Source organism: Elephas maximus, chromosome 17 (genome assembly GCF_024166365.1).
Source record: "Elephas maximus indicus isolate mEleMax1 chromosome 17, mEleMax1 primary haplotype, whole genome shotgun sequence".
In the NCBI taxonomy this organism is placed as follows: Eukaryota; Metazoa; Chordata; class Mammalia; order Proboscidea; family Elephantidae; genus Elephas; species Elephas maximus.
In genome coordinates, this window is record NC_064835.1 from 82,498,321 (window position 1) to 82,642,499 (window position 144,179).

The 144,179-nt window shown below is 38.9% G+C and overlaps 1 non-coding gene across 1 annotated transcript; it reads left to right on the forward strand.

The window, feature by feature from the left end:
* The first annotated feature begins 15,411 nt into the window (after positions 1-15,411).
* LOC126061252 (U6 spliceosomal RNA) lies at positions 15,412-15,518 on the forward strand. Its single transcript, XR_007513731.1, has one exon. It is a non-coding gene; the product is annotated as a U6 spliceosomal RNA (small nuclear RNA).
* The last annotated feature ends 128,661 nt before the right edge of the window (positions 15,519-144,179 follow it).

The window sequence follows — 144,179 nt, forward strand, 5'->3', positions numbered from 1 at the left end:
CAACATCAGAACTTATGGCTTAAAAAATAATAATTTGCATGGACAATTTTACAACTGCCTTTTGAGGGTCATTTGCTATTGTTGCATGTCATGGGATTTTTCCTTTTTTTTTAATCTCCCTCTCAAAGATTAGTGTGAACTTCTAACCAACGAGATTCATAATGGGTGATTCTTAAACATTTTAGATTTTTGTTAAGGATTTTCCAGGCATCGTGGGCCATTTTTAGCCTGAGAGTGAGTGCTTGGTAAACCTACATCTCCACCTAGTGGTGCCAGGGAAGAGTTAATTACTCTCTACCACAAGGAGGCTGAGATTTCGTCATACTTTGCAGCCAGCCAGCATGAAAGCCCCTGGTCGCTATGTCTTTGAAGCACAATATTTAAAGATAACATTTTAATCTCAGAATATTTTTACTTCCTTCCTAGCCACCATATTTTCCTTCTCTTCAACCCTAAAAGCTGACATTATTAGATTGCAAATAGCTGAAAAATATTCCTCCCACTCTATTTTTCATTCTTACACTGTGCTCAAAGACTTTGACCAAAAACTCATTTGGGTAGCAAAGGATCATCTTTCAACATCCCCTCCCCCTTTTTTTTTTCCTTCTTATTCTTTGCCAGCTCCCTACTTGGCAGTCTTCTCCATAGCTAGAGAGGCCAAACATACGTTTCTATACAGATGTCTCAAGGCTTATTCTCAATCTGCTAGACAAATTACTCTTGATGCTCTTTCATCTTTCAGGTTAAAGATGGGGCTGCCTCTGCCCTGCCCACCCCTGATCACCGCAGATAAAGAAGCCATAGCAAGACTTGTTCTCACATAGCAGAGCACTGCTTTCCCACTAAGGCCCGATGCTGATGTCTAAAACATAACTGCTTGCCTGCACTAATATCTCTCAGGTTGATATTATTTGAATAATCAATACACAATTAAGACTGTTTTGCTTCTTTAATACCAACAGGACATCTGAATTTGGTCACAGTTAAAAGAAAACTGTTTTTGCTTTTAATTTGATTTGCAAGATTACAGAGCCCCCGCTCCTCGGAGATTTTATTTTGGCCAGTTATACAGATTCTCCTATAGTTGCTCCTTCTTGCCGCTGGTTTCATCAACACTGTAGTGAAATGGAAGAAACAGGGCCTTTTGGAGGGTATATGTCTAGAAAAATCAAAGCTAACCAAGAGAGTCTCTGCTTGCTAATCCCTGTAATTAAGCACTACTTGTAGGAGGGTGTATTAAAACTGATTGAGGCTGTTGTCACTGTATTGGACCCCAAAATGTTTAATAATCCTACCCTGCAATGTTGAATTTTTTAGTACCTATTAATTAGCATCCATTAACTTATAGAGAAGGCAGAAAAAAATAAATGTATTAATTGTCAGCTTGCTACTGCCTTAACCTATCTTTTCCTTAAGCCTCGTGTTCCAACATAGTCTTAAAATGCAGGAAAGTACCATACGCATGTAGGGAAAGAGTTGGAAAGAAAGTTGGGGTAAGGGAATTTTTTTTTTTTTTTTTTTTTAGTATTTTTAACTATCTCCACATCTAGAGCAAAAAAAAAAATCTATTTTTTGGACTTTTTTTTTATCGTACTTTAGATGAAGGCTCACAGAGCAAACTAGCTTCTCACTAAAGAATTAATACACATATTACTTTGGTTGCCAACCCCACAACATGTCAACATTCTCCCCTTCTCGACCTTAGGTTCCCCGTCATCAGCTTTCCTGTCCCTCCTGCCTTCTAGTCCTTGCCCCTGGGCTGGTGTGCCCCTTTAGTCTGATTTTATTTTATAGGCCTGTCCAATCTTCGGATGAAGGGTGATCCTCAGGAGTGGCTTCATTTCTGAGCTTACAAGGTGCCTGGGGGCCATATTTTGGGGGTTGCTCCAGTCTCTGTCAGACTGGTAAGTCTGTTCTTTTTTTTTTTTTTGATTAGAATTTTGTTCTACATTTTTCTCCAGCTCTGTCTGGAACCCTTTATCGTGATCCCTGTTAGAGCAGTTGGTGGTAGTTGCCGGGCACCATCTAGCTGTGCTGGACTCAGTCTGGTGGAGGTTGTGGTAGTTGCGTTCCATTAGTACTTTGGACTAATCTTTCCCTTGTGTCTTTGGTTTTCTTCATTCTCCCTTGCTCCAGACAGGGTGACTCCAGTGGAGTGCCTTAGGTGGCCGCTCAAAGCTTTGAAGACCCCAGAGGCTACTTACCAAAGTAGAATGTAGACTATTTTCTTTATAAACTATGTTATGCCAAATGACTTAGATGTTCCCCAAGACCATGGTCCCCACAGCCCCCAGTAATTCAGTCACTCAGGGAGTTTGGGTGTATCTATGTAGTGGTAACTTCAGTAAAAGGTAAGACATTACACAATAGTGGGGAACAAAGGCAAAGTCATGGAAGCTCCATAGAACAAAATTCTTTAGCTTGGCCACTGAAATTCATCAGTTATCGTCATCTTGGTTATTATTATCAAAGATCAATTATTTTTTTCTTTGTAGCCCTCCAAATGTTTCCCAAAATGCTGCATTAAGTGGTAGGTGGGGGAAATTTCTCTTAGTTTGGCTGTCTATATGGTCTCCATATTTTGTTCTTTAAGTAAGAAAAGGTCACGGTTTGCATCTTTTTGCCAGATTTGTCTGCAATTAAATTGAAAAATTCAACACAACCTCAGTCCTTGGAATCCTTCAGATTTTCCTGGAAATATAAAAAGTGGCTAGTGTCCAGTCTGAAACATTCAAACTAAGGAATTTCCACAAAAGGTCCAGTTCAGAAGAAAGAAGCAAAGAACTAAACAGATTCACACAAACCAGTCTCATAAAGGGAAGCTAGTTTTAGGTATAACCAAAAAACCAAACCCATCGCCTGAGTCGATTCCAACTCACAGCACGAGAAAAAGTCTTTTGAGTTTGTAATTGCTGTACCTGGAGCCCTGGTGGCACAGTGATTAAGAACTCAGCTGCTAACCAAAAGGTCAGCAGTTTGAACCCGCCAGCCACTCCTGGGAAACTCTATGGGACAGTTCTACTCTGTCCTATAGAGTCGTTATGAGTCAGAGTTAACTCAACGACAGCGGGTTTTTGGGTAACTGATTATAGGCTTCTTTGAATTCCTTCAATGGAGCACTGTAGCAAAGATTCTTTGCATAAAATTGAATTACTTCTGGGCCCTCCTACAAATGTGAAGGCCTCCATAAGATTAGCCAGATACGAGGGACAAAAGTGGGTTCCCAATAGTGTCTATAATGTCACATACACACATGCATACATACACACGTTACCCCTTTCATGCCATCAATCTAATATTCAATGGCTCCCTGAATTAACTGAAACGTGAACTCTGTGTCTTAAAATTGTTAAGTACTTAAGTAAGAGTTGTAAATGATGCACTATCAGTAATTTATAAACTTGGACATACGGAGTTGCATCAGAAATCTCCTCACCACCCTAAGACTAAGGGAAGAGATGAAAAGTCCCCTGCAATCAAATGAGCCCATTTCCACACACTGCTATTAACAGGGAGAAAACAACCAAACCCATTGCTCATAGCGACCCTACAGGACAGAGCAGAACTGCCCCATAGGGTTTCCAAGGAATTGCTGATGGACTGGAACTGCTGATCTTCTGGTTAGAAGCCGAGCTCTTAACCACTGCACCACCAGGGCTCCTGGAGAAGACTAGAGGGTTGCCAATAATATTTTAGGCTCCAGAGTTAATTATTTCCATGGTAAAAATCTTTCTGCTTTAGCTGATTATTTTGTCCCCCTTGGGGAATGGTCACATTGGCTTCTCTGGTGTCACTGTTAAACATGGATGCTGTGGTGTCTACTGGGCATTTGCTCACAGTGGTGTGTATGCTGTTGATGGTCAGTATCCCTGCAGTGCCGTAGTGATGTCCTATGCTGGGCTCCCAGGATAAATGTCTTTCGGTATCCACTGACAACGTCAAGCACAAGGTGGTGATGAGGCTGTATCCGAAGGATCTTCTGAACTTTGCCACGCATTGGGTGAAAGGCGCTTCCCTGATGGGCTTACGGTTTCTATCATCAGGACAAACCCATTTCCCTTTGCATTTCAGGAACATAAGTTCTCTACTCAGTGCCGCTCCAAGTCAGGTGTGCACCTCCTCTCCAGAACTCCCACATAGCAAGGGCTCTCATACAGAGTTGGTTTTCAGCAAGCCAGAAAAAAGGCTCTACTTCACCATTTCCGGCATCTTCTGGTAGTACAAATGGTTAATGTGCTTTGTGGCTAACTGAAAGCTTGGAGGTTCACTCCACTCAGAGGCAAGTTGGAAGAAGGGTCTGGCCATCTACTTCTAAAGAACCAATCACTGAAAACTCTTTGGAGTACAGTTCTACCTCTGACACACACGAGGTTGCTAGGAGTCAGTACCGTTTCCTTTGGGCAAGACTTGAGCCCCTGTCACTTGCATAACAAAGACAAGACCTTCCAGTGATCCCTTCCATATAGAAAGAAAAACGTCTCCCAGTTGACTGGCATGATTTTCAAATTTCCATACCTTGCCCCTTATGTGCCAACTATTGTAAATATCCCTGAAAGCTACCAGTTATTAATATATCCATTGCCATCGAGTCAATTACAACTCACAGAGACCCTATATGAGAGGGCAAAACTAACTTATAGGGTTTCCGAAACTGTAATCTTAACGTAAGCAGACTGCCACTTCTTTCTCCCACAGAGCGCCTGGTGGGTTTAAACTGCCAACCTTTTGGTTAGCAGTTGAGCACTTTTACCACTGTGCCACTGGGGCTCCTTGTTATTTAATAAAGATTATATTATTCCATGTTAGAGTTCACAGACTCTCTACTCTCAGGCTTTTGAATAATAGCTTGTTAAAATGTATTCTGTAACAACAGTAAGATCCCAACAGCAAGGCCGTACCTGTCATATCACCAGAAATTCGGCCTTCGGTAAAAGGTGAGTGGCTTACCTACCCAAGAGTGGAAAGCTCTGGTCCAGAGAGAACTGCTGCAGCGGTCCCTGAGGGTGGAGTAAAAATCCTGACACGACTCCACACTGGGAGTAAGTCCTGCGTTTTCAACATGGGAATAGACAGGAGAACCCCAACATACACACGGGGGCTGGTCTTCCTTATAAGTTGCTCCAACTGTGTTTGTTTTTACTTTATTCTTTTGTGTGTGTGAGAACATTTGTGATCCCAATGTAGGAATGTCAAAAGCTAACTAAAAGAATTAGCTCAATAACTGACTGACATTTTCTAAAAGACAAGCACAATTCCACCGCATGCCACAATTTTCCCAAGTGGCAGCAGAAAACCAGACAGGAAGCTCCACAGAAAATACCAGAAGAAAAAAAGAGAGAAATTGTGGAAATAAAAAGGAAGAGACGGACTTTATTTCCCCTTCCAAGGCATTCCACAGAGCCAAAAAATATTTATTGTCAAAAGTGTACAGAAACGATCCACTTCATAAAATCTGGGATTTGTTCTAGAATCCTACATTGATTGAGTGTGTCAGAGGTGGGGAGAAGCTTAGTTTTTTTTCTTTTTTTATATAGTTAAATGTTTTTCCATTGAGATGGACTCCAAAAGGAATGAATTTTCTATCTACTACACATGAAGCCACTAGAGCTCAGTGGAGTGGTTTACCAAAATTAAATAAGATGGTCAATTCCATTTCTTCATTCCCCTAATAGTTCTCCATCCCCTTACAGAATTTAAAACTATAATATATTTGGAATTACTGGATAGGAAGACAGGGAGAGAAGTCCAAAATTTGTGATCCCTAACACACTGTATTAGCAAACACTTGGCTTATCAAGCCACTTTCTCCTTCTCTCACAGAAATGTTATCATACCTTTCTCAGAGGAGCCAAGACTACTCCATAAGTAGTTCTCTCATGATCATTTTTTGAAATCCTAGTGCTAAAATGATGATGGATATTATTTGGACTTGGGAAATATTGTACCAGCCCCAAATTGAATCACAGAGACTTGAAATGGTATATGCATGCAGCTAAATTCTGTCGTTCTCTGCTTTGGACTATCACAGAGATAAGACCAAACTACAGTGTTAGGAATTCAAGGCAGCAGTAGTAGCTCTCAACTAACCTCACGGGAATCATGTAGTGCCTTGTAATTAGTATCAACACATATCCTATTCATTTGCCTGTCTCCTACTGTACATTTTGACAGCAAGAATCCTGCTTATCCCAGTATCTCCAACAGTTACTGCAGTGTGGCTTGGGGTAAATGCCCAGTAAGTATACGTTGGATTAACTTCCCATGAGTTGGGGGCCGACTGGGCAGCTGCTAACAACAACAACAACAAGCCTGTTAATATAAAAGAAAAAGGAAGCTAAGAGGAGCCCTGGTGGCATAGAGGTTAACCGTTCAGCTGCTAACCAAAAGATCAGTGGTTCAAACCCACCAGCAGCTCCTCGAGAGAAAGACGTCAGTCTGCTTCCAGGAAGATTTACAGCCTTGGAAACCCTATGGGGCAGTTCCACTCTGTCCTATAAGGTCTCTATGCTTTGGCATTGACTCGACAGCAATGGGTTTTTTTGGAAAGAAAATAAGACCCAAACAACAGTGATTCTTATTAACTCCTGAAATGTGCTATCTTGATATTTTATTATGTCATCCCTTGTGTGTTTGTGTGTGTGGTCTCTTCTCTTCTCTTTTCCTCCCTTTTCTACCTATCTATCACCTACCTATCTATCTATCATCTATCTATCTATCTATCTATCTGTCTGTCTGTCTGTCTGTCTGTCTATCTATCTATCTACCTATCTCTCTATCTATCCATCTCTCTATCTCTCTATTTATCTATCTATCTTTCCTTTCTCATGCCATTTCTTCCTCATGTTAGTCATTTTCCTCCTCTTTCTCAACTTCTGGTTCAGTTTGTTAAGTAGCCCGTATAAAGGTACTCTATGTTTACCTTTTTTTTTTTTAATGCAAGAGGAACATGGCCATGTATGTGCAGTGATGTGAATGTCAGCCTAACATTTCTCTGTCTAAACCTCTAAATATGAGCAGGCAGACTCCCCTCCAACACAGAGGGAAAGCACTTATCACAGCTGACTAAAGAGAACTGCTCCTTCCAGGGTGCCTTGTTGGAAAGCAGCATGTGCCTTTATCACTATTACAATTACGTACATATGCCTACTGTGTGCCAAGCACTGTTCTAGGTGCAGGCAACTACAGTGAATAAGACAAAGTCATAAAAACACACTATGTCTTAGGTGCCGTGCCTCAGTTACCCCTCATACTGACTCTGCAGGGTTAGCCTAGTAGTCTCACTTTTATAGATAAGGAACCTGAGGGTCAGCAAGTTCAATTCTCTCAGTCGAATTTCCTGAGGTAACCTGAGAAAGAGCTGAGAGTCAAACTAAGACTATTTGACTACAAGACCCACACTTTCCCCATTACATCTTTTGAAGAAAAATTAGCATCTCAGGAAAATTTCTAAAAGTAATTTTCTAAACATCCAAGTATTGATTTTCTCCTACATCTACTCACATTCCAATGATACAGTATGAATCTGACATCCTGACTTTATCTTGGTGGCACAACATTTTTCTCTCATATTAAAAAGCTTGTTGTCGTTAGTCACGCAGTCAACCCTGAGTCATGGTGACCCCATGCACCAGACCATTGTGATTCCTAGGGCTTTCATTGACCGATTTTTGAAAGCAGACAGACACGCATTGTTTTCCTAGCCCTCTCGGTCTGGAAGCTCCACTGAAACCTGCTCAGAATCATAGCAACATGCAAGCCTTTCTTGATAAATGGCAAAGGCTGCTCATGAGGTGCACTGGCCAGGAATCAAACTCAGGTCTTCTGCATGGAAAATGATAATTCTATAACTGAATACCAGTGCCTCACCATTAACGAGCTACAACTGGAAAAACCATGTGTGGCTGACTGTGAAATATTCCTAAGCATTGTGCACCTTTATGTCTAGTTAGCATCCGTGGTGGCTAGCCAAGAATACTCTGACCCAGTCTGCATTTCTGGTCTTCACTTGTTCCTCCATTGAACTGTGTCTTCTCTCAGGTCAGCCAAGTCCTGCTCTCATCCTGCTCTTCCAGTAACTCCTTCTTCATAAATTGCCTTCCATCATAAAGCCACAATACTTTCCTTCTCTAATTATGGCTTAGGAACACAACATTGAGCCCTGCTGCATGTTGAGACTGTAGTTCATTAGCATGGGGAGAATGTGGAAATACGTCCTCACTTCTCATCAGCAATCGGAATGTGAATTCTCTTGCTGTTTAGTTTTCCACAATCTTTACGAAATGAAATGCAATATCAGTTTCTAAGGCTTTCCCAAGCAACTGTCTTCTAATGGGAAAACTTTAACAAAAAGTATGTATTACATGCCAAAGAGCTAACCTCAGCTTCATAAATATTTATGTTTTAGGCAGAGTTGAAACATCATTTGTAAGATGGATGTGCTTCTTTGGAGTTCCAACAAGTTGAGCCCATCCCTACTGCTAACGGGCACAAAGCCCTCGTGTCATGTGCTGGGGATAAGGAGGAGGGAGCAAAGCAAAATTAACACGTGTTTAAAAGAAAGAACATCTCAGAAAAACCTCTCCAATATCAGACTCTTTCTTCTAAAGTCAGAACAAGATGAAAACAGAAGAATAAAAATTGGGGAATATGCTTTGGAAGGATATCAAGCTGTGATTTTGAAGTGGGATATAATTTAGAGAGGTCTGTTAGTACATAGCGCAGTGAGTGGTTCCCGAAGTGTGGTCCTCATACCAGCAGCATCAGCGTCTTCTGAAACCTGTCCAACACTCAAATTCTCAGGCTGTACTCCAGACTTGCTGAATCAGAAGTGCTGGTGGAGGTTGTGGGTGGGTCTCGCATTCTGAGTTTTAACAAGCCCTCCAGGTGATTCTGATATATGGTAGATATTGAGAAATAACAGGGTAGTGGTTTATGGACCTGGTAGAAGAAAAAAGAAGTCCTGGTGGCACAGTGGTTAACAGCTATGGCTGCTAACCAAAAGGTAGGCAGTTCATATCTACCAGTCACTTCTTGGAAACCCTATGGGGCAGTTCTACTCTGTCCTATAGGGTCACTATGAGCTGGAATCAACTTGACAGCAATGGGTTTGCTTGTTTCTTTCTTTTGGTATAGGGTTAGAAAGATTGAGATAATCCATATAAATTGTTTATTATTCTTTTCATTACAAATTTTAATTTTTTTAAATGTTTTGATGGCATGTATTTTCTGTATTGGAATGCATGCTTACTAATTGGGTATGTGTACTTTTTTGGCTGGTAATATGGATTTTGAGAAATATGATCTGGTAATACAATCCACCAATGAGGCTAGTGACACTTTGGGACCCCTGATCTGTGGTGACAGTATACTAACAGGAACTAGACATGTAATTTATTGTGGTTGCCTTTCCATTAGGTTATATGGGGAACCTCTGGTTTTCCAAACATGACACAGAAGAACCAAAACAAACCCATCAAGGCTCCCCAACTATAACACAGTAAAGCCATTAGTATGCTTGCAAGCCTTATCTCACAGAAATAAAGGGGGAAAAAAAAGCACCACAGTTTATAAACTAACACACTCAGGAAGCATTACCTGATAGAATGCTCGACCTACACAATAATAAGGCTCCAACTGCAGTCTTCTGAGCTTCACACTTCAAAAGGGATTCACTTTGATGCTAAATGCATTAGAACTGGAGTAATGTACTACCCCCGAGGTCAGGTCCAGAGGCATAAACAGTGGCTGGTAGACTGTTATACCAATAGTAACGAAACAGTTATAGTACCTGGCACAAAATAAGCACACAATACATGTTATCTATCATTATTATTACAACTAAATTAATATAAACTAATATAAAATTAATATAGCTTCATTGAATAACCTAGATGCAAATATACTGTAAATACATGAAGGAAAAGAAAATGCAACATTTTCAATCAATTCATGAAAACCAATGCAACATGATTAAACTTGATGATTAAAAATGACTCTATGTTAAAATAAATTTCTTCTCTCCTACCAATAAAGATGATCTTTTCTGAAGATAGGCACAACGTAGTGGATCTCTTGAGCATCACTGCAAATAACCTTGGCAAGACTTTTGCTTTGGCTGCTGTTGCAGAGACCAACTCTGAGTAGAAATCTACAGCTTTGCCCAGCATAGTCATTAGCGCCCTGCCATTGTTCCAAGATGGCACTGCCACCTCTTGCTTCCTGTTCCAGAACATCTCTGGCTCCATGGCTGTGGAAGGACTATAGGAATCTGCTCATCTTTTACTATTGTACAACTGGAAGTTCAGGGGACTTTGTGACCACGAGGCCATCCTTGACTAAAGGAAGGCAATAGCTGATGGTTTCATCCTCCAGATGGACAATCCCAAAGCGCATTTCAAAAGACCCTCAGAAAATCAATTGCCAACCCAATAAGACATCCTTTGAGTTCGTTTTCTTTCCTTCCCTGCTATAATCCTCATGGCTGCTGTCCTTTGCTCCTGCTCACTGGGCTCATTTCCATAATAAGATACCTGCATCCGAAGCTTCACCTCAGCCCCTCTTGGAGACAGCCAACATCAGCCAAAAGGAACAATGACATAAATGATAATTTTTTAAAGGTTACTCAGTAACTTCAGATGTACAAAGATCCTGAAGCTGAAACTTATGCATGAGCTTCACATAGTTCCATAATTGAAATTTTATCCAAATTTTGTATATGTGCATTTTTTTATACAGCATCTGTAACAGAGGATATTCAAAGGGATCTAAAACAAAGTTAAATTTACCATTTTATACATGTGTTGTTTTGCTAGTTACTGTCAAGTCAAGTCTGACTCATGGTGACCCCATGTGTACAGAGTAAAACTTCTCTATAGGGATTTCAAGATCGTGACTTTTTGAGAGCATGTTGCCAGGCCTGTCTTCCATCCAAGGTATCTCTGGGTGGATTTGAACTGCCATCTTTTCGGCTAGTAATGGAGCACTTAATCTTTTGCAATACCCAGCCACAGGGCAAATTTAATTATAGTGCATTTTGAAAGGCTTTAAATTATTTTGGTGTTTCAAATTTTAAAATATTAAAGATTGTCATATTTTACACAAATACCGTGCACCTTTTAAGTTTGTTTGCCAACTACTCCCTCCCCCTGGAGGTATTTTCATAAGCATTTCTATGCCAATTTTTTACTTGTCACTGTAAAAAAAAAAAAATATTAGCATGGTGTACTTATGAAAATATCTTGAAGGAGAGAAGGGAGCACTCAGCAAATAAACATAGAAGGCACCTGTTATTTGCATAAAATACAGTGTTTGAAATGGATGGAGCATGAACTAGTTCTTGTTTGTTTTTGTGTTTTGTTCATTTGTTTGTTTTTTTTAAGGAGTATTTGACTCACTCATTTTATAACCTATACATCCAAATTCCAAGCTCTTGTTTTGGCCAACGAGACTCTATATTACAGCTCTGGCCTCTGCCCCTTCTCCAATTTCATCTTCTTCAACTTTTATTGATGTTTGTATTAGTTTCCTCTTGCTTCTGTGATAAAGTACCACAACCTTTGTGGCTTAAGACAACATAAATTTATTTTCTTACAGTTCTGGAGGTCGGAAGCCCAAAATCCATCTCATCAGTCTAATACGAGACCAAGGTGTTAACAGGGCTCCTTCTTACTGGAGAATCTGAGTGGAGAATTTGTGTCCTTGCTTTTTTTAGGTTCTAGAGGCCACCCACATGTCTTGGCTCATGGCCTCATCCTTACTTCACTCTGATTTCTTGCTTTCGTTGTCATATCTCCTACTACTGATTCCGAGGCTCCTGTCAACTCCTTATAAAGACCCTCATGATTCTCTTTTGCCCACCAAGATAACCTTCCCATCTCAAGATCCTTAACTTAAGGGCATCTTCAAAGTCTCTTTCACCAGATAAGGTAATGTATTAACAAGTTTCAGGGATTAGTACTTGGACACCTTTGTGGAGATTTGAATATGACGTTCTCTCTCCCTGATATGTGATTTGCATGGCTAACATCCTCGATTAATTCAGGTGTCTACCGAAATGCCGCCTCTCAGAGAACCCCTCCATGACAACAGCTAGGCAGGGTAATATCTCCCATCCCTCATTATACCCTTATTCTGATTTTGTTTTCTCCAAAGCACTGTTATTTAGTGGCAATATGTTATATATCAGTCTGTTAGTTTCTAAGGAGCGAATGGTCTAGTAGAAAAGTAGAAAAAACACAATACACTGTGACAAAAGGGAACAATTAAATTGCTAGAAACGTGGACTGAGGAAGCAGACACACACTGGAAAGTTTTCACACATTTTCTTTGGGAAAAAAGCTCTCTTTGATTAGAATGGAGAAGAAAAGGGAAGACTTAGAATCCTGAGTCATTGTGCATCTGAACATGACTGAAGTGTTACGGCAGGCCAGGCCTGGCTGGCTCGTGCCAGCTTCCCTGTGCTTCCTGCAACCACTGTGGTATTGAGGGCTCTGGCAATCTATTAAGTGACCAGTCTTGTACCGTATTTGTTCTCCTGCTCGTATGAGCCCTCCACTGACAAGGCTGCACAAAGGAGAAGTCCCCTTCTCCACATTTGGCCCCATAACATCCCTCTTCAGTGTGCCCTGGTGCATTACTTAGCCCTACAGAGTTGAACTTAAATATGTGGGCATTAGTTTCAGTTAAGGAACGATCGAAAGTAGACAGACTCCTTTCCAAGGTGATCTGTTTATAGGACAGTCAGCAGAGACTAAAGAGAGTCTTTCCGGGATCTATAAGTGGGATCATTTGAGTTAACCCAAACAGAGCCACTGACAACTTCATTTATAAGCCTTGAACGGCAGCTTTGTGTCTGCAAGTGTAGACCCTAATAATAGTTCTCCTGGCTACATGCCACTGAAGAGAGAGAAACACATCATATTAGTGGGCACGATGGAGAAAAGGGCAAAATACATAGAAATATGCACTACACAGAAAAAATAAAATCCCATGGTGGTAAGTTAAATAACACAAATAAAGCCCACTGCAGAAACGCACGTCTTTGGAATATGACTTCCTGAATTTGAGCACTGACTCCCTTCCTAACAGTTCCCTCCTTCATGCGGGATTCAGTTTCCTCGTATATAAAATGGGGATCATGATTTAAGCAGCTTGAGGATTAAATGAGATCATTGCATTAAGTATAAGAATAGTTGGCATAGAGTATGTATTCAATAAAATTAACTCTTTCTATCATTTATTATTGGAGCCCTGGTGGCGCAGTGGTTAAGTGTTCGGCTGCTAACCAAAAGGTTGACAGTTGGAGTCCACTAGCTGCTTCTTGGAAGCCCTATGTGGCAGTTCTACTCTGTCCCATAGGGTCGCTATAAGCCGGAATTGACTTGAAGGCAACAGATCTGTTTTTTTGGGTTATCATTTATCATTAATCACAAATAAATGCTAAGCTTGGTTCTGGTATTTACTCTTTGACATGGTGATAGGCATATAAATTCTTATTTTTCCTGGTATTTTGCTATTTTAATTTCTCAGATGGAGATGAATTGCAATGCAGACTGACTCTCTCCTTGAGGGGGTGGGTAGAGAGGCGAGGGTAGACTGAGGAGGCAAAACCCCCAAATGTAGGCTCTTTTTATCTTATCTCCCTCGGGGGTGTGTAATGTCATCTTTAAGTGAGGATAGAGGCAATCGTAGTGGTGATTAGTCCTGCCCTGTAGGATCAAAGGGGGACAGTGATAGAATTCTTGCCTTCCATGTGGGAGACCTGGGTTGGATTCCCAGCCAATGTACCTCAAGCACAGCCACCTCCTGCTTGGCAGTGGAGGCTTGTCTATTGCTGTGATGTTGAAGAAATTTCAGTGGAACTTCCAGACTAAGATAAACTATGAAGAAAGGACTGGGATTCTACTTCTGAAAACCAGTGAATGAAAACCCGACGGATCACAATGCTCTGATCCCATTGTACGTGAGGTGGACTTGAGTCAGGAGAGACTCAGTGGCAGCTGACAAGTAGGACTCACCACCACTCCAGAAAGTCCAGTTTCCTCAAATATTCTTTCTGATAGAGAAATGTAATGGTTGCTTGAGAAATTACGTTTGGTAACTTCTAAAGCACAAGACTCTCTTTTCAACTGGATTCACCTGAATTGTCATGCCAGGTGCTTATATTTTGGACTGTATTCTGAAAGGTAAGTTTTTTGACTGGAGGAAATACATTTAGAGCTAGATATAATCTTTGTGATGGCTACAATATTGTACCTACCCAAAGACGCTTCTCTTTTGAGCTTAAAGAGAAAGCATTAGTCTGTGAGAAAAGAGAAATCGGTGTTGAATTTAATTAACAAGATGGCGGTTCAGTCCATAACAGACACCCATACATTCCCCTTTATTGTTTCTTGATTAAAAGTGGGGGAAATGGCAATCCCTCATCTCTAAAAACACAAAACTGTATCAGATCAAGGTACCCAGCAGATTTAAAACAAGTACGTAATGAAATAAAACTACGGCTCTTCAGGTGGATCAAACTCATCACCTTCAAACTTTGCCCTCATAAAACATAGCCAAATACGGTGGATACAAAGTCACACATAGGCCAACCTATCACTGAAACTGAACTACATCTCTCTATTTTAGGTCAATTCATTTTTGCAAGGAGACACTCCTGGTCTCTTCAAGTATTTTCTTGTTTTTTCCGGACAGCCAACATATATCCAGTATCTGGGGATAACATAGAATCTCCACTACATATTTAGAGCATAAAAACCTCATTGTCTTAATCTGTGCCTCAGCCAAACTTTACTTATCTTCCTGTCTTACTGTGGAAGGTGGTGACCTCTATTTTTTTTTTTTTTTTAATTACATGGTAAATTGTTATTTTGCCTCAATAATCAGTTCAGCTTTATATTGTAGCAGCTGTTACGTGAGATGGGCACTCACGGATGTTTCTTTTTGTGCCTACAACAAATGGCTTTCCAAATAATTTTAATTACTTTAAAATTAGTGGAATAGCTTAAATAAACACTTTTTCTAAAGTTTCCCTGATGAATTCTATGATGAACCACTGTTTTACTCTCAGAGATAAAATATGGCTGTGGTGGAGTCTTTCTTACTATCCCTTCCCGGCACACTGCAGAGGTGCAGGTGAGCTCTATATTGGGCTCTGTCCACGTAACAGACAGAGCAAAGGTAGAATTCTCCTGTAGGGGACTGCAATATAAATAAATGCACACGAGGGACACATGAGATAATTCGCACCAATAAAACACAACGCGAGCAATACTGAGAGGTGAAAGTGTGTAGCTGCTGAACTGCTTTGGAGAACAGATGGTTTTTAAGGAGATTTGTGAAGAAAGAAGGGGAGCAAGTTCCTGTACATTAATAGGAGACTGGGGATTCTGAGGAGAAGAGAAATACTTGGTGTTTGCTCCGTCAGCACACATACTGAAATCGGAATGATACAGAGAAGATGAGTATGGCTCCTGCGCAAGGATGACAAGCAAATTTGTGAAGCGGTCCTTATTTTTTGGAGCCCTAGTCGTGCAGTGGTTAAGAACTGGGCTGCTAATCAAAAGGTGGGCAGTTCAAATCCACCAGCTGCTCCTTGGAAACTCTATAGGGAAGTTCTACTCTGTCCTTGTAGGGTTGCTATGAGTCAGAATTGACTCTACGGCAACAGTTGTTTTTTTGTTTTGTTTTGTTTTGTTTTTGTCTTTGTCTTATGGGCAGGAAACTGTTTTCCCCTCCAGAGGGTGGGTAATTCCCCCCTTGGTTCCCTGTCATTCATATTTCAGAATTAGAGAGAGAACACTTGGCAAATAACCATATTTCTCCTAAATACAAGAGGAAGACAACAGTCATTTTGAGGGGAGGTAGAATGTGGTGGCAATTTGTGCATTTGAAGTAGACAAATCTGGATTCAAATTTTGGGTCTGCCATTTACCATCTGGGAGTCCGTGGGCAACTAACAACTTTTTAAACTTGAGTTTGCAGGTTCTGAAAATTATTATTATAGGTCCTTAAACCCACAGAGCCAGATGTAGTTTGGAACACAGAATAATTCAGAATTTACATATGTAATATGATATACACACTACATATTACATACCACTCTGGCTAGGTCTGGGGTAATAAAACACAGACATAATATCAGAGCAACAGATGCAAAGCAAGTGTAATAAATAAAGATGATAGTAGTCTCATGTCAGCTTGGTCCAGGGTTTTCTGCCAAATGAATTTGTGTCAAGTTTTCTTGGATAGTGTGGATTCATACCACATTTTTCTGTGATGAAGGTGAAAGCCCAGCACATGTGTGTGGGATAAAGAGTAGTATATCTTAGGCACCAGACTCACAGCAAACACTCGATAAATCACAGCCCTTGATGTTACTATTTTGTCTGCTCCTTAAGCAAGTCAAGTAGATTTTACCCCATTGTCCTCCTTTTATCTACAGTATCAGCACTTTAGTCCAAGTTACTAACTTCTCTCTCATGGACACCCTTCAGTGGTCACCTAACCAGCTCCCCATCTAAGACATTGTGTCCCCATACACTCTTCTCTCTACTGGAACTTGTGCCATCTCAAAATGCAAATCAAATCACGCCGTAAACCTGTTGCCATCAAGTAGATTCCAACTCATAGCGACCCTATAGGATGGAGTAGAGCTGCCCCATAGGGTTCCAAGGAGCTGCTGGTGGACTTATACTGCCAACATTTTGGTTAGCAGCCAAGTTCTTAACACTGCACCACCAGGGCTCCAGATGAACCTATACTCTTCCTGAAATCATATAATAATGCCCTGTTTTTCCTAGACAAGCAACCCAGACTGTTAACCAGGCCTACGGCCCAGGTCCCTCTCTGGCCACTCCTCCTCCCCAAGCATGTTGCTTTCAATTTCTAAATCCCCTCTCCTGTCTCGGGTCTTTGCACCTGCCGTTCCCTCTGCCTGGAATGCCCTTCCCCTTCCTACTCATCCAGTTCATGCCCACTCACCCTCAAAGGTTATTCTGAGCTGCCCAGACCTGGTCCTTGTGTCACTTGCCTGCCCAGACCTGATCCTCATGTCACTTGCCTGTCCAGACCTGGTCCTTGTGTCACTTGCCTGCCCAGACCTGGTCCTTGTGTCACTTGCCTGCCCAGACCTGATCCTCATGTCACTTGCCTGTCCAGACCTGGTCCTTGTGTCACTTGCCTGCCCAGACCTGGTCCTTGTGTCACTTGCCTGTCCAGACCTGGTCCTTGTGTCACTTGTCTGCCCAGACCTGGTCCTCGTGTCACTTGCCTGCCCAGACCTGATCCTCATGTCACTTGCCTGTCCAGACCTGGTCCTTGTGTCACTTGTCTGCCCAGACCTGGTCCTCGTGTCACTTGCCTGCACAGACTTGGACCTTGTGTTACTTGCACTACTAAACCAAAACATGTTGCCACCAATTCAATTCCGACACATAGTGACCCCATGGGACAGAATAAAACTGCCCCGTAGGGTTTCCGAGGAGTGGCTGGTAGATTCAAACTGCTGACCTTTGTTTAGCAGCTCAGTTCTCAACCACTGTGCCACTTGCACTACTAGCAAACTGCATTTTCCTTCTTAGAATCTAAGTAATGTGATTGCATACATTTCTGTTATTATCATCACACAATTCCCCAATGGATTATGGGTTCCAAAAAGATAAAAGCTGGACCCATTTTGCTCACTCTCAGATCTCAGTGCCCAGAGCATTGTTTAGCATATAGGATCAGCACCTTATGTGTGTGTGTTAAACAGATGAAACACAGAGTGAATGCATAAGTACCACCGAGCACAGTTTAGCCACTCTACACACACTCTTTTAATCCTCTTAATGAAAGTTGTTTGTTTGTTTCTTTCTTTTTTAATACCTTTTAAGTCTAACTTCAACCCTCTCAGTTAGATGTTATCGTCACTATTTCGTACATGCAATAGCCAAGGCTGAGAAAAGTCAAGTAACTTGCAAAATGTCACAGGGCCAGTAAGTGTGAATTCAGGACTGGAGCAAAGTCTGTCTGGGTCCCAAGCCTGAGATCCTTCTACTCTACCACACTGCCAAGGAGATGGACCCAAGGGCTGGTAGATTCAAAATGTCGACCTCTTAATTATCAAATTTTCTGTGGGAAAAATATATTTTATCTCCTTGAAGAAAAAGTAAGTGATAGCATGCTATTACCTCTTTTGGTGTGTACACAGAATCATTAAAACACATTCTACAATGTATTTTGGGAGAGTACACACTAAGGCTCTCACACCTTAGTATAACTGACTGTTTCAGGTGGTTATCATTTGTCTAACGACATAAACACAACAGGAGACAGGGAAATAGGGAACTGTCTCAGAAAGAAGTGGTGGAAGAAGCAAGGCAAACTTCATCTGTTTCTAAGGGTAGCTTTGGGTTGGACAGATAAATCTTGAGATGCTGAATTTAGCACATATGTTCTAGAAAGAAATTAAAGAATAATAATAATGGTGAATATGTCACAGGCTTTTCTTGTTGTAAGTTGCTGTCAAGTTGTCTCTGCCTTACATGCAACAAAATGAAACATTGCCTGGTTTTGCTCAGCCTTCATAATTGTTGGCTTGCCCAAGTCCATTGTTGCGTCCACTTGGTATTTTGAGTGTCTTCCAAACTTGGGGGCTCATCTTCTAGCACAAAATGGACAATGCTCTGTCATGATCCATAAGGTTTTCACTGGCTAATTTTCGGAAGTAGATCACCAGGTCTTTTTTCCTGGTCTGTCTTAGTCTGGAAGTTTAGTCTGGAAACCTGTCCATCACGGGTGAACCTGCTGGTATTGGAAATACTGGTGGTATAGCTTCCAGCATCACAGCAACGTGCACATGCAAGCCACCACAGTATGACATACTGACAGGTAAGTGGTGGTGACAAGCTTTACCTCTGAGCAATTTGTGGTTTTGGTCCTTGCCCCCAAACTAGCAAGTTTCCTCATATTTCAGGGCCACAGTCTCCCCCATCCTAAAATGAAGCTAGCAAGGCTATCATCAGAGTTAAATGAGCACATACCTCATATAACAGGCACTAATTAAAGTCATAGAATATTCCTTCAGAGAATTTTCCATAAGTTCATGTATTAGGGAATTGAGGAACTTTCCTAATGAAACAGATTCTAACCATTCGATGACCTTATGTTCTCTTCAAGACACTGTGAGAAAGATGGTGGTCACAAAGGTCAGCTGACAATGATCTTTCCCATCAGGCCTTTGAGGAACTACTCCTTTCCCCACCCATTCCCATTCTCATGGTTGAATTAAAACTGCTATGTTATCATATATTGACCTCACTCCCCGGCTGCAGCTGATCGATCCAGCAGTTGGCAATTGAGTTAAACTGGACCAATGAAAACCTTCCCTTCAATACATAGACATGGAACCAGGGAGAGCATAATTGAAGTCTTTCCCCCAGGGGCTGAAATAATGAAATGTAAAACTGAGGAGCTAAAGAGGGCCATGACCCAGCCACCTGGGGGTGCCTTTGTAGTGAGGATGCCAGGCAGAGAGAGGCTGTGATGTGTCAAGTGCCTGTCACTTGCAGCTACAAGGGACCAAAAGACCCTGGCAAACTGTGGTCCCTGGAGAATCATTTGTGGTCAAATGATAAATGAATTAATGACTATCGATAAGACTTTAGGATAAAAACAGTTGTACCCAGAAGCACAATTCATGTAAGCCAGCCACTGAATGCTTGTACCAATCAGCAAATGAAGCTTCTCAGAGATTAAAACACTCATTTTCAGAAGCATCAGGAAATATTGTTAAGATAATACCCCGAGGTGAGAAATGAATAACAGATGATAAATAAAATTTTGTTAAATTCTTGTCTAAAATTAAATTTTTTGATTTTATAGGTGAACCAAAAGAGCTCTTATTCTTTAACTATTTCCTTTACCTCTTCTAATTATTGACAATCTTAAAAAAAAAAATGAGAAGGAAAGAAAGATCTACACGTACTAAGCCATAGGTAAAGCTAGGCACATGGAGACCAATAACGTCATTCATAACACATATGAGGAAAATAGTAAGTACAATGAGCCTGGTAGCATGTTCCTTAATGCTATTTAAAATAGGTTCTGCTTATATGGGTAAATACAATTAAATAATTCTAGGTTATGTACCTGGGATTAAAAGCAAAGCACATATATGGTGAAGTTTAATTATACTAATATATACTCCCAAGTACAAGGGATTATACTTGTTAAAGTGAAACACCCGGGGAGTTTGTATGGTGGTAAAAGATTGTATATCTATATCTTTTGTTGCTGAAATCCATTGTACTCTTCATCTATACTAATAATAACAAAAATATTAAGTGGCACTTACACAGCACTTTTCAAATTCAACATGGTGGTGCTTCATATTTATGTGGGCATTTACCATTAACAGATCATGTCTCCATACATTACCTCATTTGGAACTCACAAGATGACCCCATGGGAGGTAGGCTGGACAGAGAAGCTCACGTCTGCTTTACAGACAGGGAAACCACCATTCAGAAAGACTACTTGTCTCTGGTCAAGCTACTAGTGCGTAACACAGTCAGGCTTCATACTTGGGTCTTCTGACAGGCTCCACGATCTCTTTGAGAAACAAGTAACCCAAGTTGTATGTTATTCCATGGGGGACATATGTGCTGTTTGCAGATAGGATGAACAATCCCTAGGTACTTGAAGAAACCCTAAACATTTGACATCCCATTTATAAGCATTCAAAATCAAGTATTAGTGACAGTTATAGGTATTATTTTGGTCATATTTCCCATTTATATACCAAAAACCAAACCAAACCAGTTCCACTGAGTCGATTCCAACTCATAGTGACCCTATAGGACAGAGAAGAACTGCCCCATAGCACTTCCAGGAAGTAGCTGGTAGATTTGAACCACCAACATTTTAGTTAGTAGCCGATCTCTTAACTACTGCACCACCACGGCTCCAGCCCATTTACATAGCAGTTTGCCATTTGCGCAGTACTTTCATATATACATGATGTCATTTGAACCTCACAACTTCTTCACCAAGCAGGTACGACAGGCATTATATTTCAATTTAACCCAAGAAAATCCATAACCAGAGAGATGAAGTGATCATGTAAGTTTTCTAAGCTAGGAACAGCAGAGGAAAAAATAGTGACTGGGGCCTTCTCATATAAATCCAACACCCTACACACACACACACACAAAGTTGAGTTGTTTCTGATTCACGGCGACCCCCTGTGTTTCAGAGTAGAACTTTACTCCCTAGGGTTTCCAATGGCTGATTTTTTGGAAGTACATCACCACGCCTTTCTTCTGAAGATCCTTTGGGTGGACTCAAACCTCCGACCTTTTAGTTGGCAACCAAACGCATTAAACATTTCCACCATCTAGAGACTCCTTGTACACAATTAAAAAAAAAAAAAGTTGCCATTGAGTTGATTTTGACACACAGCAACCCTATAGGACAGAGTAGAACTGGCCCACAGGGTTTCCAAGGAGCAGCTGGTGGATTCGAACTGCTGACCTTTTGGCTAGCAGGCGAGGTGTTAACCACTGCACCACCAGGGCTCCATATCACATCATTCTAAAAAAAAGGCCGTTAGCAAAACAAATGTCATTTCACCACTAAAAAACATTTATCAGATACATCCATGGAATACATCCATGGGCTAAGACACAAAATATTAGCTAATATGAAGGATACAGAAGCCATTGCTTTGACTATTCAATGAAATAAAATATATAATAACTTGAGCACAGGGCCACATATATAATAAGAAGTCCATAAATAGTAGTCTTAAAAACTAAGAGTCTTTCATTATTTATGTTATACTTAAACAAGTAAGCACAGAGAATCTAAAAAAGAAAAACTGAACCCTTATTGGGGTCCAGTTTCCCCAAAGCCTCATTCTTCAGCCTCGGTTCCCTTGGTCACGGGAAAGACTCTCCATTCTCATTAGGGGCTTTGTACCAGCAAATTCAGCTTCGACTACATCCCTGTTCTTGCCCCCTCGTTCTGTCTCAACAACCAGTTCCCATTAATAGAGTCCCACAGATACTTCCTTCAGAGCATTTATTTCATGGGTCGCCATGATTTCTTCACTTATGTTTCCCTCACAAACAAACAAGAAAGCGCACACGTTCCGTTCACGGTGCCATTAGAATTTTCCCAAAGGACTGGAAATCGCATTCTTTTGTGTAAAAACGTTATCTTCTTGCCTAAAATCAACATCTTGATTCCATATGATACCTTACAATATTACCCCACAAGCTAAGTCTCAAGACAGTCTAGCTTAGAGTTAAACAGCTCAGGCTCTGGAGGGAGACAGATAAACCTGAGTCTGAATCCTGGCCAGTGCGATTTAGAGCAAGCGCTATCCAGTAGCTGCTCGGGAGGTTCTGACTGATGGTGATTCCATGGGTGTCAGAGTACAACCGTTTTTCATTCTCGGTGGCTGGTTTTTCAGAAGTAGATCACTAGGCCTTTCTTCCGAGGCACCTCTGGGTAGCCTCAAACCTGCCATCTGTCAGTTAGCAGCTGAGCATGTTAACTGTTTGCACGTTAACCCAGGGTCTCCAAAGCAAGCACTCAAAAAATTAAAAATAAATAAATAAATAAAGCCTCATTGCCGTCTAGTCGATTCCGATTCATAGCAACACTTCATGACAGAGTAGAACTGCCCCATAGGGTTTCCAAGGACCGCCTGGTGGCTTTGAACTGCTGACCTTTTGGTTAACAGATGTAGCTCTTAACCACTGTACCACCAGTGTTTCCAAGCAAGTACTACTCCTCTCTAAACACCAATTTTGACATCCACAGGAGGATAATAGTAGAATTTATATCACGGTTATAGGACTCCAACCAAAACTAAAACGAAACCTGTTGCTGTCAATTCAATTCTGACTTATAGCAATCCTATAAAATCCAAACCAAACCCAGTGCCGTCGAGTCGAACAGAGTAGAACTGCCCCACAGAGTTTCCAAGGACAGAGGAAAAACTGCCTCAGAGGGTTTCCAAGGAGTGGCTAGTGGATTCCAATTGCGGAGGTTTTCATTAACAGCCGTAGCTCTTAACCACTGTCACCAGAGCTCGGTCATAGGATTACAAACAAGTTAAGGCTTCTCACTCTGCCTGGGGCCTTGCCCTCTCATCTCCAGCAATCAATGTCTGAAACCTCATTTCAGCGTTCCCTCCTCCACTTCAAGCTCCTGTTTAAGACACAGTCACCCTTGACTTTGCTTGTTGCCTTGTCTTCTTTTTTCACTGAGTATCGTTCATCTGTGTTAATCCCGAAGATTTTAGCCAATGGTCAATTTTCAATAAAGGCTTTCAGAATTAATTTCCACCAGGGCATGTGCTTTCGTTATTATCTTTATCTCAAGACAAAGCCAATAGATTGAACGGTTTGAAAAGACATAAAACTCTTCTCTGAATTTGGAGAGGTAGCAATGGCCATTCACGGACGTGTCTTGTAGCATGTGCACTTATGAAGATAATAAAACAATTATCCTCCTTTAGAGAGGAGCAGACTTTTAAATCACACGGGTTTCTGAAAAGGTTAAAATCAAGCCAATTGATGCGACAGGAGTCTGCTCACGGGAGGCTTCTGAGCGGAGTTCAGTAGGCATTCCTGGTCTTTGTTGTAGCCCAGTCTCTGACTGTGGGTCTTCCCAAAAGTGTCCTACAAGAAGAGAAGCAAACAGGACTGAAGACAGCTCCAGGCACGGTGTTAACTAACATCAGGCAGCGCTTTGAATGCATCTGACTTTTAGGAAATCCACTCTGACCTTCAGCTTCCTCTTCCTCAGAAACAGGGTCAACAATTTCCCCAGCACCTGTGCGCAGCAGATGGGGGAATTATTTATACTTCGTTGCACTCTGCTTTCTATTTCTTAGGGTTTGTGGGTGCAGGAGATGGAAAGACTGAGGGGAGAAGAAGGGGAAAGATGGTAGAGAGGAAAACCAGCCTGGGTGTCCCAGGTTATTGATTAATGTGGCAAAGGAAACATTTTAATTTTAAGGCATTATGTCATCTCTATTGCGCACAAACTGCTCTTCCTTGAGAAAGGAATTCCGATACCATGCTTTTCCTTTTAAAGTGTTTCAGGGAAGGGGTTTCAAAGGCAGACACATGCTTCAAAGCTGGAGAGATTATGGGGCCATCTGTATCTCACTAGCTGTCTCTCCAAGGCCCAAAGTCCACCTCCCAGCCATGATGTTGCTGGCGCATCCATGGCTGTCCCTACCATTGGCAGAGTCATAGTGGGAGCAAGGAGCCAAAGGAAACCACCCAGTAATGAGTCCTGAAAGCACTGAGTCCCTCTAATAAAGAGGTGCAGTCATAAAGGGAGGTTTAACCTGTGTAAAAGACGCCCTATTGTTTTGACCTTCCTGACAATTGGGTGTAAAACTTTGAGTAAACACCTTCCTGACACCTATTAGGAGGACTCGATGGGAGGTGCAGCCATTAATCAGAACAGCTGCGGGAGGCAAGGGCTGCTGATGGAGCCCTGGAAAGATGGTTTGGTCCCCTGCAGTTCTTTCTCTTTTTCTTCAAATTAAAACCCAAGGAAATCCAGAAAGAAAGAAACTCCATTTGGTTCCTGCTTGCCTCCCAGGAGAAGGGGCAGTTTCAACCTGCCTGTCTGAAGAGATGCCAGGCATGGCATGGAGCATGGTGGGGTTTGTCTGTTGTTATTGCTCTTTGTGTTTTAACTTCCCAGATAAAGATGAAGTCACGGAGGCCATAGATGGAAAGGCCCCTTCCAAGGGAATCTCACAAGCAGCTAACATTGAGTTCCTGGTGACTGGGTCAGGGCTTTTCCCCATGACACCAGCATGCTCCCCACAATATGGCCAGGAGGGATGTAGGTGAGAAATATTTCTTGGCCTGGAACCCTGGGAGGAAGCACAGAAGAATGGGTCTAGGAGAGTGGCCCTGCCCTCACTACCTATAACCCATTGCCGTGGAGTTGATCCTGACTGATACCAACCCTATAGAACAGAGTAGAACTACCCTATAGGGCTTACAAGGAGTGGCTGGTAGATATGAACTGCCAACCTTTTCGTTAGCAGCTGAGCTCTTAACCACTATGCCACCAGGGCTGAGGTAGGAATTGTGTCCTGCAAGGGTAAGAGTTGCACTGTAGGCAAGGTAGCCATTCTGTATCTGGCCCTAATTTGGGTCCACAGAGACTAGAGGCTGAACGTGCTTGTTCTGGACTGAGTCTGCCTGTGTGTCTGCCTGTCTTGGCTCTGCAACTTACTGGCTGAATGACCCAGTGGAATTTGTTTCACCTCCGTGTGCCTCCATTTCTCCATCTATTTAATGGGCTTAAAAAGAATTGTTGTTGTTAGTTGCTATCCAGTTAGCTTTAACTCATGGCAATCTCATGTATCATAGAACCAAAGTGGCACCCAATCCTGCATCATTTTCATGATCATTGCTATGAAACTATGGTTTGGGCCACTGTGTTAATCCTTCTCACCAAGGGCCTGCCTCACCTTGGCCTACCCTCCACGTAACCAACCATGATGTCCTTTTCTAAGGATTGATTTTTCCTGATGATGTGTCCAAAGTAAGAGAATCGAAGTTTCACCACCCTGGATTCTAAGGAACATTCTGGTTGTATTTCTTCCAGGACTGGTTTGTTTTTTCTTCTGGTAGTCCATGATATATTCAATATTCTTTGCCAATACTATAGTTTCCATGGATCAATTCTTCCGTCTTCCTTTTTCATTATTAATGTCCACATGCATCTGAGGTGATTGAGAAGACCATGCTTAGGTCAGATGCGCCTTAGTCATCAAAGTGACATCTTGGCAATTAGCATTTTTCTGAGGGTGAATACTTCACACTGTTATGACAGAATCTGTAATTCATACTCTGGATTTATTCTGTATCCTAAGACAACAAGGTAGGAGAGAATTTGTTCTTGTCCATTTCTGAAGCAGAGAGAATTAAGCTGTGCCTTGAAGGGCTGGTGTACTCTGGCTAATGACAACAGACAACTGATGGGGGGATAAAATTAGTCCTTCCACTTCACAGCAAAGGGAAAGAGAGGAATGTTTAATTTTATAAGTGAGAAATGAATACTACAGTACCAAGGATTTAGTGAGCGGGCAGCATACAGAGCAAAAGAAGGGTGAAAGCTTAAACCTGAAGGATTAGGAAGCACTCACCATTCAAAGACATTCTCTAGACAACCCTAGGAAAATCTAGTGCTACTTTGAAATGTCTCTTATCTTCTCAGGGCTTTACTTTTAAACCCCTAATTTCAAGTTTCAAAACTGACCTCGAATGCAGCATTGAGTTGCAGCAGAAACCACACGAGAAAAATTAGTTAAGTCAAACTTGAAGCTAATTTATTATTGGAGGTTGCTTCAAATTGGGATGTTCTCAACTCCCACTAACCGTGGCACCATTAGTTCAGTAAAGAGCAGCGGTGAAACTAGTCCTTGTTTGTAAGATGTGGCCCGTGGATTGTTGCTGCCATTTGGTCTGAGTGATCATTTCCAACATGACTTCCTACTCACTGAAAGTTACTTCCCATAACCAAGTCCTCTTTTCCCTGGGGGTTAAGAGAAGAAGGGAGTCATTAAGTTAAACGTATTTTAGCATTCTTTCACTTCAAACTGCATACCAATTTTGTTCAAGCATAAGATAATGCTAATATAGATTATCTATAATTATTAAATAGATGCTATTTTATTGAGAACAAATGCAAATTCTGAGAAAATCAGATACATAAACATTGTTTGACAAACATGGATGAGAATTTAGTCTATTTAACAGCTAGATTATAGATATACGTACCTGTGCATGATGTGTGTGTGTGTGTGTGTGTGTGTGTGTGTGTGTGTGTGCACGCGTATTCTCCTCGGCCTTCTGCTTACAGGCAATTTCTTTTGCCTTAAAGAAGATATTAATTAATTTCATTCTTTCATTGTTGCTACTGTCTTGGCATTTGTACCTTTCTCCCCTTAAAATGAGTATCGTTAACAAAAGTCATTAACAGTATTTCCAAATGTGTATATAAATCTAAAAATACCCATTCTAAGAAGCAAGGTTCACTAGGCTGATCTCTCAAAAGCCATTCTCAAACCTCTTCTCTTTTCTAGGCTCCTACCACAGAGGCTACAAACAATTGCTCATACAACAGCTAGAATGGGCTGAGTGATCCAGCTCTGGCCAATGAGGTAACAGAGAATGTCAGCAGGGGAATTGTGGGAAATATTTTCCCTCCTTGATAAAAGGGTGAAGGAACAACGGGAAAGTTCTCGCTCACTCGCTCAGCACGCCCTCCCACTTTCTCCTTTGGGCCATGGCTATGACTTCCGTAGTTGTGGCCTCCATTTTCTCACAATGAGAAAAGAAGCCTCCAGAAAAAGAGTCATCACCACCCTGATGAAGAAGCCCCAGGAGACACACCATGCCTTCGTGATGGTCATCTACCCAGACAAAGCTGGCTCTTCTAATCTAGAACTTCTTGCTAAGTAGATAACAACTATCATTTTTTTTAAGCCACAATTAGTGATGTTTTCTAAAACTCCGAGCCAAATGCAATCTAATTGATAAACTGGCCTTCTTTTGTGCTTGAGTTTAAAATTCAGTGCTTGAAAAAAAAACTATAATGTTATCTATCTGTCAACCACAAATCTTTATTTACTTGTTCATATGAAAATGTTTATCCCTAGGTCAACTTATGAAACACTTGTTTCCATTCAATTCTAAAAAAAACGAAAACTGGTTGCCATCAAGTCTATTCCACCTCATAGCAACCCTATCATACAGAGTAGAACTGCCCCGTAGAGCTTCCAAAGAGCGTCTGGTGGATTCCAACTGCCAACCTTTCGGTTAGCAGCTGTAGCACTTAACCACTATGACACCAGGGTTTCCATTCAATTCTAGGTAAACTAGAATGAACACAATTCCTTTGTCCCTATCTTCAAAGACTAAAACCTTCAATGCTTTAACTCCCAGGTGGAGCTAAATATCACATAGAACTTATAGTCAGGTAGAAATTGGACACTCTGTAGAAAAGTCAAATGTTAGGGCAATTTAGTGCAGATGAAAAAGTGATGGGCTTCATTCTGAAAGATGGAACATATGGAAACAGAAAGGAGAGAAATAAACTGAGACATAGAGACATAAAATAAAGTACCACCAGAATTTAGGACCATGCAGAGTTCAAAGGACAGGACTTTGTGATCTGGGCAGAAAAGAACAATGTAGTAGATTTTGTAAAGTTGGAATAAGAAGATCGTGTGGTACTCTGGGGCACACATTGGGATTACGAGGCATCACATGTCGCCTGACTATTGGAAAGTCCTCCGTGAACGAGCTTTCCAACTGGGAAGTCCTACCCTTTGGGCAAACTGGAGTCCCAATGAAACACAGCTCTTGTGACAATTCAATAGCCAATGATTTTCTTTTCTACTTGCCTTACTACATTACTCAATGTGAAATGACGGAGACTAAGAGAAGATAAGAGAAGGTGTGAGTAAATGTAAATCAGAGTGAGGAGTGAGTATGGGGCCTGGCTAGCACTTTCTCTTCTTGATGACAGATCTGTTTTTAGTTCTTTTTCAGATGAAAGGTACTAGGAAAGTTGTGGATATTATTATTCTCTGGGAAACTTTGAGAATTTGACACTTTCTTTTTCCCCCCTTCACCCTCCTGGCTGACCTGTGGCATCTCTCCACTTCTCTGTTTATAATTAGGGCCCCACTGAAGCCAGGCAGCACTGCTCCCCAGCCCCAGGTGTGTTTCTCAGCACATGCCGTGCCCAGCTGTGCGATAAATATTAACCAATGTTTCAAACCTTGGCCATTTCCTTCTCCTCACCGGCTTTCATATCATTTAACTCTTCTCTCTCTTTTCCATTCACTTCTCCTATTCTACAACTTTGGCCACCAAGAGACATTTTGATAATCAATCTGACACTGAAGTTACTGACAAATAATTATATCATAAAAAGTTGTAAACCGAAGTCCGTTTTCCACTTTTTCTTCTTTCTGTAGGAGACAGGGGCCTTGTGAGTTATGTCATGACCGTTGATAACTTTCAATTTATTAAAGTTAAAGAAAATAAATGGTCCTCCATGCTAAACTCAGATCAAGAGCTAAACTTGGAAATGGGCAGTGGAACTCCAAAGCACCTGCCTCCACGGCGTGTGATAGGAGAGGCTCTGTTTCCTAGTTTTCCCTCCTCTGCCATGTTTCGACTGCACCTTTGACCACCAGTTCACACACTGTGCACTGAGAGAAATCAGTGGGAGCTTGTCTTTGGCTTCTTCTTAGGGTATAGTGCTCTTACTTTCTCTCTTCCCCTTCTCCTTTTGTTATTTTTGTTGCTATTATATTTAAAAATCCACTGTAGTAAACTAAAACCTACCACCGAAATTTCCCTCACATAAATTCTTCAATCTCTGCAATCCCTATATGATTCAAATAAAGCTGGATTTGGGTAAAAATTGTCTATGTAAGTCATGGAGAGCTTTCCCAGTCAGGCTGCATAAAAGGTATTAGCAAAATGTGGCTAATGTGGCTATAATTTTTCAACTGGAATTGTGTGTCAGAATTACCAAAGGAAACCAAATCCATTGCCATCAAGTCAATTCCCACTCACAGTGACCCTATAGGACAGAGTAGAACTCCCCCATAGGGTTTCCAAGGAGCAGCTGGTGGATTCAAACTGCGGAATATTCAGTTAGCAGTCGTAGCTCTTAACCACTGTGGTGCCAGGGCTCTGGGCAAGAATTAGAGCAAGTTAATCTTTCAACTGGCTTTCTCAAATAATTAGATTTAAAAATAAATTTTGCCTCCTTAATTTCTTAGGAAAAAAAGAAAGCTAAAAAATAATTGCCTTTGCTATGTGTTGTGTGAATGTTCTTTTTTCCTACGTCTATGTTTATTGCAATAGAATATTATGAATATACTTGAAACTAGATTTCATTGACTAGATTTTTAAAAAGGCTTAAATCATCTCCTGTAATTTAAGAAATCACCAGCATTTGTCTTATCAGTAACGCAAAAGTAAAAAAAAATTATGAAATGCAGACTCGTAATTCAAATTAATGTGTTCATAAAAATTAACTGTCATTGATGAACTATAATACAATTAATACAAGTCTTCTTAAATAAACCTTATTTGTGAATTCTGACAGAAACAAAGACATTTTGCAATGGGCAGTATGTCCATAAAATAGTGACGTTTTAAATCATTAAGCTTTTCCAGAATGTGGTTGATCTGTTTTGCATATTGCAAACTAATTTTAATGAGAAAATGATGTGACTAAAGGTATATCTCTTTATAAGTTTAGAAATAAAGTTTTAGCTTTTAATGAAATTCTTTAAAAAATTCAGATTTTTGTTTGCAATCCAGAGAAAAAGAAGAATGCTCTCCCCAACTCAATTTAATGGTTAAAAAAAGAAATACAAAATGACCAAAATATTTTTTTAATTCAGTGTAATTTGTGCAGACCTATACATTTGCTACTAAACTAGCCTTGAAATTTTTATCTTCTTGAAGTCAAAGGAGAAAAACGTGTTTATCTTTGTAAAGTTGTTATAAATTCTTGCTTTTTAGGGAAATGTTTATTAAAATTAATTTATAATATTCTGTGAATTTCCATAAAGGAAATTCACTATATTTGTTCTCAAAATGCAATGTGTCAAAAAATCACCTATCAATTCATCCTTGTAAAAAAATACAGAGTCAATTTTTAAATGCATAAATGAGAGGAATATTAAAGATAGAATAGGCTGCAACAAAACAAGGTTTTAAATGTCCACTTAACCAATGAATTTTAAATATAAAATATAATTCTGTACATTTTGGCATTCTGATTACAAAGAATGCTATTTGTAATCCTTTAGCTGAGAGGACAATGAATGCTTCAAGCATAGCCGTATATCCACCAGGGACAGACTACCGAGGAGGCAAGGTTTTCGGTGAAACTCTCCATGTGGAACTGTGCACCACAGACTAGTAATCCACGTGAAACTGTGCACCACAGACTAGTAATCCACGTGAAACTGTGCACCACAGACTAGTAATCCACGTGAAACTGTGCACCACAGACTAGTAATCCACGTGAAACTGTGCACCACAGACTAGTAATCCACGTGAAACTGTGCACCACAGACTAGTAATCCACGTGAAACTGTGCACCACAGACTAGTAATCCACGTGAAACTGTGCACCACAGACTAGTAATCCACGTGAAACTGTGCACCACAGACTAGTAATCCACGTGAAACTGTGCACCACAGACTAGTAATCCACGTGAAACTGTGCACCACAGATTTGTAATCCACGTGAAACTGTGCACCACAGATTTGTAATCCACGTGAAACTGTGCACCACAGATTTGTAATCCACGTGAAACTGTGCACCACAGATTAGTAATCCACGTGAAACTGTGCACCACAGATTAGTAATCCACGTGAAACTGTGCACCACAGATTAGTAATCCACGTGAAACTGTGCACTACAGATTAGCAAGTAAGTACAAGTAAACCCGTGTGTACCTTGCTTAATGTAAGCTCGTCCATACCTCGCTTACTGGTTAATCCAAGCCTGATATCCACGAATAAATAGTAGGTTTGGGGTGTTAGGCTAAGCTTTGTTTGACACTTTTGTGTGTACATTAAAACTACAAGGACAAAAATACATATGAGTGACAATGTTCACTTAAAAATTCATTCCAAAAATCATTCAAAAAAATTGTAGAATTGATCTCCTTAATTATACAGTTAACTCCCAATTGGTAGGCCTTCTGGCTGTAATTCATTTACTCCCAACCTTGGACAACAAATCATTAGGTTTCCTTGCCTGTTTCTGTAATGTTTCTGTAATACCAAGGCAGAGCTAAGCTTTGGTAAACCATCAGAAATGGGGGCACCTTGCCTGCTTGGGTTGAGTCAGTTTGGTCTGACAAAGTTTAGATACTTTTAATCACCCTAAGGAAAAAAAAAAAAAACCTGAAACCCATTGCCGTCTAGTCGATTCCAACTCATAGACACCCAATATGATAGTAGAGCCCCACCATAGGGTTTCCAAGGAGTGGCTCGTGGATTCAAACTGCCGACCTTTGGTTTGCAGCCAAACTCTTAACCACTGAGCCACCAGGGCTCCAATGAACCTAAGAAGGATCTTTAATTCAGGCTTTGTATGATTTAACATACAATATGGAAATAAGAATTATATGTAATTTACTAAGAAGTTAATTTAAGCAGCGTTTTATCTTACAAACCACAGGTTTCATCCAGTCCAATTCTGAGATTATCAGCATTCTGATATTGCTTTTTCAACAAGGACTTGGTTAAACCTACAGCTGACACACTCTGTCCTAGCCTGCTTCCACTCCCTCTTCTCATTTGTTGCCTGTTTCTTTCCTCCCCCAGGAAAAAAAAAAAAATTTTTTTTTCCCCCCCAGAAGCCCACCGTAAATGATCATATTCTCTGCACTCTGGATTGAAATCATCACCTATACCTAACAGGGGACGCTTTTAAGAGAATTTTCATTCTCACTGACAGCATTTGCTCCAGTTTCAAAACTGACATATAATTTCTTCATTACATCTCACGATCCTGGGTTTTACTTACTGTTAACTGGTTTTTACTAACTGTTTTGCAGATCTGAACAATTCTCAACGTTATTAAAGATGTATCGGTGAACTGCCTGCTGCCAACAGGCATTTGCCAAGCCTCTCTGATCCTTTTCCCCTTCAGTAACTGAGACTCTTCCGATGGGAAGACTGAAGGTTCCAGGTTGAGCATGCTATGACAAGGCCCCCGGCGTCCTGAGCTGTAGACTTCTCCCTAAAACACGTGCAGAGGAGCCTCCTTGGCTGCAGCTCTGTGACGTTTTATTGTGTAGCCATTTCATCCTTAAAATACTGAAGTTACATTTATTTAAAATGAAGCTCTTCCTTTATGCTTTCTCAATTGCTGACTTCACCCCACTGTACTCTGTAGGACATAGTAAAGAGGGTTTGTCTTAAAAAAATTTCTGTGAAGTAGTCACACATAGAGGCAAGACCCAGGGGACATTAAAGATAAGCTCCAGGGAACTCATTCAAAGCGGCTGGCACTGAGTCAACTGGCAGCGTTTTATGCAAGACACCGAGTCAAGTTCAGTAGTTTGTTTTCCGAGATGCTACTCTGTCCTGTCTTTCCTCACCCCATGTCGCTCTTCTCTCGGTCCTTACAGAGAAAAAACAAGACACAAAAAGCACAGTAGTATTTTATACCAAAAAGCAACTTTTTTTTTCATGACTTGTTACTTTACTGAAAATCACAGCTAAATGTTCAGAAAATCGTTTAATATTTTAATTATTAAAATGATTCTTTCGAAGGTGATGACATTTTTATTAAGTTCTTAGAATAAAAGTAGGCTTTTTACAATTTTACAAACTCTTTCACCATCAATTCTGGGTATAGAAATAAATATTAAAGTGATTATGTGAAGTATATATAAATTGAATATGTGGCTTTCCTTTCTTTTGTTGTTAACATTTGAGTAATAATAAAACTTTTTTTATTAGACATATATAGGTAGAGGGAGAAAGGTAGATGGGAATAAAAAGAATATTTATATCAATATTAGGGATATATTCCTTTGTCTCTTATTGTTTCTATGGTAGCTTAAAATATAACAAGGCTCCTGATGCTAGTTGACATCAATGCTACATTTAAAACTGAAATTATATCTTTATATATTGTATCTCTATAAACTTGAAAATGTGATAATGGTTCTGACCTATATACAAAAAACAAACAAAACCAGCATAATAATAAAGTACTGACAACAGGCTGAATATTGAACAATATGAAAGTATTTATTTGCAACTTGTGGGTATTAAGTAAGTTTTATATAAACCCAGTAATTCTGTATTCAATTATGCAGGCAGTGGTATCCTGACTCAAGATAATAAATAAATTTAAAAAACGTCGACCCATTAAAAGGGCTAGGGATAAAGATATGGTTAAAATAATAAAGTTAAAATATGACCATCTCTTAGCCATGGTGTGTATCCTACTTTGGAACCATGTCATTTTTATACCACTACTTTTGAACCGTATCATTTTTATACCACATTCATATCAAGCCATTATTCCTGAAAGAAAAAAAGTTGACACCACCATATACCCTGAAATACAGTATGTGAATGTTCAGAGTAAACACACAGCCCTTTATATCCTTTTATGAGGAACTTTCAGGTAATTTCCCCTTTGTGACTACTTCTGTTGTGAAATAATACTTAGTGTTATTTGTTGTAAATGACGAAAACGTTCTCAGACTATACAGATGCGGGCAACTTCTTAGCTTACTGAAGGACATCAAATTCAAATACATATAAAGAAAACTAGTAATGTGTTTAGGGATATATTAAGAAAATAGCAATACTCTCTTAGATTCAAAGTCATAAACAAATAATATTTTGTAGCTTAAACTTCAAATAAAAACTGTTGTTTTATTTATTTAATTGCTCCTTTTTACTTATTTATTTTTTGAATATTGCACAAAGAACTTGTGGCTTCTTTAGTCATTTCCCAAGTCAGGTTGAAGCTGAATGGTTTAAGCCCCATTTCCTCTGCCTAATATAGTTCAAAGTTGTTGACGTTAAGAGGCATCTATTTCCCCTGCGCAATTGGGTGCGTGGTTTCTGCATGAAACCCAAATTGCTCAGCCAACAACTAGTCACTTTTCACTTGAAATGGGAATTTGTAAAACAATTTTAAAAGGTTATATTTGTGATTGCAGTGTGTTTATACGAAACACGCTAGAAAATTAACTCAAAACACTGATAAAAAATTGCATACAATTCATGTTAAACACTGTTTTTTGTCAGGTAATGATAACCTCAAAACGCGTCCCTTAGGTTATAAGGATGACAGCCGCTGAAGACTCTGTGACTTTTATACATTTAAGAAACATTTTTATCAGAGTTTTAGGCATAATTATTTTTTGAAAGAATTTATTTTGTTTACTCAGATTAGATAAATGTTCCAGATAGTTAGTCGTAATTTCTACTTATGCATACTGACTTTTTTTTTTTAAACTGGTTTCTTCCAAGGGCTCCATGTTGGGATGTCAAAAACTGTGCTTGCAGAAATGAAAGTATCCTCATTATGCTAATTTAGGTTCCACTGATAGGCATGTTCTGTTTTATAAATTACATCCTCTTGTCAGAAGTCAAAATGTATTTGAATAACTTCATGGAAATTGTCACCAAGATTTAAAATTGTGTGTCTTATATGCCATTGTTGATTTCATCCGTGGGTCTAAAAATGGGCATATATTTATTTTAAAATGTGTGCATGATTATTTTGTCACCAATGCTATCTAAATGAAACTAGATACGAGGGTAATTTTCATGTATATTTTTATAAAGTTTTGCATTCTCTAAGTGTATTTAATTTCCAGGTTTAATAAGATATGCTAAATAGTATCAGTTGCTGTATATTTTAGTGCCAACAAGTTTGTTTCCTACATACTGGGAATTTTCCTAAAGGGTAAAATAAATATACATGTTTTCACAAAAAAAATAATAAAATTAAAATATCAAAAGTTAAAATGAAAAGCAAATTGGATTTATGAAATTCATTTCCTGTTCACCAAATGAAAAGTATTTTTCCAGTTTGCATTTACAAGTCACATGCTGGAAAGTAAAAAATGCTCTCGTTGAAATTGAGAGTATTTACAAATATTCAAGTATTGAATAAAATGATTTTTTTAATGTGAGCTAAAAAAAAATGAATAGTTTTAAGCTAGCTACTTGAACGATCAAAAGAAATCTGTAGAAGAAATGAAGGCACATACGGACCTGATCACTTTATTAGAGGAAAAAATGTATTACATTTCCTTTATAACCTTTCCTGATAAAAGATCGAATTTCATTTAAAAAAAAAAAAACTAAAATAAAAGGGTTACTATTCAGAGCGTTTGGGTTTTGTGCTCATTTGATTTTACTTTTCAGAATGACCAGTACTGCTGTTAGAGTAATCTTTGATGTTACAAAAAGTGGAAAAATCAAAGTGAAGAGCTAAATCTGTTCGTTTTTCAAACATATTAATCTTGTCAAGATAATACATAAAAATCAATCCTTGAAATTTTCTCCAGAGCCCTTTCTCCTCTCTTTTATCCAAAATATGAAACCACTTAGGAGGATAAAGCAATGTGAATGACTTCAGAAAGATATCTTAAATTCTATTTGGACTAAATATATTTTAAAGTGGCCCAAGTGGACTGAGCTTGCACGGTGAGAAAACATTTTGCTTGTCACACTATTGACATTTGTCATCTGTGCTCAGCTCATGTGTATGGCAGACCGAGAAGTTCTAGTACAGCTCTTTTTTAACAATTCAGCTGAGTTTCAAACCCCTGACAGTAACAAATACAAATTGCACCGGCCCAAAAAAAAAAAAAAAAATTGTTGGGGCTAATTTTAATATTAATGAATTCTTTACAACCTCAGTTCAGCGGTTTCGATTAAGCTTTAATTAGTAGCCAGAGGGGAATCCAAAACAAAAATAAGGAGTTGAATTGCTAATTAAGTTAGTTTGATGAGGTGGAGTTTTAGTAAAAGACTGGTTGGTGTGAGCTGTGCAAGTTCTGATCAGCTAAAAATACTCAAGATTATCATTATTGTAACCAACATTCTACTTTACCACCAGCTTTCTACACTGAGCAGACAGTTCATTAGTCAGGCGCTTTTGTCTGTCAGTACTGGAATGAAAGCCTTGTTAATAAGGAGCAGTGCAGGAGAACCAGACCTAAGACAAGCCCACGGAGCTTTAAGTTTGATTGGTTATAAATTAACTAGTTATTATGCCTGACTGGATGTATTTATCCATTAACAGTTTTTTTGTCATTCACTACAGTTTTCCCCAAGATTTCCTTTACCAGAAACTTGTATTGCAAAGGAATTTGCTTCCTACTCTGCTGATGGTGATTTTTCTTTATATTCAGATCCTGAGCAACTTCTAGAATTTCACCAGTTCATAATGAATTTGAAATTTATGGAGAGGGATGGAAACCAGGAGACACTACCTACTACTCCAAAATAAAATATAACATCTCCTAGACTACTACTGATACACATTGCATATAAACAACATAGGACATTTTTTATCCATTATTTGAATCCTCTCAATAATAGATTTTACTAATTACCTTGGATTGTTATTACTTGAAACTTGAAAATTAACCCTTTAGTATAACTGACTATTCCTAACAGAATATGAATGAGCTCCTTGTACCCCCAAAGACTACTAATTATCCCCACGGAAGCTCTGGGGCTGGGGATTCTCCCAGACTGCACAAGAAGAATGTGACCATTTTTTGAAGATTGTGAAGAATGTAACTTGATTTCTCCATACTCTAATGTTTTCTATAATTTGTATTTTATCCTTTTGCTTAAGGTTTCAAACCCTACAAACCCAATAACTTAGGGATAAGAGAAGACAGAAGCAATAAATGATATTGTTTCTGAGGTATTAAATATAAGCCTGGCTATCCGAGCTGCGTGGTGCTTGCGAATCGTAATCAGGTACTTTGACTTAACACTGTTTTGTTTTGTAATAAGGTGGTTGCCATATGTTGGAAAACCTATCTGCCTTTGTCTGAGGGGCTCCATACCTCTGTAACAAATCCAAGAACTCATTTCATAATACCTATGTCTACCCATTGTAATGTAGCTCCACGAGTGTAAATCCACGTCGGACGTTGCTCATGAATGTGGCTGGAAGATTACCTGTGTGATCGTTGATAACCCAAAGGGAAGCAGTGAATTAGAATGCAGTGGATCTAGCAAAAATAACTTTCTGTAAATCTTCTTTTAATGCATAGTTTACAATTTTCTTTTGCTCAGCATGAAACTAATTAAGATCCCCCTTCTAAGGAATAGTTGCCCCCTCACATAGACGCATTGTTTAATATAGTTACACCCCCCAATACTTGACAAATCAGAATTTCAATGCCGGAAACATGATGCTTGTTTAACAGCAGCAGAGAGTATTAATAATTTATCTATTTGAATGTAGAATCGGCACCAATTATAGTAGTTCACATGGTGCAGCAACTGAACACGCGTTCCCTTAGTGGTGTAGTGAAATCTTCAGTGTGAGCGACTGGTTGATAGCCGCCAGAGGAATTAAGCAACTGATATGCACTGCTAATTTTTTTCATCAATTGTCATTTAAGAGTTACTATTTACATGATCAAATATTAGAGGTTAGAATTTTAACAGGTAATAAGACAACTAAAAAGAACATAACCCAGAAACCTTTTCTTTAGGCCAACATTATTACTTTTTGAAGAAGAATTCTATTTTAGAAATCTGCTATAAATTTAAGAAGGAGAATTAGTTTCCAGCATTTGATTTTTGAAAATATTCCATTTTTTAAGAAGTGCATAGTACAATCAGTTTAAGGTAAGGTATAAGGAGCAAAATAATTAGGACATGAAAACTCTTCTTTAAAAATCTAGCTTATAGTCCATGGATGTGTAGCTGAGACATCAAATTAACTAGTCCAATGAGTCAGAGTCAAATTAAAAAACAAATAAACAAAAAATGAAATAACCGTGCTATTAAAATGATTTTTTCAAAGGTGCTGAGGATCTTGTTTTACCAATACATGATTTTCTACTTATGATGTAGATAAAATCTAAGAATAAATAAAAGAAAATACTGATTTTAAATGTAGAAAGAGATTTTATTTCTTGATTACAAAAACTCTCTAAACACTTATCAGAGTTTTGTTCTCTTTTTTGGCCAATAGGATATGAAACGATGTTACTTCAAATATACTTCCTTCTCTTTACTCTCATAACAATACCCCTGACTTTGCACGTATACAGTTGAATGGAGAACATACTAGAGAAGACACATTCTTGAACTTGGATGCAAGAAATGTTTAAAATCTGACAACACTACAGTGGTATGATATGTATTTTAATAACGCTTGTAACATTTTCTTTCATCTTGTGAAATTTTACCTTTTTACTTCATTCATTAATGTAAGTGATGATACATGCATATTTCAAGTGTGCATTCCAACACAGTATCATAGAAACAGCTATGATGGGGGATGCACTCCCGTTCATCCTCTCTGTGCCAATAGGTTTCCCTACACAGAATGGATCTCCTGCTTCTTATCCTCATCACCTGCAACCCATAAACTCCTCTCAGTTTTATTATATGTGAACTTACAAGGAAAGTAGATTAACTATTATGTTAGAGTATCATAAGATCTGATTCTATTCCTATTTTTATAAGTGAACTGGTCATTGAGTTAAGAAAATACACCCACTCCTCACTTATCGACATGGTTAGTTTCCAAACACCAGTCATTATGCATAACCCGGTGTCAAGCAAAAATGGAGATAACCACATCAGATCACAAAATGGAGGATGACTACATCATTACATAACTGCCAAATTATGTCATTGTATAACTGCCAAACCACTGAGAATCATGGCTCAGCAAAGTTGACACATAACCTCAACCATCATAGCCTCATACCTCAGCATTTTTTGCTGCCAGAAGTACGTTGTTACTGCACAAAATAGATGGTAGATTTTTTACTGCTGTTATAAAAGTGAAGTGTTCAAAAACAAGACAGTGGGTAAGTGAGGAGTAAGTGTAATAGAAACCTTTAAGTTACATATTAACAATTACACTTTTATATCAAGAACATTTTGTGGATAGAGAAAGTAAGAAAACTAATCCATTTTTCTATGCGTCATCTAGCTGTAAGATTCCAAAAAGGCAATCATTCTCTTTTGTGGTGATAGAGTATTCTTAAATTTCTAGAGTGGCAGGCATCCTTTGCTTTGATTCCAGTGAGAATAATGTATGTAAGTTTTTGAAAATGAGTATTAAGAAAATGGAGCCCTGGTAGTGCAGTGATTAAGAGATTGGCTGCTAACTAGAAGTATGGCAATTTGAATCCACCACCCGCTCCTTGGAAACCCTATGGGGCAGTTCTGCTCTCTCCTATAGACTGGCTGTGAGTCAGAATCAACTCAGTGGCAACAGGTTTATTATGAAAATAGCAGATCTGCTTGTTGCTTAAGACAGCTACAACAAATAAAACCAAAAAATAACCTGTTGCCATCCGGTTGATTCTTACCCATAGTCACCCTGTAGGACAGAGTAGGACTGCCCCATATGTTTTCCAAGGAGTGGCTGGTGGATTCAAACTGCTGACCTTCTGGTTAGCAGCTGAATGTGTTAAGAGTCCTTTAAAAATAATCACCAGCTTTATGAAATCAACATAGATATTAGATTTTTAGCAAAGTGAGTGCTATAAGAATTTTGATTACCACAGCTTGTTTTGTTTTTATTTTTTTAAAGAGATCTTAACATGCTTGTGTTTTTAAAGGTTTTTTTGGTCTGTTGTTGCTGTTAGGTGCCCTTGAATTGTATCTGACTCAGAGCGACCCTACGTACAACAGAACAGAGCACTGCCCGGTCCTGCACCATCCTCGCCATCCTTGCTGTGCTTGGGCCCATTGTTGCAGCCGCTGTGTCAGTCCATCTTGACGGCGGCCTTCGTCTTTTCCGCTGACCCTTTAATTTACCAAGCATGATGTCCTTCTCCAGGGACTCATCCCTCCTGACAACATGTCCAAAGTATGTAAGATGCAGTCTCACCATCCTTTCCTCTAAGGAGCATTCTGGCCGCACTTCTTCCAAGACAGATTTGTTCATTCTTTTAGCAGTCCATGGTATATTCAATGCTATTCACCAACACTACAATTCAAAGGCGTCAATTCTTCAGTCTTCCTTATTCATTGCCCAGCTTTTCCATGCATGTGAGGCTATTGAAAACACTATGGCTTTGGTCAAGCCACCTTAGTCTTCAGGGTGACATCTTTGCTTTTCAACACTTTTTTTTTTGCAGCAGCAGCAGCACACTTGCCTAATGCAATACTTCTTTTGATTTCTTCACTAATGCTTCCATGGGTGTTGACTGTGGATCCAAGTAGAATGAAATCCCTGACAACTTCAATCTTTTCTCCCTTTATCATGATGTTGCTTATTGGTCCAGTTGTGAGGATTTTTGTTTTATGTTGAGGTGTAATCCATACTGAAGGCAGTGGTCTTTGATTTTCATCAGTAAATGCTTCAAGTCCTCTTCACTTTCAGCAAGCAAGGTTGTGTCATCCACATAACACAGGTTGTTAATGAATCTTCCTCCAATGCTGATGCCCCATTCTTCTTCATATAGTCCAGTTTCTTGGATTATTAGCTTAGCATACAGATTAAATAGGTATGGTGAAAGGATACAACTCTGATGCACACATTTCCTGACTAAACCACACCATGCAATATCCCCTTGTTCCATCCAAACGACTGACTGCCTCTTGATCTATGCACAGGTTCCTCACGAGCACAATTAAGTGTTCTGGAATTCCCATTCTTGCAATGTCATCCGTAATTTATTATGATCCACACAGCCGAATGCCTTTGCATAGTTAAAAAACACAGTAAACATCTTTCTGGTATTCTTTTCTTTCAATCAGGATCCATCTGACTTTTTTTTTTTAATTTGGTCTATTACTTGATAATGGCATTAACATTACATTTATTTATTTTTTCTTTTACACGTTATTTCATTTTTTCTTCAAATCTCAGGAAAGAACAAGACTAACATTTCTTTTGCACTTCAAAGAAAAACCTATTGCCATCAAGTCAATTCCAACTCATAGCAACCCTATAGGAACTAAACTGTCCCCTAGGGTTTTCAAGGAGCAGCTGGTAGATTCGAACTGCCAAACATTTGGTTAGCAGCTGAGCTCTTAACCACTGTGTCATCAGGGCTCCCTGAGCCACCAGGGCACTAACTGGTGCCTAATTCTCTGCTAAAACTTTTCATAGGGTGATCTCATGTCAGTACTTAAATAAACTTGTAAGGGAAGCTTTTGTGTCACAGCTAAGGAAATATTCACAAGCAGATTACTAACATGCTCAGCATCCTGCAACTACTACGTAGCAAATGGAGCTCTGAGCATTGAGCTTTTGCAACTCTTCCTACTACTCCTTCATGGTCAGGTTAGAAAATGGCTGTATTACTGCATCTCATTGGGTTTACATCTACCTGGCTACCCAGCCACCTTGCAGCAGGATTTATTCTACGGGAGCAGGCGTAAAGAAAGTGGGGTGCCCAGAAGTAATGCTTGAAAGATTTATCTTGCAGTATGGTGGTAAAAAAAAAAAGAAATTGAGCTTTCCAAAATATTTTGGATGCTATTTTGATAACAAAAAAGGAGATGAGTAATAGAGTCTCTATGCCCCAATCGCCATAAGGAAAAGTCTCTTGTTAGTTTTCCTCATGATTTAGACCTCTGTCTAGTGAAATGTCTGGCACATGGAGACAGTTCATAAATATTTGCTGAAGAAAGAATGAATGAAGTGCCTCTCTGAAACCAAAGACATCTCATATAATTACATATCCACAACAAAAAAGGGCACAGAAAATATCCCTCTTCCTGAAAGTAGCAAAGTTAAACGTTAGCATTTAGATGCCTGGAGAATCAGAAGGATGTGGGAAGCAGTAGAAGAGGCTAGAATGGAAATCGCTTGCCTGAAGAAGGAGGCCTTGGCACAGCTACAAGCTCCATCTGGAGAAGAAGGGCCGTCCTCAGAAAGCTGATGTCCTCAGGAGACAGACCGTCCCTCTACAATGCTACAGGGGAGGCATGGTCTGAGGAAAAAGAACTGACTTTGACTAGACACAGATTCTCTTTTGACTTGGGGCATCATCACAAATAAGCCACGTTTTCTAAGACACTTTGACCTATCTCAAAGACTGTTTGGAGGGCCCCTTGAGAAAATATGTGTGAAGTGACTTATTAAATTATAAAGTTCATAATAAATATAAGTAAGGATATTCTTCAAGTTAACATTTACTTGAAGACCATGATTAAGGGCACTGTCTCAGATAGACGTGGATTACATTCCCAGCTCTGTCTCTGCGGTCCAAGTGGCCTTCAGCAAGTTACCAAACCTCCAGTTTTCTCGTCTATTAGACAAGCAAAGTTGTGCCGCCTCAAAGTCGTGCCTGTCGTGAAGATAAAATGAGAGAGTGTGTATCCAGTGCCTGGTACTTGGCTAGACAACCGGTGCCTGTGATGATGGCCTGGAGCATGTCCTATGTACCCAGCACTGTGCTGAACACTGAGCAGTGGGCGTAGATGACCCTCAAAGAGCTCAACACTGCCTGGGGTGTGGGCCTATGAGAATGTGCTTCCAAGTTGAAATGACAGAGGAAAAGCAACTGTTGATTTTTTTTTTTTTTTCCAGACTCTATCACGAATTCCTTTAGCAGTGGCTTCCTCTGACTGGTGCGTACTCCCTTGCTCTGCCCCATCTCCACTGAGGGGACTCTTGGCACCAGCAGGCCCACCCAGTCAGGGCTCTGCAGCAGGAGCAGACATGGTTCAGGGAACCGAGGTAGTGAGAGGAGGTTCTCTTCCATTGTTCTCATCACTGGGAATACCTTAAAACTCCATCAGCCTGGAGAGGGAGACCTACTTTCTTTCTCCTCCTACTCCTTCCGATCCCATGGCTGGAACACACATATACCAAAAAAAACCAGTGTCACCTGCCCTTCACAAGGGCTTGCTTTCATTTCTGCTTTTCTGTGGATCAGTTCCGACTCACCCAATCTCTGTTTTGTTGTTCATTTTCAGTGACAAGTGTATTCAGGACAAGAACAAAGTGAATCTCATACATTAGCCTTGAGGACAGAACCCTTCCCCGCCTCGTACTGGTTGTTCATACAGCTAATGCCTTTTCCCTAAGAAGTACATAAAACAGGGAGTAAGAAAGAGAGCAGGGAGAGACAGATGGTTCAGCATATCCATCAATAATTTTTGTGACTTTATAGGACTGTTCTCCAACGGTCAGAAGAAAAAGGGTCTCCCAGAGGGTCAATCTGTTATAGAACAAGACTGTGGGGGACCGTGTGGGGAAATGACACTAGATGTCCATCTAACACTTATGAATATCAGCAGAGAAAACCTTTTCCCTATGAATTCAGATGCTTTACTATGCAAACACAATAGTTATAAACATTTATATCATTCTCAAAACCACCATAAAGAATGTCCTTAAGGCAATTATCTGAATATTTCAAGCCAACTGACAGCATATACTGAATACCCACAAGCTATAAACTTACGTGAACAGCATTCTAAATGAATTTATAAAATTTAAAGTGATTTTTTTTTTTTTTAAGTGATGTTTGTTGATCTTTAACTGGCTCTATTTTGAAAACTGTTAAGGGCAATGCTCAAATTTTGGGGGATGCTGGAGCCCAGGTGTTGCAGTGGTTAAGAGCTACGGCTTGCTACATGCTGCTAACCAATAAGGTCGGCAGTTCGAATCCATCAGTGGCTCTTTGGAAACCCTATGAGGCAGTTCTACTCTGTCTTATAGGGCCTCTGAGTCAGAATGAACTTGATGGTAACGGGTTTGATTTGGTGTTTTTTAATGTATAGAAGTCCCCAGTGGCCACATGGGATCTATATTCATCATGGCCACTATAGAATTCTATGATTTTATTTTAAATGAGATCAGCATATTATGCTTTCTGGAATCGACTCAATGGCACTGGCTTTGGTTTTTGTTTTGTTTAGTATCTTAATAATAGTTATAATTAAATAAACTAAAAATATATCTACTTTCTAAATGAGGACTTAGTACAGTTATTATGTAACAACTTGCAGATATTCTCCTACTTTTGTGAAAGCAGTTTCCTACTGGGTTTGCAAAGCTGAGGGACCAATGGCAGTGACCAATCTCAGTTTGATCCTCTTGACTGAAGAGATTGTTAGGATAGCAGATGTGGACACAAACAATATGATCATGTTTCCATTCATTGTACATATGGAATGACCTCTGCCATCATGTGGTTCCAGGCAGAAATAGTCTAGGAAAGACCAAGCGATTGTTCTTTTGTCTTTCTTCACAAACTATCAAACACTATTACCAAAAATTAAGGTCCAGTGCAATTGTTATTCAGAGATAATTACCAGAGAGCTTTGTGGTGAGGGGGCAATGGGCTGATATGCAGGTGTATAGCAGAGCTTCCCACAGGTATGAAGGGCCAATTCCTGAATTTGTCTACTGAGGTCCTAACCTTTGCTCCAGCACACATTTGTGGTCAATAAAATGCAGTTTACCTACTGTAATTTGAAAACTAGCTGAAACCAAACAAATTATTTCATTCCCACTCTCGCAGTTAAAAAATATCAAAAGCATATCATTAGTAATAAACTATGATTTTACAAGAATGTTCCACATAACAGTATTACATTACAGAAGAATGTGTCAATAATTGGCCAAGGTTTGCTGTTCATTAATTAACACCTTTGTATGAATACGAATTTGCTATCTTCACATGTAGGTGAAAGATTACCATCCAAATAAGTCATGGCATTTATGAATATTGTTTTCTGAATTTTATAATTAACATTGAATAGGCTGATTCAAAGACACTCTAAAAATCTCCATTTCAAGTAAATATGCTTTGGAAAAAGATAACGGCGTTCCAATAGTTAACGTCTATAAAAACCCTTGTTGTTGTTGTTAGGTGCCGTCTAGTCGGTTCCAACTCACAGCGACCCTATGCACAACAGAATGAAACACTGCCCAGTCCTGAGCCATCCTTACAATCGTTGTTATGCTTGAGCTCATTGTTGCAGCCACTGTGTCAATCCGCCTCGTTGAGGGTCTTCCTCTTTTCCGCTGACCCTGGACTCTGCCAAGCATGATGTCCTTCTCCAGGGACTGATCCCTCCTGACAACCTGTCCAGAGTATGTAAGACACAGTCTTGCCATCCTTGCCTCTAAGGAGCATTCTGGCCCCACTTCTTCCAAGACAGATTTGTTCATTCTTTTGGCAGTCCGTGGTATATTCAATATTCTTCGCCAACACCACAATTCAAAGGCTTCAACTATTCTTCGGTCTTCCTTATTCATTGTCCAGCTTTCACATGCATATGATGTGATTGAAAATACCATGGCTTGGGTCAGGCGCACCTTAGTCTTCAGGGTGACATCTTTGCTCTTCGACACTTTGAAGAGGTCCTTTGCAGCAGATTTGCCCAATGCGATGTGTTTTTTGATTTCTTGATTGGTGCTTCCATGGCTGTTGATTGTGGATCCAAGTAAAATGGAATCCTTGACAACTTCAATCTTTTCTCCGTTTGTCATGATGTTGCTCCTTGGTCCAGTTGTGAGGATTTTTGTTTTCTTTATGTTGAAGTGTAATCCATAGTGAAGGCTGTGGTCTTTGATCTTCATTAGTAAGTGCTTCAAGTCCTCTTCACTTTCAGCAAGCAGATAAAAACCCTTAGGGAAAAAATTTTTCTTGTTATTAACAACAAAAGTGCCATCAAGTCAGTTCCTACTCACAGAGACCCTATGTACAATAGAATAAACACTGCCCAGTCCTGCACCATCTTCGTAATCAGTGTTATCCTGGAGCCCATTGTTGCAGCCACTATGTCAATTCACCTAGTTGAGGGTCTTCCTCTTTTTGCTGACCCTTTAGTTTACCAAGCATGATGCCCTTCTCCAGGGGCTGATCCCTCCTGAAAACATGTCCAAAGTATGTGAGACATAATCTCACCATTCTTGCTTTTAAGGAGCATTCTGGTTGTATTTCTTCCAAGACAGATTTGTTCATTCTTCTGGCAGTCCATGTATATTCCATATTCCTCACCAATACCACAATTCAAAGGCATCAATTCTTCTTCTGTCTTCTTTTTCATCATCTAGCTTTCCCATGCATATGAGGTAATTGAAAACACCACGGTTTGGGTCAGACACACCTTAGTCTTCAAGATGACATCTTTGATTTTCAACACTTTAAAGAGCTCTTTTGGGCAGATTTGCCCAATGCAATGAGTCTTTTGATTTCTTGACTGCTGCTTCCATGGAAATTGATTGTGGATCCAAGTAAAATGAAATCTTTGACTTCAATCTTTTCACCTTTTATTAAGATGTAGCTTATTGGTCCAGTTGTGAGGAGTTTTGTTTTCTTTATGTTGAGTGTAATTCATACTGAAGGCTGTGGTCTTTGATCTTCATCAGTGTTTCAAGTTCTCTTCACTTTCAGCAAGCAAGGTTGTGTCATCTGCATATCAAAGGTTGTTAATGAGTCTTCCTGCAATCCTGATGCTGTGTTCTTTGTATAGTCCAGATTCTCAAATTTTTTGCTCACTATATGGATCAAATTGGTATGGTAAAAGGCTACAACTCTGAAGCACATCTTTCCTGGCTTTAAATGACGCAGTATCCCCTTGTTCTGTTTGAATGACTGCCTCTTGTACAGGTTCTTCATGAGCACAATTAAGTATTCTGGAATTCTTATTCTTTGAAATGTTATACATAATTTGTTATGATCCACACAGTTGAATGCCTTTGCATAGTCAATGAAACATAAGTAAACATCTTTCTGGCATTCTCTGCTTTCAGCCAAGATCCATCTAACATCAGCAGTGATAACCCTGGTTCTATATCTTCTACAGAATCCTGCTTGAATTTATGGTAGTTCCCTGTTGATACACTGCTGCAGCCACTTTTGAATGATCTTCAGCAAAATTTTATTTGTATGTAATAATAATGATATTGTTCAAAAATTTCTGCATTCGATTGGATCACCTTTCTTGGAAATAGGCATAAATATGGATGTCTTCCAGTCGGTTGGTCACATAGCTGTCTTTCAAATTTCTTGGCATAGATGAGTGAGCACATCCAGTGCTTCATCCATTTATTGAAACAGCTCAACTGGTATTCTGTCAATTCCTGGAGCCTTGTTCTTCGTCAATGCCTTCAGTGTAGCTTGAACCTTATCCTTCAGTATCATCAGTTCCTGATAATATGCTACCTCCTGAAATGGCTGAATGTCAACCAATTCCTTTTGGTATAGTGACCCTGTTTATTTCTTCTATTTTCTTTTGATGCTTCCTGTATTATTCAATATTTTTCTCATAGTACCCTTCAACACTGCAACTCGTGGCTTGAATTTTTTCTTCAGTTCTTTCAGCTTGAGAAATGTGGAGCGTGTCCTTCCCTTTTGGTTTTCTATCTCCAGGTCTTTGCACATGTCATTATAATACTTTCCTTTGTCTTCTCAAGCTGCCCTTTGCAATCTTCTGTTCAGCTTTTTTACTTCATTGTTTCTTCCTTTTGGTATAGCTACTTGGTGTTCCAGAACAAGTTTCAGACACTCTATGACATCCATTTTGGTCTTTACTTTCTTTCTTGTCTTTTTAATTACCTCTTGCTTTCTTCATGTATTATGTCATTGATGTCATTCCACAACTTGTCTGGTCTTCAGGCATTAGTGTTCAATGCATCAAATCTATTCCTGAGTGTCTCTGAATTCCGGTGAGATATACTCAAGATCATACTTTAGTTCTCATGGACTTATTCTAATTTTCTTCAGTTTCAACTTGAACTTGCATATGAGCAATTGACAGTCTGTCCCACAGTTGACTCCTGGCCTTATTCTGACTGATGATATTGAGCTTTTCCATGGCTTTTTTCCGCAGATGTAGTCTATTTGATTCCTGTGTATTCCATCTGGTGAGGTCCACATGATAGCCACAGTTTATGTTGTTGAAAAAAGGTATTTCCAACGAAGAAGTCATTAGTCTTGCAAAATTCTATCATGCAGTCTCTGGCATCATTTCTATCACCAAGGCCATATTTTCCAACTACTGATCCTTCTTCTTTGTTTCCAACTTTCATATTCCAATCACCAGTAATTATCAATGCATCTTGCATCAAATTCAGACTGCAGAAGGCAGTAAAAATCTTCAATTTCGGCCCTAGTGGTAGGTGCATAAATTTGAATAATAGTCGTATTAACTGATCTTCCTTGTAGGCATATGGATATTATCCTATAACTGACAGCGTTGTTCTTTAGGATAGATCTTAAAATGTTCTTTTTAACAATGAATGCAATGCCATTCTTCTCCAAGTTGTCATTCCCGGCATAGTAGAGTATATCATTGTTTGATTCAAAATGTCCAATACCAGTCCATTTCAGCTCACTAATGCCTAGGATATCAGTGCTTATGCTTTTCATTTAATTTTTGACAATTTCCAGTTTTCCTAGATTCATACTTGTACATTCCATGTTCGAATTGTTAATGGACATTTGCTACTGTTTCTTCTCATTTTGAATCATGCCACATGAGTAAATAAAGGTCCTAAAAGTTTGACTCCATCCACGTCATTAAGGTTGACTCTACTTTGAGGAGGCAGCTCTTTCCCAGTTCCATCTGGTGAGATCCACATGTATAGTCACCATTTAAGTTGTTGGAAAAATGGCATTTGCAATGAAGAAGTCGTTGGTCTTTCAAAATTCTATCATGCAGTCTCCGGCATCATTTCTATCACCAAGGCCATATTTTCCGACTACCAATCCTTCTTTGTTTCCAACTTTCATATTCCAATCACCAGTAATTATCAATGCATATGATTGCATTGTCTTGTTTTTTGAGTGCCTTCCAACCTGAAGGACTCATCTTTCAGCACTATATCAGACAATGTTCTGCTGCTATTCATAAGATTTTCACTGGCTAATTCTTTTCAGAAGCAGACTGCCAGGCCCTTCTTCTTAGTCTGTCTTAGTCTGGAAGCTCAGCTGAAACTTGTCCTCCATGAGTGGCCCTGCCGGTATTTGAATACCGGTGGCATAGCTTCCAGGATCACAGCAACATGCAAGCCCCCTCAGTATGACAAACTGACAGACCCATGGGGGAAGAAAAAATTAGATAAAATATTTCATATATAAAATTACTCTACTTTTAAGTTTGATTTCTTTTTCTCAGCTGTCTTTGTAAGAACAAATCATAACTGTTAGTCTAGTTATAATGTGCCACTGATTTTTTTTTTCCCCTGAACTACTCTGACTGACTAACATAATATATTAGCTCTTTCTAGTAGGAAACATCAAAAAAAAACGCAATGCCTTCAAGTCAACTCCAACTTATAGCAACCCAATAGGACAGAGTAGAACTGCCTCACAGGATTTCCAAGAAGCGCTTAGTGAATTTGAACCACTGACCTTTTTGGTTATCCACTGTGGCTCTTAACTACTACACCACCAGAGTAGGAAACATCAGTCAGAAGAAAAATTACTAAGTCAAATTCAGTTTATGAAACTCCTATGTTGTGTTTCTTTCTTTCTTTGTTTTTTGGTCGAAGATAATGCCCACTGCTGTTGAGTTAATTTTGACTCATAGTGCCTCTATAGGGCAGAGTAGAGCTGCCCCATAGGATTTCCAAGAAGCGGCTGGTGGATTCGAACTGCTGACCTTATGGTTAGCAGCCAAGCTCTTAGCCACTGAGCCACCAGGGCTCCAGTGAAAGACAACAGTTTAGGTTAAAATGTTAATGAAAAAACAAACCTGATTTTCCTGATGTTGTTTTTAGGTGCTGTTGAGTTGATTTCAACACATATCGACCCCACGCGACACAAACAGAACTGCCTCATGAGGTTTTCTAGCCTGTAAACTTTAGGGAAACTGATCTCCAGGTCTTTTGCCCAAGGAGTGGCTGGGTGGGTTTGAACTGCCACCCTTTTGGTTGGCAGCCAAGCACTTAACCATTGTACCACCAGGGCTCCCATCCAATTTTACATAAAACAAACAGTCAAATTGCATTTTCATATTCTCATTCCTTCTAAAATACCTTTTTCTTTTTTTATTACAAATGTATCTTGAAGGAATAAGCTATTTTTCATTTGAAATGACTGCACTAGGATTAAGGGAACAGTATAAATGGCTTGCTATGTTTATTTCTAGTGAGACTGCAAAGTATAGCATTGTTCAGTGAAAGATGAAATTTAATGTTAGTTTTATTATCCAAGAAAGGCAAATAGAGAGAGAATAATTATGTATTAAGAATCAAGTTATTTGTTTTTCTAAGTAATTTATTTCTAAATTTTGGTTTGGTACCTTGTTTTATGTGGAAACTCTCACAGGTTTCATGCATGTTTCTATTTTTCTAAAATCATTAATATCCCAATGGTTGCAATCCCACTGAAAATCTAAATAAAGGACAAATATACACAAATCCATTTAAGCATTGAACTTGGTTCTTTTTTTTTTTTTTTAGATATAGGCTTTTTTATCAAGCAATTTAATACAAAGACATAAAATGCATGATACTAAACCACGAGATGTATAAAACAGTTACTTTAGGTAGATCATTTTAACAATAAATGTATATTTTGAAGGAAAATTACAAATAGCCTACTTTCAAGCCATATAGGTCTTCTAGGCATATTTTTCATTTAGTAAAAACAATTTAAACCATTTGTGATTAAGACTGCAAGTTAATCTGAAAATACAACTCATAAATATATGCATGTTAGTGTATTTGTGGGGAAATTTTCTATGGTTCAGTAGATAATACTGAGTTAATGCCCACCTAATAAATCCTCTAAACATTCTGGTAATATACATTTCTCATTCCATTCTGTGTTTTTATGATTATTAATCAAATTAGCAAGACAGGCAGTTAAAAATGCTGAATCATTTTAAAAAAATTAAATTCTACTTTAAGAGAAATTTGCCAACATTGACACATTAACTCTTTCAAACTTTCTATTCCATATTTGACACCCCTGGATGTTTCATACGTGGTCATAGAATACCATGGACTCTTCCTACCATTTGGATTTCAATATTCTATCCCTGTGTCATCCCCATGTTAAGCCACACATTCATAGTTTATATTTGGAGAATTTAGATTAATTTGTGATCAAAAATTTAAGTTATGCCACAAGCTGTTTCTTATATACTTAGTTTATTAATAACAAATAAAGGGAAGCTTTAGAAATCTTTTACTTTTTTAAGTATTTTTGCTAACTTTTTTTTTTTTCCTCAAAATTTTACCAAGAAACTTTGGCTTATGGGTTTACTTCTGGGAATATTTGCTACCTTTATTTTGTTATTTATCCATGTAATCACTTTTAGTCCAAAATAAAAGGAGAATCTTAAAGGCTTACTTGGTAAAAGGGTGCATTATCAACTTTAATTTACATTATGGCAAAATTCCATGATAGCATTGAAGAATATACTAGGAAATATAGTTTGAAAGGATGGGTTTAATATGCATAGGATTTAAATTTGTCAACTTGAAAAGATATAAAATCTATCGTCCTAACCAAACCAAAAAAAAAAAAAAAAACATTTTTATCAAGTCAATTCCAACTCATAGCGAACCTATATGACAGAGTAAAACTGCCCCATAGGGTTTCCAATGAGTGGTTTCCAACCACTGTGCCACGGAGGGCTCTTATCATCCTAACAGTTCTAAAGTATTGCTGTTTTTTTTTTTTTTTTTCAGAACTAAACATCAATGATTCAAGTTTGTTTGAAAGCAAACAAGGACTACACGTTTCTCAAAGTTTTTTTTAATATATAAATTTACCAGTTTGCATATTCTAAAGCATCTACTCCTTAATTGAAAGAGTTAACACAGCCTTTGTACTTAAAGAATATTACTTTAAAAATAGCGTGTAAGATTTTATTACATAAAGATGCAAAACGAAGTCATGTGTCTGAGAAAATAAGATGATAGTGACAACGTGCTTACATTAATACTAATTTTATGTATTAATTATCAAATACTTGTGTGCCAAGCTAATTCATCATTTTATTGGTGATTTGGCAATTTATTTTGCAGCATTGATTAACTTATTCATTATTCAATGGTTATAGTTGAAAAATAAAGGTAAGTTGGTGATCATTTTCTTATTTGCCTAAATATTGTATCCAAATCATTAGATTATCAAAGTATGACTTGAAAGATTTTCTGGAAGTATCTAAGAGCTAAATCATATAAATTAAGTAAATAAATCTGTGCTTTCAAATTTTAGATGTATTTTTTGAGAAACAACTACTTGGTGTTTCTAGGATGGTGTAAGTTTGGCATGAGTTTAAAGTGTCTAAACACAGGCCCCCCCATGTGTCAGTTTATTGTACTGTATATGCATGTGAAAGCTGAACAATGAATAAGGAAGACTGAAGAAGAGTTGATGCCTTTGAATTGTGATGTTGGCGAAGAATATTGAATATACCATGGACTGCCAAAAGATTGAACAAATCTGTCTTGGAAGAAGTGCGGCCAGAATGCTCCTTAGAGGCAAGGATGGTGAGACTGTGTCTCACATACTTTGGACATGTTGTCAGGAGGGATCAGTCCCTGGAGAAGGACATCATGCTTGGCAGAGTACAGGGTCAGCGGAAAAGTGGAAGACCCTCGACGAGGTGGATTGACGCAGTGGCTGCAACAATGAGCTCAAGCATAACAACAATTGTGAGGATGGCTCAGGACCAGGCAGTGTTTTGTTCTATAGTACATAGGGTCTCTATGAGTTGGAAACAACTCTATAGCACCCGACAACAACAACAACAACAACCACAAGCCAGCACGGGAATGGCAGCATAGAATAGAGGTTAATACCTGTTGAGGTTTTGCGATAAAAATCTTTATCATTTATGTCCAAATTGCATCCAATATATATTTCACTTTCATATCCAACTCTAAATTACGTATGAATGTGTATGTGTGTGTGTGCGCATGCATGCATACATGTGCTTTATATTCTAATGTATGCAAATTTTTTGCACCAAAGTACGATAAACTGATTTCCAGTGTGTTCAGGTACTGCTAAACCAGGCTTAGTGGCCCAGATAATCTTATGAAATTCACCTTTCTGAGTCTGGTAGCAGGGAAGTGTGGAGGAGGGAGAGCCACTTCTCTGGTGTTCAGTCTCTTTTCTTTGAGGGGGAGGATAGGGAAATTTGCGGAGCCTTTATTACTGCATCTGTAAAAGAGGTTAATAACATCCTCCTTGCCATCAGTGACAATTAAAGTATATATCATGCATGTTCAGTGGGTTTAAGGGTAAAAAAATACTCTAAAATTATCACAGACTATGACATTAATAAAAATCTTTTATTAAATAACACAGCTAGTATTTTTTATCCTAATTGTATTTTCAGGTTGTTCTATTTCTCAGGATATTGTATTCCTTAAATTTATTACCTCTATAAAAGAAAAAATAAATAAATAAATAAATAAAAGAATAGCAGTTACCATTGCGTAGATTCCGACTCTTGGTGACCTCGTGTGAGTCACAACAGAAGTGTGCTCCACTGGATTTTCAGTGACTGATTTTTGGGCGTAGATCCCCAGGCCTTTTTTCTGAAACACCTCTGGGTGGACTGAATCTCCAACCTTTCAGTTAGCAGCCACATGTGTTAGGCTCCTTGTAAAAAATGATTATGCTAAAATTGCTTCTTCAAGATTATTATTATTTTTTTTTATTTTAGCAGACCATTGATCAGAAATTTTCAGACAAAAGTTTGGAGTGACTATTTTATGGATTTTAAAAGATCACCCTTTAAATCTACTTCACTGGAAGTATATTCACTATAAATACAAAATGTGGACATAAAACATGACTACCTTTTAAACCAATCAAACTAAACCTGAAATAAAAGTAAATACTATCCTAACTGTAATTTTCTTGGCAGATCATATATTTACTTTAATAATGCTTTTGCTCAGAATATTTTGAACCCCTGTTACTGTGAAAAAGGCTTTCTAATGCATTGTGAGCCTTCTTATTCTATTGTTACGCCATATTTTTGACTCAGAAGGGAATCATTTAGCCTGATCATTAAATTAGATTGCCAAGATCAAATGACATTTATTGTTTAAAATGAATTTATGTAAGGGAACTCAAATGCCTGCAGATATAGGTTTGGTGGCGGATATTTCTACATACATAACTGTAGGTCTGCTTATATGTTAATATATAATAGAGCACACAAGGGCCACAGTCAAGGCAAGTTCTTAGACATAACCCAGTACCCCACAGGACAAAGTTCCTAGGCTGGAAGGTGAAGGACAATAGACTTGAGGTACATCTACATCAATTGGCACAACAGAGTTCATAAAGACAAAGTTCTGCATCCTGCTTTGGTGAGTAGCATCAGGTGTCTTAAAAGCTTGCAAGCAGCTATCTAAGATGCAACTATTGATCTCTTTCCATCCAGAGCAGAGGAGAGTGAAGAAAACCAAAGAGGCAAGGAAGTAATTAGTCCAAGGGACTAATAGACCACATGAACCACAGCCTACACTATCCCAAAACTAGAAGAACTAGATGGTGCCCGGCTACCACTACTGACTGCTATGACTGGGATCACAGCAGAGAGTCCTGAACAGAGCAGGAGAAAAATTGTAGAACAAAAAATCAAATTCACAAAGAAGACCAGACTTACTGTTCTGACAGAGACCAGAGGAACCCCCAAGACTATGGCCCTAATGCACCCTTCTGAACTGGAACTGAAGCCATTCCTGGATACCACCGTTTAGTCATACCATAGACAGGCACATAAAACAAACAAGAACACCCAGGAGGAATGGGCTTCTTAGAACAATTAATTATAAGAGATCAAAAGGGCTCTATTTACCCCAAAGCAAAGATGAGAAGGCAGGAAGGGGTAGAAAATCAGGATGAAAGGAAATGGAGAGAGAGAGTGTTGACGCATTGTAGGGGATGAAACCAGTGTCATGGAACACTTTATGTACAAAGTATCAAATGGAAAAAATGAATTTGCTCTATAAACTTTCATCTAATGCACAATAATTTTTTTTTAAAGAGTTCTAAGGCAAGGAATTTTCATATCAGCTGAAAAAGAGAAAAACGCATTTTCATCTGTATGGCAAAACAAAAAATTTAATTGATGATCAAGAATACATTTGATATCAATGATAATATTTTAAAGACTGTGCACCTAACTCTTAGGGAAATTCCAAAAGAAAAGTCTCAAGATTTGTTTTTACAACGTGTAAAGTCTTGGCATGCCAAACCAGATAGAGGTGTGTGGGCATTCTTGAAAGTCTAACTGTAATTTTAAATAATTCTTCCTTATTTATTTACTTGTTGGCACTGAGTCAATTGTGACTCATTGCAACCCTGTAGAACAGCTCCATGGGGTTTCCAAGGCTGTAAATCTTTAGGAAAGCAGACTATCACATCTTTCTTCTATGTAGTAGTTTGTGAGCTCAAACCGCTGACTTTTCAGTTAGTAGACAAACACGTTAGCCACTGCATGAGGAAGGCCTTCTTGTCTCCTCAACTGTCCAGAAGTTCAGCTCAGGTCTCAATACTGTACGTCCACTTAGCAAAAGGAAGTCCTGAAGTAAACAGAATCAACCATCCTGACGATAGTCGGTGGCTACTTATTGGACCAGATCGTGGGTTTTGTGACATCTCAACATTCACTTCCATCCCAAGAGGCTCCTTCTTTCCAACTCTAGCAATTCCATGTGATAATACACATATGAGTGCTCTAATAAACACCATTTTCTCCATCTCTTTGTATTTCCTGTGGTGTTTTAGTACCTCTTATATATTGGTCTTCAGTTTACATGTCCTTTATCTGGCTCTGGCTGGATGTATAAATTCTGATATGTTGTTCAAAATTAATCACAGTACTTTTTTTTTTTTTTTCTTTTCTCAGAGTCACAGTTTATGGTTTCAAAACGAGATGAGCTAACTCAATGTTTTTTTAAATAACATTTTATTGTGTTTTGGGGCAAAGTTTACAGAGCAAGTTAGCCTACCATTTGACAATTTCCACACAAATTGATCAATGACATTAGTTACATTTTCCACATTGTTCCAGCATTCTTTTTAATTGTGTTCTGGTTGCTCTGTTTCCAGTACTATAGTTTCCCTGCCCCCCTTATCGTCTCATCTTTACTTTGGATGAAATGTTGACCTTTTGGACCCCTACAGATATTATTTTAGTAGAGCACTGACCTAATGGGTAATATCCGTTATTTTGTGTGTCATTCTGCTTTTCTGCTAAATGGTAATCTCAGGGGATAGTTTTGGTTCAAGGCTTAAAGAGTGTCTCAGGGCAGTAGTCTCAGGGGTTCCTCTGGTCCCAGGTGGTCCAGTTATTTTGGCCTTCATTAAGAGTTTGCAACTCATTGGTTATTAAGAGGATATTCAAGGTGATGAATATTCCTCTTCTACCTCTGGAAAAAGATGACATGCCCTGCTTTTCTACATTATTCATTAAGTGACTTCAAATGGAAATGAACTAGAAACTGTAGGAAGTATAAAGCTGATCTAACGAGTAATGACTATCTTTTAGCTAAGTTGATCCCAAAACTTTATCAGCCAAATGATACACTTCTGCTATCCATTTATTACTAAAACATAGTCTTGAAGTGATAGTTTCTATGGTTATAAGAAAACGATGTGCCCAAAAGAATGTAACATCTATGAAAGCACACGTACGTGATAAGTCAAGTTATTGAATATTTTTTGAATGATGGTAGATTTGAGCTTGAGTAATTCTGGGTACAACTGGTCTGTTTGTTTTGGAGTTGATAGGTGGGAAGTGCTAGTCTAACAGATAAAGCTCTTAGAACTCTTTTTCTAAGTGAAGGTAAAAATAACTAGAAATATGAACAGATTCTTTGGGGACAATTTAAAAGACTATTAAACTGTCAATTATCCTAAGAAATAGTTGAAACAAATAAGAATATCATTAATACATTATTTTTACTGCCAACATTCAGACTAGACTATTGAACTTAAGAAAATTTTATAAAGATTTAAAAACTTCTTTTATGTTTTAAATATTTTCCCATTATGTTTCTAGTCAAAAGCCAAAGCTCTCTAAACACTAGCAAGTGGCCATCTAAGATGCATCAATTGGTCTCAACTCACCTGGAGCAAAGGAGAATGAAGAACACCAAAGACATTATGAGCCCTAAAGACAGAAAGGGCCGCATAAACCAGAGACTGCATCAGCCTGAAACCAGCAGAACTAGATGGTGCCTGGCTACCACCAATGACTGCCCTGACAGGGAACACAACAGAGACTCCCTGATGGAGCAGGAGATCAGTGGGATGCAGACCTCAAATTCTAATAAAAAGAGAAGACTTAAGGGTCTGACTGAGACTGGAGGGACCCCAGAGGTCACGGCCCTCATACCTTCTGTTAGTTCAAGACTGGAATCATTCCTGAAGTCAACTCTTCAGACAGGGATTAGACTGGACTGTAAGACAGAAAATGATACTGATGAGGAGTAAGCTTCTTGGTTCAAGTAGACACGTGAGACTATGTGGGCAGCTCCTGTCTGGAGGCGAAATGAGAAGGCAGAGGCGGACAGGAGCTGGTTGAATGGACACGGGAAATACAGGGTAGAGAGAAGGAGGGTGCCGTCACATTGTAGGGAGAGCAACTAAGGTCACATAATCAAGTGTGTATAAGCTTTTGTATGAGAAACTAACTTGAGTTGTAAACTTGCACTTAAAGCACAATTTACCAAAAAAAAAAAAAAATCAAGGCCCCTTCCAAAAAAAATTATATTGTATCCTTTAAATTGATCATTGAAGTTTCTTTTCTTTTTTTTTTAATTTTTTTTGCATAAACTTCCACAGTGTTATTGACACTAAATCATGTGGAAATACAGAAAATTGTTTTATAAAAACAAAATTGAATAAAAAATGAGTTAAGAAATATGATTTGGTAGAATGTTCTTGATACACACATCGAATAGGAATAATTTAGAGCCCTTAAGTAGATATTGCCTATTAGAAACGAGTTACATGGGCATCCTTCCGGACAGGCAACGTTAAATTTCAATTTAGTCCTTGAAATACATACTTGGCTGCCTAGACGAAGTGTACGGGATGGTTTGCCTTAACTGCTCTGTTAACTTTTTTCCATTTTTTGGCAATGTTAATTCAGGGTGTTGCTTTGGGATAGGAAATTACGACTTTTTTGTAATAAAAGCAATCTGACCAATTTGAAAGTTATACCAATCTTGAGTTGTAAATTGTATCAATATCAGGATCCATCCAAACATCAGGACTCGCTTGGGTAGCTGATCGTTCCTGGAAATGATGAACAGCATTTCATCTTTTGCCTATTGTAGGAAAATCTAGGTTCTCAAGTTACTTCCACCTTAAAAAAAAATGGTGGTGTTGTTAGACGCCATGGAGTCGGTTCCAACCCATAGTGACCCTACGTGCAACAGAATGGAACACCGCCCAGTCCTGCACCATCCTGACCGTTGTTGCCATGCGTGGACCACCAATGCAGCCACTGTGTCAGTCCATCTCATTGAGGGTTTTACTCTATCATATTTAACATTATATTTTAAAATATATAAACACTGTAAATGTACCATCTGGCAAATAGCATTTACAATGCCAAAGGGTAAAAACAAGTGTCCCTAACCTCCCAACTTTGGGAAAAATGTTGACAATCTGAGTTACAGAATGAGAATCCATCACTCTTTGATATGGTGGCGAACATTTCTATTCAGGTGTGAGTTAACTGCAGGTAGTTTAGAGTTAATAAAATTTTATTACCCAGATAAGCACTATAAAAAAGTGATATTTGATTCAACATATAGGAAAAGAAATAATGCTTATAAAATTTAAAGATTTGAACCTAGTCATTTTTAATATGTTCAATACACAGAATTTGCTAAAAAAAAAAAACTTTTGATCTAAAGTTCTAAGAAAGTCTTAAATACCAAAAAAAGTAGATTAGAATAAAGTAAGAAGTAAAAAAAAAAAGAATGAAAAATATGATGAAAATAATTGTACCTCCTGAACCAGGGTTTTCATCCATTATGTACACTGTGTTGTAGGTAAAATATATTCTCTTTCTTCAAAAGATGAGATAATTTTTACAATTCAGGTACAGTGCAAGCCTCTTTGTGTTCAGGATAGATTTTATACACATTACCCATCCACTGCCTTCCTATGTCATTGTTCTTTCTAAGACATTGACCATATGATGCTTTTCAAATGGTCAACATCTACAATGTTGATATCTGCGAAATAGTAAATCAACCTTTATAATTAAAGTTGACAAGCTGACAAGAAAAATGAGTGTATACTTGTATATATATATGAATTTTTATGTCACATTGCCGTCTGTGCACTTGTTTGCTTTTTGTCAATAGCCGAAGGCTCATTTCTCTGCACCAAGAGCATGTTATATTACAAGGTCTTCAGACAGCTCCCCTTCGCCCTAGTGAGCCTGCTGATTAATTTTGGGTACTCTCCTTAATTAACAACCGAAAGGAGGTCTAGATTATCTAGCCCATAGTCCATAAAAAACAAGTGAATCTGAAGAATAATGACCCAGGGAGACAGGCACACGGTCTCCAAATGGTATTACAAGAGCATTAAGTCTCCCTCAAGTCAAGATAGTGTCAGGCAATGCCTCGGGAGGTTGTAAGCCTTTAATCAGGGCAAAAATAGATATTTATGTTAGTCTAATTTAATTTTCTTTTTGACAAGAAGGAGGAGCGATAGATGCCACTTGACAGATGAAACATGGCGCCCAATGTGGTCATGGTTGCCATTGGCCTTGATTAGTAACTGGGCCCATTCTGACCTACAGGCAAATGAGTTGGTGAATCAGAGGGAAAGAATGAAGCAATAAGAACAGTAGGATGAAGTAGGCAGCTAGCTAATTGTACCCAGATCTGTTAAACTTAATCATAGAACTAGGGAAATACGATGCCCATGGCAGCTTTCATAAGCCTGTCTGAAGACATTAATCCTTTACACAAGAGGATTTCAACTAAACAACTCTGACGATACTAGTTCCAAAAAATAAAAAGAGACAGAGCGAGGGAAAGAGAAAGTTGATAATTGTTAAATAACCTTCCTTTGAGGAGAAATTTTAAGAATTGTTTGTTAAACCAACCGTTGTACCTATCAGAGATACTATAATCTTCAGTCCTCTTTAATTTCTAGGCCACATCAAAACAGGTGATCAAAAATCTCTTGTAACTTTTCTAGCAATAAAGCTTTTTACCAAAATCAAACTAAGATAGAGACCTAGTATAAAATATCTCATATAAATCCACTTTCTTCACTGTGTGTTTCTCTGTATTTCATTCTAGACCACTTGACTTTGTACAGTGTAGTTTAGGAACATTTTTGAAGCTGAGTCATCTACTTGCTACTGTGGTGCTAGTTGTATTCAGCAAGGAGCAGCTCCACGTTTAGAAAAGCATATGCTATCCTATCTGTTCCTCTTCAAGGGAGAAGAAACATATCTTCATGTTGATACTATTTATTCCATTTTTTACCCTTACTCGCAAAATGCTGAAGTTGTTTCTTCCTCATCGTGTGGACATTTAAAACCTCTAACCTGCAAAAGTCTGTTAAGTAGTCTATTTTTAACACTATGCCATAGTGGAATAGGGATGAATTTATTGCATTTCTTAATCTCAAATAAGAATGAACAGTCATGACTTAATGTAACAGTTAAGGGTATTACCATTTCAAGGCAACAATTTTTAAAAGAAGAAAAGTAATTGTATACAAAGTTCTTCTTTACTTAGAAATATGAACGCCTTGTTTCACAGTATTCGTTCATTCAGTTAGTCAATCAACAAGCATTTATTGAGTGCCTTCTATAGGATCAAATGCCATGCTAAGAACCGTGTCTACAAAAATGATTATTGTAGATTGCAAAATGGCTTCAAATTCCTCCCATCTTAAAGGGATGCCACCTTTTATAGTCCTTGTTTCTGCCACTGATCATGAGGCCATAGCTGGCATTATAAGTACATTTTTCCACTACCTATTGTATACGCCTTTTGCCCACAGCAAGGACCTCAGTTGGTCATGATTCTTTGCCTGGTGGTTCTTTGCCTGGTGGGTAACCCAAACCTCCCTTCCTGAATGGCATGGACCATTAGCAGCCCTACTTGAATTAGACTGGTGTAGTTTTCCGTCAACTTTAATCACAGAACATGATAATACCAAGAGATGCTCTAAGTGATCCCCCTGAATCTTTCTTTGTCTTTACTTTCTTTCATTACCTTTACTTTCATTGTGTAATAACAGTCCAATTTCCTCTTATCAATCATACCATTATGATACTTTGCTTTGTCTTCTTGAGCCACCCTTTGAAATCTTCTGTTCAGCTCTTTTACTTCATTATTTCTTCCATTCGTTTTAGCTACACTATGTTCAAGAGCAAGTTTCGGTCTCTTCTGGCATCTATTTTGTTCTTCTCTTTCTTTCCTGTCTTTTTAATGACCTCTTGCTTTCTTCGTGTATGATGCCCTTAATGTCATCCCACAACTTGTCTGTTCTTCTGTCATTAGTGTTCAATGCATCAAATCTATTTGTGAGAAGGTCTCTAAATTCAGGTGGAATATACTGAAGGTCATATTTTGGATCTTAAGGACTTGTTTTAATTTTCTTCAGCTTCAATTTGACCTTGCATATGAGCAATTGATAGTCAGTTCTGCAATTGGCCCCTGGCGTTGTTCTGACCTGATGATACTGAGCTTCTTCATTGTCTCTTTCTCACAGATACAGTCATATTGATCCTTGTGTATTCTGCCTGGCAAGGTCCATGTGTGTAGTCACTGCTTATGTTGTCGAAAAAAAGGTATTTGCCATGAATACGTCATTTGTGTTGCAAAATTTTATCATGTGATCTCCAGCCTAGTTTTCATAAGAAAAACCAAAAGTAAAGAACACGCTTTTCATTTCTCAAGCTGAAAAAACAAGAAAAACATTTCTCAAGCCCGAAATTGCAACATTAAAGGATTCTATGGGAAAAATATTGAGTTACGCAGGAAGCATCAAAAGAAAATGGAGGAAATACAGATGCAATGTAACAACAAGAATTGGCCAACTTTTAATCATTTCAGCCGGTAGCACATGATCAAGACCTCAAAATATTAAAGGAAGAAGTCCAAGCTGCAATGAAGGCACTGGCAAAACACAAGGTTTTGAGAATGGATGAAAAACCAATTGAGATGTTTCAACAAGGAAATACAATGCTGGAAGTGCTCGCTCATCTATGCTAAGAAATTTAGAAGACAGCCATCTGGCCAACTGACTTGAAGAGATCCATATTGTGCCCATTTCAAAGAAAGGTGATAGAACAGAATGCAGAAATTATTGAACAATGTTAGTGGGTCATTAATATCACATACAAGTAAAAATTTGTTGAAGATAATACATAAATGGTCACAGCATTACATCAACAAGGCACTGCCAGGAGTTCAAGCTGGATTCAGGGATATCATAGCTAATGTCAGATGGATCTTGATTGAAAGTCGAGAATACAAGAAAGATGTTTAGCTGTGTTTTATTGACTATGCAAAGACATTTGACTCTGTTGGTCATAACAGATTATGGATAACATTGTGAAGAATGGAAATTCCAGAGCACTTAATTGTGCTCATGAGGAACCTGTACATAGACTAAGAGGCAGTTGTTTGACTAGAACAAAGGGCTACTGCTTGGTTTAAAATCAGGAAAGGTGTACATCAGGATTCTGTCCTTTCTCATTTGTCCATACTTACTCATTCTGTATGCTGAGCAAATAATCTGAGAAGACGGACTATATGAAGAAGAAAGCTGCACCAGGGTTGGAGGAAGACTCATTAACAACCATCAATATACAGATGACACAACCTTGCTTGCTGAAAGTTAAGAGGACTTGAAGCACTTACTGATGGAGATCAAAGACTATAGCCTTGAGTATGGATTACACCTCACCATAAAGAAAATAAAAATCCTCACAACTGATTCAATAAGTAATGTCATGATAAATGGAGAAAAGATTGAAGTTATCAAAGATTTCATTTTACTTGGATCTACAATCACCACCTATGGAAGCAGTAGTCAAGGAATCAAATGACATATTGTATTGGGAAAATCTGCTGCAAAAGACCTCTTTCAAGTGTTAAAAAGCAAAGATGTCACTTTGAGCATTAAGATGAGCCTGACTCAAGTCATGGTATTTTGAATTGCCTCATGTGCATATGGCAGCTGGACAACGAATACGAAGACTGAAGAATTGATGCGATTGAATAATGGTGATGGTAAAGAACATTGAATATACCACGGACTACCAGAAGAATGAAGGAATCTGTCTTGGAAGAAGTACAGCCAAATGTCCCTTAGAAGTGAGGATGTCGACACTTTGCCTCACTTAATTTCGACAGGTTATCAGAAGGGACCAGCTTCTGGAGAAGGGCATCATGTTTAATAAAGTAGTAGGTCAGTGAAAAAGAGGAAGACCTTCAATGAGATGGAATGACACAGTGGCTGCAATGATGGGCTCAAACACAGCAACAATTGTGAGGACGGCACAGGACCAGGCAGTGTTTCGTTCTGTTGTACATAGGGTCGCTATGCATTGGAACTGACTCAACAGCACCTAACAACAACAATATCAATCATAACAGCTAGTGAAGTAACTCCTTTCTGTTCTTGTTTATTCAGAGGCATGAGGGCACCAAGGTGGTCAAGTCATACATAGTCTTAACTTTCAGTTCTACGGTATCATTGTTGTGTCTCCTACTAGGAATATTCCTTCGTTTGGAACCAAGACCTCTAGACCAGCACAGCATAATATCATGGGCACAGGAAGAAAAACTTTGTTAGTGGATCATTGGAGGTAATAGTGAGTGATGCCACTGCCATTACTACCTCTTGATTTCTGAAATCATGAATTATCCTTATGGGAGAAATGTGCCTACATTGGATGCTGATTTAGAGCATATACAGCCTCTTAGAGAACACTGTCTCAGCCCTACAGGGAGCATGCCTAGATGATATTAGGTACCAGATCAGTACCTACTGAGTCTTCAAAGGCCATTTCGTTATTCTACCAAGCCAGCTAATTCAGGATAATGGAGAACATGGTAAGACCAGTGAATTCCATGAGCACTGGCCCATTGTCACTCTTCATTTTCTGTGATATGATTTCCTTGTGGAATACCATGATGGTGGATAAGGCATTCTGTAAGTCTATGAATGGTAGTTTTGGTAGAAGTATTGTGTACAGAGAAATAAACTCTAGAGTGTTTATTTTAGACTCATAACCTTAATTCTGGTACCAAAATCTGTACTAGTCAGAGTTCTCCAGAGAAACAGAACCAACAAAAAAGGTACATATATATAAGCCAGGCAGAATGGAAACTCTGGCAGTATATCTATGTTACAGTCTTGAGACATAATCCTTCTCTCAGTAATGTTATTTTTTGCTCTTAAAGCCTTTATCTGATTGGATCAGGCCCACCCACATGATAAGGGTAATATGTTTACTTTGAGTCAACTAATTATATAAAACCACATGAGCAAAATATCTTCACAACAACATGTAGCCTGGTGTTTCAGCAAACAACTAGGCACCATAGTCTGGCCAAGCTGACACATGAAATTAAGCTCCACAAGGATATTCTAAAGAAAAAAGATAAAGCTGGATGCCTATCACAAAACTTATACAAAAGTCAGTTCCGTGTGGACTGTGGATCTTAACATAATAAGTAAGACACTAGATCTTCTAGATAATTGCATAGGAGAACATATCTAAGACTTTAAGGTAGAAAAATTTTTCTTAAGCAAGGCACAAAAAGCAATAACCTTAAATGAAATGATTTATAAATTGTACTAAATTAAAATTAAGACATTTTTATCTAAGATATCATAAAGAGGGAGCCCTGTTGGCACAGTGGTTAAGAGTTTGGTTGCTAACCAAAAGGTCGGCAGTTCAAATTCACCACCTGCTCCTTGAAAACTCTATGGGGCAGTTCTTCTCTGTCCTATACAGTCGCTATGAGTCAGAATCGACTCAACAGCAACAGAGTTGGTTTTGTTATCATGAAGAGAGTAAAAATGGAACCACAGAAAGGAGGTATACATTGCAAGTACGTAACAGCAAAAGGCTCATATCCAAAATATATATTTAAAAAAACTATACGAAAGAAAAAGACTGATGGCCCAGTAGGAAATGGGTAAGAGACTTGAAGAGAAGTTCACAAAAAAATAATATTCCAGCAATCAGTAAATATTAGCAATCAGAAAATGAAAATTAAAACTGTAATGAGATACCACTATAGACACATCGCAGTTGCTAAAATGAAAAGTATCGAAGTATTAAAAGCCAGAGCAGGGACAAAAAACCAAATAAGCAAGGTAAGCATGGGCTTACCTGTGCTTACTTACTAATCTGAAGTGAATAATTTCCCATGGGTTTCACTCAGACTCTCCCTAAGGAGCAACATAAAGGCAATCCCCAAAATCAAGAAGGGAGAACATTAAATATGATGTTCACTGTAAATCTTTAGTCAATGTTCTTTGTAAAGTCAAGGAAGTTCCATTCTATTCAAAGTTTGCTGAGACTTTTCCTCACTGAACGGCTGTTGAATTTTGTCAAATGGTTTTTCTGCATCTATTAATATGACCCCAAGATTTTTTTTATTTAGCCTGTTTATGTGGCGAACTACATTAATTGATTTGTGAATGTTGAACCATCCTTGCATACATGGGATAAATCATACTTGGTCTTGCTGTGATTATTTTTATATATTGTCTTATTCAATTTGTTAATGATTTGTCAAAGATTTTTGCATCTATGTTCATGAGAGATATTAGTCTGTAATTTTCCTTCCTACTAATATATTTTTATGGTTTCCATATTACAGTAATGCTGGGCTCATAGAATAAGTTAAGAAGTGTTCCCTCTTCTTTTTTTTTTTTTTTTTTGAAGACTTTGAGAATACACTAAGTCCTGGGCTTAAGACTATCCCATCTATGGACAGGTAGGACTTGCCTTTTAACGTTACACAAATTTGCCCTCACTTTGAGACAACTGAACCAACCCTTACTCGCAACAAATTCTTCATCATAAGCACGTTCACTTGCTGCACATGCAGATTTTAAATTATTGAAAAGGCTTCAAGTCTTTCCTTGCACTCAACTGAGGCTATTTAGGACCATAGGCACCCCTTCCGAAGTACCTACACCTTCAGCTTAAAGACACACTTAGGAACGGACCTCTCTAGTAACACAGAGACTGCTCGTATTTGGTGTTAATCTTTATTTAAATGTTTGTTGAATTGACCAAGGAAATAATGTGGGCCTGGTCTTTTCTGTTTAGAAAGTTTATTAACTATTGATTCAATTTCTTTAATAGATATACCCCTATTCAGATGATCTGTTACTCCTTGTGTGAGTTTTAGTGAGTTGTGTCTTTCAAGGAATTGATCCATTTCATCTAAATTTTCAAATTTGTGAGCATGGAGTTGTTTATACTATTCTTTAACTGTGCTTTTAATGCCCGTGGGATTTGTTGTAATGCGCCCTTTTTATTTCTAATACAGACAGTCCCCAGATTACAAAAGAGTTTCATTCCTAAGTCTGTCTTTAAGTAGAATTTGTATGTAAGTCTAAACAGTTAGGTACAGTTTGTATATAACGTCAATTAGTCAAATGTTTTTCTTAGTATATAGTGTAACTACTAGATGCATTGAAACATCTTTAACATAGTAATACAGTAATAATAATAATAATGTTTTGCTGCACGTCACAAAGTAGTGCCTGTTTGTTATTACAAACCATTGTACGTACTTCTAATTTTTAATAGAATAGGCTGGTTCATAACTACGGGTGGTATGTAAGTCGGATGTTCTTAACCCGGGGTCTGCTGTACTAGTAATTTGTGTTTTCTCTCTTCTTGCTTATCTTGGCCAGATGTTTAGCAGTTTTAATGATCTTTTCAAAAGCAAGAGCTTTTGATTTGTTGATTTTCTTTATTAATTTTCTGTTTTCAATATCATTGATAATTGCTCTTATTTTTACTCTTTCTTTTCTTCTGCTTATTTTGGATTGAATTTGTTCTTTTTTAAGACTGCTAAAGTGGAAGCTTAGAATATTGATTTTAAATCTTTAGTTTCTAGTATATGCGTTCAGTGCTGTAAATTTTTCTCTAAGCACTGCTTTGTCTGCGTTCCACAAGTTTTGATAGGTTGTATTTTTATTTGCATTTAGTTCCAATTTTTTTTTTAACTTCTCTTGAGACATCGTCTTTGATGCATATGTTATTTGGAAATGTGTAATTCAAAGTATTTTGAGATTTTTCACCTATATTTATGCTGTTGTTTAATTCCACTATGGTCTAAGAGCATACTTTGTATAATTTCTGATTTTTAAAATTTGTTACAGTATCTTTTTGGCCCAGGATGTGGTCTAGCTCAGTCAATGTTCCATGCGAGCTTGAGAAGAATGTGTACAATGCTGTTGTTGTATGACGTGTTCTATAAATGCCAATTAGATTCAGTTGATTGATGGTGCTGTTCAGTTCAACTATATCCTTACTGATTTTCTTCCTGCTGGATCTGTCAATTACTGTTAGAGAGGTGTTGAAGTCACAAACTATAATAATGAATTTGTCTATTTCTCCTTACAATTCTGTCACTGTAGATTAACTTCTACTTTCATACTTTCTAGAGTTTTTTTTTTTTTTTTAATAAATGGAATCTTATGGTATGCACTCTTTTTTACTCATTGCAGATGTAGTTAAGATCTCAAATTAGTTGACCTTAAGATAGAAAGATTATTGTTCAGGCTTGACCGAGTCAAAAGTATCTTTTAAAAAAAACAGAGTGCTTTCCCTGGCTGGTCTCAGAAGAGGAAGTCAGAGGGATGTACTGCAACCGGCCTGGAAGAAAACAAACATCCATGCTGTGTCCTGCCTCTGGGTGTCACATAGCAAGGACCTGCAGTTGGCCTCTGGGTGCTGAGAGCGGTCCATGGACCACAGCTAGCAGGAAATAGGGACTTCACTATTACAACCATAAGTAAATGAATTCTGAGAACAACCAGCGATCCCAGATGAGAACCACAACACTAGCCAAGACCTTGATTTCAGCCCAGTGAGACTCTGAGAATCCATCCGATTTATGCTCAGATTTCTGACCTATAGAAAATGCAAGATTATAAAGTTACATGGTTTGAAACCACTAAATTTAGGTTAATTAGTTATAGCATAAAACTCTGCAATAGGAAACTAATACAGCAGTACCCTCTTACATTCTTTTGAATATCATTAGAATCTGTAGTGATGCTCTCATTTCTAATATTGTTAATTTTTTCTTCTCACTTTTATTCCTGTTCAGTCTTGCATGATTCATGTGTTTTCCACTGTTGTTGCTTGTAGTGTTCTATAAAGTGTATTGATGGTGTTGTTCAATGGTACTATGTCCTTGATGTTGCTGTTTTTAATTGCTGTTGAGTTGGCTCCAACTCACGGGGATCCCACGTACAACAGAATGAAACTTTGCCTGGTCCTGCACCATCTCCATGATGCTCGGTATGGGCGAGTCAGCTGTTGTGGCCACCTCATGTTTTGAGTGCCTTCCAACCTTGGGACTCATCTTCCAGCACTATATCAGACAAAATTATTTTGTGATCCATAGGCTTTTCATTGGCTAATTTTCAGAAGTAGATTGCCAGGTCTTTTTCATTTGTCTGGAATCTCTGATGAAACTCATCTACCACGGGTGGCCCTGCTAGGATTTGAAATATTCATAGTATAGATTCCAGCATCATAGCAAAACACAAGCCACCATGATTCAACAAACTGTTAGATGGGAGGTGGTCTATATCTTTACTGATTTACTTGTTTTACTATTATTGAGAGACAGATGTTACAATCTCCAACCATAATTGTGAATTTATTTCTCCTAACAATTCTATTAGTTTTTGCTTCTCGTACTTTGAAGCTCTCTTATTATATCCATAGCATTTAGGACGCATTAACCCTCCTACTGTTATGAAATGATTTTCTTTATCTCTATTAAGATTTCTTGCTGCAAAGTATACTTTGTGCAATATTAATGTAGTTCTAGCTTTAGATTGACTAGTTTTAAAATAGTACATTTTTAAAACTATTGGTGCCTATATTTAAGTTATTCATTTGAAATGTTTTTCCTGCAGGAAGCTTACCAGTGGATATTGCTTTTTTATCCAACAATGCAATCACGTGTTTTGACCAATTACAGGTAATGTGGTTATTGACATAATTGTATTAAATCTATCAAAATTCTAATCTTTTTTTTTTCTCATTTACTTTTTTTCCATTTTTCCTCTTTTTCTTTGGGTAATTTTATTTAAATTTACATACCAACCACTAAGGCCAAATGTGAAGAAATTGAAGATCTTACCAACTTCTGCAGTCTGAAATTGATCAAACATTCAATCAAGCTGCATTGATAATGACTGATGATTGGAATGCAAAAGTTGGAAACAAAGTGGAAGGGTTGGTAGTTGGAAAATACGGCCTTGAAGATAGAAATGACACTGGAGATGGCATGATAGAATTTTGCAAGCCTTGTGACTTCTTCATGGCAAATACCTTTTTTCAACAACATAAACTGCAGCTTTCACATGGACCTCAACAGATGGAATACACAGTAATAAAATTGAATACACCTGTGGAAAGAGACAATAGAAAAGCTCAATAATCATTGGTCAGAATAAGTCCAGGGGCCAACTGCAGAACAGACCATCAATTGCTCAGATACAAGTTCAAGTCGAAGTTGAAAAAAATTAGAACAATCCACAGAAGCCAAAGTATGACCTTGAGTATATCCCACCTGAATTTGGAGGCCATCTCAAGAATAATTTTGATCCATTGAACACTAATGCCTGAAGATCAGCCAAGTTGTGGAATGACATCAAGGACATCATACATGAAGAAAGCAAGAGGTAATTAAAAAGACAGGAAAGAAAGAAAAGACCAAAATGGATGTCAAAAGAGACTCTAAAAAATTGCTCTTGTACAGTAGCTAAAGCAAAAGGAAGAAATGATGAAGTAAAATAACTGAACAGAAGATTTCAAAGGGTAGCTCGAGAAGACAAAGTAAAGTGTTATAATGAAATGTGCAAAGACCTGGCATTAGAAAACCAAAAGGGAAGAACATGCTCAGCATTTCTTAAGCCAAAAGAACTGAAGAAAAAATCCAAGCCATGAGTTGCAATATTGAAGGATACTATGGGGAGACTACTGAAAGCACTGGAGGCATCAGAAGAAAATGCAAGGAATACACAGAATCACTGTGCCAAAAAGAATTGATCGATGATCAACCATTTCAGTGGGTGGCATATGCTCAAGAACTGATAGTAGTGCAGGAAGAAGTCCAAGCTGCACTGAAGGCATTGATAAAAACAAGGCTCCAGGAATTAACAGAATACCAGTTGAGATGTTTCAACAAATGGATGCAGCACTGGATGTGCTCACTCATCTATACTGTTGTGTCGATTCCAACTCTTGGTGACCCTATAGAACAGAGTAGAACTGCCCCATAAGGTTTCCAAGGAGCAGCTGGTAGATTCAAATTGCCGACATTTTGGTTAGCATCCATCTCGTCCCAATAATTTTCTTACCCTTCTTCTCTCCACTCCAGCAATACTGGTTTTCTTACTCTTCTTGGTGTCCTCCGGGCATGCTCCAGCCTTAAGAATTTTTCCTGGATGTACTGTCTCCTCTTGATGCCCTTATTTCCAGTCTTTGTTCAAATCACACCTTCAAAGCAACCACTTTATTTAATAGTGCAGCATCACCCATACCCACCCCCCAACAGCATTCTTGATCTCCCTTATTCTTTTTTACTCCCCATCACACTTATCACCATTTAAAATACCATATGACTTAATTATTTATTATATTTAGTAATTCTTGTCTATCTTTCCCTGCTAGAATGTATGACATTCAAGTGAAGGTTTTTTGTTACTGAAGAATCCTAAAAACATAGAACAGTGCCTGGCATTCAAATATTTGTTAAGTAAGTAAATTTGTTGAGATCTTGTTTGTTTTTGTTTCACACACATTTATAATTTCTTCATATTAGTGTTATTCCTATCTTGTAGAATGTATTGCTAATAATTTTGTAGTTTTTAGTTACTGGCAAGATTTTTTCTCAGTTTCCATTCACAGGATTTCTTGCTATGGTAGGAAAATTGTTGACTTTTTTTGTATTTTTATCTTGCCTCCAGTCACATGACCAAATTCTCATTACTTCTCATTTAAATATATATATATACACACACACATCAGAGAATAAACAGAAAGAGAGCTTATGCCCTCTAATATTTCACTATTTATTTCACTTCCTTGCTTAATGCACTCATCACGAAGTTGGCTTCATGAATAAGTTTATAATTGAGTGATTTGTGTAAACATTTCATGCTTGTGTACAAGGATATGACTGTAATCGTAAGTAATCAATATATTAATTGTATTTTTCAATTCCCCTTCCCCATACTTATTTTAATTTTTTAAATCGGTTCAAGTTTGAAAATGATGTATTCAATTTCCTCAATATAGTTGTACCCTATCAGGTTGTCCTTATATTTCCATTATTTTTTATTTGCTCATATAAATTTTTTCCCCTCTGTGGAATCCAGTTTGTAGCATTGTGTCCTCTTCTTATTTTTATTTTTTTTTTTAACTGGAATTGGAGATCTATGTGGAAAGGACCTTTATCTGTTTCAATTCTGGTAGAAGTTCTTGGCACATAGAAAGTATTCTATAAATATTTGTTGAAGGAAAACTGGCTGAATCGATAAGCCTTCTACATATATTCTTCAGTTCATTATTATGTAATGCTAACATTGCTAGGTATGAACGCACATCTTGCGGTCTTATGAAGCAGCTGACATGCGATCTCTTTTTAACATTTTTTGAGCATTTAAATTCTACCTTTTTTATATATTAGTAGTGCCACTTCTGTTTTTCTTCTGATTTTATTAGCATAAAATCTCTGTGCCTACACCTTTATTTTCAAGTAGAAGAATCATTTGGCTTTGAGTGTGTCTTACAAATAGTATAAGGCTGGATTTTTTTTTTTAATAGTCTGGCAGTTATTGCTCCCTCTTTTTTCATAGCATCTTCCTTTTATTTGCTTGTTTGATCAAAGTGCTGTTCATTCCATTTTTTTCCTTGTTAATTTTAAAATTCCATGTACTTTTCTACTTCATTAATTGTTATCTTTTCTTCTTCAGCTCTCATAATTGGCACTATTTCTCTACTATTTGAATACCAGATATGAAGTATTTTCCCTAAAAAGATGCACTATTTACCACCTCCTCTTTCTAATAAGAGAATTCCAAAGAATTATTACTTTTCTCTTTTGCTCATGCCTACCCTGGAAATGAAATTTTTTGCAACTTTTATTTCCCTGCCTCTGCCCCTGCCCCTAACTCTTACGTTTTGCTCAGATGGTTCAGTAAATTTTATTTTCTATACTGTTATAATTTCCCTTAAAGGACATCTGGTCTTTTTTCTTTTTTTTTTCTATTGTACTTGAAGATTTACAGAACCAGCTTCTCATTAAGCAATTAGTACACATATTATTTTGTGACATTGTTTACCAGTCCCGTGACATGCCAACACTCTCCACTTCTCGACCTTGGTTTCCCTATTACCAGCTTTCCTGTCCCCTCCTGCCTTCTTGTCCTTGCCCCTAGGCTGATGTGCCCTTTTAGCCTTGTTTTGTTTTATGAGCCTGTCTAATCCTGTCTAATCTTTGTCTGAAGGGTGAACCTCAGGAGTGACTTCGTTACCGAGCTAAAGGTTGTCCAGTGGCCATACTCTTGGAGTCGCTCCAGTCTCAGACCAGTTAAGTCTGGTCTTTGTGTGTGTGTGAATGTGTGTATGTGTGCATCTGGTCTATTTTTAAAGTCTTTTTTGAGAATTTATTTTGCAAATTCCCTACCAGTTTGTCCTTTACCTATTGGGATATAACATGTGAGCAAGTCTCTATTCTGGCTTAATTATTGTCTCACTGTGTTATTTCTTGGATATTTTTTCTCAATTTTTTTACAAGAGTGATATATTCACTGAGATCTGGTGTATTCTCCAATATTTTTGTTTTCTACCAGAAAGACATCAGCTAAATATACAATTCTTGGGTCATACCCTCACTCAGTTATCTATTTATACTCATACCTCTTTATATTTTTGTTCTTACATTTTGTGTCAGAGACTATTAATTCAGGTAAAAAGTAACCCATTTTTTCCTTCAATTCATTGCTAATTTTTGTAGCAAGAGAGTCCTATTTTTTAGATTCCAAAAGTCTCTTTTGTGTTATACTTCAATTTCCTTAAAACTCTTACTTTTTTTTTTTTTTAATTTATATAGTTCTTTGTCCACTCTTTCAGATTGATCTTTCTCTTTATGAATACTGTGTCCCCTTGCATGGATTGTCATGTTTTTGTTTTGTTCATCATGGGTCAAGTCAGATTACTGAGTTACCTAGCTGTAGAAATTCTGTAGGTGGAAGAAGGTAGAGGCCCTTTCAGATAGGAGATACCAGCTGGTCTAATGAGGCCTCTCTGAAGATTGTCTATTCCATGGCCACACTTTCTCAGGCTCAGTAACATGGTGGCTCAACTCCCAGTGATTTTAGTCTTTAGCTTACTCAGACCAGGAATATTCACAGCATCTAGTGCTGCTCTGCTCTCCAGCATACAACCCTTCCCAGATTCCGACGCTTTCCATTCATTCCAGAGCTCACAGCCTTGATATTGCAATGTTTTCCCACTTGCCAGACTCAAGGTTTGGAAAGATAAAACTCCATATCTGTTTTCACTAGCAGAAAGCTGACGTCCTTACTTGTGTCTTTGCTAACATTTTTCTTGGAAGAAACAGAGATTAGCCTTGGTGTTTGAAAAAAATTAGCCAAATTCAAAACCTGGGACTGAGCCTTAATACACAAAATGCGATCATTTAGTAATTAACAAAGATATATAGTATTTGAGGAGGGATAAAAAAAGTTTTAAAATATCACAGTCAAGTGCAGTTATTAGAACCATAAATCTATTTTGTGTTTATATGTTGAGACTCCACTAAATAAAACACTGCTATTTATGAAAGAAAGAGAGAGAAAAAATGAGAGTGTGTGAGAGAGACAAGGAGGGAGAGAGGGAAGAAGGGAGAAAGGAAGAAAGCAAAAGAAAAAGAAAGAAAGAACAGTGAAACAGCAATCCAGTGACGGTGGAGCTAAGCTTTTCTGCTTGAACTAAGAGTGACTAAACCTTGCCATTTCTCTATGGGCAGAAATCTGAAAACACTGAAGATTTCTTTTGAAGGTTATTTCTGCTCAGATTACCTTAAAATTGAAAAGCAAATACCTAATCCTTTTGTTGCTGGCATAGCCTTGGCAAAACAGAGGGTACTAAGCAGGGTTCTGGGTACAAGCAACATACACTCGTCTCTGGCCAGTTCATGCAGATAGTAATTTTGAAGGAGGGCTATTGCATAGCTCACAGAATTAGTGGGAGGAATGGAGAATAAGTTTAAAAAAAAGAAAGTAAACAAAATGAAGACTAGACGGCAGAAACCATGGCCAAGGTCATGTCATCCTAGCAATATGGATAGAATATTGTCACTGGTCCAACATTCACTTCTGCAGGATCCTTCACCACTAACATGAATAAACTGTAAACAGCCTCTACATTCTTGAGTGGGTGCTGCAAATTTCTCAGTCCTGGGTGGGGGTTTGGGTAAGATCAGGTTACATGTCTATGCCTTGCCTGGGATGCCAGGGGTTTGGGAAAGTGAACAGCTATTCTGGATTACCCTGTAGTGAAGGGGGTTCTTGATCCCAACATTGCTGCCTATAATGGGAGTTCACATGCTAAGTGGTCACAAGGGTGAATATGTGTACAAACTACTTTTTTTGTGGCCTAATATCCACATCCTTCTTCTCTTAGCAACACTTCCAAGTAAAAAGACACACACCCAACATAATATAACACTCCCTTGTAGAAGTGGGAAGGCACTCATCTCTTCCTTAAAGGGGGATAATCAACATCTGTCAGTTATTTCATCTAGCTCCAAATGCAGAATTCCTGGTGACATGTGTTCCTCCTTTTATTGAATTGGAACAAGTCTTGATATTCTGCAATCTTTGAACAAATTTAAAATTTAATTACCACAAACGCACCCAAGTCGGGGACCCACAGTTAAATATATATATATAACCAAAACCAAACCAAACCCAGAGCCATCGAGTCAATTCCGACTCATAGCAGTTCAAATTCACCAGCCACTCCTTGGAAACTGTATGGGACAGTTCTACTCTGTCCTATAAGGTCACTATGAGTCAGAACCAACTCTAAGGCACCTAAAAACAACAACAACATATTTAATATTATATATAGTATATATACTAGATTAATATATATAGTATAATGTCTATATAGGAGCCCTGGTGATGTGGTGGTTAAGATCTATGGCTCCTAATTAAAAGGTTGGCAGTTCAAATTCACCAGCTGCTCCTTGGAAACCGTATGGGGCCGTTCTACTCTGTCCTATAGGGTCGCTATGAGTCAAAGGCAGTCAAAGGCAACAGGTTTGGTTTTTTTTGGATCTGCATATGTATAATATATGTATTATAGATACATTTATAATATATTGTATATGTGTATATGTTATACATATGTACGAATGTGTGTGTGACAGGAGAAATATATTCCTGGTAGGCACATATGAGTTCCTTCTTTTACTATCAATTTCATGCTGCCTTTAGCCAGCATGGCAACTAGCCAGAGTTCTCTACCCCTCTGGGGTGATGCAAAGTTTTCTTTCTGAGGGATATGGCTCTTTGGTGTGTGTCTGCTACAGGATCGCAATCATCTCTCACTAACTTTATCTCTGGATAATGTTAGCACAAATAGAAGCCACAGCAGTTCAACTATGCTCCATCCCCATATCATTCTAACCCCTCTGCACAGCATCATCCCTGTTTCCTCACTGATGACCCAGATCCACATAGCCTCCATCTCTGCCATGATGGCCAGTTGGAAAACTCTGCACAACTGACTAAACATGGTAAATAATAAAGAGCCCCTTTTGCAATGGGAGGCTTTGGTGAGCATTCACACTGGATAGTCTCACACTTGAAAATAAAAAAGTCTGCCCACTCTTCTTTCTCTTCAATCCGTAAATGTTGCTCCTTCCAAATTCCTAACCATCCAGCTGAACAATCTGCACATTTTATGAATTAGTGTAGATACTCAGGTCTCCTTACAGTATAAGATAAACTAATTGAAGTTCTTCCTAAGTGGGGGTTTTATATTCTGCATTGTTTTTCATACATGGAATGGGCTATAACACCCTTGAACCATTTCCTAGGGATGCCAGTCATTTGGAACCCACACTAGATTTTTTTCTTTCTTATTCAAATAGTCAAAGGGAACTCCTGATGCGCCTAGAGGTATGTTATGGATTGAACGTTGTCCCCCAAAATATGTGTTAGAATTCGAACCCCTATACCTGTGGATGTAATCCCCTTTGGGAATAGGTTGTTCTTTACTATGTTAATGTGGTCATATTGGTATAAGGTGGGGCTTAAACCTAATCACTTCTGAGTTTTAAGAATAGTAGATTAGACATAGGAGCAAGCACAAATAGGGGAAGACAGATGTTATCTGATAATCACAGAGGTAGATGAACCTACAAACACAGGAACTGCTGCTACTAGAAGCTGAAATACACAAGGACCTCTCCCTAGAGACACACCCTGAATTTGAACTTCTAGCCTCCTGAACTGTGAGAAAATACATTTCTGTTCTTTAAAGCCACTCACTTCTAGAATTTCTGTAACAGCAGCACTAGGAAACTAAGACAAGGCATGTTTTAGAAGAGCATCGCAGGGAGGCAAGACTGGGCACAATGGGAAGGTGATCCAATTGCTCTTGCACACATCGTACACTTTTGAGATTACCTCTGGCCTGGTTCCCTATATAGCACTTCCAACCACTTGATGATTGAGTGATCCTGGAAATGCCAAACTTATGGCCACATAAATCAACTCAACACTCAATTCTTAATGGGCAGCTTGGTTGGCATGGCAACCTTGCATGCCATGATCATCTTCTACCAGGGCCCAGTAGCAAGGCAAGAGCCTTTTCTCAGAAAGAGACTAGGCTCTAGACTAGGGTGTGTGGCTTTGCTCCAAAACATAGGGATTTTACTGTGAATCTACTAGAATTACTTGCAAAAGTCTCCACATAGCATCCAGATTCACGGCACACACTTCTGACCTATTTAAGTTGCAGACAAAAGAAATGAAGCCACATAAATTCAACTTGAATAGACAGAAATGTCAGGTGGTTCAGACTTTACCCTTATCTGGCACAGTAAGTTGTTGTTGTTAGGTGCCGTCTAGTTGCTTCCACCTCATAGCAACCCCATGTACAACAAAACAAAACAATGCCCAGTCTTGCACCTTCCATACAATCATTGCTATGTTTGAGCCCATTGTTCTAGCCACTGTGTCAATTCATCTCATTGAGAGTTTTCCTCTTTTTCACTGACTGCCACTTTATCAAGCATGATGTCCTTCTCTAGGGACTGGCTCTACTAATAACATGTCCGAAGTACATGAGACGAAGCCTCCTCATCCTTGCTTCTGAGGAGCATTCTGACTGTACTTCTTCCAAGACAGATTTGTTCATTCTTCTGGTAGTCCATGATATATTCAATATTCTTCGCCAACACCGTAATTTAAAGGCATCATTTTTTCTTTGGTGTTCCTCATTCATTGTCTAGCTTTCACATGAATATGAGGCCATTGAAAATACCATGGCTTGGGTCAGGCCCACTTTAATCCTCAAGGTGATATCTTTGTTTTTTAACACTTTGAAGAGGTCTTTTGCAGGAGATTTGCTCTGTGCAATACACAATTTGATTTCTTGGCCGCTGCTTCCATGAGTGTGTGTTGATTGTGGATTCAAGTAAAAGGAAATCCTTGACAACTTCAATCTTTTCTTCATTTATCATGATGTTGCTTATTGGTCCAGTTGTGAGGATTTTTGTTTTTTTATGTTGAGGCATAATCCATACTAAAGGCTGTATGTAATCTTTGATCTTCATCAGTAAGTGCTTAAAGCCCTCTTAACTTTCAGCAAGCAAGGTTGGGTTATTTGCATATCGCAGGTTATTAATGAGCCTTCCTGCAATCTTGATGCTCCATTCTTCTTCATATAGTCCAGCTTCTCAGATTATTTACTCAGCATACAGATTTAACAAAAAATAAATAAATAAATAAGTATGGTGAAAGGACAGAATCCTGATGCGCACCTTTCCTGATTTTAAATCAAGCAGTATTCCCTTGTTCTGTTTGAACAACTGCCTCTTAGTCTATGTACAGGTTCCTCATGGGCACAATTAAGTGTTCTGGAATTTCCATTCTTTGCAATGTTATCCATAATTGTTATGATGACACAGTTGGATGCCTTTGCATAGTCAATAAAACACAGGTAAACATCTTTTTGGTATTCTCTGCTTTCAGCCAAGACCTGACCTCAGCAATGATATCCCTTGTTCCACATCCTCTTCTGAATTCGGCTAGAATTTCTTGCAGTTCCCTAACAATGTACTGCTGCAACAGTTTTTGAATGATCTTCAGCAAAATTTTACTCGCGTGCGATATTAATGATATTGTTCAATAATTTCCACATTCTGTCGGATCACCTTGCTTTGGAATGGGCACATATATGGATCTCTTCCAGTCAATTGGCCAATTTGTCTTCCAAATTTCTTGGCATAGATTAGGGAGTGTTTCCAGCATTGCATCCATCTGTTGAAACATCTCCATTGGCATTCCATCAATTCCCGCAGGTTTGTTTTTCTACCAATGCCTTCAGTGCAGCTTGAACTTCTTCCTTCAGTACCATTCGTCCTTGGTTATATGCTACCTCCTGAAGTGGTTGAACGTGGACCAGTTATTCTTGGTACTAGAGAAGATTTAATACAGTTTGCTAATACAGAACCTTCACAATTGAGGTGTTTTAAATCTTTTGCTATCAGATCAAAACATGAAATTGATCTAATGTTAAAGATCACTTCCTTATCAAAGATCACTTCCCAATTTCAAATAGTTCTTCTCACTAAATAGAGGCCTTCTCATTGAAATTTACATTTAAGCAGAATTTAAAATTTCATTTGGTTCATTTGTGCACTGTAGGCTAGTTTTAAAATCTTTCACAAAAAGCCAATAATTTGTTCATGAAACACTACAGTAAATATTGTTTTAATATTTGGAATACAAAGGAAATCAATTTCCAGAGATAAAATTTCAGTGTGAAAAATGTGTTGACTTCATTTTTGAAGAGAGTCTTTAATCAGATTCTTAAGAGATTCCATGCCCCCAAAGGTTAAAAATCATTAATCTGAAGAATACGTATTACTACATTTTTCACACATTTTATGCAACAGCATCTGCCACAGCTTCTCACCTCACAATCTTTTATTATTTTTGTAATTACATTTTCTGAAAGTTTATGTGCTTTTTTTTATTTATAAGTAGTAAACTTGATTTAAATAATGGAAAACTTCAAAAATCAAATCGAATATGTTACTACTTCAACTTGTGATTAAAGAGGCAAATGGTAACACATTGAAGTGATAATTGACAATTCAGATTTGATCAAAAGACTAACATTTTGTGTGTTTTGCTTGGCATAAATGTAACCATTTCTTATATGCCACTTGCATTTTTTTCTAGATAACATCTTTTCCTAAGTAATAGTAATTGGTAAGTGTGATCGCTCCAAAATTCTTTGGAATAGTTAATAACGTAACAAGAATTTCATTATGTTAACTGTAACTCTTACTAAGGCAGATGAAAAGCTGCATGTAGTTCATAAAGCAATTCACTAAATTGAACCTAACATGGACTTTGGCTCGACCGCCAGAGTACCAAAGTTCCTGCCGGCAGAAACGCTGATACTCACTGCTTTGGGATGATGCTGGTGGGGGTGCATCCCCCCGACTGCGGTAGAGTCTAGTCAACACTAAACTGAAGAGTACGGTAAACCTTGATGTACAGCTGATGGAGTTAAAAAACAGGACTCTTTTTCTGCTGAGTAAAGGGTACTTGGATTTTCTTGTTAATTCAGCTCTCTGCTGAATGTGTACGTAATCCTTAAGCCATACATCAGTATCTTCATTCAGACATTTTACAAGAATCGTCTCCTGCTGGGTGATTCATTAAAGAAGCATAGAAAAAAAAAAAAAAAACGGAACCTCCCCTACCCAACCACTACCCAGGCTGGGACACAGCCTTTGAATACCTCTTTATTCTCAGTCCATTTCCTCAGTGATACTCTTGTTCCTGTATCTTTCCATCACTCAGATACGAAAAGTACTGTAATTGGATGCACCGTGGTACTTTCTAATAAGCCTTTGGACAAGCCCTACAGTACATTGCAAGTACAGAGGAATTCTCACAACTTCAACAGTTTCTTTTCTTACACACAGACACATACACTCAGCATATGATATGCAACCTCGGCAGCACAATATTAAATCATGTTTTGTGTTGATGCGATATAAAGAAACAAGAGGGCTTCATGTAATTTGGATTTTTCCAGGTATCTAGTTTCAATCTAACGTACTGTTGTGTAAATATGCCAGTCAAAGTATATGACTGGTCCATTTGGAGACTTGCTCTGCTATCTTTAGTCCATGATGATTTCTGATTTCCATTCCTTGTTCAAGGATGATAGCAGTTTGATTTACAGGTATAACTAACAAATGAGATCAATTAAAATGACTAAAAGAGGCCCCTGTCTGAATATCGGGTTGCACTAAATGATTCCCACAGCATTGTTTCCTGTAGGCCCCGCCATTTGCAGCCCTCTCCACATGCCAAGTAACAATGGAGGGTTGTTTCTTAATGGACTTGAACCAAGAAAGCAGGCCTTATCCTATGGCCTATATATGATTATTATCACGGACTGGAAACAACAGGTGTATTTTTCAACTCCATTTACAGAAACCATCCCTGTGTTTCATAGCATTCATTAATAGAGCATCTTGAATTGCCCAATTTGTTACAAATTTGCACTGTCAGGTGCCTTTGTGATTGGATTGAATTTGTAATGGAATAGAAGCTATCTCTCATTTGTGTACAGCATTGAATACTTTGATCACTAGGAGACAAACTTGATACTTTTAAGATATCTTAAGTTGTGGAGAAGGGAAAAATGATTACTTCTGAGGATAAAAGTAGCAATTGGATACAATACTCCAAGAATTTTTTTTTTTTTTTTTGCATTTCGTCTATGAAAGCTTTGTAAAAAAATAAAAATAAAATAATGTGAACATGCACAAGCCTTATGGTCGTAAGGTAGAAATTAGGAAATTTCAGGTTAATTATTATTATTATTAGATTTGATTACAACTGAACTGTTAAGTTTAACTTTGTAAACATGCCTTTCACTTGTGCTCCATTTTAGGACAAGGAAGATTGAATAATGAAAGGTGAAAATATCTGTTTGAAGCTATACCTCTGAAATCAGAAATTGTATTTATTATATAAACTGGTATTATTAGTATACTTGGAACTATAACTTAATGGAATTCTTAAAAGATAGCATGCTTCTCATTTCTAATGGACATAAATCCCCAAATAAGAATACACCAGAAAGTATGTGAGTAGAGAGAGTTTGCCCACTAAAACATTTACAGTTCTCCATCTCAAATACCCAAGCCTTGTATAAGTAAGATGACCACGCATGCCACCTCACCCGGACAGTCTATGGCTAAGGCCTGTTATAGTGCATATTTTTGAATACTGAGCTTATTCACCCTTACAAGTGGGTTTGGACAACCAATTATGTAGACAACCACTTGTAAGTCAAACAAAATTATACCGCAAAAGTTAGTCACATCTTATTTAAGCAAAATAATACAGCAGTTATAAAAATGTAATTAGAGGCACTCAACCCATAAGCTACAGTTAGGTACAAGTGATTTCTTTTTTCTGCTATGACAACCAGAACACCCTCAGCCGTACAAACTGAGGCTTGCGAGATGCAAGGCATGATATGATTCTTACGTGTTAATGTACAGCTGGTTTAATACTTTAAAAATAGTTGCACAGATTTGCCATTTAATTATCACCAACCCCACACACGGCACTTACGCCACAACTCATTCTGCAACAAAGCATGGGCTACACCAGGGGGAAATCTAATTAGACCTTATCTCTTATTCCATTTCTCACCTACAGGTTGCAGACAGTAGGATTCAAAGGACAGAATCAAAGCTACGCTAAGCATTTCTAGCATGAAGAGTGGCATCAACAAAGTTTTTATCACAAATTAAAAAATGCTTATACATTTAAATTGTTTTCAATGGAAGCCACCAATAGTCACCAAGAAAACTCTGGAGATCAAGTACGTGTAGAAAAAACGGTTTATCTGGGGTCAGAGCCACACTGTCATATTTTTTTTTTTAATTTACCTCATAAAAATAATAATTCTGAAGTTGCTGGAAACTTCCAGAAGCTTCTTATATAATAGTACGTTGGAACAGATGGAACTTCAGAGATCATACAGTTCAGATTCTTCCAATCAATCAAAGAAACTTTGATTCGGGAAATTGTCTAAGTTCCTCAGGTTATACAGAGGAAGACTGTTTTGGAGTCAGAGTCCTGGCTATTTCTTCTCTCTCTCCCTTTCCTTCTTTCTGATTGTTTAGTACCTTTGTTAGGCAGCTTGGCACCATACACCCTGTTACTGAGCTCAGAGAGTGCAGGGTTTGCTAGTAAACCTCATGTTTATGGGCAGAGACTGCCGTGAGCCCAAGTGACCTGATCTAGGTCGCGCCAAGCTTGTTTACTCCACAACTGCCTAAAACTTAGAAGTTTTAGGCAATTTGCAGGTCTTGAGAGCCCACACTGACTGATCCACTTTCCTCCTTTTAGGAGTTGTGAGCCACTCAGGAAGGGTTCAAATAGTGCAGTGGAGTGAGCAGTGACCTACTTAAGTAATAAAATACCAGATACTAGGCTGGGATAATCTCATATGCTACCATCACTCTGAATACAAATTTTACCACCACACTTGTTGAAATGAGCTAGGATTATGCTTGCTCTTCACCTTGCCCTCTCAACTAGACCTTAAGCACTTTGAGAGTTTGAGCCAATATTGTATCCATGTCTATTCTCATTCAAGATACCAAGTATTGATACTCTTTAATAAATGATTGTTTAATGCATGGATAGAGGAATGGATGGTTGGGAGGACAAGTGGATGGATGGAAGGATGGGTGGAGCATTCAATAGGACTAAGGTAGGCAATTTGATAAAGAGTATTTTTGGAAGACTAGATTTGAAAAGATGGGAAAATTCAGAGAATTGCTGGAAACTAGTGTAAATTGTGATCAATACCCACAAAAATGGATACAAACATATCAGTGATCATGAAGATGGTGCAAGACTGGGCAATGTTTCCTTCTGTTATACATAAGGCCACCATGAGTCAGAACCAGCTCGACAGCAACTGACAATAACAACCACACTGTAAATTGGTGTTGGCTTTTGTAGGGCAAGTAGAAGATGGTTCTGAGGACAATGGTACAAGCATATCACCGAGGGCTTTGAATCCTGAACTAAGGAGTTGGGGTTGTTTTTAATGTAACAGGACAATTAGTTAAAGTTTTAATAAGGGGATGAAAGAGATTCGAACTAGGTATTTTCGAGGTAGTTGATCCAGCAAGTGGGTAGAGAACGAATCAAAGAAGGAAGGGATTGGAGTTGAAGTCAGAGCTGAGGGTATAAAAGGTTGTATTCAAAAGTAAATTTGTAAAGCCCTAACTAACAAGAAGATTTTTCTAGAATGGCGAGGCACTTGAAGCTCCTTCCTCCTTCTGGTTTACAGGACAAATGCCTAATTAGTATCCCAGGTAACTACCTTGGAAACAGAGTAAATCGGGATCAGTTTTAATATAGGAATACTGATGGACCTAAGAGGAAGTAAACTATAAATCGTATTCTCTAGAGGTGTAAATATGGAGCCCTGGTAGCACAGTGGTTAAGACCTTGGCTGCTAACCAAAAGGTTGGCAGTTCAAACCCACCAGCCACTCTTTGGAAACCTTATTGGGCAGTTCTATTCTGTCCTACATGGTTGTTTATGATTCAGAATCGACTCAATGGCAATGGTTTTGGTTTTTAGAGGTGTAAATATTATATGCAAATATTTTAAAAAGAATTCAACTAAGAACAAATCCAAGCTAATCAACCAGAAGATTCTTGTGCATCACAATCATTCACTTACATACCCGTCAGGCTGATACACTAGCTCATGGTAAGCCGAGGCCTGGAATTCAGAGTTCAGAGTTTAATGAGGTAGGCCTCCTTGTTCAGTTAGCCAAGCACTTGGAAACCTACCAGGCTCCCTGCCATCCAGGAATGGACGTGTGGTCCAATGCATCGGAAAAAGAAGTCAAAGAAAGAGATATTTTCTTAATCCCTCTTGCCTCTTCCACTCTTGAAAACCTCACTGAAAACAATAATAATAAGGATGATGATGATGATATTAGCAAATGCTCATTAAGCTCATGAATCAAAAAAATTCACCTACTTATTTTTTTTTCTTTCTCCCAGTGGACTAAAAATTGGAATTTGGCATAAGTTGGTGATAATTATTAAGGGTTAAGAAATAATATTCTAACAAGGGACCCTTGCTTGGACCATCTATGTGGGTTAGAGCTACAGCATGCAGGAAACCATTCTTTCTCCTGGGGTTTTTTTTGAATTCAGCTGATTAATGTTTTTTGTGCTTTTCTATCCAGGCACTGCATTTAAAAGCATTGCTTACCATCACCTTGTAATCAGTGTGCCTTAGCAGCCCCCTATTACCCTTGATAACCGTGTGGCTGCAATTTGGACCTGAAAGAAACAGGCCTCAGATGGGCCCTCTGTTGCTCAGAGCTACTCTGCAGCCCTGTTATCTCCATTTGTAATTTCAAGAACAGCGATTTACATTTCAGTTGGATTACAGCCTTAAATGTATCACCAAGGTAAAAGTGGCTGCAGAGAATACTCACAGCTCTGCCACATTTCAAACCGTGCATTTAGGTCCACTGTGGAGAGGGCTACAGTCACAATTAAAACCGAAAGTGGGATAGTTCTTTTCATGATTTGGCACTAACTCTTTGTGGGTGACAAGAAAAAGACAAAAAGTGCTGTCCATACCGCCATTTTAAAGTGGTATGAAATAACACTGGGCCATTAAGAGTTTTAATGGCCCAAGCCATTACTGAGCAAGTGAAGATAATTTCATTTCAACAATGTAGGTGAAGACAAGGTTTGCTGCGGGACTGCTTTCCATTATCTAACAGAGTATAAATTTTATTGGTAAATATATGGAATTGGTTGCTATAAAAAAATTAGCATAGCAGGCCTATGACAATACCTTGCAAGGGGAGGGTGCCATTGGCAAACAGACATAGAAGGCTCATGTTATTTGTGTAAAAATACAATATTCTACAGAAAGGTCAGTCTCAGCCAAAGTAACATTAAAAAAAAAAACCAAACCCAGTGCCGTCGAGTCGATTCAACACACATATGTCAACAGTCTAGAGCTTTCTCTTATGGCCCAGATTCATTGATACGTATTTGCTAAGAAGTGAAAAAATCAGTTAGACAACATTCTGGGAGTGACCCATGGAAATTCAGAATCAGTAGATCTAAAACTGAACTCAAAATTTTCTGTTATCAAATTTAAGCCTCATCCTATGTTCCTTACCATTAGCCACTCAAGTTACAAATTTGGAAGTCATGCTATACTCCCCCCACACATACACCTTTTATTTGCCACATCTACTTGGTCATAAATTTTAGCAGATTCTACCTACTAAATCATAAAATTCATACTTTCTCTCCACCCAAATGTCACTTCCTTAGGTAAGACCTTGAGCATTTTTTGCATTTAATGTTCTTAGTCTTCTGCCTGCCTTAGGCCTGACATATCTCTCCTTTGCCCATAGTGCTAGCAGGAAGATCTTTACATAGAATAAACCTAATCAAGTCATTCACTTCTTATAAGCTTTCCATGGCTACCCAGTGCCTTTTGCATCAGATTCTATCTGCTTAGGAGGGCACACAGGCTCACAATGCTATGCCTACAGATGGTTGTGTCACCTGCTTCATAGACTCTACCTATACTAAACCATGCATTACTCACCAGGAATGGCACACTTTCACTAATCTGTCCCACAAACTATACTCTTCCAGGAATCCTCTCAGCCCATTCTCCACCTTTGGTGCTGCAGGGCTCACTTACTGTGATACCTTCTCTGGAATCCTTCCTAAATATAGCCCACCAGTACTGAATTATATCCCTTTCTGGAGGTTCCCATACTGCTTGGCATGCATCTATCATAGTACTTATCATATTCTACCACCACTATAGGGTTATCTTGATATATATTTATCAAGAATAAATAATGTTTGTGGCTCTTGCAAAATAGGCCCCATAGAGTGAAGTAAGAAACAAACAAATAGACTCAGAAGTGACATTGGAGAAAAAAGGAAAGTTGGGAGCTTCAAGAATCAGTTCCACTGAAGCAACTTTTAAGATGACAAAAATTAACAGAACTAATATTTTTGGAATTCTGGAATCTAATAAAAAGCTTATAGCAACCAGTGGAGTGTTCTTAATAAAGACAGAGGCTGCTAAATTTTGGCAAGAAAAATTGTGATGTATATGTTTACCCACCTACCATCTCCCATTGCCTAGTTCACATTCTTGGTGCAGCTTGCTGGTACTGGAGGAGACAACATGGAACTTGTTCTAAAAAAATTGTGATTGTGTCTTTTAACTTGTGTGGCAGTTTCCTGAGGGACTAGTGCAGAGACTTGCTTTTGTATCACCCCACCAGTTCGGAGTGGCTGAGACAGCATCTGTTGAAAGCATTTAAAAAATATACACTAACCATAGTCACGTAGGGCAAGGAATGTCAGATAGGACAAGACCGTGAAGACTGTGAAGGAGAAGATTGAGGGAAGATTCTTGGGAGAATAAGTGTTTTGAAGGGTTACCATTTATGTCACAGAATCTAGAATGTAATGTGCATCAGCAGAGCCAGACAATGTATCATAAAGATCTGAGAAGACCCTATAATTGCACCACTGGCTGACCTTTCAGCTCATAGAATCAGAATGTGAAGGCTAAGGCAAAGTTGAAGGCTACTTGGCCAACAATCCCTCATCTCAGAACCTACTTGCAAAGACTGAGAGTTTTGTTTTTGTTTTTTTTTTCCTTTGGCTTGATATTTTAAAGGAAATCTTTCTCAGGCCACTGGCTAACCACTGAGATAATAGAATAGAGACTTCAATGAGAACACACAAGGAATACAGTCTTTGTGAAAATAATTTGAAATATTCAATAAACAGATGGTAACTGAAGTCCTTAACAATAATAGCAAACCCTGTGTAAAGGAAAGAATCTTATTTTCATAATTGCCAAATCATAATATTCAAAATGTTCAGTTTTCAGCAAGAACACAACAAAAATGCAAGGCACATGAAGAAACAGGAAAGTATGGCCCATTCACAGGGGAAAAAAAAGAAATAGAAACAGAGCTAAAGAAAACTGTGGACAAAGAAATAAAAAAAAAACAGAAAATAACAAATCAACAAATAGAATATATGAATAAAAAGATAGAAATTATAAAAAAGAAATAACACCATCAAGTGTACCAATGTGCGCATTATGGTAGTTCTGAAGAAGAGAGTAAGAAAAGGGCAGACAGCATATTTGAAGAACTAATGGTTGAAAATTTTCCATATTTTGTAAAAGACATGAAACCACAAATTCAAGAAGCTCAACAAACTCTAGCTAGGATAAACAAAATAATATCTGCACCAAGACGCACTATACTAAGCTTCCAAAACATAAAACCAAAGAGATAATCTTAAAAGCAGCAAGAGAAATGACTGATCACATACAATCTTCAGGAAGATTAACAGCCAATTTCTCATCAAAAATCATAGAGGCCAGAAGGAAATGGAGTAACATATTTAAAATGTTGAAAGGAAAAAAATGCCAGTCAAGAAATCTATACCTGGCAAAACTTACCTTCAGAAATGAAGGAGAAATTAAGACATCACTAATTAAAAAAGCTGAGAGAGTTTGTCTCTAGTAGACATGTTCTAAAAGAAATGCTAAAGAGAGTCCTTCAGACTGGAATGGAAGAAAACTCAACAGTAACTTGAGGGCATACAAAAAAATAAAGACAGTAGTAAAATTAACTAAAAACCATTAAAAAACTTTTTAGTTACTTTTACTAGTGTCTTTATTTCTTTGTATGTCCTTCAGTTACTTGCCTGTATGATTTAAAAGACATGTGTAATACAATAAATATAAATCTATGTTAACAGGCACACAACGTATAAAGATGCAATCTGTGATGAGACCATAAAGGGGGTAGAGGCGCTTTTTGGGAGAAGAGTTTCTATATGCAATTAAAGCTAATTTGGTATCAATTCAAACTAGATTGTTATAAATTTAGGGTGTTAATTGTAATCCCAAGGGAAACCACTAAAAAATAACTAAGAAAACACAGAGAAAAAGAAATAAGAAGGGCATCAAAATTGTACACTAGAAAAAATAAATTGAATACAAAAAATGCAGTATTGGAGGAATTTACAGATAAAAACGATATGATATGTAGAAAACAAAAAGCAAAATGGCAGCTGTAAGTCCTTTTTTGTCAGTATTCACTTTAAATATAAATGGATTAAACTCACCAGTTAAAAGATGAAGATTGGCAGAATGGATAAAAACAAAAAAATAAACAAACATGATTCAACCATATGCTGTCGACAAGAGACACATCTTAGTCCCAAGGACACAAATAGGTCAAAAGTAAATGGAGATGAAAAAAAAATATCATGCAAATGGTAGCCAAAAGAGAGTTACGATGGTATACAAATATCACACAAAATATACTTCAAATCAAAAATTGTTAAAGGAGATAAGGATATTATATATTGATAAAAGGGTAACTTCATGAACTGTTGCTGATGGGGCCATCAAGTCACCTCCAACTCATTGAAACCTTTTGTATAACACAATGAAATATAGCCTGGCCCTGAGCCATCCTCACAATTGTAGCTATGTTTGAGTCCATTGTTGCAATCACTGTGTTAATCCATTTCCTTGAGAGTCTCCCTTTTTTTTTTTAACTGACCCTCTACTTTCCCAAACACGATGTCTTTCTCCAGTGATTGGTCTCTCCTGATGACATGTCCAAAGTAAGCAAGACAAAGTCTCACCATCCTCACTTCTAACAAGCATTCTGGCTGTACTTCCTCCAAAACAGATTTGTTCATTCTTTTGGAAGTCCATAGTATATTCAATATTCTTTGCCAACACCACAATTCAAATGCATCAATTTTTCTTTGGTCTTCCTTTTTTGTTGTCCAGATTTTGCATGCATATTAGGCAATGGGAAATGAAGAAACTGTGACAATTATAAACATATAGGTACCAAGCAACAGACCCTCAAAGTATATGAAGGAAACATTGACTGAATTGAAGGAAGAAATTGTTCTACAATAATAATTGGAGAATTCAATACCCACTTTCACTAATAGAACATCTAGACAGATCAATAATAGATAGAACATCTAGACAGACTAAACAGAGATCTTGAACTACACTAAAAATCCAATAGCTCTAACAAATATAGAACATTCCACCTTGCCAGTACACATGGAAACTTTCTGAGATAGACCATATGCTAGGCTTCCAAAAATGTCTGAAAACATTGAAAAAGACTGAAATCATACAAGGCATCTTCTCTGACCACAATGGAATGAAGCTAGAAATCAACAGCAGAAGGAAAAACAGAAAATTCACAAACCTGTTGACATTGAAAAGCACAGTCTTAAATAACTAATATGACAAGAATAAATCACAAGGGAAATTAGAAATACTTTGAAATGAAAGAAAACAAAAGCAAATAATGCCCAAAATTATGGAATGGTGAAAGCAGTTCTCAGAGGGAAATTTATAGCCGTGAACCTCTACATTAAAAAAAGAATACAAATCTCAAATCAACAATCTAATCTACACCTTAAATAAAAAAAAATTTTTTTTTTTTTTTTTTTTTAAAAAAAAAATCTACACCTTAAGGCTCTAGGAAAAGAGGAGCAAACTAAACCCAAAGGTGGGAGGAATAAGACAATAATAGAGATTATATTGGTGAGAAATGAAATAGAAAATAAAAAAAGTAGAGAAAATCAACAAAATGGAAGTTGATTCTTTGAAAAGATCAACAAAATAGGCATTTAGCTAGATTAACTAAGAAAAAAAAGGAAGATGCAAATAACTAAAGTCAATAATGAAAGTGGGGATATTACTAGTGGTGTTACAGAAATATAAAGGATTATAAAAGAATACTATGAACAATTGTATGCCAACAAATTGGATAACCTTGCTGGTTAACAAAGAAAAGTTCAGGACCAGATAGCTTTCTAGTGAATTCTACCAAACATTTAAAGAAGAATTAAAAACAATCCTTCTCAAATGCTTCCAAAAAATAGAACAGGGGAGAACACTTATATGTGGTAATGGAAAATAAATTTGGCTTTGTCTTTGGTCCCTGTGAAGTAACCCTGGGAGTCAGGGCAGATTATCTAATAGGCAAATGTAAGCACAGTGCTTACCTTGCTTACCAGATCATCTACAGTGAACAACTGCTCAGTACAGATTAGTAAGCGAGCACAAATAAGCCTGCTATTTACCTGGCTTACTGGGTCATCTGACCCTGCCAGGGAGTGTAAATTTGAAAAGAGGCTTTGATTCTGTAGGGTGGTGCTGTGGGGTTGGGAAAGAGACAGAGGCCAGCCATACCTAGAAGCAGAACCTTTGATGTGGTAAAACACTGTGGAATTGTTCACTGTAGATGGTCTGAGCACAGGCTCGGAGAGCTTTCTAGTTGGCCAAGGGAGGGTGATACGCCTCTTTGGGATACGGAAGCTCTGTGTTGGGAGTCCTCCCAGCACTCACCCATGCGTCTCTTCCTCATGATAGCCCTGATTTGCATCCTTTTGCTCTACTTTCTGTGAGTTCGGTGAGTATTTCCAGCTAAGCATCAAACCCGAAGGAAGACGGGGAGCTAGCAGGCGAAAGAGAAGAAGCCCAGCTGAGGCCTCTGAGCTTGCAGCTGGCATCCTGAAGGATGGCTGACCAGCCCCAAATATGTGGCCAGCAAGACAGAAGTTTGTGGTGTCATGTGGATTCCTTAAGCTTGTGACTGGTGTCTATCTATTTGGAAGTATGAAGGATGGTGTCATTTTAACTTGGGAGATCTACTCTAGCTCTGGGCGCCTATGGTCTAAGACAGAAAGTCCTATGGGGGCAGTTGGTGTCAGAGATGGAGAAATGGGAGAGTGGGAATTTGACTACTCCTCACAGTCAGGAGATCAGATTTATGCTGATTCTTATTCACAAAACTTTCTCTTTCTATGAGGCCAGCATTACCCTGATACCAAAGCCAGACAAAGACACCACAAGAAAAAGAAAAATACAGAACGATATTCTTTATGAATACAGATGCGAAGGTCTTCAACAAAACAGTAGCAAACAACATCCAGCAGCACATTAAAAGGGTTACAGGCCATAACTAAGTGAGATTTATCCCAGAAAAGCAATGTTGGTTTAACATTTGGAAATTAATTAATGTAATACATTGCATTGATAGTATAAACAAATCACATGATCATCTCAATAGGTGCAGAAAAAGCATTTAACAAAAGCCAACACCCTTTCATGATAAAAACACTCGAGAAACTGGAAATAGAAAGCAACTTCCCTAACCTGGTAAAGGGTGTCTATGAAAAACCCACATATAACATCATGCTTAATGGTGGAAGGCTCAACCCTTTCCCACTAAGGACAGGAATAAGACAAGGAAGCCCTTTTCACCACTGCTATTCAACATTGTACTGTAAATTCTCGTCAGAGCAGTTAGTGAAGAAAAATAAAAGGCATTTGAATTAGAAAGGAAGATGTAAAACTATCTCTGTTTACAGATGACATAATCTTATGTATAGGAAATCTCAAAGAATCCACAAAATAACTACTGGTGTTAAAAAAATTAATTTACTAAAATTGCAGGGTGCAGAGCAACTCACACAAATCAACTGTGTTTCTAGACACCAGCAATGAACATTCTGAATAGGAAGTTAGGAAAACAATCCCATTTATACAGCATCGAAAAGAATAAAATACCTATGAATAAATTTAAACAGGTCAGTGAAAGACTTATACACTGAATACTACAAAACATTGCTGAAAGGAATTAAAAAAGATCTAAATAAATGCAAAGACAACTTGCGTTCATGGATCGGAAGACTTAATACAGTTAAGATGGCAACTGCCCAAGGCTAGCTACAGCCTCAATGCGATCACTACCAAAATGCCAGAGAATTTTTTTTTTTTTTTTTTGCGAAAATGGAAAAGCCAATTCTTAAATGTTTATGGGATTTTCAAGGACCCCAAAGAGCCAAAACAATCTTGACAACAAATTTGGAGGACTGATATTTCTCAATTTCAAAAATTCTTATGGTAATCAGAACAGTATAGTACTTGTACTTTCCGATGCTGTATAAACGGGATTGTTTTCTTAACTTTCTGTTCAGAGTGTTCATTGCTGGTGTATAGAAATACAACTGATTTGTGTGAGTTGTCCACTCTCTGATTTGACTTTTATGACCATTCAATGGGGGAAAGAATAGTCTCTTCAACAAATGATGCTGGGAAAACTGGATAACCACAGGCAAAAGGAAGAAGCTGGATACATATCTCACTCTATATATAAAAAAAAAATCTCAAAAAGAATCATAGACTTAAAATATAAAATTATAAAGCTCTTAAGGGTAAATCTTCATGACCTTGAATATGGCAACGGAATTCTCAGATACCAGACGCACAAAAAACGAACAAACAAAAGAAGGTATACTGGACTTCATCAAAATTAAAAAGACCACCCACGGAATGTGAGAAAGTATTTGTAAATCATGTATCTGCTGAGGGTCTAGTATCCAGGCTATCTAAGGAACTCTTACAATTCAACAACAGAAAGACAAAAGCCCAACTGAAAAAAGAGATAAAGGACTTGAATAGACATTTATCCAAAGATGAACAAATGGCCAACAAGCCCGTGAAAAGATGTTCAACACCATTCAACACCTTTAGCCATTAAGGGAATGCAAATCAAAACCACAATAAGCTGTTACTTCATGCCCATTAAGATGGCTACTGAAAACAAATAACAAAACAGAAAATAACAACTGTCTGAGAGGATGTGGAGAAACGGCAACCTCGTAACACTGATGGGGGAACATAAAATGGCGCAGTTGCTGTGAAAAACACTTCGGCGGTTCCTCAGAAAGTTAAACATCAAATTACCTTATGACCCAGAAATTTCACTCATAATTATATAACCAAAAGAGCTGAAAATGTGTATTAATATATATATGCAGATCTATATATACATATATACTTGTGCATGAGTGTTCATGGTAGCACTATTTAAAATAGCCAATAAGTGGAAACAACCCAAATGTCCACCCATCAATGACCGAATAAACAAACCGTGGTATATACATAGAATGGAATATTATTCAGCTACATAAAGGAAAGAAGCCTGGATGAACCTTGAAAACCTTCTGCTAAGTGAAAGAAGCCAGGCACAAACACTCACATATAGTCTGACTCTGTTTATATAAAATATCCCAAATAGGTAAATCCACAAAGACATAAAACCGCCTGATGATTGCCAGGGCCTGTTTGTAAAGGGAATAGGAGTGACTGCTTCACGGGCGTGGCATTTGCTTTAGTAGTGATGCAAATGTTTTTCAACTACATATAGGTGGTTCTTGCACAACGTAAGGAGGCCTGGTGGTACAGTGGTTAAAGCGATAGGCTGCTAACCAAAGGTTGGCGATTCGAACCCACCTGCTGCTCTAAGGCAGAAGGATGTGGCTGTTGGCTTCTGTAAAGATTACAGCCTTAGAAACCCTATGGAGCAGTTCTACTCTGTCCTATACAGCCACTATGAGTCAGAATCAACTTGACAGCAAACAGTTTGGTTTTTTTGGCTTTTTGATTGCACAACACTGTGGATGTAATAAATACTACTGAACGGTGCACTTGAAAATGATTAATGTCATGTCAATTTCACCTCAATAATAAACTGTTTCAGGAACACAGTCAGATAATAAACTAGACAATTTGAAATAAAAAAAATAGATTGGGCTGGGGACATGAATTTTTGTATATTTTTAACACACAATGTGCCCTTTAATACCATATATTTTATTTGGGTTCTGGGTATTTTATTTCTGATAGAATGGTGGGTTAACAAATAAATTAAATGCTAATTGTTCTTCCTCAAATTCACACTTATCTTGGCCAAATTTAGGGGAAAAGATTCACTGGATACCGAAAAATTTTATTTTAGTAAGTGAAAAGATACAATTCCATCTCAGAGAAATGTAGTCTTCAACCTGTTAACAAACACATGGCTTGAGTTACAAATATATCTCCTTGGAAAATAGTAGGTAAAAAAAAAAAAAATCTATTAATGTTTTCCATATAAAACCACTACAATATGAAAATACTATGAATAGATATTTAAAATCATAGAATAATATAAATAAGAGTTAGATTAGCTGTTAAAACTATGTGCGACGAGATAATAATCTAGAGGCATGCTGTTTACAGGGCGTGAGGCCAGGTGAGAAAGGGCCTTACCTACATTTTCAAGAGAGAAAAAGAGAGGAGTAAGCTAATTAAAACTAATATAGATGTAAAAAAATATCCTGTCATATAACCGATTAGTTCACGGATATTCAGCTTCGGAGGTAGCTGGGACTCGAGTATCAGTCAGTCAGCCTAGGTTCTCTTTGTCTCTTCTCTGACTCTGCTGTGTTGCTTCATCTCAGATTGTGTACGGTGGCTCCTAACAGTCACTATCAGAAGCTACACCAGGAATGAAGCCATCTCTTCCCTCTCACTCTCACCCTCGTCCAGGATCCCCTTTGATTGGACCAACTGTTGTGAAAGATCATCTCTGAACCGGTATGAGTGTGTTCACTGTTTCCACCACACTCCAAAAACCATGCAAGAAAGTTATATTTACTACTTTACTAATGAAGAAACAGAGAGGTTATTTCCCCAGCCTTCTCACAGCAACCTGGTAAGAGACAGTAGAACTGTCCTATAGGATTTCCAAGGCTGTTAATCTTTATGGAAGCAGATTTCCAGATCTTTCTTAGGTGAGTTTGAAGCACCGACCTTTCGGTTAGCAGCTGAGTGCTTTAACCACTGTGCCACCAGGGCTCCTCTCCACAACATTACAAGCTACTAAATACCAGAGTCGAGCTTCAGACACAGATTTTTTGAAACCAGCATTGTTGCTGACTCTACTGTAGAACAGCTTCCGTCAGAGGGACGCCGGTAGGATGCAATGTGGCTGGATTTGCTGTGACCATGTCTCACACACAGCACGTGCTCACACCAAGCAAGGGGTCGGTGTACACCGAGGGGCAGACTTTCTCCAGTATCTAGAAATCCTCTCTTTTTCCACCACCGCCCCTCTCCCCCATCAATCAACTTCTTTCTTGTATTCGCACTACCATGCTAAGCATGGAAGACAAGTAACTAGAGAAAAACAAGAGATGGCCTCTGTCTTCAGGAAGTTTACAAGTATTTGGTGAGAGAAAACCAACAAGCAAACAAAAAACCATTGCCACTGAGTCAATTCCAAGCCACGGCGCCCCCATGTGTTACAGAACAGAACTACGCTTCCACAGGGGCTTCTTGGCAGTACTCTTCACGGAAGCAGATTGCTAGGCTTTCATCCTGTGGTACCTGCCTCTGGGTGGGCTTAAAGCACCCACCTTTAGGTTAGCAAACCGTTTGCCATAACCAGGGGCCTTTGGATGGAGAAGAGAGAAATAAATACGAAGACTATAATAGAATACTGAATCGTACAGTGCTAGAAGTTGGTAGAAGAAAGAAATCAGTAGGGTGTGATATCTGGGGATATCAAGAAGGTCTGCACAGAGCTGGAAGATGTGGGCGGACTGAAAAGTGGGGCTGAACCCCTGTGCTGTGCTCCACACACATCTGCACACATGTCTGAGGGCAAATTATTACCAGGCACTGGGAGGTATCGCCCTGTTCTCAAGGTGTTCACAATCATTGTACGAGAGCTTCTGACAGACCGTAACACGTGTTGGGGTGTGATATGTGCACAGCAGAGAATTTAGATAGATACTGTGGAAAGAGGAAGCTTTTAATCCTGATGCTTTAAGAAAGGTTCATTAGGCTCAATATTATGCTGCATTTTTGTTGCCCGTATCTGGATAAGCTTGTGCCTGCAGTAGCTCAAACTTTGGTAGTTTCACTGTGCTTTTCAGAAGGTATCTTCTTGCCAATTTGTGTGGAAGCTGAACCCCAGAGGTGGGTATACCTGGGTTTCTGATGTCCACAAAGTCCTGGATATTGGCAGAAATGAAGGGAGTCATCATCCCAGTTTCACTGCCTCATCTGGAGGCTAATCCTTTGATGAAAGAGATATTTTGTATTTATTCATTTAGAAACTCCTTTTTATAAACATTCACACACACACACACACACACACACACACACGTTGCATTTTACTCACCTCACTTGTATAGGGTATATCCTGCATTCTGATCTTAGAGTAGCTAATTTAAAATGAAATGTATTCCAGAAAATTGGTCTCTTAGTGCCTTGTGGACCTCGTAAAGTTTTCCTGCCTATCTCTTGACTGATATAATTGATTCTTTTTTTTTTTTTTTCCATTTAGCTTTCCTTTCAATACAGTGTCAGAATCTTACATCTTCTGCTTTCACTCCCTTAGGAGAATTTCAATGAAATACAGCTCCAGCTCATCCTCTTTTTTTTCCCAGGAAAAACAACAACAACAACAACAACCTGTTGCCACAGATGCCTTGCGTCCCCTCCTGAATCAGCCTTCCTCACTCATTCTGACAGCCTCAATCCCAGACTACGGGACGTAAACATGAAAGGCAGCTCCAGTGTAGTGAGCTCCATTTGGCTCACTATTCAATTTAAGCCGTTTCTCTGGAAAGCCTAATTTGAAGAAGAATGTTTAAAGCAGTCACAGCTTGCACAATTTACAGGCTGCAAAAGCCAGAAGGGGTTAAGGGCAATCTTTGAAATAGGATTGGGTAGGTAGGGGGCAGAGGAAAGAAGAATAAAAATAATAAACTGAAAGACTTTGAAGGTGTTTAAGTTTGCTTATTACATGTCTTTTGTCTTCAAGGTAACTGGTTTATATATGGTTGAACTTCTGAAACAATGCCAACTGAAACGTAATCAGAATTTTCCTGCCCCATCCTATTTGAATAAACCTTATTACACGTTGCTTTTACCCGTGACTAGGTTATCACAGTGCAGAGTCAATATCGTTCACATGATTCAGATTAAATTACAGCAGTGCAGGTCTCTTTTCTTTCTCTCCTGAATATAAACTCGCTACGATTTTCCTTTGGCTGGCATTTGCTCCTTTGACTTTCCCTCCATATTCAGGAGATGATGTATGCTCCAAACACATAACATTATCAACTTTAAGGGCTGCAATTGATTGAATATTTTGACAAATATACCTCTCTAATTCCTGAAGCCATATGGACGTGCAGGATGCCATATGGAATAGAGTACTCTGCCTCATGAAATGATCCAAAAGCATTTTTTTTATTAGCAGTTATTTCCTTGAACTGAAAACTGATTAGATTTTGAATATTCCGTCATGGGGATAGTAATCCAGCCAACTGTACATTCTTCGTAGCATCTTTAGCAATGGAAATACATTGCTGAAGTAGAATAGGAGTCATCCCATTAAAAAAAGTTAGTGAAAATCTTACTTCTGTATTCTTTGTATAGCTAGCGGGAAGCTTTCTGCAAAAAGCAACAAAAAACCCTGAATTAGTGGCCTTAAACAACAAGGAAAATTTTATTACCTTCTATAACAAGAAGTCTCAGTGTATTGCAATTAAAGGGTTGGTTGAGTTGGAGGCAGAACAGTGCCATTGCGATCTGACATTCTTTTTATCTTTCCACTCTGTTCTGTCTGCTTGTCAGCTTGGCTCTCCAGCCAGCTGCCCTTGTGGCTGCAAGGTGGCGGCAGCAACCTGGAAGTGACATCCACACATGAGTGTCCAATGGACACACATAAATCATCTTTTCCTGACTGTCTCTTTCATAAGAAGGAAATTTTTTTCAGAATTAACTCAGCAGATACCTCCTCACAACTCATTGTGAGGGATGTGTCATATGTCCTTTTCAAAACTAAGCAATTGCAAGGGAGATGGAGTTTCCCTGACAGGCCTTCTGAAGCCTGCGGCTGTAGGAGGAAGAGAGGGATCCTGAATCAAATCAGTTTTCTGCTAGAAAGGAAGAAAAAAAGCATGATATAGATGGACAATCATGCAACCAACAATGTTTGCTACACTCTTATAATATTTTCTTACATTTAGAAAATCACCTAGGCCAGAATCCCTCCACAAAACCTGTCTAGTAAATTCTTTTACATGGAGTAAATAAATGGAACTACCCCCAAAGACCATCAGAAAAATACTTAATTGAATTCCCAGGCAGCCAAGCCTTGGTATTTGTTGAAACTGGTCTTTCCAAGACTACAATGTCTTGGAGAATATCTTGCTGAAAATAAAGAGAATTCTTAGAGAATATCTTGCTGAAAATAAAGAGAATGTAGGATTAGCTTCCTCCTTTATTACTGAATGTTTTCAAATCATTTTTCTATTTATAGGGTGGAATGCTATTTGAACATCTTCTATGAAGTATTAGTAAAGATGAAAAAGTAAAATAAAGGACACCCATTAGGCGGTAGGAACTGGAACTTCCTTTGGTGGAGCAGGAATGAGACATTCCATGTGGTTTAAGACATGGGTATTCTGGTTCACCTTGATCCTCTTGAGCAGAATCCTGAAGTTGTTTCTTTTTTTCTTTTTTTTTAACATTTGCAGAGAGTTTGGACTGCTGGATTATCTTACTCAGAGAGGTATTGGTGGTTCAGTGGTAGAATTCTCACCTTCCATGTGGAAGATCCAAGTTCTTAGTCAATGTACATTATGTGCAGGGACCAACTGTCTCTCACCGGTGGTAGCATGTTGCTGTGATGCTGAACAGGTGTCGGTGGTGTTTCCAGACTAAGAACGACTAGGAAGAAAAAAATGTTGATCCACTTCTGAAAATCAGCCAGAGAAAATCCTATGGCTCACAACAGTCTGATCCATGGGGCTGGCTCAGGACCAGGCAGCATTTTGTTCAGTTTATTTGGGTCACCACGAGTCGGGGGCCAACTTGATGGCAGCTAACAACAACATCTTTCTTGGGGACAATGAAAACCCTGGTATTTGGAATCCCTGATGCCTGTGAAAACTCGTTCTCTGACTCAGCATGTGGATTACAGCCAAGTACATTATCAGAGGCTCAGTGTTCTTATCCGCAAGGTGGGAGTGGTAGGGAATGGTAGTCACTGATTTCTAAACTCATATTGAGCTCTGTGATTATGCGATTCTCAGTTGCTTCTCCCAAAACATCAGATGAACAAGCAAATCATTGCTGTGCAACCAAGCCTCAAAGCCATAAATAATCATTCAAATGAATATTTAGACTATAGCATCTATGAAAATATGGGAATAGAATAATGGAAGTTTAGGCAAAATACATTTCACAATTGATAGGCGCCAATCCCAAATAGATTTCTTAGGCTCTTTTTTTCTCAAACATTAAAAAGTTGTTTGTTTTTTTAATATACAAAATCTGACTTTCTTCTTTGCTACAAAATATTCTTTGGAAAGAAGTCTGGGTTTTAGAGGCAAGTGTACACAAAATTGGAAGGCGTTAGAGTTTAAGCGCCATTTTATTTTTGGTTTTCCTTGTCTAAGACTCTATTATACTTAAACAGCTAAAATCTAAAGAAAAACATAAATGCCTGTGAGTGCCATCTAAGATACTCCACAGGTCTCACCCCTTCAGGAGCAAGGGAAAATAAGAAAACTAAAGACACAAGGGAAATATTAATCCAAAGGACTAATAGATCACAACTACCATGGCCTCCACCAGACTGATTCCAGTACAACTAGATGGTGCCCAGCTACCACCACTGACTGCTCTGGTGGGGATCACAATAGAGGATCTCAGACAGAGCTGGAGAAAAGTGTAGAAAAAATGCTTACTCAAAATAAAGACCAGACTTACTGGCCTGACAGAGACTGGAGAAACCACAAGGGTATGGCCCCTGGAAAACCCGGTTAGCTCAGTAATGAAGTTGCTCCTGAAGTTCACCCTTCAGCCAAAGATTAGACAGGCCCATAAAACAAAACAAGGCTAAAGGGGCACACCAGCCCAGGTGCAAGGATTAGAAGGCAGGAGGGGACAGGAAGGCTGCTAATAGGGAAGCCAAGGTTGAGAAGGGAGAGTACTGACATTGTTAACCAATATCATAAAACAGTACGTGTACTGTTTAATGAGAAGCTAGTTTGTTCTGTAAACCTTCATCTAATGTACAATAAAAAATTTTTTTCCATTAAAAATAAATAAATAAAATCTAAAAACAGAGAATATTCTATACCTGCATGTACCTATGAGAAAAGGAGACTGTGATGTTTACATCCTTTCTGTATGTCATCTGCTCTCAGTTTTTTTCAGTCACAATTCATTTTGATTCAGCTTCATCTCGTGTATTAAGATTCTTTTATCCCATTAACACCCTTTCTTTCAGAAATCTGCAAATGAACATAATTAAGAAACATATTTTTTGAGCACTAACTTCTGAAATATTCATTATTAACCTGCTGGCTACACGTGTCCCTTTTTATATTTATATAATTTATTAAGCAACTCTCTTCTAATAAATACATTTTCAAATAATATATTAATACTATTCAGGTTTCAACTTGTCTATTTCTTCTTTCTGCATTTAAAAGGACTACTTTTTGTTAATCAGAATATCTCTCACCTTTTAATTTTCTGGTAGGGTGAAATCATTGAGAACAGTGAAAGTTGGGCCATTTGTCTAGTTTTCTAGAAAAGAAAATGATAGTATTTTTAGAAAAACTTGAAGAGAGAAGTTATACTAAATATAACTGTTTCATGGTAGAAACATGTAAGATACACGGTCCAGATGTTAGTTCTAGGGTATTTGTGGGAACGGATTAGTGCCAGACCCAAATAATCTAAGGATGTGCTTTTAAATGACATTTGAATTCTAATTTTATTTGATGAGGCCCATCCACTAGCTTTTCACAGATGATTTAATGTAAACAGATCCTGTACAATGTCCAAGTTATAGTTTTCAATATTAGAAAAAATTAGGCCAAGGCTAGTAATGAAGGGCCATATCTGGTGCAAGGATGAGCCAGCATCATTCAACGAGCTGTGACAATTTAGTATCAGGGTATTCAGCACCTATAAAGCGTTTTAAACTGCCTAGGGTTATCAAGAAAGAACCAATATATATTTGGTTCTTTATGGCACTATAGAACCAAGATATACAGAAGGATATAATTATTTTTAGTAAAAAATCACTTGTCCTTGATAATTTTACTTATCTAAGATCAATTTTAAAAAGGGGGGAAAAAAGGAGGTAGAGAACTTGGCAACACTTCTCAAAGTGCTCCCAGACCTTGAGTTTTTCTTAAATGACTAAATCACTATAGGAAATTCATTCCATGCTTGTTTACTCTGCAAAAGCCCTTAGCAGGATGGCTAAAAAAATTAATAAAAAATTGGGAATGGTCATGGTGATGTCAAGGTCTGCAGCTGATTTTCCTAAACAGGAGTTTCCATATATATAAAATTAGGTGAAATTTTACACTGATTTCCTGATTATAAGGAATTATGCTGCTGGACGTGAATCTGAGAGTGATGTCAGCAAGCACTGTAAAGGAGCCCACTGGAAGTTAGCTAGAACCATGTGTAAAATTTTAAACAAATATGTCCATGCTGAGAAAGCAGGCTTGACACTGTGCTTTTGCTGTGTATCAAGAATACTTTTAATTAAAAAAAAAAAGTTTATATCTTTAAAAATTCATGGGTTGTGCATATACTCCCTTCCCTTATCCCATACATTCATTTAATAAATATTTGTTTATATGTTCCAGCTGGGGAAGACAACTGAGCAAAAAAAAAAGAGAAAGAAAAAGATATCAGATATTGAAAAGTACTAAAAAAGAAAATATAGACTGAAGTAATCTAAAGTATATGTGCTTTTTAGCTTTGATAGTATATCAGCTCCAATTGTGTGGCTGACCTTTAGGTGAGGTGACAGAAGAGAGGACTTTTGGGCTGAGATTTGAACGACAAAAATGAATAAGCCATTGGAAGATTTGGACAGTGTTTTTCAAGAAAAGCAAACAGCTGGTGCAAAGATCCTAAGACTGAAAAAAAAAAAAAAGAGTTAATGTATTCAAGGGACAGCAAGAAGGTCAGGGTAATGTGAATATTGTAACAGAAAGAAAGTGTTGTAGGAGAGAAGGAAAAAAAAGGGAATCAAGATCTATGTCAGTGGAACTTGTAAGCTCTACAAAAAAAAATTTAATATGATTCTAAGAATAATGGTAGGAGAATGCATGATCTGAGTTGTATACTTAAAATTTATTCTGGTTTTATGGGAAAATACCAGAGCAAAAATAATGGAGGTCAATTTAAAGACTATTGCCTATTATTGAGTCAAGAAACAATGGTGGCTTGGACTTGGGAGGTAAAATGGGGTTGATAAGACATAGAAGGAATCAGGCTATATCCTAAAGATATTTTCCAAAGAACTCGCTGATGAGTTGAATGTGAACAATGAGGAGAAGGGGATGCAACCATGCACTACCTGGGAGTTTTGTCTTGTGAAATTGCTTGTAAGGTGGTACAGTTGAGTGGGTATGGAAAGGCTGAAAGGGGAATCTGGTAGGGAGTAAGAAATCATGAACTGTCCTTTGTACATACTAATTTTGAGGTGCAAATTGGACATCAGTGTACTTATTTCAAGTACGTAGTTAAATATGTGACTCTGCGGGCTTAGGAAAGAATTTGTTATTAGGTGTCATCAAGTTGGTTCAGGCTCATAGCGACCCTACGTACAACAGTACAAAACACTACCCAGTCATGTGCCATCCTCACAATTATTGCTATGTTTGAGTCCATTGTTGCAGTCGCTGTGTCAACCCATCTCCCTGAGGGTCTTCCTTGTTTTCACTAACCCTCTACTTTACCAAGCATGTCCTTCTCCAGGGACTGGTCTCTCCTGATAACATGTCCAAAGTACATGAGATAAAGTCTCGTTATCCTTCCTTCTCAGGAGCATTTTGGCGGTACTTCTTCTCTTCCAAGACAAATTTACCCATTCTTCTGGTAGTCCATGGTATATTCAATATTCTTTGCCAACACCATAATTCAAAGAGGTCAATTCTTCTTCCATCTTCCTTATTCAATGTCCAGCTTTCACATGCATATAAGTCAATTGAAAACATCATGGCTTCAGTCAGGTGCACCTTAGTCCTCAAAGTGACATCTTTGCTTTTTAACATTTTAAAGAAGTCCTTTGCTGCAATTTGCCCAGTGCAATATGTCATTTGATTTCTTGACTGCTGCTTCCAAGGGTGTTGATTTTGGATCCAAGTAAAATGACATCCTTGGTAACTTCAGTCTTTTCTCTGTTTATCTTGATGTTGCTTATTGGTCCAGTTGTGAGGATTTTTGTTTTCTTTATGTTGAGGTGCAATCCATACTGAAGGCTGTAGTCTTTAATCTTTATCAGTAAGTGCTTCAAGTCCTTTTCACTTTTACCAAGCAAAGTTGTGTTATCTGCATATCACGTTCTTCTTCATATCGTTCAGCTTCTCAGATTATTTGCTCAGCCTACAGGTTGAATAAGTACAGTGAAAGGATACAACCGTGACACACACCTTTCCTGATTTTCAGCCACGCAGTATCCCCTTATTCTGTACAAATGACTGCCTTTTGGTGTATGCACTGGCTCTGCATAACAAAATCTAGTGTTCTAGAATTCCTGTTCTTTGCAATGTTATCCATAATTTGTTATGATCCACACAGTCGAGTGTCTTTGCATAGTCAATGAAACATTTGTAAGCTATCAGCATATAGAAGAAATGTTCACCCATGGAACTGCTTAACATTACCTAGTGCGTGGACTGTAACTGCACAACAAATTAGGACCTGTGACTGAGGAAGAAGGGAAAGGGAGAAGGTTGCAAAGTAAGCAAAGAAACAATGGCTAGGAAAAAGGTGAAAATCAGGGCCGTGTCATATCATGGAGGTTAACGGAAGAAGGGGGGAGTGGTTCAAGGCGACAACTACTGTGGAAAGAACGAAACAAAGTAAGAATAACGTAGTGATCAGTGGTGTGGCAACAGAAGAATCACTGATGCCATGATTAGAGCAGGTTTAGTGGATCAGAGGGAACAGAAACTTGATGGAAATGAGTTAACATGAGAATGCCATGTAAGAAAGAGACAATAACTATAGACAACTTTAGTGAGTTTTTTTCTTTATTTCTTTTTGTTTGCGTCCATCTGTTTTTACTAGGAAAAAAGATCAGAGGAATGAGGAGGAAGTGTAGATTAAGAGAGAGCTTTGTCTTCGTTGTTTGAAGACCAGACATTGTGGTAGATACCTTAGTACGCTCATGGGAGATTACTGATGTGCTCAATTGGAAGTTTCTTCCTCATCTCTCCCTCTCAAAGGAAGAAAATAAAACTAAGTGACCTAGAGGAAAAACGTACTGCAGTGGGCAACAAGCGTGGCTCTGCCATCTTTTCATTACAAAATCAATCTCCCAGATGCAGCTGCGTGGCTTTTCAGAGATGTTGGTGAAGATGATGGTCAACTTTAAAGCTGGGGGTCCTTGAGTAAAGCAAGGTATGCTGAGGCCAAGCTTATAAGCTTATAGAAGCTGAGAATCACATACAAGATACACAAAACCCCCAAGGATATTTAGTCAACAAAGTAAGACTTTCTGGTTGACTTCATCCATTCATTTAATCATCCATTCATTCATCCAATAAATACATGTTGGGCACCAAAAATGTGCAATTCATTCTGCTAAGTACCGAGGATAACATAAGAAATACAATAGACAGAAATACCTGTAGCATTATTTTGGATAAAAATTCTATAACAGTATTTATGTCCTAAAGTTGCATTTGAAATATGTAGATTTGCTCTAAGTGTCTAGATGTAGTGCTGATTATTGTTGGCATTCAACCCATGAAGGTTGAAGACTTTGGAAAATTCTTGTCCTGAATCTGAATAATGGATTTCAAAGCAAATTTCAAGATGGAAATAATTTGTTATCTGGACTGTGAAGCCTCTTCGGCTTAAAATCCTTAATGTTTACAACAGGAAAGAGCTATGCTATCCATTCCTACACTCATTCGTTCACATTCAAGCAATACGTGCCATCTAGGTTCCGAACACTGAAGAGAAGACATGTGTTATTCAGTTATTCAGCCTGCCTTCAGGGAGAGCCTTAGAATGCATAGGATGCTGTGTGATCAAGAGTGAAGCTTCGTCCCGTACGTGGAAGAGGTAAAGAGCCCTTCCAGTTTCTGTAAGAAATGGAGACGATAACTATAGACAACTTCTGTGAGGTTTTTCATTTATTTTTTTTCTTTGAGTCTGTCTGTTTTTACTAGGAAAAAGAGCAGAGAAATGAGGTGGAAGTATAGATTAAGAGAGAGCTTTGAGTTCAGTTTGAATGCCAGCAGAGAGTCTATGGAAAGAAATTGTCATATTGGCAGGGACTGTAAGTGATCTTGAGTGTTATTTCTTGTGTCAACTGGGGGAACTTTGGAAACTCTTTATCACTCCAGGACACTTGGTGTCTATGATGTACCTATTGCAGATTCTGTAGTATTTGCTGATGGTGTTTTCTCTTAAATAAGCTCTCTGCTGAAAATAAGAACAATAATAAAAACAGTTGTCTGGTGTCCAAGTGCTTAGATATAACTATACATGATTATGAAATGTTTAATCAGAAAACCTGTGTTACTAGAAACCTGTGCTACCAGAGCCAAGGAGAGCATTTAATAGTGAGGCAGAGGGCCAAACCATGGAGAAATATTGGTAAGTAATAGGAAAAAAAAAAAAAAAAGTAATAGGAGAGACATTTTTCTCTAATAGACAGCTTTCAACCTGGAAGTTTTTGTTCTCTACTAAAAACCACAGTTTCCCCATAGCCTTTCTGTGCTCTTCTATGTAAACAAAGAAAGATATATTTCCAGATAGTAACTTGAAGCTGCAATTAGCATCTTTTTCAGAGCTAGCTGTGAAGAGAGCTGTACTATCGTACTTTCCAGAATTACACAGATGTGTGCAGAGGGTGACAGAAACAGCAGAGTTAAAGAGTGGAAACCCTGGTGGCATAGTGGTTAACTGCTACAGCTGCTAACCAAAGGGAAGGCAGTTCGAATCTACCAGGTGCTCCTTGGAAACTCTATGGGGCAGTTCTATTCTGTCCTATAGGGTCGCTATGAGTTGGAATTGACTCGACGGCACTGGGTTCATATGAAAGAAAAGTACTAAAAAAATTCTAGTTTAAAAGTCAAGCAAACAGGAAAGCATCACACATAAAAAGCAGAGATGCAATCTACGTTAAATTTATTTTTCAGCTGCCTGGAAGCCAAGGAAAAAGGGGCTATATAAAAATGTTGTCTGTTGTTTTAGGCTGATAATATGAAATTAATATCACTTCAGAGAGTTTCACATATTAATACTTACAAGTGAGTTTCTGAGTTGTAAGATGAGGAAGACCTTTAATAGCAGTTTTTTAGAAGACAGGTATATTTGTTATACGACTGTTTTCTTTTTCATCTATTAACTGTTCTTTGGTTATAGTCTCAAGGAACAGAGAGCCACTCAACCTTGCTTAAGTCAAAGGGTGGGGCGGTAGCAAATTGAAAGTTGATCTCACTGATACCTTTAGATACGAGATAAGCATTGCTGGAAGTACAGGCCCTGGAAATTCAATTTGGTAACCAAGATTGATGCCTTCACATAACGTTGCTCCTCTCTGAGTCTCTCTTTTTTTGTGACTTCTGTACAGCTATCCATTCATTTTTCTTTCGTTCTCAGATAGTGCCTTCTGGTTAATCATCTATGCTTGGCTGAAGAAGGCTACCTCCATGGAAAGTCTAAGTGACTCTTCAACTCAGGTGTCTGTGTGTCTCTTAGTTCATATTTCTGATAGCCAATGGTTTTCAGCTATGACTGGGGCTAGGGGTTAGAGGTCACTGGGAAGTTAGGGTTATCCCACTAGGGGTTGTGGAAAGGACAAGAATAAGACATACCCACGGTCACTATGAGTTGGAATCTCCTCAACAGCAGTGGGTTTGTTTTTGGTTTAATAACAACTCAATAAAATATTAGGGCAATATAAGACAAAGAAGGTATGTTTAGGGAGTTGGATTAATATTATCCTGTTACTGAATACCCCTAACACACTCTTATAGCATGAATTGATTTAGTGGTATAGTATTTTTAAATCCCTAGACTCTGAATATAGGATTTGCCCAGTCTATGTGTTCTGACATGATAAGGCAGGTCAGAAGCCAACAAAGGAACTGTTTAATGTTGTGGCTAGCCCCTAATGACAAAGATGATTTTTCAACGATGCTTTATTGATGGTCTATTATATGGTACGCTTTGTACTAGGCTCTGGGATCACCAAGATAAATAAAATATAATTCTTGTTCTTAAATAATTCCCAGCTACTTATATGAGATGCACCCAGATGACAAATACGGACTAATGTGATAAGTGTTATAAAGGGACTATGGTAAAGTCCCATGAGATGACGGGGAGGGAGATGTAACACATAATTAGGAAAGACATCAATTCCATTATACATACTGGTGGAGTAAAACTCAAAGAACAGCTCGTGAATAGCTACTGAAGATAAAATGTTAATAGGAGAGGGTTTTAGGGTTTTCTATTTGCTTTATAACAACAGACTTATTGATTGTGCTTTCATATGGCTCTGAACTAAGACTTTGATGCCCGAATGCACCTAAGTTAAGTTATAACATATAGACTATTTCTATGCGCCCATCAAAATAAAATAATAATTTCTCAAAAAATATATACTGTTACAGACGGTCATTCAAGGGATAAGGCTGAGGGGGAAGGAGATTGCAGAAGAAGGCTTTAGGTCAGAATCTAGTCACCTCCACCTGGTTTATGTTCATCTAGAGCTCCAGAAGAAGATTCTCCCTGCCTTCCATTCTTCCTTCATGCCATCATCTACACAGGCTCAGCCCTCAACCAGAGCTTCACTGACATGGCATTTTAATGAACAGCACTGCTTATCCTGGATTTTGTTTCCTACACACTAACTAGATGCAGGGTGGAGAACAGACTGTCAGACTTCTGTGGGATCCAAGTATCCTAACATAAAAGGTGAACTAAGCCAGTAACCTCTAAAGTTGTGGGAATTTCTTTTTGATAGTGCACCTCATCAGATTAATAAAAAGTTCATTCCCTTAGATATAAATTTATTTATGTACTAAAAATTATAAGGAAGTACTACTGTATTACTCTACTGTATAAATTATAAGGTATACACAAAATAGAAAATAAGACAATATGAAATACATTTGTTTGTAAATTACTGGTAATGTTCTAGTTCTCGCCTTGGGTGAAGAAGTCATGTATGTTCATTAGATCATATGGGAAAACTATAAATAAAGTGAAAGAGGACCTTGCATGGGCCAAGTTTGATGGAAAATCATGAATTAAAAAAAATGAAATTAATCCAGTCCTGTACACTTGAGTTTCTAAACAAATATTTTTAAAAACATAAAATAAAAAAAAAATTAAATGATATGCTTAAATGTCCTCCTAACTGCAACCATGCCATTTTATGCTATCTAAAAAATAATACGCAGTTCAGGAATCCCTGGGTAGCAAAAATGGTTAAACACTCAACTACGAGCTGAAATATTGGCAGTTCAAACCCACTCAGAGGTGTCTCAGAAGACAGGCCTGGCTATCTGCTTTCTGAAGGTCACGGCCTTGAACACCCTATGGAGCAGCTCTACTGTGCACACGTGTGGTCGTCATGAGTCAGGATGGACTTGGCAGCAACCAACGCTAGATGTAAATCCGTGTTTTCCTGTTTTGAATAATACTCTTGATAATTTATTTACTACTGTTGCAGATCACATTTTAAAAGTCACAGTGTGACTAAAGAAGAGCTGCGCTAGGAGTAAGGCAGGTCAGCTATTCACTGACTTTGATTCACCGGGGCTTGCCTTACCAGTCTCATCTGAAGTCCTTTATAGGAACCACTTGGCCTTTTTGTACTGCTTAGTTTACAGTCTACTTAAACTGCATAATCTAATTCCTAAATCTACCTGACTACACACATAAATTACTGATTTGGTGGGGCTGAGTAAGGCCTACTAGTCCATGATTCCACATAAATAACTCCTTCTCTAGGATGGGACAGAAACTCCAGTGAAATGGAATCGTGTTGCTATACAGTTTGTTAAGATACAGAACTGAATGATATTCATGGGAGATACAAGTTTCCACTGCTCCGAGTCACCCATAATACTAAGACTCTGGCCCTCCACTGCCTCAGAACACGGCACTGAAGGAGTTACTGTCTATGACTGGCCTTCATCCTGACTGGTCTGTGCCCACTTTGGGAATACTTCCCTGGATCTCTGACATTCAGACTGGACGAGAGTTGGGTGACAATTTATATATTAAATATTAATAAAGATTAAGTATTTTTCTTGTTTTAAATAAAAATAGATAGGAATTATGATATTCTTTCCCCTGAAGTCTTCTTCAAAACCTCCAGACTTAACAGTATTGAAAGTTCCTTGGAGATTAAAACAAATCCTGTGATTTTATAATTCTATTTTAGTTACCTAGTGCTTTCATAACAACAAAGACAATACCACAAATGGGTGGATTGAAAAAACGGAAATTTGTTTTCTTGCAGTTCTGGGTACTAACATGCCAAATCAGGGTCTCCAGATCCTGTCTATTCCTTCTGTGAGTCACCCTCCTAGTTCCTGAAGTCGGCCAGCAGCCCTTGGTGCTCTTCACTTGGCATTTGTCGTTCCCCTGCGTGTGTATCTCTGTGTCTATTCCTTCTGTGAGTCGCCCTCCTAGTTCCTGAAATCGGCCAGCAGTCCTTGATGCTCCTCACTTGGCATCTGTCATTCCCCTGCGTGTGTATCTCTGTGTCTATTACACTCTTTTTATAAGACGTCTCTCAGAGGTGATTAGGTTTATGATCCACTCTACTCCGGTATGGCCTCATTAACATAACAAAAGAAGCCCCCTATTCCCAAACAGGGTCACATTCACAGGCACAGAGCTTATGGCATCAACATATTTTGTCGAGGAACACAATGCAATCCATGCATTAATCCATAATGTTATGGATTGAACTGTGTCCCCCCGAAATGTGTTTTAGCTTGCTAGGCCATGATTCCCAGTATTGTGTGGTTGTCCACCATTTTGTGTTCTGAGGTGATTATCCTATGTGTTGTAAATAAACCCTAATCTCTGTGATCTTAATGAGACAGGACTCAATCTACATGATTAAGTTGTTTTCGAGTAAATCTTTGAGTTATAAAAGAGAGAATTGAGCAGAAAGGAGAGGGACCTCATACCATTAAGAAAGAAATGCTGGGAGGGGAGCACATTATTTGGACCCGGGGTCCCTGTGCTGAGAAGCTCCTAGAACAGGGGAAGATTAACGACAAGGACTTTGCCCCAGAGTCCACAAAGAAAGAAAGTCTTCCCCAGGAGCTGGTGCCCTGAATTAGGACTTCTAGCTTTCAAGACTGTGAGAGAATAAATTCCTGTTTGTTAAAGCCATTCACTGTGGCATTTCTATTATAGCAGCACTAGATAACTAAGACAAAAAATAAAACCCTTCAAATTCATAATTACATTTACAGATAGTGTTTCATTTAAAAAAAAAAAATTCCATATGGTTCTTTTAAACATATTTACTGATACTTCTGTATACAAAGCAAATTTTAGCCATATAAACATAGATGTAAGAGAACTGAAATATGATGGTATAAATTCAAATCCAAGCCTCATTGCTTAGTTATCAACTTGATAAGAGGAGATTCAAGGTCAAATCATTAAGGGTAATTCTAAACGTACGAATTCTTCAGCGGTAGATCATATTTACACATTTGGACTTTCTATGTGGCTGCATACTCTGTAGGCAATTTTTCTACTTCTGCTGAATTAATTTAATAATGTCAGTGCTTGAAATAGCCCAGGATATGGAAAAATGTCAATGATTTTCAAAAACGTCACCTTTCCTACGTAGAGAATAGAATTTTGTTTTCTTTAAAAAAAAAAAAAAACTAAAGCATTTGTGTTGAAATATTCTCTCTGAAGGCCCCTAAGAATCTGTATGTTACCCCACAAGTACAAACCAATCGATCTTCAAATGGGCCCGTTGACCTTACCCAAATTAGCAGAAATATGTTGGACCTTCAAAATCTTTTGGGCAGTTGCTTTTGACTTGAGGGTAATAGGATGAATAAAACCTTTAGAAGGAACTCATTATATTTAGAAGTTTCCCTTTTTTAGCTAAGGGACAAAACTGAGATTTATTGAAGGCCATCAAGCCATTCAGTGTCTAAAGAGAACTAAAAGCAAGAACTAATTTTGAATTCAAATGGAGACCATTTTGGTGTATTCCACTGAATTCTGGTGTTCTGAGAGAGGATTAGTAAAGAGTATAAACATTTCTTACTTTGCAAACACATTTGAGATTCAGAAAAGTAAAAGCCCTAAATGAAGCACAAAACCTCCATCAAATAGCCCAGAAAAGCACTAAGAGCATAAATAGAAATGTATAGTCCACACATCAAAACATTAAAAAAAAATAATTAAATTGAACCCTCCATACTTAGTGAGGATCTGTTAGAATGGAATGAATCATATACACTAATGTCTATGACACACAGTTTGGAGTAACTTTGGATTTCAACTGCTATTTTTATATCCACAAACGAAGAGATGAGAAGAAAGGAAGGAATGGCACCATGCACTCACCTGCTAAAGGGTGATTGAAGAGGGAAAAAAAAAATCAAAACCACAAAAATAGTATAGATTATTTGCTAGTTAGTTGTTTGCATTATTACATTTGGCGATTTCAGTTATCTTAAGAATAAGGTGTTATTTGGGTCCCATGTTTAAATATTCATGGAGTGTTATGGATTGAATCGTGTCCCCTCCCAAAACATGCATTGGAGTCCTGGCCCTTATACCTGTGGATGTAATCCCATTTGGGACTAGGGATTTCTTTGTTGTGTTAATGAAGTCATATCAGTGTAAGGTGTATCATAAATCTAATCGCCCCTGGGTGATATAAAGAGTGCCAAAACACACAAACAAGCAAGCATCAATGAAAACCAAACCCATTGCTATCCAGCCAATTCCAACTCGTAGTGCCCTATAAGACAAGGCAGAACTGCCCCATAGGGTTTCCAAGGCTGTAAATCTTTAAGAAATCTGAATACACATCTTTCTTCCACAGAGTAGCTCGTGGGATTGAACCGCCAACCTTTTGGTTAGCATCCAAGAGCTTTAACCACTGCACCACCAGGGATCCTTCAAACAAGCACACATGGGGAAAAAAAGATGCTGCATGGAGATCACCAAGGCACAGATGAAGCTGAGAGAGACAAAAAATTTCCCCCAGAGGAACATCTAGCTCAATTGGCATAACATAGTTGATAACGAAAATGTTCTACATTCTACTTTGGTAAGTAGCGTCTGGGGTCTTAAAATTAAGCGGCCATCTAAGATACTCCACTGGTCTCATCCCTTTAAGGGCAAGGCAGAATGAAGAAAACTAAGGATACAAGGGAAAGATTAAACCAAAGGACTAATGGACTACTTCTACCACAGCCTCCACCAGACTGAGTCCAGTATAACGAGATGGTGCTAGCACTACCGACTGCTCTGAGAGCAATCACAATACAGAGTCCCAGACAGAGCTGGAGGAAAATGTAGAGTAAAATTTTAAGTCACACACACACACACACACACACACACACACACACAAAAGACCAGACTTACTGGCCTGACAGAGACTGGCCCAGTGTAGGGCTCCTGGACAGTAATGAAGCTCAGTAATGAAGTCATCCCGAGGTTCACCCTTCAGCCAAAGATTAGACATGCCCACAAAACAAAACGAGACTAAAGGGGCATACCAGCCCAGGGGCAAGGACCAGAAGGCAGGGGAACAGAAAAGCTGGTAATAGGGAATGTCATGGGGTTGTTAACCAATGGCATAAAATAATATGGGTACTATTTAATGAGAAACTAGTTTGTTCTATAAACCTTCATCTAAAGTACAATTAAAAATAAATAAATAAAATTAAAAAATTCCCCTGAGAGTAGACAGAGAGAAAACGTTTCCCTACAGCTGGTGCCCTGGATTCAAACTTCAACCCCCCAAACTGTGAGAAATAAATTTTTGTTCCTTAAAGCCACCCACTTGTGGTATTTTTGTTACAGCAGCACCGGGAAATGAAGACACAAAAACTAAATATATTCACAGGGATCACACAGGTGATAACGAGCGGAATGGGGGTTCTAATTCAGGTCTACAGGAGCAGAGGTTATGTATGCAATCCAGATGCTATGAATACAAGGTATTCTTGTGCTAGGCACTCTGAACACAGTATTTTATTTAATCTCCACAATATTCATGTGTTTCTACATGGTTGGATGTTTAAATGTGTATCTAGAAAGAATAAATGAAATCAAGGCAAAAAGAGGATGTATTGTGCTTGGGCCAAAACTGAGAGGAGAGAAGGAAAGAATAACAAGAGACAGAAGCCAGAGATCAGGCCGGGGCAATTAGGGTAGAGGTAACATCACCAGCCATAGCCAGGGAAGACACTCTTCCTACCACGTCCGCGGTAAACGCTAGGGTGATTTTATTCAATGCTTAAAGGACAGGATTATCCTAGCAGGTATGTAGACTTGGTTTAAAATAGAAAAAAAGGGGCACTGAGTTCGGAAAAGTTGAGAAAAGTTTGACATGGGCCCTTCTGTCCCTTACAGACATTACAATGATTGTGGCTGTATTTTCTTTGAGTAATCAACCATTTTCTGCTAATAACTTAAATTGGAGTAAACACAGGAAGTCTCACCTCACATCTCAGGGTAACACTTTTTTTTTTTAGCGCAGAATCAAAAATGTAAAAAAAATTATCTTTCAAAGTAGTCATTTTACTGGAAAAGCAAATTATAATCTCATTGCATGAATTAATTTTGGACAATGGGGCACCATCAGGTTTCATCATTGTATGGCATGGCTTCTTCCTAATTGTATAAGTGAGGATACATTTGGCTGCAAGTAATAAGAAACCCAAGTGGAGTGGCCTAAACAGCCCAGACTTTGTTTCTCTCCAGGGCAAGAAGCCCAGTGGAAGGGAGGAGCTGGCACAGATTTGTCTGCTTCCTGATGCCATCAGGGATGAAAAGCAAATGGCTGGCTGCCTCTCTAACTTCACATCCAAAAGGGGTAGTGAGTGCTATACCTTTTGACTGAAATCGGTTTAAGTCTCTTTACTCAAACAGAAGTACAAAATTTCATTTTAAAACTTCTGTTTTTTTATACATAAAGCAAAGACTAGGCCTGCACGTTGAGTAGGCAATTGATATAAAATGTAACTTAAGACTTGTGATTGTTTTCCTTTAAATTATGTATATTTCAGAACAACACGTTTTGAAATATGCAAAGTGCTTCTTAAGCTAAGAAAGTACAATGATTAATGTAACTACTATACACATTGCTTCATATTTCTAGTAAAACATCAGTTTTCTTCAATGTCATCAGTGAGGCACCATCATTTCCAAAGGCCACGAACGGTAACAATATCTTTTCAAAAACAAAACCCTAGATGGCAATGACAATGTGTAAATGTACTCCTTTATACGTAATGAAATGATAAGTTCCTAAAAGGCAAATATAATTAAATGAAGGAGGGAGAAACCTGACTGTTAGATTGCATTTATTTGTTATATACTTCAATAAGACACAAGTACTTATTTAATGTTTTAAAGATTCGATTAATATTGTATTATCCTTGGTTATAAACAACTAAAACAGTGACGTTAGAGGATAAACAGTAAAGAAAGAGGAGAATATTTCAAACGGCCTGGATTTAAAAAAAAAATGCAATTTACAAGTTAATCATTTCGATTCTGTGACATTAATAATTTATCAGAAGCTGCAGCCCAAGGGACAGTTCAATATGTGTAATTTATCTTGTGGAATCACAAGATAATGGTGATGTTGATGGTCAGTTAACCTAATATGTCCTGAGTGACTCAGCTTGTTAGAAGATAATTTAGTAACTTTACAGCAGTTGGCTCTCTTAGAAATTCTATCGTTTGCCACCATCTGCATACATTTCTTGAGTCACGTGAGGAGCAGTAGAGCTTAGATTAAATACTATATTGTGCTGAGGGAGCTCTTCCATAAACATTTGGTGGCGGAGTCAAATGCCCCTGAGAGCCGCGCACCACGAATGCACAATTACAGGGCTCTATTAACCAATTTTTTTTTTTATTAGGGTAATATGTTTTTATTCTTAAATTACGTGAAAACATCTCATGCTTTCAAGACCAAAGCTCACTTGTTTTGATAACTTGAGAGCCCTCAACTTTACAGAATTTCATGTGGTATTTATTCTGGGCATCCATCTGAAAGTGTCTCTTGTGATTTAAAAAGTGTATATATATCAGAGCCAGGATTTTCTTATAATAAAAAAAAAAGAGAGAAGGGAATTGGTCTGCAAATTTCCCCAATAGTTTTTGAGGCATAGCTGAGCATCAATATTAATAAGAGAGAAAGGAACAGTAAAGGAAAAGCAGGAGCGGAAAAAAAAGAACCAAAAAAAAAAAAACCTTAAAAGTTGAAGAACTTAAAAACATACATTTCTGAGATCAGAAATCACAGTATGTTATTATTTCCCAGTCTTTACTAGAGGTCACTGGCAAATGACAGGACATCATATCGTGCAGTGGATTATTTGGGTATGGTTTTACCTAATAGTCTGCAGAAAGCACTAATCTCTAGCTTCAGTCTTGAATTGACAAGCTGGGCTAGGTTCCTTTTCTCTGGCATGTATTCAATTTAAGAGACAATACCGCCTTCTCACACCAATGGCTCCTACACTGCAGTTGTGAAGGGGATTGTGTCCTCTGTTGGCTTGATTGGTTGGGGGCTTAAACTAACTGCGAAGTTTCTGAATGGATTTTTTTTTTTTCCCTTGATCTTTGAGCCAATTCATTCACAGGCGAATGTTTCAATTTCAGAAAACTGCTGAGTTTTGTTCTTACAATCAAGGGTGTCACGGGAACCACAGATAGTCCCTAACTCCTGAAACCTGTCATTCCCTTGAATGCACCCATCCTTTCGGTTCCCACCATAGACCTGTCCTGTATTTAAAGACTCTGGGTTTAATCGCTCCTGGTTTGGAACCTATGTGTATACAATCTTTTTATTGTCATGGAAAAATGTTAAATGTGTTGCAGTATTTATAACTGACATGCTTTTTACAGATTAAAAAAAAAAAATCCCTTGGAATCATTCGTAAGTTTAAAAACAAAACAAAACCTTGCGCCATTTCTTGATTTGCCCAGAAAAAAATGAGAAACAAAAACACCAACCAAACCCTTTGCCATCGAGTCCATTGTGATTCATAGCGATCTACAGGACAGAGCAGAACTGCCCCATAGGGTTTCCAAGGAGCGCCTGGTGGATTTGACTGCTGACCTTTTGGTTAGCTGCTGAGCCCTTAGCCACTGCGCCACCAGGACTCCTAGAGGAGACAGGATATGGGTGAACAGGGAAGAAATACGTGAAACAAACAAAAATGACACAAATCGATTCCGTGAGGAATGAATTGAGGAGCGACAGAGAGCAGGCTGTCCCCCAGGTGCGAGAAGCTTGCCGGTGAACTTGGTGAGAGTTTCCAACGGGAGAACCGAGATGTAAATACCCACCAGGAACCAGACACAGGGAAAACGCTTTTGTTTTTTTTTTCCCCTCATCCAAAAGAAAAAAAAAAAAAAAAAAACAAGAAAGAATGATACGTTTAACATGCACCGGTTGTATATACAGAGCCAAATGCGTTCAAAAGCTTGTCTCTCAAATCAGAACCATGCTTGCTTGGACTGTGCAGATGAAACAAAGCTGTCTGAAGATAATTATACTCTAATGAATTTGTAGTCTCCACGTAGGTGTATGGGAAAGTGAACTCAGTAGGAGAATCATCCCCAATAACAGGTCAGTAGAACTGCTGGCTTGAGACCCCAATTTAAACGCATCAGACATGGGGTGAAAGTCCTTGCAAGATGCTGGTTTTTTGTTGTTGTGTTGTTTTGTTTTATTTTAATGACGTTTGAGTCCTTGCTTTGCTTCTGCTTTTTCCTCAAAGCAGAGGACAGGAAAAGGCCCCACCTCCTCGTTGTGACTGTTTCTTTTGTAGACACTTTGTGCACTGAGACGTTTGAGTCTTCTTCATGATCAACAGGGTTATGATTTTCCTTTCTCCGCTTCCTCTTTTATATCTGCCATATTTGGCAACAGGATTGGCAAGGCGTTCCCCTTTTTAGCATACTTCTCTACTCAAGGGCTTGATTAGCACATTTCTGCCAATACAAAAAGGCAGTAATTAGTTTTTGATAATCAGTATATTTTTGCTGTATCAGCATGGGATTTCGAAACCCACGATATTTTCAAAACAGGATTCAGTCGCACAGGACGCCACGTATTAACTTCGGGGCAAACATGGCTTTTAGAATAATGTTTTGAAAAGTAGCCCCCCTGTAAATATAAGGTGGTCTGGCATCATATGGAGACCGGCTTTCTGACATATGGCTTGAATTAACAAGTTTAAAACTGTTAGGATCAGTTTTTCTTTCACTGAAGGCAAAACCACAAGATTCCAAAGAGAAATAAGCTCCAGTCACTGATACAAAGGCTCACCAACGCGGGGCCTCCGGGGCTAGGGGTTTTTTGTTGTTGGCGGTAGTGGGAGTTAGCAATAGCGAGACAAGTCGTAACATGACGAGGAATCGCAAGCCTGCCAGAGCTTAACATTTCACTTCAAATAGCGCTTGCGCAGGCCTGTGCCACACTCCCGAGCAAAGACGTTGGCTCTTTGAAAGTGGCTTTTGAATTATGATGATTGCATTCTCAAAATAAATTGTTGTTCCTGGGTCTCTATAAAAGATATCTGAAAAGACAAACGAGTGACAGGGGGAAATGGCTTGGGGCACAGCGTCCTCTGATCTCTCCTAATTGAACCTTTGTAGGAGGAATTGAACAGGAAAAGTTCAAAGATCCAGGGTCCATATTACACAAATATTGTTTCATTTAATCACAACTGGCTTTGAAGCCTGGCACTTGTGGACCACCTGTAGCTTTGATATTTAAAGTCACATAAAAGCTTTGGTGATGCCGCAGAGGAACGGTATGGAGCTACAATGAGCTGATGGGCTAAGAGACACAGAAACCAAGATGGGAATGAAAGCAGTTTTCATATTCATGTTCCTCTCTTATGGGCCTTTCAGTTTTTCAGCAAGCCGAGCTCTATGAAGTTGTAAGGAAAGCATTACTGCATCCAGGCACCCACAGAGCGTGTTGTCTTCATTGAAAGCATGTTTGTGGCTCAACATCTAAACTATAATTATTCCAGCTTTGAAATGTCCCATCAAGATTGCACTGAGGTCTGCCTGATCTGTTTTCGCCTCCTCTCTCTGCAACTCCAGATATAAAGACAATTACAAAAAATCCTCTCTCAGAAAACTGGTAAGACAGTTTCCTTTCAGAGCGTTATCTAAGGGGCATCAAATATAATTGTGACCAGAATAGGGAAGCCCTAAAAAAAGGAATATGCTATAATCATGGGGACGTGCCATTGCAATAATACTTTATAATACTTAGGTATACAGTTTGCAGAGCACCATTTAACCCATAGAGCAGCTCTGGGAGGCAGTAGGTCATCTCTGCATTTTTTTTTTTTTTTTTTTTTTTGATGAATAAAAGCAAAAACAAAAATCTTAAGCTCAGGAATCTTAAATGATTTTCTTAATAGGTCACAGCCAGTTAGCAACAGACCTGGCGTATGACCTTGTGACTTTAAGTTCAGGTTTGGTGTTCTCTCCACCACTGTTGTTGTTGTTGTTAGGTGCCGTCCCCAAGTTGGTTCCAACTCATAGCAACCCTACGTACGACAGAACGAAACAGTGGCCGGTCCTGCACCATTCTCATAATCATTTTTATGCTTGAGCCCATTGTTGCAGCCATTGTGTCAGTCCATCTCATTGAGGGTCTTCCTCTTCTTTACCTACCTCTTCTTCACCACCATGTCACTGCCCAGATGTTTTTCTCTCCAGGTCAGGAGCAGCCTGCTTTCTTGCTGTGTGGGCTCACTTGCAGAGGAAAGAGATGCATTGTCGATAGTAGAAGGTGATGATTGGCCTGGAGGAAATGGTTGATTGCCACTGTTGTCACCCTCCTCTGCCTTGTAATGGCAGCCAGAGAGCAACGGGGTGGCAGGAAGGAAAGCAGAGGCAGCAAGGGGCATTTAGCCATGTGAATACTTTCTGGCATCCCGGGCTCTGGTTTCACTCATCGCTATGGTACTAATGAGAAGCCCTAGTGGCACAATGATTGACACCTGGCTGCTAACCAAAAGGTTGGCAGTCTGAACCCACCCAGATATTGATCTGCTCTTGTAAAGATTAAAGCCTAGAAAACCCTATGAAGCAGTTCTACTCTGTCACATGGAGACACTGTGAGTCAAAATCAAATTGATGGCACCAAACAACAACATGGCACTCATCGTATTTTTCAAGTGAATTTATTTCCTGCTGTAAACATACATATAGTCCTTTATATAAAAGTGTTCAAGAAAACACTTCCATGGTATCTATGCTCTTATTATTATTTTTTTCTTTCCCCATAAAATCTTCCAGGTCATATAGCAATTCCAGATAATTCCTCTTGATCCCAAAATGCAGTTCTTTCATAAGCATCTTCAGATGTTATTGACTCTGGTCATGATTTTTCTTTTTTTTTCTCAGCATTTGTTTATGCCCTTCTATAATTTTTTGGCCTACCTGGAAAAATTCTACTTAATAGTTTAAAAAAATCAGGAGAGAATCACAGAGCAGAGAGCAACCGTAGGGTGTATCTGGACCAACTCAGTTATTTTATAAATAAGAAAACTGAGGCTCAGAAAGGTTAAATGACTTGTAAAAATCACAGAACTACAGGCACCTAGACCTCCCGTTTCCCCACCCCTTGCCTTTTTCAGTCAATGATACTGCCTTAAATGTTATCTGCTAAGATAAAAACAAAAACAGACAAATAAAAAGCACAACATTTCAGAGTTTCCCATCCTTACTCTACCTATCCCACTGCCATGCTCCTATTACATATTTATTATTATTTGTCTCCCTGCTCCATCATTAGGGATGCTGGCAGATGTTTAACACCCACTCTCTGAATGGAAGAAAGAAAGGGGAAAAAAAAAAAAAAGAGACCTGACTTGTAGCATTTGCCAATTTCCGTGGTGTAAGCACTCCCACTACGGCTGATTTCAAGTTATTGACATGACTGAACATGGACCTGGGGAGAGGTGTGCACAAGCGACTCTTGTAAACTGCTGCAGGTAGCTCCAGCACACTCCTGACACCAGTGACTCCATCTGTTTTACAAACTCTGTGGGTGTATCTTCCCTGTCTAGAATAGAGCCTAACACATACTGAAGGCTTAGTAAATACCCGTGGATAAAATCTTCAAGCACAACTGCCATAGAAGAGTCATGAACACCAGTTTTCTGAAAATGTGTGCCATTCTGAAGCCTGTTTTCCCCAGCCCAGCACAGCACAGAAAGCTGAGCACCCCTTTCTTGAGGAGAATGTGCCTTTTCCTAACTTGCCTCTTTCTGACTGATGGGCCTTGGCCAGATTCTGTTTTAACTTTAAGTGAAAAAAATCATAAAGGGTTTGTCAGGTGAGATTTTAAACGCAGGTTGAGAAACACTGTGTTATCATAATGAGATTCTGGTGTTTGGGAACATTGCGATAATAATGCGATTCTCTTTTTTTCTAAACCCTTGCAATGACATCATTCATTCTCCAGTTTTAGGATGCAGGTCAGGCCCCCCTGACAAGCATTTCCACCCTCTCCTTCTCTGCAGAGCCCCCCCACCCCCAACCGGGGCTAATAAGCTCTGACCAGCACATTAAGCAACTGGAGACTCAGGGTCTTTGTGGCAGGATAACGCAGCCCATTATGTGCGGAGCTGTATACTCTAATAATGAGAAAAGGAAATCCCAAATCAACTTCAGTAATTAGCATAATTGGAACTTAAATCGAAACCAAATACAAGGAAGACCATGCTCAACCATATATTTTTGACATTTTTATCTGCATAATACTTTGCAGTAAACGTGGCCACTAGAGAGAACACGTCCAATCATTTTGATGAATTTAAAGTCAAAATATCCATGACCATGTAAAGCGAGAAAAGGAGCATAAAACAAACAGAAAAATAATACCATGCCTTCCTGTGTTTGAAAACAGAGTTGCGTCTTTAAATACTGCGTGGTTATTTATTTTTTTTAAACAAATTTTGGTACCTCCGGTAGAGTGGTGTAGTGGTTAAGTACAGTTCAAATCCACCAGGCACTCCTTGGAAACCCTATGGGGCAGTTCTGCTCTGTCCTATAGGGTTGCTGTGAGTCGGAATCTACTTGACAGCAAGAAGTTTTTTTTTTTTTTTGGTCTGTAGAGAGTTTCCAACAAATGATCAACAAGGCCTAACAGAAACACAACTGTCTGTATCTCACCCCCAAATATACACGTTTTGCATGTGTGTTTTATAGGGAATTATTCAGAATAAATGGAGGCTTTTTGGACATTATTCACTATAGCATGCAGTGTAACACAAGCTAAATTTCACACGGTTAGTGAAAATCAGCAAGAGATTTGGCCCAAGGAGTTTCAATACTACAACAGGAAAAGAGTCTACGGGAAAGTTATACATTCAGAAATTTCAAGGAATTCCCACCTTTCAGAAATTCATACATTCTGAAATTCCATTGCAGGGAAGACATTTCAGTTCCAGGGAATGATCTGAGAGAAACTACTCTAACTATGGAAAAGCCTTAAGAAATACAAAGTACTTCAAGAAATGGCTCCCTGTGCATGTCATTTAACACCTGCAGGATCCTTGGAAGCAGGGTCACCTGCAGGGGGCAGACGTCTTTATGTGCCCGATGCCCAGCCTGGTGCCCCCCATAAACACACACAAGCCCCCCCCCCCCAGTGGGTACTCAATAAATACACACTCATTAGGATAAGAAAACATTTGCATCGACTCAGGCATCTCATTGAAAACTTACCCCCGTGAGTCATAATTGTAAAGGCGAGGAAAGACTTTATCTTAGATCTTGATTATTTTGAAGGAACTCCTTTCCTTCTCGTGACCCCTCTGGCTTCATCTCCATTACGCAGAGCAATGTTGACTTAAAACCAAAACAGAACATTTTAGGCGGTTGTGGGTCTCCAAAGCCAACCTAATTAAGTTGCCTAAGTTCAGTTCCAACGGAAAATACGATACCTACATTTTTTTTTTTCTTTTTCTTCTAATGTATATGTTGGGTAAAATCTAGACCACGCTGATCTGTTCAAGGAGGAAAGGGATGGAAATGCTGCCACAGGCTGAGAGTTTAATTTTTTTTTTTTCTCCTATTTACATGAAACTGGCTAATAGCCAAACAGTCTGGTGTTTCACTTTAACACAGAGTCGTTTACTGCACAGAGCATAAGTCAGCTGCCTTACCTGTGAGAACCTGTTCCCTCCCAAGGCTGTTCTTTTAAGGAGATTTCTTCCAAGCTGATTCACCATCAGCCATCACAGGGACTGTAATAGAACTGTGTAAGGCAAGGAATAGTCTAAGGATTAATTACGTGTCTGTCCAAACCCAATTAGTAATTCCCACCTAAAAAGAGCAGTGATTTGTTTCATGTGCTGAGAGAAAAATTTTCAAGCAGTAAAAATTACTTTATGAGCAATTTTTGGAGTATAGGCTATCATGAAATCAGAGTTTGGTTCTGTGTTTTAGATACTGATGCAAAACAAAACACACAAACGAAAAACTCAAGGCTTCCTTATGAAAGGCTTTAAGGATTGATATCAAGAACTGCATGGTGCTCTTTTCAAATGTATGGGCCTAGGGAGCATGGAGACATTTTAATTAAAAATTATGATGCCACGAAAGGGGGTGGGGGGTGTGATTTAGCATTTGAGGATTTCCTGCCACCTAAGAAACTGTTTTGCGAGGCAAAAGGGTTGTCTGTGAACAAGCAGCCCCGGGGGCCAGCATTTCTGTCTTTACTTCCTCTGCCCTTTCTCACTGATAAATTTTGTAATTCTTGGAAGCTCTAATTTGAGAAGTTTCAAACCAAAATAAACAAGTCTAGTCCAATGAAGGCCTAAAATAAGTGAGCTTTTATAACTCAGGTGAAGGACTCCTCTCTCTCTCTTTCCCTCCTCCCCTTTCTGTCTGTCTCAGGCAAACAGCTATATTAATAGTCAGCTCCCAAGCACATCATTTCGCTAGCAGTCACAGAGCTATATTTAAAGGCGGGCACTGCTGTCATGAATTCTGTGGTATCTTTATAATCTTGTTTTTAAAATGCTTGCTTTTGCACAGCATCTTTGATGTACCTCGACCCCAGAGATCTTGTATGCCCTCTCTCGTGCTTCTTCCCCGCCCTCCAGCAGAGGCTGCAGGTACCAGTGGACCCAGGCCCACCTCTGACCTTGAGAGAGCAAGAGATGTGTCCCAAGTCCTCAGGCTCAAACTTAGCTCTTAGCTACCAGGTGAGCTGATTCGGAGTTTTGCTTTTTAAAAATTGACACTTAAAATATACACAAGTTTGTGGGAAAAGGCCCAGAGACGCTGACCCACAGAGGCTCAACTCCTTTCTGGCTTTCACTGTCCGAGGGCGACCTTAGCCCTGCCTCCCCAACCGCACATCCATTCACTACCAGATAATTATGCAAATATATACTAACTAGGCTTAGTTCCCTTCTTAGACTTCCTTCCCACTGCCTGCATCCTAGCATGGGTGCTGACAGTGTTTTGGAAGAGTTACTAAATAGTTGGAAGGCTTTCTGAATATATCTATCCTGGCCTGTCAAAGCTAGAACAGTGACGGTCCATCTGGGCCTGGAAGACAATTTCCATGGTGTAAAACACTCTTTCATTTCTTTCATACCATAGACAACCAGCTGGCGCTACAATGAGACAGCCAAATCCACTCCGTGTAGACCTCCACACCAGGCTGGGGTGGCCTGGGATGACCCCGAGGTGGGGTTTGCAGAGCCGTGAGCAAAAGTGTTCATGAAGGCAGAAGGCGGCTCATGTTAGCAGCACTGTCTCAGGCTGTGGCCATGGAAGGCAATTAGGCCAAACACTTGGAAAATCAATGAAAATTTATTTTTCTTTCAACTTTCTGGGCATTAAGCACAGGCTCCCATCCCTAGTGGTTTCCATGCAGCAGGTCTGTTTTGTTTTGTTTTTATGTCCCACTGGTCTAGGCCACAGAGTCATCACTATCCAACGGCTTAACTCTACTTCACAGATAACAAAGACAGAAAATTGAATGCTTCCAAGTACCGCCTTGGTGTTCTTGATTTAAAGCATAATTTTGCAAAGAAATTGGAAATACCCTAAAGCATGAGAATAGAGAATTTTTTGAATAAAATATGCCACGTCTTTACAACTGAATACCGTGTGGCTCATTAAATATGATGTCATGGAAGGGATTTAGAAACTCAGTTGCCCCCTGCTAAGTGGCCCACCATACAGCCCTCACCTTCTGGCCAGTGCCCACTCTCTCTGAAATCCCTCTGGAAGCTGCCTGGCCCTGTTACCACCAACTATCCCCAACTTCCTTGGGCACTTGTGGAAAACACTGGGCATTCTCAAAGTCACATGAACTTGTAGGTGACTCAGAGAGAGAAAATTAAGACAGAGTTATCTATCCTCTGTACTTTTTCCTTCTCTCCCATCGATCTTCCCATAGTTCCCTGGTGGAAAGGCTTTCTCTCCTCACCTTCCGTTTGAGTTTCCTCTATTCTTGACGTCAGATAAAATGCAGTGATTAAATCCACTGGGTTCTCCTTTTGTGGATTTTTGTCATTTATAAATGCCTTCCACTCTCCACAAAACCTAGCCTTTAAAGCCAGTTTCACGAAAAAGTCAAGAAAGTCAGCTTTGAGGATCTTCACAAACAATAGCCTTTGTCTCAAGGCCATCCCCACCTTTTTCCCAGACTCAGAGCTTCAGCAGTCAGCCTTGGCTATAGAAAGCTGTAAACAAAGCACCCTATAGGACAGAGTAGAACTGCCCCACAGGGTTTCAAAGGAGCTGCTGGTGGATTTGATCTACCAACCTCTGGGTTAGCAGCCGAGCTCTTAACCACAGTGCCACTAGGGCTTCAAATATGATGTAAAGAGGAGAATAAGTAGCCACCTTCCCATTGCAAAATCTTGGGCCTATTATAATGGGGAAAACAATTAAAAACAAAATCATAACCTCCCAATACCATCTGTTCACCTGGTCACATCTTCTCACTCATTGCTAGAAAAGCCCTTCTTTTCTTCTTCCCATCACTTGGGCCACACCAGCACAGGAGGCCTGTGATTAAAGGGGACTGATTTGCCTAGCAGGACAAGGTAGCTGGCTTCCCATTGCAATTCAGGCCCATGAGGATGAGGCCGCCCAGGCTGGGACTGCGACTCCCAGTTCCCACAGCCATCCTCCACTACACAGGGAGAGTAGGACAGATAAGTCCCAGTTCATCTCAGATCTAGCCTCTGGGCACACAGGAGCCTCTCAAGAAGGATGCCAGGAATGAACAAATATCTACAAGAGTCTTTAAATTACTCTCAGTACCTACTTCTGAGTTTAAATCATCTTTTTTCTTTTTTGCCCTGAACACTAAGTCTCCTTTTTCTAACTGGGTTATTTTTATTATCTTTCTGTTCTTTATCCCTCCCATCTGTCAGCCCAGTTCTAATAAATACATACAGCTTCATTATCATGGAATATACTTGGACATGCCAATGAATAAAATCATGATATTTTATAGCTGGGACATACCTCAAGGGAATATCAAGGCCAATTCCTTCATTTGGTCAGTGGCACCCTGAGAGGCCATCAGACTTCTCCAGCATTATGCAGCAAGGTAGGAGCAGTATGGAAACTAGAAATCAGGTCTAAAACCACGTTTCTTTTGTCTACCTACAGCGTATTGGTAGAAGGCAAACACATTTATTATCAACCCAAGCAATGCACACCCACACACACTGTCTTCCTAAAACCATACATAAATGCTTTTGATTATCTGCCTTTAAAAAAACAAAAAGTACTTTGCCTTGCTTACCCCCCACAACTTCATTAGCTCAGATGACTAAACTTGACTCTGTAACTGCATTTTTGAAAGTTGTCCTTTTAAGAGGCTAGGCCCATTTTGAGACAAGCCTACACATATGTGAAAAATGTCATGCTTTATGTCATGTGGTGCCTCTGGGCATTTTGTCAAATGATTTCCTCTTTTTCTACTTTGGGTCCTAATGATCCTAGACACTCACAGTGCAAGGGAGGGAAATATGTCCCCTGCCACCCTCCCCTTGAATATTTACTGTCGTAAGTAGGAAGGGGCTCTCAGTCTCAGTACGCTCTGCTCAGAAGGAATTGTCCTCTATTCATATTTCTGACTGTGTCCTTGCTGTTTCCTGCATCTACATAAGCACCCTGATAATCTGCAGGCTGTCCTTCCTCCTTTGGAACACTCTCTGTTCTTTATACCCGTGCTGCCAACCTCATGCTTTCATTTTGCCATTCCCACTGCAACTCCGGTATCTGTGCACTTATATTCTTGATTGGGAGCAACTTGCAGTAAATAGAATATATTAGTTCAGTATTTTCCCTTTTGGAAACAATAGCAGGATTTCCTCCATTTCCTGTGCAAGACTTCCATTTAAAAAGGCCTCTACTGGGTTCCAAAGAGAAAGGCATGTAGCCCACCACCAATGAGGCCACAAGAACAAGAGACAAAAATCAATTCAAACCCTTCCCAGGTGCCAGCCAATCGACAAGGAGTGGGGAGCCCAAAGGACCTGGTTTACAAATCTCCACTAATGGGCCTTTGCTCAGAATTTCTGCTAATTCCCAGCCCCAGGTCTAGTACAGGCTCTAAGACATGCTTTCAGTTGAAAGTCCTGGTGCCCGCTCGGATCTAGGGCTTTCTTCGGGACTGACTAGAGTGTCCACAAAATAGTTCTCTTAACACAGAAATTTCCCAGAACAATGAAAGCATCAATAGTTAGATGGAACATTTCAGCAATGGGACATTCCCAAATTTCTTTGATTCCCCAAAACACAGGAAGTAGCTTATTAGCTAGTAATACAATAGATCATGTTAATCAGTGCTTCACTTAGAGAATATTTATCACTGGTAAAATAGAGTGGATGATGCAAACTACCTAGGAAGAAATAAGCAAAGTTTGCTAAAGTTGAGGGCGTAACACTCTATACCTCTTCTAAGACTCCTGGCACAGGTGCACAAGACAGCTGCCCAAAGGACATAATGTCAGGGTGCTAGAAGGTCTTGAACTGCCAAAGGAGAAACAAAGGCATCCTCTTCTGGCCATTGATACACTGCCTGAAATCTTACTCATAGAGATTAATTTCTCTTTTGATTTAAAGATTTGTGCTCAGATAAAATACAAATGACCTCAAGAAGGAATTAGTATTCTGAGCTATCTTGACTTGTTTACACTTGAGTGAAGGATTTGTTCGAGAACTTTTCTTAGGAGTGGGCTTTCCCAGGGTGCGGAGGTGCTGAGGAGAGGAGCATTTAGACCATGTTGGTTTAAGAAATTAGGAAAAGGTGTTAACAATAATGGAAGCAAGAGGCAGAATGGAAAGAGAAAAACAGCACTGTAATATTAAGTAGGCTCAGCCCTTTGTGCTAGGTCCAGCGGCTATGGTTTCCCTGCTCCCCTGTCAGTGGGAATGTTCTAGAATATGCTTGGCCACAGAGGATTCAAATATCATGTGGTTGGCTGGACACTTCCCATGTGATCATTCATTTAGCAAGCATTCACTGTGTATTTTCTGCCAGACACTGTGATATGATGCATATGATGTTGCTGTGACTTCAAATAGTTCACAGCCTATGTCAACAGGTAAGTACCACCAGTGCTGTAGGCCAGCCTAATGTTTCTTCCTCGTGAACTCTGCAGAGTGTAATAACATTTTCAGCTGAGCAATAATGTTAACTAAACCCTTTTCCTGTTGTGTTTAAAAGGAGCCAATTAAGTGGCTCCCCGCTTCTAACACTGCCACAGCTGCCAAGACAGCAGCTCATCACTTCTTATGAGCACCGTCCGAGCAGAGAGCCTACAGGACCCCGTGTAGAGGGATCGCATTAGGGGCGTGCAGCATGCGACTAATAAAGGAACTTTGTGCCTTAGATGCTCAAAGCACCCTCCTAAACAGAATCCCGAAGAGCTGCTTCTTAAGAAGTATTTAAATAAATAATTAGCTGAACAGGAAAGACAAATACTCACCAGATGTAACCGGCTTTTAAAAAATGACTGATTCAAGAGAAAAATCAAAGTCTAATCCGGCGTCTTTCATTTTTTGTTTACAACACCATGGAGAAGATCCCAGATCACCAGCTCCTGTGTTCTCCTCAGAGCCCACCCGCGATGCCGGAGGGCACCTCACCTCACACACTGAACAAAGTCACCGTTTGGTCTGAGAAGAAAGACCGAATTATGTTTGTCATTTTTTAAAAAGAATTTTTCCTTTTTCCATCCCAGTGGTTGAGGTCAGGAACTTGTGTAACGTATCTTCTCTTCCCATGTGGAATCTGACTTCATGCTGGAGGAGTAAGACATCCATGATCACCTTCTCAATGGAAAAGTGACCGATGGTTACCACAAACCAAAGTCCGGTTGCCACTGAGTGGATTCCAACTCAGAGCGACCCTACAGGGCTGCGTAGAACTGTCCCACAGGGTTTCCAAGGATTCCCTGGTGGATTCAAACTGCCGACATTTTGGTTAACAGCCAAGCCCTTTAACACTACACCACCAGGGCTCCCACCAATGGTTAGTAGCTTCAAATCAATAATGCATCTGCACATAAAGACCCAAAAGAGACCCAAACTTATGCTGAAAGCAAAACCCATTCATTCAAAACTAAATATTACATGGTTATGATATAGGAATGTCAGTAATAGGACCATAATAAAGATACTATTGAAATTCAGTTTGACACTATTACTTATAAAATATAGGCTTCCCATAACAATAACAGACTTCTATCCAAAAATTTGCACATAAATTAACTAATTTAATCCTCAAAAAAAATTAAGTAGATATATCTTCTCTATTTTAAACTTGAGCAAATTGAGAGAAAGTTAAATTTTAATCGAAGGACAACAGATGAGTAGGTGGAAGACCTAAGATTTGAACCACTGCCTAACAGTCTCATGTTAGCACTCCTTCAGTTAAAACATATACTTTCTCTTAAGTATGCCCTTTTGACAATATACAAAACTTTTAGCTATATAACACAGAAAAAACAAAACTCTTTATTTTGTAATTAAATAGTCTATGCATTAACAGATATTGAACACGGAGACTGACGAGGAGGATGCAAAGAAAGCAAAGGTATGGTGTCTACCTGCAAATAAGACAAGTCATGCACAAAAGAAAACACAACACAGAGTTAAGGGAAATACTAAGAAGCAAAAGAGCAATGATGACTGCAGTAGGTAGGGAAGGCTCATGAAGTATGTAGGACTTAATATGGTATTTGCAAAAAGTTGTAAACGAAGAATAGAATGAATATGTATAGAAGGCAGTAGGTGATACCTGAAGTCAAGTGGGCTCACAGAATTTTATTTACTTCCAGGTGACCAATTCACAGAATGCTCGATACCGAGTCCTTGGAATGGAGACTGGAAAGTGATTATGGGAGATCCATCACACAGGTCTAGGGTTTGAGGAAGTAGGGTGCGAGGCCAGGCTACAGTAGCAGCAAGGATCTCCAGTGCCTGAAGAAGAAAAGCTAAGGTGGTGACCTCATGAGAAGAAGGGAAGACAGTGGTACAATGGCCTTGGAACACCTAGAATAATCCCACCACAGATTGAGTACAGCAGCCATACTTGGTCCATACCCTGCAAGCTGCTGCTGGCTCTGAATCTACTCAAATAGTGAGCTTGCTCAAACTTGTCTCAAAAAAAGCGGTTGAATGGGACATCATTCAGTGTCAAGAGCTGAGCAGGCTAGGAAAGTCAGGCTGTGCCTGATTGGCAACTGAGAAAATTCAAACAACAAATAACATCAGTGGCTGTGGTAAATATAGCATTTACATGTAACTCAGCAGAGAGGGATCTGGCAATACGGAGTCATTAATTCAGAAGGCAGAATTTGCGAACAATTTCTATGTCACCAGAAGATATCCATCTTGTAACACAGTTAAAGAAAGAGCTGTATAAACCAGAATTAATAATAGTAATAATAACATCAATAGTATTATTAGCAATGCAAAATAGCTAATATTTATGGAGTGTTGACCCTGTGCAAGCACTGGGCTAAGCATGGTACACATGATATCTTAGGTAATTGGCATTAAAACTGAATGAAATGTACACTGTCTAAATCCATTTGAACTGGTTGTTGTCGAGTCAGTTTCAATTTATGGCAACTCCTGTGTATCTGAGTAGATCTGTCTCCATTTTACACCCATGAAAATTGAGTCTTCTACTTGGCAAAATCCTCTACACTAAGGAATCCTAGGACCAGCTCTGTCTAATTCCAGAGACCAAGTTTTTTAACCATTATGCAAATGGGAGGCACAGCCAAGCCCTCAACTACCAACCGGAAGGTTGGCTGTTTGAACCTACCCAGAAGTGCCTTGGAAGAGAGGCCTGGCGGTCTGCTTCTGAAAGGTCACGGACTTGAAAACCCTCTGGAGTGCAGTTATACTCTGTAACATACAAGGTCACCAGGAGTCAGAGTCAATTAGATGGCAATAGGTTAGTTTGTTTTTTTTTGGTTCTTCAAGAAAAATTAGTTTGTAAATAACAATGACCCAGGAAGAGATGATTCAGGAAAAAGAATCCCACTCTGCATTTTTGAGATAAGTAAACCACTCTTTTTGGTCTCATAGGGAATGCCAGGTCTGGAAAACCCCTGAGACAAAGTGGGAATTTGTCTAATGGCCTGCTGCTGATGTTTGCATTTCTTTAGTTTACTGAGGGGGAATGCCTCCATGAAACTCTGCCTGTGCCTAACGTCATGGCGTTTACCCAGCCACCTTTGGGGATGCCATTGAGCTCCCCGAGGGAGTCATTATTTCATCCCTCTTGGAGTTGAATAAGCTGAGAAGAGGATACTAAACTGTCCTACCTCCCACCTTATTGAAGACAAGGACTCTCACACTCACGCCCTAGCCCCTGGACCTCGTTCCAAATACAAGTCCATGCGATTTTAGTTAAGAACATAAAACTCTTTTGCAGAATTTTCTAAAAAAAAGAAAAGAAATTCTCTCAACCTGGCATTTGTGGTACAGACATGAAACAATTCATTTTGACAAGTTGCACTAAACTGAGGCCTGAACATACTGTGAGATCCTCTCTGTGGATTCCATAAAATACTCAGGAAATATGCACTTGACATCTGGTTTGCTGGATTCCTGCTGAGATATGGAGGCTTTGGTGTGAGGCTGTCTGTCCGGACTGGCAGATTTGCTGCGCATATAGCTGTGCATGAATCCACACAAACGGGTCATGTTCAGGCATTAATTGGGCATGTTCCAACAGAATCTCAAGGAGGTACACGAGCAGAGATTGAACAGTTGGATTCTTGGGCGAGAAAGGCAGTGGTAACTTAGGGATGCGAATGTTAGGTGAGCTCCTCTAAGCAATGTGGAGCATCAGGTGCAGAATGCCACACAAATGCTAAGGTAGCTTAAAATACCTGTACATAGACAAAAGAAGAAGAAAGAACCAGGCCTTGGTAATTGTTAGCAGAATTGCAAAGCTGCATTTCTCAGTGCTTTTCTGGGTGGAATGAATGGCTAGCTAGATCACAGTAAAATATTTTTAAATTTTAATATAGATCTCCATGTCTACCTACACAACACAAATGACACATACAAAGACCGGGTTAACATAATAAGATTTAACAGGTTCGTGAAAGGGGCACTGAAAGAACAAACCTAGCTGAATGTTTACAACTTCTTCCAACATACATCAGCGTCTTATTGAGAAGCATAGTCAGGTTTCAAATCTTAAATCTACCCCTTCTGAAGAGTAGTCTTGGGCAAGTTATTTAAACTCCCGTACTTCATTTTCCTAACCTGTAAAATAAGAATGATTGATCAATTCTTCATAGCATTTCTGTGAGCTTTAAATGGGGAAAACGAAGGAGCCTTGTAGCCTCTCCTCACAGATCTCTCCGTGGTGCCGTTTGAGCTTCCTTACAGCAAGGTGGCAAGGTTCAAAATGTCAGTCTTCCAAGAGGCAGGAAGAAGTTGTCATTCACTTAGGGCCTTGAATGGGAAGCTGGTACAGCTTTACTTACACTATATCCAATTGGTCAGAAGCAAAAACCAAACCCATTGCCGTCAAGTTGATTGCAACTCATAGCGACCCCACAGGAGAGAGTGGAACTGCCCCATAGGGTTTCCAAGGAGTAACTGGTGGATTTGAACTGCTGACCTTTTGGCTAGCAGCTGAACTTTTAAACACTGCACCACCAGGGCTCCTCAGTTTGTCAAAGCAGTCACAAAATCCACTCAGATTCAAGAAAAAGGGACACAAACTCATTTGTAAAAGGGAGATCTGTCAAAATCCACAAGATCACAAAGTCCTTTGCAAATCCAGTAAAATCTATGGGCCCTCTTTGCAGAGCAGCAGATGTTATAAGCTTTCTTAGACTCTAACATCACAATGGCTTAAACATGATTCCTGTCGCTGTTGTTGTTAGGTGCCCTCGAGTAGGTCCCGACTCATAGCGACCCTCTAGGACAGAGTAGAACTGCCCTACAGGGTTTCCAAGGAGCAGCTGATGGACTTGAACTGCTGACCTTTTGGTTAGCAGCCAAGTTCCTCACGACCACCAAGGCTCCTTAAATATGATAGAAGGTTTAAATTTCTCTTACAGAGAAGTCTGTGTTGATAAAGGTATAGCTTTAGCCATATAAAGTCACACAAGAACCCAGGTTCCTTCTGATTTAATGTTCTATCAGCTCCTGGGGTCTTTCCCTTCTTTGCTTGGCCAAAATTGCTTCAACTTCATCAAATTTGTTTCATCCTGAGGAAAGAGGAGAATAGAAAGTAGAAGAGAAGTAGGAGATGACAAAGTAGTTGCCCGTATCACTTTTGCTCACACTCCTTTAGTTACTTGGTTACACAGAACTTAGTCACGCTGTCACACCCAGCTGCAAGGGTGACTGGGAAATACACTCTCTGTCAGAGAGGTCATGTGACCAATGTAACTGTGAATATTATATTACTGAAGAATAGAAGAAAATGGATATCATGTGTCAAACAGTAGTGTCTTGCACAGCAAGTAACAACAACAACAAAACACATGCAACTTCACCTGGTTCATAGAAAACCAAAGCACCTATCAAATGACCTCAACCAAGGACCTAAGGTTAAGAACTAACTTGTTTAGAGTTTTAGTGGAAAGCATTTTGGATTATAATATTTTAGAGCTGGAAATGTGTTTTAAAATTATCTAATCCTATTCTCTAATTTTAAAGATTAGAAAACAGAAGCCCAGAGAGGTTACTCCTTGCCCAAGGTCACATACATAATAACCAGGGATACCCTAGTTCCCCTCACAGCTAATCAAGTGCTCTCTCTATAATACTACACAATGACTTACACATTCAATTTTGTTTACAAAATAAATAAGTTCATTGGAACCAGGACAGACAACTATAAGGAAAAGACCATTTGCTCTAGCCTCGCTGAAATTTTATACTCTTCGCTCTTTCCAGTTTTAATTTAAAAAAATAAAAAAATGTGCCAGGCACTGTGCGAAGAGCTGAGAATACTGGATAAATCATAACAGCAACAAACAACAAAAACCATGACTTTAGGGAGTTCAGAGTCTAGTTTTGGAAAATGTAAATAAATATTTATAATACAGTGTGATAAAAGTGTTCCATTAGAAGTAGAAAAAATATCAGAGAAACACAATGACAGCTTGAAGGAGTCAGGGCAAGAATAACAGAAAAGGTAGTGTTTGATCAGGAAAGAGGAAGGTGATTGCAGGAGAAAACATCAGCAAAGTGGAGTGAGAACGTGGCAAGCTCATGGCACCATTGGCTATGAGCCTAGAAGAGAGGATTTTTAGTTCTTTAGGTGAGAAACAATCTTAAATGCAGGTAACTGCAGAGGGGGCAGAGAAGATGTATTGAGAATTTAGGAACTAGTAGTCATAAGATTAGACAATGCCATAGTTTTCTGGGGAAAGAGGAAATTGTGCACCTCTTCTGTTTCTGAACTAGACAACTGAGTGGGTAGCAGCACTACTCGGTAAGGGAAGAATTCATGTTTGCATGGGAAGAAAACGAATTTATTTTTTGGATATATTGGGTTTGAAGTAACTTTGTTTACCTAGATGATAATTTAAAGTAAGCAACCAAAGTCATGGCCCCAGTCTCAGAAGAGTAATCAGCCCTAGACATATGAACATGGAAGTCCTTGGTAGTTGCTAGAAAGCAGATGAAATGCCTTATAGAGACAGTATAGCATGAAAAGAAATTAAAAAAAAAAAAATTGTTAAACCCCACCCCCATATTTAGAAGTAGAACTGTAGGTAATAAAAGAAATTGAGGAAGTCTATCAGAGAGGAGAGAGGAAAACCACGGCCATTAGTGTATTAGAAGCTAAAAGAAGAGTGAAACTCAAGAAGAGAGTAGCTAACAGTGCCAAATGTTGCTAAGAGATCAGGTAATCATGAGAATTGAAAGCTGCCCGGTAGATTGTGCATCTGGAAATGATTATTGGCATTAGAAAGAGCCATCCTAGAGGAGCACAGCACGAGAAGGCGGACCTCAGCGGATTAGGCAGTAGCAGCTGGTGGTGTAGATGACTTGCTTAGAAAGTCTGGCTATGAAGTGAAGGAAAGGGATGAGATAATGGCTACAAGAATGTACAAGAGGAATAATATTTTAATGATAGAAGTTTGAAAATGTTTGCATACTGAGGGAAATGAAGTAGTAGAAGAAAGGAAGGTGAAAATCTTGAAAAGCAAGGAGAGATCATTGATGGAATAAGAAGTGAAAGCAGACAATAAAGGTAGTTTCTGGGGAAGAGATGGGGGAGATAGAGTTGAAAGAGTAAAGAAAGCACTTTTCCTCTTTTTTGTGTGGAGGGGAGAAGGAAGGAAAGAAAGGAGAGAGGGACTGAAGGTGGGAGAAAAAGAGAGATGGAGGAAGGGTAAAAACATGGACCAGCAAGGCAGAAAAGTAGGAATGATTTTATAAAGCACAGAGAAAGCAAGGAGAACCATATGTCCGGCAGGCAATGTGCTGAGATGCGGAGAATCATTTGGCAAGACTGGCATTCCAAAGCAACATTGCAAGAACACCAAAACTATGTCTTGGTGATAATTTGGTGATAACTATGTCTTGGTGAGTGCAAGACACACACTTTGGCATACTGGAAAAAGAAAGTCTTGTAACATGATTCCTTCTCTGAGCTTGTTCCAGTTTCCTCACCACACCATGAGCTTCTGAGATGAACCATATCTTACTCTTCATCAATATCACAGCTCCTAGCTGTGACTGACATGAAGGGAAGTTCAGTAATTGGTAGAATTAAAAGAAATAGAGGGAGAAAGGAAGAAGAAAAACAGAGAGATAGAAAGAAAGAAGGTGAGAAGGAAGGAGGGAGGGAGGGAGGGAGGAGAAAAGCACTTTTCATTGTTAGAGCAGCTAGATATAATGTACAGCTCCAGGGACGGAGGATACGTACTGGCTGGACAGCCTGACTATTCTAATGCTATTCATGGTTTTTCACTATGATTTTTTCACTTTTTGATTCACGATTTTTGCTGTTGATTGAGCTTTGTTGCAAATTAAACTCTTTCCTCCTCTTTCATTTTTGATGACTGTCCCAAGGCATTCCATTCAGGGCCACCCCAGTGGTAAGGCAGCAGGTCTGGGAGCCAGGTAGTGTGTTAAGTATGCTATTTCTAATGTTGTCAAACAGTTACGTACTAAGAGACGAGGTAAAATAAGGGTGCAACTGAGCAATGAGATGAAAGCTGAGTAACTTCATGATAGAAAGCAAATGTAGCAGAACAGACTTCCCTCTCTTTTCCTTTCTCTGTAAATATGAAATTTACTAACTCTTTACCTTTCCTCAGGTAGGCTTGAAATAGATAGATATGTATGTATGCATATATATAAAACTAAAAAAAAAAAAAAACATTGGCGTCAAGTCAATTCTGACTTACAGTGACCCTGTATGACAGAGCAGAACTGCCGCATAGTGTTACCAAGGAGCACCTGGTGGATTTGAACTGCCAACCTTTTAATTAGCAGCTATAGCTCTTAACCACTACGCCACCAGGGTTTCTATGCATTTATAGAGACTTTTTTTTTTTTTTTCTGTGAGTTCATCAAGAATTGAAGGGACTAGGTGACAATTAGTAACAATTAACCGCAATTCATCAGTAAGGATCATAGGCAATTGTGGTGGGGTTTCAATAAGGAGGGATGGATACAGCTCTGAAAGAGAAAAAAAAAAAACCCAACCAGTCATTGCAGGAGCCATATGGCGAGTGAGGAAAGAGAAAGTGACCTCCCGGCGGATGCTTTCCTGCTGCTGGTTTAGCAGTGACTGAGTACCACCTTTGCCTCCGTGAAAATGAAGCACAGAGAAATGCTTGTTCAACCTGTGATTTCCTGAGCTTTGCATCTTTCTGATTGTCAGAGATTTCCAGGTCTTTTCAAAATTCCACATACAAACCACTCCAGCTCAAGACAACAGAGCAGAGAGAATTTAAGAAGTGCCACAAAGGGGAAGGGGGTGAGCAAAACCAAACCGGTAGCCTCCTCTGATTCTTTTTTGATGTTGCTGTTTTTTTTTTAAAATAAAGCTGCAGTTGGCCTGGTGTGATCTGATAAGTGTCTTATTATAAACTTGAACATCAACCAATGGTGGGAAAAAAAAAAAAAAAGATGAAACTTGTAACTAAAAAAAAAAGAAGAAGAAGAAAAAGAAAGAAAAGAGTAGAAATGACTGGCAGTTCCCATTTCTTTACAAGTGTTACATTTCAGTCCCCTGCCACTACCACATGTTTCCTGTTCACAGATAATTTGTACAACATATTTTATCATTCAGTTTTAGACACAGTTGAAAGGCTTTTGCCTAAGGCTTGGAACACTTTGAAAATTGTATCCCATTTGCAAGGCTTTCTTCTGCTTCACTGTGCAATTAGGTGACTGTCTTTCTACAGACGTTGAATTTATCATTTATGGGATTGTGGATGTGTGTGTGTTTTTAAAACCAAGGTGAACTAGAAAATGAACCGGGCTAGTTTTCCATAACCTACAGATGAGGGATTAAGAAACAAAATGGTGATTTCAGCTCGTGGAAGGGCTGGTTCTAAAATGGCAAGTGTGTTTTCTCCCTTAAAGTTCAATCCTGGAAGGTTTTAGATCCAAATGTTGTTTACATGTTTACTCAGCTCTTCAGCCTCTACTCGTAGTTAAATCACGGCATAACGATCCCAAGGAAACCCAGGCTCCTTAATCTCTCCAAAGCTATCTCAGGACTTTTTGTGTGTGTGAGCTTCCCCTGTCTTCTTTGCCCTATCTTGCCTGAATTTTGCAGTTTGTGTGGCATACACTGATGTGCTCAGAGCTTCCCCTGGTGGAAGTTCCTGGCAAAAGGTGTTCTAGCCAAGAAGGGGGGATCTGGGACTTGCTCCCACGAACAGGCTTTCTGGAGTGTTCAGTTGCCCAAGAACAGAGAGTACATAACGTGACTGGAGGTTCTGATTGAATTTCCTATGCGTTTCTATGTTTTACATAACCTGAATTTTAAAGTCAGATTTGATAAAAGATAACTTATTCCCATCATTATGCCACTTTGTATTTTTCCACTGAATAATGCAAACGAAAAGAGAGAGCCAGGGAGCCTCATTCAACCCTCCCAGGAAGAACTTGACTTTCCTCGGAGGTTGAATTCGGCATCCATCATTATGTGGTGATGTGGCACTCCTGTATATTTTAAAAAACATGGCAATAAAACGGTGCTGGAAAAGTCTGAACGGTGCTCACCCTTTTGACGGGAGAGGATCTTTAGGCCTGTATATGCACTTTAAAGTGTTTTTCCTTTTTCTTAATCAACAAACACATTCCATATTCATTTTACTTCTATCTTTAGAGTTTCCATAATAATTCTTAAAATTAGCTTATAAATCCTGAATATATCTGTGTATATGTTTCAAGTTACAAAGTCTTCCAGGTAGGCTTGGGGTAGGGTAGGGGTTTAGAGAGCTAGAAAAGGAACTCTGGTGGCACAGTGGTTATATGCTCCACTGCTTACTGAAAGGTCAGAGGTTCGAACCCATCAGCTGCTCCAGGGGAGAAAGATGTGGCAGTCTGCTTCTGTAAAGACACCAGCCTTGGAAACCTGTGGGGAGTTCTCCTCTGTCCTGTAGGGCTGCTGAGAGTCCGAATGGACTCTACAGCAACGGGTTTTTAGTGGGTTAGAGAACTAGAAAACAAATAGTTGATTAATAAATGCTGTCACTTGATAATAAGGATTAGGATGTCAGGCTTATAATTCAGGTCAAGGTTGGGAAGAATTAAAGTCTATTTAGAAAATATTTTTAGCTACACATGCCTGTAACCACCCTTAGCCTTAAATAGACAGGGGGAGGAGGAGAGAAGTGGGCATGCTCCACCTGGTACTCTTACTTGTTTCTGGAGACATTATCGGCCAAATAAAGTTGACTTTTTCAGGCAACTAATCATTAGATTTAAATAGTCTTACAGTCCATATCACTCTGAATGCTAAGCAGGCTAGAAACACCAGAAACGTGTTCTGATATAAATCTATTTGAATAATTGCCTGAGTAATTCATTTTCTACCATTATGTATTTATTAGAGACAGATACAACTATATATTTATATAATTATGCAAATATTCTGCCTGTAATAAATATCAATCTTTAATAAATACATACGATAAATATATAATTGTATCTGTCTCTAATAAATATATAATGGTAGACAATATATGACTCAGGCAATTAGTTATATGTATATATATAGGCTCAACTCAGAATCCTCCACTCTGAAACGTAAGACCAAGCCTGCCTAACCAGGGTGGCCCTGTCCATTCAGAAATGGAATCTGGCCACAGAGCTGGGTAGGTCTCCAGCTCCATGTGGGGCAGTTTGACGCCCTTGCTTCTTTAGCAAAACATTCAGACTAATAAAAAATGAAGCCACTTAGAAACATTATCCCTTGTAACTAACAGGAAAGGACGATTAAAGCCGTACAGACATTTGTTAGATTTATACGTGTGCATAGAGCCAAGACCGCAGGGTTTGGGTCAGTCAGAATGTCATTAGAATAATAATTTATGGAAGAGCAGCAGCTGACGGAAGCAGCAAAGACACCAACGCTGAAAGAGTCATCCTAAATAAAGTATAAAATGTCACTTACCTCTTGAAATTCATCCAGGAAACTTTGCAATGACATAGACTCTTGGGCCCAAGAAATGAGGACAGTTTAAGTAATCATTTTATCAAAAGACTGCTGTCCCTGGGGAGGCCTGCGTGCCTGACATACGAAGCACCACACAGCCGCCTCTCAGCAGAGTCCCTCACTATCCCTTCCAAGTGTCAGGAAGGAAGGGACACAATTGCTCCGAGGATGCTTGAGCACCTTTCATTCTCCTAACCAGCTCGGGTCTTAAGGCTTTCATGAGGGAGTGTTTTGTAGGCTGAGAGGCCATGATAAGACACTCCGCCATTCTTTAGAAGCCAAGTAGGGATGGGGACGGGGCTGGGATTCTTTTAGAGGAGCCATGATGGAGCAGTGGTTAAGTGCTTGGCTGCTAACGAAAAGGTTGACGGTTCAAACCCACCAGCAGCTTCAAGGGAGAAAGATATGGCAGTCTGCTTCTGTAAAGATTATAGTCTTGGAAGTCCGAAGGGGGCAGTTCTACCCTGTCCTATCGGGTGGAGATAAGTCAGAATGGACTCGATGGCAGTGGGTTTGGGGGATTCTCTTTTAAACTGCTGCTTCGTTGACATATGGCCCAAGTTAGAGCAAATCCTGAGAAAGGAGAAAACAGCATCTGGCAAAGATCTGATCCTCTTATCAATACGGTATTTAGAGAAAATTCTTAACTGTGGCAGTTCAAAACTCCTCAGCCTAATAGGCAACTCCCCATGTATGCTGAGTTCATGGCTGTACATACAATAAGGACCAGCCTTTCCTGGCCCGTGAGCAGCTGAATTCACATGCAGGAATTGTCCAGGAAATTGAACAGCCGTGGGCTGCTTGTAAAGGAGTCTGACTTTCAGGATTTGGAGTTGCGCCTATTTTCACTGCTGACTTTCTGTATGACCTTGGGCAAATCATTTAACCTGTAGGTGCCTCAGCTACAAGAGCAGTATGATTCTTGGCCTAAGATGCAATTTCAGAACAGAAACTCCATTTTAATTTTCCTTTCCTTTTCAGGGCTTGACCTCATCATTGCAATGTGCTGTGCTGCCCTCACAGTGCTTTTTGATTGACCTGCTTGCCCATGGTATTAGGAGGTCTTGATCCCCCTGCTGGACTGACTTGCTATGGACACCTAACTGGAAGTGGGCCCCCTGCTGCTGGGATGCATCTGGTTCAATGGTGCAATGTGTACCATATTTTACTCAAATAGCACGCGGCTTCTATGTTTCTTTGTCAACTTCACCATCCCCCCTGCAAGGCATTTTGGTAAGCGTGCTATGCTAATCTTTTTTTTGTACAGCAACATGTAAAAAAAAAAATTGGCATAGCAGTGCTTACAAAAATACCTCACCAGGGAGGACATGGTTGGCAAACAAAAGTAGAGGGGCACATTGTGTAAAATACGGTCGGTGTGCAGGCTCGAGCTCCTCTTGGGACCAGACTATGCTGCCCTGTCTGTATCACCAAGTAGATGCACAAGTGAGCTGGTCCTGTGTCTTACTTTACCCCATGCTGCAACACTGAGTACGCTGTAGTCACAATTAGAATTATACCTGTCGCATGTAAAAGGGCAGGAAAGTGCACTGGTTAAAAGCTCTGCCTTTGGTGAGGAGCAGTTCTGGGTTCAAATCCTGCAATTGCCCTTTACTAAGTAAGGGACCTTTAGGTGCTCTCTTGAAGCCCCTGTTGTCTCTTCTACAAACGAACAATCGATTGCTGTCAAGTTAACTCTGACTCATAGAGACCTCACGTGTGTCAGGGTAGAACTGAGCTCCATAGAGTTTTCGATAGCTGATTTTTCAGAAGTAGATTGCCAGTCCTTTCTTCCAAGGCATATCTGGATGTACTCAGAACCTCCAACCTTGCAGTGATCAGCCTAGCATATTAACCATTTGCACCATCCAGGGACTCCTGTCTCTAAAGTATGGGAATAATAATAGCCTCAACCTGACAGGTCATGAGAATTAAATAAGATAACATATGTAAGGTGCCTGGCACATAAGTGATACTCAATAACAGTTGACTGTTACATTTTTACAAATATCCTTCCTTGCTGTTTTCCGAGCCCTTTCACTCATATCTCAACCCTGTAGGGTCAATGAGACCTGTATCCTAGTTCCTCTCCTTTATAGATTAGAAAATATACCAGGTATAATGGAGAGACAGCCTGAGTCCTGGTCTTATGACTCCCTGTTTAGTGCCCTTTCCACCAAACTGTAAACTGCTGCTTGCTTCCCTGCTCCCGTGTTGGCCTGTGTGGCTCAGTGCATTCTCAACAACCTCTGCCTAACCTCACGATCTCCGTGGCAGTAACACATGGATACTTAAGATTTCAAAGTTCCATTTTATTCTTGTATTTAATGTCTACTTGCTGAAAAGCTTTTCTATTCGGCTCACTTCGAGTTCAGTTCGACAAACATCTGCTGAGATCAGAAAACCTGGTACCTGCACCAGACGTGGAGGAACACATGAGGAATCATGCATGGACAGTGTAAACAGCTGGCTTAAGATCATGCAGTTAGAAAACCGCAATATGGGGATTCGAACTCAGGTCTATTTGAATGAAACCTGGTCACTGTTGCTGGAGTCGGTGGGAAGACAGAACACCATGCAGAGATGATTCTCATGTAAGATAGGAACTGCTGAGTATTTGCAAGGTGATATTGAAACACAGAGAGTGTCCTCAGCTCTCCGTAGTTTGTCAGGGAAGAATTTTGAGCTGAGTTTTGTGAAGAACACATAAGAGCGATTTAGTTAATAAAAGTAGAAGGATCATCCAGGCAGGGGGAGTGCTTTCAGTAAGTTGATGGAGTCACAGAGCAGCACTGAAGGGTGAGTGGAACTACCTGCAAGACAGCGATACTAGGTCAATGTTTCTTCAATTCCAGTGTGCATGAGAAGCACCTGGAGGACTTGTTAAAACACAGACTGCTGGGCCTACCCCCAGAGATTCTGATTTAACAGTTCAGGAGTTGGGGCCCCAAATTCATATTTCTTCCAAGTCCCTGGATAATCCCAATGCTGCTGGTCTAGGGAGTACAGTTTGGAATCAATTGACCTAGAGCATTGATTCAGGTAATAAGGAAAACATTAAGGCAAGAGAGGACATAGGGGTGCACTTGCATATTCCCAAGAGAAATGAGGAATGCCCTTGTTACTTCTCTTAATACCCGATGCTCTATCAGGAAGCCAGATGCCTCAGGCTTCCTTTTTTCCCCCGAGGGTAAGGAAGGGGATTCCTAGCTGGGGCTGCTGCTGAAGAACAAAGCTTTGGCATGACCTCCCATGGTGTGTCGTAAGCGTTCCCCCAAGCATTTCTCAGCTCTTGGGGCACCACAGCACCCTAGTGTGTTTTGCAGGACTGCCACACACAACAAAGGACCACAAAGTGAGTGGCTTAAAACAACAGAAATATATTCTCTCACAGTTCTAGATGCTAGAAGTCTGAAATCGAGTGTCAGCAGGGCTAGTTTCTTCTGGAGGGCGGGTGGCGGGGGGAGGCTCTGAGAGAGAATCTGTT